At 42.7% G+C, this 142461-nt stretch overlaps 7 protein-coding genes and 2 long non-coding RNA genes across 23 annotated transcripts in view; 3 read left to right on the top strand and 6 right to left on the bottom strand.

Moving 5' to 3' along the window:
* The window catches only part of gfi1ab (growth factor independent 1A transcription repressor b), a 3585-nt gene extending 1284 nt beyond the window's left edge, over positions 1-2301 (top strand). For both annotated transcript variants that reach the window (XM_058072470.1, XM_058072469.1), the window contains exons 3-6: positions 1-94; positions 195-332; positions 1524-1689; positions 1808-2301. The exon at positions 1-94 is cut by the window's left edge. In XM_058072470.1, the coding sequence (XP_057928453.1) occupies positions 1-94; positions 195-332; positions 1524-1689; positions 1808-1986 (577 nt within the window). In that variant the 3' untranslated portion in view covers positions 1987-2301. The remainder of the gene's footprint in view (positions 95-194; positions 333-1523; positions 1690-1807) is intronic.
* A 1374-nt stretch (positions 2302-3675) lies between these two features.
* LOC131129200 (protein SPO16 homolog) lies at positions 3676-22793 on the bottom strand. 2 transcript variants are annotated; one of them, XR_009129789.1, is made up of 7 exons: positions 22467-22793; positions 21668-21761; positions 21428-21599; positions 21235-21313; positions 6497-6576; positions 6268-6360; positions 3676-3814 (listed from the first exon to the last, which is right to left on the bottom strand). XR_009129789.1 is itself a non-coding variant. In XM_058072471.1 (6 exons), exons 2-6 carry the CDS (start codon positions 22524-22526, stop codon positions 20978-20980), a joined length of 513 nt encoding a protein of 170 aa, XP_057928454.1. In that variant the 5' UTR covers positions 22527-22552; positions 22653-22791; the 3' UTR covers positions 20858-20977. The 2 variants fall into 2 exon arrangements, 1 of the variants encoding a protein (XP_057928454.1); XM_058072471.1 differs by lacking the exons at positions 3676-3814; positions 6268-6360; positions 6497-6576 and adding an exon at positions 20858-21085 and having other exon boundaries at positions 22467-22552; positions 22653-22791.
* LOC131129198 (glomulin-like) lies at positions 15248-21202 on the top strand. Of its 2 annotated transcripts, none has more exons than XM_058072467.1 (18): positions 15248-15477; positions 15595-15720; positions 15992-16102; positions 16175-16283; positions 16363-16594; positions 16790-16880; positions 16951-17117; positions 17227-17280; positions 17349-17379; positions 17465-17554; positions 17779-17820; positions 17933-18006; positions 18465-18549; positions 19519-19628; positions 19792-19855; positions 19944-20079; positions 20609-20697; positions 20775-21202. In XM_058072467.1, the coding sequence occupies exons 1-18, from the start codon at positions 15436-15438 to the stop codon at positions 20880-20882; spliced, it is 1761 nt and encodes a 586-aa protein (XP_057928450.1). In that variant the 5' UTR covers positions 15248-15435; the 3' UTR covers positions 20883-21202. The 2 variants fall into 2 exon arrangements, with proteins under 2 accessions (XP_057928450.1, XP_057928451.1); XM_058072468.1 differs by having other exon boundaries at positions 15407-15477; positions 15578-15720.
* LOC131129201 (uncharacterized) lies at positions 22375-25711 on the top strand. The gene is made up of 2 exons (XR_009129790.1): positions 22375-22541; positions 23156-25711. It is a non-coding gene; the product is annotated as an uncharacterized LOC131129201 (long non-coding RNA).
* btbd8 (BTB domain containing 8) lies at positions 22917-33273 on the bottom strand. Of its 2 annotated transcripts, XM_058072457.1 has the most exons (6): positions 32952-33273; positions 30327-30811; positions 28628-28703; positions 27819-27931; positions 25987-27732; positions 22917-23665 (listed from the first exon to the last, which is right to left on the bottom strand). In XM_058072457.1, exons 2-6 carry the CDS (start codon positions 30727-30729, stop codon positions 23169-23171), a joined length of 2835 nt encoding a protein of 944 aa, XP_057928440.1. In that variant the 5' UTR covers positions 30730-30811; positions 32952-33273; the 3' UTR covers positions 22917-23168. The 2 variants fall into 2 exon arrangements, with proteins under 2 accessions (XP_057928440.1, XP_057928441.1); XM_058072458.1 differs by lacking the exon at positions 32952-33273 and having other exon boundaries at positions 30327-32941.
* Positions 33274-37197: 3924 nt separating this feature from the next.
* On the bottom strand, positions 37198-49232 carry ephx4 (epoxide hydrolase 4). Its single transcript, XM_058073217.1, has 7 exons — positions 48914-49232; positions 46024-46109; positions 42738-42895; positions 42174-42302; positions 41118-41221; positions 40255-40403; positions 37198-37962 (listed from the first exon to the last, which is right to left on the bottom strand). Exons 1-7 carry the CDS (start codon positions 49154-49156, stop codon positions 37722-37724), a joined length of 1110 nt encoding a protein of 369 aa, XP_057929200.1. The 5' UTR covers positions 49157-49232; the 3' UTR covers positions 37198-37721.
* Positions 49233-50427: 1195 nt separating this feature from the next.
* brdt (bromodomain, testis-specific) lies at positions 50428-61062 on the bottom strand. Of its 9 annotated transcripts, none has more exons than XM_058073905.1 (20): positions 60644-60802; positions 59480-59610; positions 57792-58045; positions 57589-57726; positions 57377-57503; positions 56751-56872; positions 55065-55406; positions 54873-55001; positions 54416-54703; positions 53625-53800; positions 53264-53535; positions 53061-53174; positions 52795-52908; positions 52606-52658; positions 52370-52532; positions 52164-52234; positions 51837-52022; positions 51429-51619; positions 51075-51288; positions 50428-50999 (listed from the first exon to the last, which is right to left on the bottom strand). In XM_058073905.1, exons 3-20 carry the CDS (start codon positions 57981-57983, stop codon positions 50934-50936), a joined length of 2958 nt encoding a protein of 985 aa, XP_057929888.1. In that variant the 5' UTR covers positions 57984-58045; positions 59480-59610; positions 60644-60802; the 3' UTR covers positions 50428-50933. The 9 variants fall into 9 exon arrangements, with proteins under 9 accessions (XP_057929888.1, XP_057929887.1, XP_057929886.1 ...); XM_058073900.1 differs by lacking the exon at positions 60644-60802 and adding an exon at positions 60929-61062 and having other exon boundaries at positions 50432-50999; positions 56751-56875; XM_058073899.1 differs by having other exon boundaries at positions 50432-50999; positions 56751-56875.
* Positions 61063-67969: 6907 nt separating this feature from the next.
* On the bottom strand, positions 67970-73267 carry LOC131129752 (uncharacterized). 2 transcript variants are annotated; one of them, XR_009129884.1, is made up of 6 exons: positions 72742-73267; positions 72542-72641; positions 70351-70435; positions 69998-70103; positions 68997-69068; positions 67970-68481 (listed from the first exon to the last, which is right to left on the bottom strand). It is a non-coding gene; the product is annotated as an uncharacterized LOC131129752 (long non-coding RNA). The 2 variants fall into 2 exon arrangements; XR_009129883.1 differs by lacking the exon at positions 67970-68481 and having other exon boundaries at positions 68716-69068.
* Positions 73268-73645: 378 nt separating this feature from the next.
* On the bottom strand, positions 73646-132551 carry tgfbr3 (transforming growth factor, beta receptor III). Of its 2 annotated transcripts, none has more exons than XM_058073508.1 (17): positions 132338-132551; positions 127845-128011; positions 113326-113516; positions 100667-100804; positions 93054-93237; positions 92424-92586; positions 92034-92181; positions 89962-90151; positions 89611-89897; positions 88495-88650; positions 87121-87264; positions 86766-86945; positions 85293-85565; positions 84569-84695; positions 80610-80660; positions 80192-80299; positions 73646-75339 (listed from the first exon to the last, which is right to left on the bottom strand). In XM_058073508.1, exons 2-17 carry the CDS (start codon positions 127906-127908, stop codon positions 75218-75220), a joined length of 2526 nt encoding a protein of 841 aa, XP_057929491.1. In that variant the 5' UTR covers positions 127909-128011; positions 132338-132551; the 3' UTR covers positions 73646-75217. The 2 variants fall into 2 exon arrangements, with proteins under 2 accessions (XP_057929491.1, XP_057929492.1); XM_058073509.1 differs by having other exon boundaries at positions 89611-89861.
* Positions 132552-142461: the final 9910 nt, after the last annotated feature.

The following is a 142461-nucleotide window of genomic DNA, read 5'->3' as shown; positions in this document are numbered from 1 at the left end:
GGCCCACGACATCCACGAATCCCGGCCCCCGCCGGACGTGCTGTGCACCAGTCTGATGTTGAATGGTGCCTACAAGTGCGTCAAGTGTAGCAAGGTGCGGATGCAGACGGACACGTCACACAGCTGGATGATGATAATGATGATGATGATGATGATAATGATGTGATGACGTGTTTATGCTGCTCGTCCACCAGGTGTTTTCCACGCCACACGGCCTGGAGGTCCACGTGCGCAGGTCTCACAGCGGCACCAGACCGTTTGCTTGTCACATCTGCAACAAAACATTCGGACATGCGGTCAGTCTGGAGCAACACAAGGCCGTGCACTCTCAGGTGAGTCCACTTGTGACGTCAATTGGGATGCTTATAAAAAAAACATGGTCGGCATAGCACAAATTGCAATTCATACAAAAAAAGTTAATGGTGTTGCCCAGTAATATACTTTATTAATTAGTGCAGGTATTTTTAACTTTCAGTTATGGACTGAATGAGATCACAGGTGTCAAACTCAAGGCCCGGGGGCCACAAATGGGCCACATCAATTTAAAATCAATTTATGCAGCCTGCTGAAGCCTGGGAATAATGTGTGTCAATAATGCACAGTAAAGTAAAAAATATAATCAAATGTACGGGCAATTGTCTATTAATATCACAAGGTTATATTCATATTTATATTGAGGGCAGCCATAACTGCAATGTGGCCCTCAATGAAAACGTGATTCCCCCCCCTTAGATGATAGTTCTGCTGATGTCTTATAGGCCAAACATACTGTACCTTTTGGAACTCAGGCCCAAAAGTGCATCCATATTTTAACATCTCTGGAATATTTCTCTGTAAGAAAAATAAAACAAAACAAATGATGTCAATGTCAAAGCATGCCAATTGCATCAAATAGACATTAAACACTGAATAATAAAACCTATTCATTTAAAACTTTAGTACTCTATATACTTCTTATTTTATCTCATAAAATACTATTTAAAAAAACTTGGTCAAATTATTATTTTGAAAATGCAATTAAAATTTGTTTTTATAGCTAAAGTAGTCATCATGATATGCATTTATCATTACATCACATGCGTACTAAAATGCATGCAATAATCACCATTTCTTATATAAAAATCCATATAATCATAATCATCACATCTGTATATAATGAATGCATCTAATGATAATGATCATTATCGCATATAAATAAAATGCATATAGCTTTATATGCACGGGGCTATATACAGTATAAAATGATAATCATTTAGGTATGCTAAAGTGCATGTATTTATAATCATTATTATATGCATATATCGATATACTAATAATCTCATGCATGCCAAAATGCATATCGTGATAATCATACATTGATAATCATGATCTGCATGCAGGCCTATATAAAATGAACATGCTTTTCAAATAATATTCCTATATATAATGCATATAAAAATAATTATTATTATGATTTTAGGTATGCTAAAATGAAAATGTTAATGGGCGCCGTCCACTTACTGCATTCGTCTCGCCTTGTGCAGGAGAGAAGTTTCGACTGCAAAATTTGCGGCAAAAGTTTCAAGAGGTCGTCCACGCTGTCCACGCACCTCCTCATCCACTCGGACACGCGGCCCTACCCGTGTCAGTACTGCGGCAAGAGGTTCCACCAGAAGTCCGACATGAAGAAGCACACCTTCATCCACACGGGTAAGTTGTCTGAGGAGCGTGGGTGGGGTGAGGAGGCCAATAGGTTAGTGGTGGTGGGATGAGGGATTGGACATTCATTTTTTTGGGGGTGGTGGTGGTGGTGGTGGTGTGTTTGCAGGTGAGAAGCCACACAAGTGTCAGGTGTGTGGCAAAGCCTTCAGCCAAAGCTCCAACCTGATCACCCATAGCCGCAAGCACACCGGCTACAAGCCGTTTGGATGCGAGCTGTGCGGAAAAGGTTTCCAGAGGAAAGTGGACCTGCGGAGACACAAAGACACGCAACATGGACTCAAATAGCTTCACCGGAAGCGACGCATAATGTACAGTATATCATCGATTGTGTAAAAAAAAAACGTAATTTATTTTTTATGAACGAAATATTGTTATGCGCAGCGTTAAACACTACAATGTTGGATTTAACCGTTCGGAGAGATGGACATATTAGTTATGCTGGCAAAACAACACGAGACATTTAATGATGAGCACTGAAAAACTTCATTTCTTCTCACCACTCATGAAGCTTTTGGCTGTTGACAAAACGAAGTCATGACGTCACACGGTGGAGGTGTGCTTGTTTTTTTTCCTGCTTTGACGGCTGCATTAAAACTATACATGTGATATTAAACGTGCCTCTGTTTATTTGGGGAAAAAATATTTAGTATCAAGCAGAATTGAGGTCATTATTGTGTGCCACTGGAGGTGGGGGGCAAGTGTGGTCACCACATCTTTGAAGTACACATGCAGGTTTTGGAGTGCAGTAATATACAAATAAAGGGCTGAATGATTTTCTTAGTCAATTACTTAATACATCTGACTAAGTAAATTTTAAAAATCCCATTCGAGAGGCTAAAATTAGATGATTTTTACATTTTTAAAACAAAACGATTTACTTTTTCAAAATAGTTGCTAATTAATTGGATCATCGATTAATCGTGGATTTATTGATTAATTGTTACAGCTCTCAAGGGAAAGAAATTGTTCAAAGCATAATTTTTTAGTGCAAAATGCATGGAATTGAACGTGCACAGTCTTCCTTTAGAGGTAGCAGCTGTACCATTACACTACCAGCGATTGACAGGGGAAGTCTGTTACATATGTCCTTCATTATGTTATGAGGTGAGGCTTTGAGGATTTGCCAAATGCCCCCGCCCCCCCAAGGATTGGGGGTCCTATGCATGGGGCATGATCTCCGCGTGTGTGTAAGGCAAATGTGTACACACAATTATGACAAATACATGAAACAGAGCTGGTGCAAAAAATAAGCACAAATAGATAAAAAAACAGGCTGACAACTACCCCCAAAATAAGATTTTTAAAAATGTATTTTGACTTTTTTTTGGCAAAATGTACCACAGCGCCAGATTGAGGACAAAGAAAGTTGTGTTGTTGCTGTGATTGTGTCCCTGCTGCCTGCTGTTTGTTTTGCCAACCTGAGTCATGTGTTTGCACCTTAAACACCAAGCAGATTTCTTCTTTTGTGTGTTTGCTTTGGTTTTTAACTTTCCCTGCCAAGCAAGGATTGCACCCTCATGGCGGCTGGGAAGGTGATGAAGTGTCTGCAACACACACACACACAAGACACACACGATAAGGTAATGTTAGTGTTTGCACTACTTGAGTTGAAATATAAAAATATGAGTTTTTTTTCCACGCCACTAATCCACCATGATTGAAATCAGTGACTCACAAAGATTTTCTTTCTGCTTGGCTCACTTCTCCAACATGGAGAAGGCCTGCAGAGCCTTTGAATATTTCAAAGGCTCGGAAGAACAAGTAGAGGAAGCAGGCGAGATATAAAACATCAGCTCTTGCTGTTTGAATATAATTTTACAATCGGCACAATGAAGTTAAAAATGATGATGAAATGGTGGACTCCATACGTGACTATAATTAATGTATTAGTAATATTATTTCTACGAGACGCATGCAGGTTTCAGACTCCCCAGAGATCGGGTCAATCTCAGAGAGGCTTCATGACCAACAAACCTCCATTAAACGTGACCACATTCCCGCGCCGCCTCGGGCCACGTTCCAGTGTGCATCCATGGAAGAAGTCCACAATCAATCACGCCTGGATCTGGCCCACATCTCTGCCTCATCGTTGGACCTGCACACATGAACCGGTCTTGACAGACATCAGCCGGAATGAAGCCCAATTAGGAAAAAAGCTCACCTCTTGTGGTTTTTGCTGCTTTATTATTCATCTTGAATTAAGAATGAATTATAAAAGAGGCTTTCTACAGGCACTTTGAGGGTTACTGCACATTGGAAATATAGGATTTAAACCCTAGATTGAAACAAAGGGAGCTATTGATGCAAGCACACAGAAAGATACAAGTATACACACCTGTATGGAAAAATATGAAGACATATGGAAACAATTATTTGTTTATGAAGCCACAATTGTGACTGATGGAAATTGACACTAACAAATTAGAAAATAAATGTAAAATCTCTACCAAAAGGTGACCACAGTACAGGGGACACCTTCCCTATATAGCCTGCGAGCGCTAGCCTAACGACCAAGCTAAAGGCTACACATTGATTCTGATCTGTTCATGAGTCCACTTACATCAGGGGTGGGCAAACTTTTTGACTTGCGTGCCGCATTGATGTAACAAAATTGACAGGGGGGGGGGGGGGGCAGACTATATATTTTACACATTAAATATATTTTACACATTTCACAAAATAATTCCACCTGGAATTATTGGATCTGTAAAATTGTCATGCAACCTGCTATATGAGCTTGTGTCCCTTTTTTCAGGGGCACTTTGTAAACAGCAGACCACATCAAATAACCAAATTGATAAAAAAAACTACCTAAACCATCAAAAGGTCGGCTCAAGCCATGATGCCAGGTTGTATGTTTCAATGAAACACTTTGGAAAGAACGGGTGGACCATATTTAAACACTTGGCGGGCCGGATGTGGCCCCCGGACCGTAGTTTGCCCACCCCTGACTTACATGATGATTCATTAGTGCATTAGTACATGCACATTTTATACTTTAAATGGGTTTAATAAGTGTGTGGGGCATATATATTTGTCGTGAGTGAACAATACCAGTCAAAGAAGTCAGGGTTCTAGAGCAGGAAGTAATGTAATAAATCAAAACAGTACAAATTATTTACAAATTATTGTAAATGTTGAAATTGGAGTAAAATGTCAACCAAAATAACAGACAGATTCTTACCTGAATCCTTGCTAATACCACAAGCCTGGCATTCAGATTGTTTGTTTGGGATATTGGATTGGCTTTAGCTTGTTTTACAAAATGTACAAAAAATGTCAAAATGGCCCCCATGGCCTTTCATTTTTCATGTGTGGCCCTCACTGGAAAAAGTTCGAGACATTCCCTTGTATAGACAGTAACATTCACATCTAAGCCTTGTGAAATTGGTAATATATCGCTTAAACCAGGGGTCCCAAACACGCGGCCCGCGGGACACTAGTTTGAGGCCCCCGCCTTGATATGAAAGTTTAATGTTAGTGCGGCCCGCGCAAGTTTGATATGGATGCTGTATGGTATCATGTACCCAGAAAAAATTATTATGTTTGATTAATGTTCATGTTAAAGGTTAAATAACTGTTAATAGTTATCCTCCCTATCCGTGTGGAAGTGGTAAGTTTTTGGCTATTTAAGTTTAAAGGAAATAACTTGAAGGCTACCGTTTAGGTCGCTAGCTCTCTAGTTTGCGAGTTAGCATGTGTCTCAAGACCCTGCAGTTGCGCAATATGTTGTAAATAAAAAGAGTATAAATGTGACCATAGTCGTGTTTTGTCATGTCTACAGGGCTCTAATAATGCTTTGTTAATTATAATCTGAAAAAATAATGTCTACCCACCAACTATATGTGGTTTAAGTTTTTATTATTTGCCGTTTTATCATTATTATTACATTTATTTATTTATTACTGATTGATTGATTTTCTTTATTCTTGATTTGTTTATTTATTTTTCATCTTATTTCATGTAGAAAAATAAAAAGTAAGATATTTGAGAACAGTGGAATGTTTTATCAGAGCTTTTCTTGTCGAGCAAAGCAAAGCAAAGTTTATTCATTTTTCTGTTTTTAATAAATGCGTTTTTTTTCTTTTTTTTTTTGGAAAACCTGATGCGGCCCAGTCTCACCCAGACCCTAGCTCCAGTGGCCCCCAAGTAAATTGAGTTTGAGACCCCTGGCTTAAACAATGAATGACAAATATCGCCGCACTTCGGACACCTCTGGTCAAAACATGTTTTTTTAAGAGAACAGCACATGTAAAGATTATCATCATCATGATCAGTTCCCACAAAGAGTGCATGTGATGATTCCCCTGAGGGTGCACATCAGAGGTGCACGTTGTGTGTGTGTTGTCATAATATTTGCTCTTTTCTCTGCTTTGTTGGCGCCGAACACGCCGGTTAAACAAGTTTGGGCATCAAACCTGTGAACTGGAGGCACTGATTAACTGATGGTGGACACCAGTCTCTGCACACTAGGTTCCGCAAAGTTTGGGAGAAAGTGTACAATCCGGCCGCCCCTCCCTGCGAGGACGGAGGCCTTGCCTGTGTTGTGTCTTATTCATTATTCACCTGATGTGACAAAAACACTGCAAAGCAGCTGCACGGCTGTCAGCGTGCAACAAGGCACGGCCACAAATTATTCATGATGCCGGGAAGAAAAGGCTGCAGAATGAGAGGAAAATAATAACACGCAGCTTGAACACGTGCACACTTTTCACCATTTAACACTTTTAGTCACTGTCATAAAAGTGTAAGCCAATGAATAGCCATGAAATAAAATGAAATAAAAACTACTCACCCTCCGATGGTGTGTTTAAAGAAGAGGAGAGCGGGACTTCCTATGGAAGACTTTCTTCATTGCCACCTCATTATGTACACCTACATGAAGATAATAACCTTAACACCTTGAACACCTGTACTGTACTGCAACCTTGCTGATTTGTGGCTGAAAAAAGTCCAAAATAATAGGCTGTTTTTTTTCCCTCAGACACTCTTATAATAATAATAATAAATAGTAATAATTTATAAATACATGATAAAACAGGCAAAATGTGTAACATACAGATACAAGCCCATGCAAAACATTTACATGTTTTTCCCACTTTGGCATTGGCACCTTGAACACACCATACTTGTGGCAAAGTATGTATGCTCAGTATGAGGCAGGATAGTTGTAAAAGCACAATCATACATTCGTATCTCCAAAAAGCTTCCTTGGAAATGATGTAGGGACGATAATGATAAAATGACATCAAACGATACCCTGACGTCTGTGTGTGTGTGTGTGTGTGTGTGTAAAGAGGAGTCGGGGTGGTAGGTGTTGTTTTCAGTACTTAGACCTGCTTATAATGGCATGTCCCAAGGTGCTTGTGTGTGAGTGAGCGTAAATCCCCCCCAAACACAGTGGCATTAAAATATAGTGGGGGCCAAAAATGAGAGACAACATTTCTCTGTGGCCATCTTGAAAGCTTTCCATTAGTCGGGTCTTTGGCCCTGAACAGCGTGAGTCGAAGAGGGAGGGTGTGTGTGTGTGTGTGTGTGTTTAGCCGCTTCATTTAGCATCACATATCAGCAGATGAATGCATGTGAGCTGCCAACCACCAGCTTGTCTGCTTCCTGCTTTTGATGTTCTTCAACAAGACCCGACTCACCGTGTCGGCCTGCTCTTTCCCGGCCACTGAGTCCAGAGGCGTGTTTGATAAGACAGGCAGCGGATGCTCTATAGGTGACATTAAAAGGATGCGCACTGAAGGTTAAAAGGCTCCATGATGAAGGCTTCTTGTCTTTGGGGTGAATAAAATACAAGTGACAAGTGAGGGGGCTTTACGGCCTTTTAGTGAGTGTCTGATCGTGTTCTTGTCTTTGCTGGAACCTTCTTTTTTAGACATCAGCCCTATTTTGCCACACAAGAACCTTAGTTGCGGTAAGAAAAAACGATGTGTGTCGAAAATGTTTGCCAAGTGGAACAGAAGCTGTGTTGCTCCAGTCAGTACCAGAAAAGATTTGTTTCCAAGAAAGAATGAATGGAAGTTAATGAATTTTGACTAATTTAAAGAAAGAAAGACCATTAGTTTTGAAAAATGGTGATATGGTTACATAGAGCAGTGATTTTCAACCACTGTGCCGCGGCACACTAGTGTACCTTGAGAAACCGTCAGGTGTGCGGTGAGGAATTATCCAATATCACTTTTTATAATTAACATTTATTAATCATCGTTTGCAAATATTATGTCAATAGCCATTATGTCAATAGTATACATGGACCCAAATATTCCAATTGCATTTGGTTTATTTGCTCCAACAGAAAGAATTGAACAGGGATGGAATATTCCTTTAACCAATCCGATTGAGGTATCTTGTGCCTGCTCAAACGGAAAGATGTCAGGGTGCGTTCTTTTTCGTGGCGTTTTTCTTCTTCTGTTGTTTATTGGCGGTTGGCAAGCAGCTTTCGTATGCATTACCGCCATCTGTGAAACATAATCTAAACCCTTCTATACTTTATTCACAAGTGCAGTTTTATTAAAAAAAGAAAATATATATCTATATAAAACATGTCCTGAGTATAAAATATTAGCAAGATTGACTTTGATCTTTTCCTGTTTTCCTGTTAAATTTATCCCAAGTGCGTTCTTTCAGCGCATGCTCAGATATGACGTAACACGCAGATCCAGACGTTCTTCAGTTTTAAAAATGGAGGCCAGCAATCGGCACTGGACTAAGCAAAGTTTGTTTTTGATTCAAACTACATTTCAAGACTGGACAGATGAAAAACTGGCAATATGATAACTGATTGGGCTACCGAACAAACAAAGACAGATTAGCTTTGAGAAAAAAGCTGACAGGTACGGATTCATGTTCATTCTATTCAATCATTCAGTACTTAGTACTTAAGTATTATTTTCAAAGGCCCGAGACTCATTTTTGTGTTTTCATGCCCTACCAGACAGATTCTTAGTATAACAGGTTAAAGCGTGCACATTAGCATGCACCTATGCTTAAATAAGTAAACATACATATGTAAATGAAGCAGCACCATGTGTTAAAACACAAGCAGGGGAGTGGGGCTCTTCCAGCATACATCATCTATGTGAGCGAGCACAATGTTATAGTGTGATCCGATTGCGCCCATGAATCACCCTAAAATATTCATGCCATCAGTCATGAACGAGCCGAACGCGCACGCCCGCAACCAAATAGCAAAGAGGGCCGCCAGGCGAGGAGGATCTATAAGAGCAGCCCACAGCCGCAGGAAGCAGTACAAAATGACAAAGATTTATCCTCAGCTGTGATGAAATATTGATGCCGAGGCATTCAAGTAAAGTTACTTTTTGTGTTCTGATTTAATGAATGATTTGAGCGGTGGCGGCGCTGCGAGGCACTGATGTCGGGTGTGCTGAAGCCTGCACTAATGCCCATTCAGGGGTCTGTGTGGTCATGTGTCACACTGCAGCAGGATCAAACCAAAGTGATGCTCTAGTGAAAGATCAGGGCATAAAGACAAGGAGGGGAAGTACTTCCACGGGACCCGAAAGGTCCACCCCGGGTAAGACACGGGAAGAGGCACATCATATTCAAATGTTTATGAATTCCACACATCAGGGGAGTTATCCGTGGAACCATCCTGGTAACAAATTCTTTGTCTGTTTTCCATCAAATGCCCGCTCGTTGCATGTCGCTCCATTAGAGATGCAGCATTCGTGGGATTGAATAAAATGACAAAGCCACGTTGAAAGAAATGGATCCCAGAAGTGCAGCGGCTCTTCCATTGTCCCTCTGGCATCCTCTGAAACATTGATGAGCTCAACCTGAATCTGATCCGACTCTGCTCACTCTGAAAAGGTTTCATAATCATGACACGAAGGGATTGGAAAAAGACAGAAGACTATCATTGCTAGTAAATGGTTCAGTCGGGAGATCCTTAGAGTTCTGTCTTTGGGCCAAACAAGTGGATATGGATGGTTATCATTGAGTCTTATTGCTTTGAATGGGAGGACCTCGTTCAAGTATCTGTAATCTTCTACCCCTCGCCGACGCTGCTGTTTCTTGGTTAATATATTGGGGGGAGAAATGACAAAACAACAAAACAAAACACACAGTCAGAATTAGTTGTTTCAGTTTACATGTCAAAAAAGTCCTTTTGATATCACTCTTTCAGAGCTGCAACAACTAATCAAGGAATCAATGGCTAATTGATTATGCAATTAATCAATCACTATTTTGATATTTGCTTAGTTGTTTTTTTAATTCAAAAATGTAAATATCCTCTAAATTCAGCCTTTATTTGTGAATGTTTTTTAATTTCCTTATTCATCAATGAATTTATGAATTATATTTGTGTTTTAAGAAAAACAAGATATTCACACACATTTGGAAAACAGGGATCGACATTCTGATATGTCGTGAAGAAATCCACTAAATGTTTGTTTGGTTCGTCTAAGTCCAAACAATTACTCAATCAGCACAACGAGAATCAGATTAATCAACTAAGAAAATAATCAGTCGCAGCCCTACATTCACTACTACAGTGAAATTCTATATACTGTACCATGTAAGCATTTATGTCAACATGTTGTATTGTTAAAGTCGTCATTATTGCTAAGCAGTATCAAACCTGAGCAGGACAACACAACTACAGTGGATACACGCGATTTGCAGGGATTACCAACCGGGACCACCCGCAAATAGGAAATAAACAGACGGCCATAAAATTGACTATACTTCTGACCCTATAATAAAGCCTGAATTATGATGTCTTGAGGCGCTGCCGTACGCATATGCACAAATTGAGGACTGCATGTCTCGGGCGAAAGTACAGGTGCGAGAAAATGACGGGGCATTGGTGTAAACGGGTTCCATTGTGTATGTGACTTAGTTTCTCCATTGCATGTCAACAAATGCAGTAATGTCTTAAAATAAGTGACCAAAGTTAAGGAAAGCTTCCAAATAAAGTCAAAGGGTCCCGTGCGGATGACCTGAAAGGAAGGTGTGAGAGGAAGGGAGTGTCAGGAGACATCTCCGGCAGGTGAAATAGGAACGGTCGCACTCGAGTGAACACTTAAATGGATTAAAGCAGTTTGGAGAAAAAAAAAAGGGACTAAAAGCTTCCATCACTTGCAACAAGACATCGGTACCCCAAACACGGTGTGTCAGCATCTTTAAACACCGTAGAGGAGGCCGGATGACAGAATCGTTTTGACAGCCAGTTCACATGTAACATCTTCGATTCATTCACCTCGGGGAGTTGCCGGGCAGTTTTAGCCCGGCACAGGCGGCAAAGCAAGCCCCGGCAGAACGTGCACGCAGCCACTTATTGATCATCAGGAGGTGCTGTCAGGGATCCAGCGTCCGTCTGTGTGTATTGATCCGCAACAACTTGACACTGGGAATTGTCATCGAAATGCCGATTTACAAAAGCATGAGCAGTGGCGGGATGTGCAAGGAGGTCCTTACACTCCCCCCCCCCAGCGCCCCCTTCACGCACACACACCTACCCTGGTGGCGCTCGATACCAGACAGATGCTGTCGCTGTTTCACCCTGGGAGCTTTCACTTCACAGCACACGGCTACATAAAGCGAAATTATGGGATGTTGAGAGATGTGAAAAAGATTCTCCCAGCAGCCTTTGCCAGCGAACAAACACAGCCAGCGCAGAGCAGCCGCGCCCCCCGCTCCCGTTCTCCATGCAATTGTTTGCTACAGAGGCAAAGCTTTTACAAAAAGGGGGCAAAGGTCAAGAATATCCCTGGTGAGACGACCAACTCCATTAGCTCTCAGGGCCACTGGGGGGGGGTCTCTACTCCTCCCTGCCACAAAGATATTCCAGAGACGAGGAGGCGCTAAAGACTGATGTCAAATCATCTCGGTTACACTCGGCTGGCCATCTTCTTGCACCTCTGTCACACATTGTGACAACAAACAAACACAGTAGAGGCAACTTCACCACAAAGCCCAATGAAAGGCAGAAAAGGACAATTATTAACTAACTAACGGCTGTAATGTATTGTGATTAAATGATACTGTAGTATACACTTCGCCTGCACCAAGGGTTCTCATTAGAATTGTCCAAGGGACAGAATTTGTATTGGTAGATGCCAAAAAATAAATAAATAATTTTGGATTCCTGTTGAAGTTAAAAGTAAACATTGTACATTTCTTTGTTTAAAACAATAGTGCCCTATTTCTTTAAATATGAGCCGACTGTTGCTTCATTACAACACGTATTAACCATTGTAGCACCAAGTACTGCATGAACCAACACTCCTCTAGTTCCATTGAATTGTTTACATTATTTGGTTGATGTTTGGCAGGTCAAAAGAAAAGCTATTGAGGTCCAATGGCCTACTCATACGAGTTGTACAAATTAACAATGAGATTCCAGTAACCAGCTCAAATTAAGGCAAAAATGGTGGCGTATGTTCTGCGCCCACAGAATCCCTGTGGACATGGTGGACAGATGACCCGATATGCACTCCCTGATTGACAAATTACAGCCATGCAACAAGAAAAACTTCCATAGATGTACAAAAAACACGTGTTGTTGCGGAAGCATCAATCACGTAAGGAAATCAGAGTATAAAAATATCTTCAAATCAAACTCAGTGGAAAGCAGCAGTGTAGCTAAAGTGGCCCCCCAGGAGAGACTCAAAATGGTGTTTTTTTTTTTTTTTTTTTAACTTGTCAAGTGCAGGCGGGCTGCTGGTGGTCTGCAGAGGCCTGCGAGGGAAGTGGACTGGATAAACAGTTCACTTAGAGACTGGTGCTCTCTAAAGGGTCATCGAAGCAAAGCAATGCAAAGCAAGAAAATTGAAGACGCTTTCTTCCACTCTCGTAGGATATATCCTAGGATTCTGCATTGTTTAACTGTAACAAACCAAACACAATGATTTAAAATGTGCTCCCACGCAATGCCACGTATCAACCTTTACGGAGACCTCCCAATTAAAAATAAATGGACATGTGATATCAGTGACCTGAGACAGGGCTATGTTGGCCGAGCGCTGCCCACATGCTGGGAGTGTGCATGGGCTGCCGACCTGAACAACGGATCATGGAAAAAATACTAAGGCCAACAAGGTTACACAGTGACCATACTCAATAAAGTCTTTAATTTATGTTAATTTTTTCCACAAGGGCAGGTAAAAACAGAAACGTACAAAAACTGAAGCAATTTTTCCCCTCAGAAATAAAGAAAATCCAATTAATCAATTCCTGTCAACTAAAAAAAGTAACAAAAAATAAATTTTATAGAGAATTATAATTTTACATGCAGAAAACAATGGAAAATTATTATAAATGAGAATGAAAGTGATAAATGAACAATTAACATTACTTCCACATTTAACATTTTTGATTTTTTTCGCCAGATATTTGTTGGTGAAGACGATGATGAGTGGACAGGGAGGAAGGGGAGGGGAGAAGTGGGGATCCACACCAAGAAGTTCTCTACATGTCCAATTGTTACTGATCACTACTTTGTTAAACACCTTAACCCCGTTTGCAACAGTAGCTTCCTTGAGTTATTTTTCTTTGCCAGGAAGGAACTTACTGATGCGGACTTCCCCTGCATCCTGGCAAGATCGGTCATGCGGCAGCCATCCTCATTCTTTCTAATGAGTTCTTTCTTGAATTCAATAGTGTTTCTCATCATCTTTAGCAAATTGCTAGCACTCACAACTTTCTTTTGGGGGTTATTCAGCAGCCGCACCCAATAAAGAAAAAAAAATGCACGGACAGTGTGATACGAACAGGCTGCGTTGTTTGGACACTCGATTCAGTGCTAGCAGTACAGGGCAAACAGACTAGTTTATTATGCGCAATATTGTACTATAATCGAGAACATTTTGTTGTAAAAGTTTTAATCGAAAACCAGATCATACCAAAACTACCAAAACCAGTCAACATCCAAGGTTTGGCTTGTAATTGGCTTTTGGAGAAGGGATTTACTGGTGATTAATTAGGTTAAACTAAGTGCATTTCATATTGCATCAAGGACACACAGCGCCCCCCTCAGTTTGGAGGTGGTCTCTGCTCTCACTGAAAACAAGACAAATAGGAAGAGCTGTTTGTCTTCAGTATATGAGTTTGTTCTTCTTTAATCATTTGAAATCTAAAAAGTTGCCTGCTAATAAATGCTCGTTTGTAGCATTTTGCTTATAAAATGATGTATATGGCCATAAATAAAAACTAATTCAACTAATTGTGGGTGTGCTTGATTTCTATACCCTGACAGCAATGTCAAAACAACTCGTCAGCTCCTAATTAAGAATGGCAAGCTGCACTTTTATTTGCTTTGTGGCTTTTGTGGGACTCTTTCATCACACGGATGTACAACCTGAGCAGCAGATGCTTCCAAATCCCATTGTTCAAACACGCATCCCTCCCCTTTCATGGAAAATCAAGACTGGAGCTTCTGCTTTGGCCAAGCAGGAAGTCTGTGATTGTCCTTCTATTGTTGCACACACACACACACACACACACACACACACACACACACACAAACACTGGCACACGCTCTATGGAAGGGATGATCTGAGTCTTAGAGGGTCCGGTGCTCACACTAAGTGCAAAATGCTGATATGAGCAATCATGGAAAGTCATATTTAATCCACATGAGTCTGTACAACAGCTTGTTCATTCCATGAGGCTGACAATAAATTAATCTGAAATAACAGGATGGAATTGACCTGCAGTAATGCTTCTGTGGTGGACCATAAGGGCTGGACATTAGCCAGACATTTTGGACAACTTTGCAGGAACACAAAGGGAAAGTCCTGTGTCCATAAAAGCATACTTGAAGGAGGAGTTTGTTGTGGAAGAACTAGAACAGGTCCAACAGTGACAGTTTGGACAGACACACTACGTAGTCTTATAGAAAGTCTTTCACAAAGAGTGGAAGCTGTTGTAGCTTCATAGGTACAACTCCAAATTTCAATAGAATACAACAAACATTTTCAAGAAAGCTTTTCCCCAGTTTTCATACACTCTCGGTTATCAAACAATATTATGAGAAACAAACTCGTCCTTCTGGATCATTCAGCAGAATTAAGCTCTTAAACAAAGCACCATACACACTGCTGACTCACAATGTGTATTTTTGATTGAGTGCAGCCCTAAATAACCTTAATAAACACTATTGAGCTCGAAAGCTATAATTATTCTCAACAAAATCTATTTTTGTTTATATTTGTGTGTGCCTGGAAGAGATTCATTAGATTTACATTATCCCCTACTACTAATTTGGTTTTCATAGGTTTCAGTTTTCACTGATAGTTTGGAACATATTACTAACAGAACCTGATGAACTACTGTAGTTTTGCCCATTGTATCGGGCAACTGTTCTCCAAAAGCCCGAGTTGTCCCCTAAAGTGCATGCATGGGGTGACATACTTTGAATTCAAAAATCCTCAAGTGCATATTTTCTGTAAAATGAGAACCGCTCCACATTGCACTATTTGTGTCACTGGGTTGAGTGGTTTCTTGGATCCTTCCAGACTCTTCCAACATGTTCTGTGAGCAAACAAGTAATCCTCTTACATGTCAAGCACAAAGAGAGATAAGAGGTTTATGTCAGGTCTCCTCTCAGACTGAATCGCAGTGTCAAGAGAGCCGCACCTTGCTCCCTACGCTGGTTCTGACACTTCCACCACACCAACTGCTGCTTTTCCAGCATCTGTTTGGGGCACCACAAATTAAAGCAAACCGCTAATCGGATTGGCTGAGTGGACGGAGGTGACACAGATGATGAATGAGGATCTGGTGAATGACCTCATCCAGCGATGGGTAAGTCCACAATGCTGTTAAAAACATATTGCCTGTTCGGTTCAGTAAAATTGTATGCAATAAATGGCTAAAACGTGGTAGGATGCAGCTGAGCTAACAGCCATGTGCTCATACTAGAGAATTACTCCAGAGGATGATCTGAAACCAGAGGACTACCAGCAGTTCAAGGATTTGGGATGTGCCTGTCTCACTCAGGGAGGCATTCAAGACTTTCTGACATTCCTTCAAGATGAGAAAAACCAGGTAGACAGTAACAAATCTCAACCATCCTCCAGATGAAAATCACAACTTCTTCGGGATCAAAAATATAAATTCATACCAACGTCCACATGAAAATGCACATGCAGGTGGTGCTATGACCCCAAACTGCGATGTCATTTTGGCCTGCTGAGTCATTTCTGGAAAAGACAATAAGAACAATGGCAGATTGAGGAAAAGGGGAACAATACTTGTGCACTGAATCCAATTTAATCTAAACTTTCTATCACGAGTCTGTGTTTTCATTTATATTTAGAGTATGGTGAAGTCCATGGGCTGTCTTCTCTTGAGCCCTCTCATGAAGGAAGCACTGAAAAAGGACAAGAGTCCTGACCACCTCAGTGTATCCATCACACATGTAACCACGGTCAGTGCAAACATCAGCGTGACAAGACGCAGAAGGATCCTTGTTTGTGTTCACGAGACTTCTGTTGTGTAGACCTGCAGGCCCCATGAAGTCCTGCAGAACTTGCTGGCAGTCATCAAAGATACTGATGCAGATGCCATTTCAGAGACACTGGTGGCAACTGTCCCCTATCTTCAGACAGGTATTTGTGATGCTGAGTAAAGCAAAGTATTTGGCTCCCCCTGCTGTGCAACAGCGTAAAGTCCATGGTGATCCAACAGGGTTACTCAGGCTGGAGGCAGGTCGAGCATCCTCTTTAGGCTTGATTCTGTCCGTTCTGCACAAGCAGCTGTCTCGGCTGCCGGTGCCATACACTGCGCAGCAGGAGGCAGATGATGAGTTTGGCGTGTGCCGCTGTTGCGCCGCCTTGACGTCATTCACTAAACCGTTCCTGCAGGAGGTGAGGAGCAATGATGGAAATCACCAAGAGATGAAGCTGGAGCTGCTCAACTTGTAAGTTTCTCGAAAACCAGCCTGGTGAATAACTGACATTTCAACTTTGGCATACTTTCCTAGAGACATTAAGGTAGTAATAATTGTAGCTGCAGCACAATGAAAGCCTTAAGGTTTTTTCCAGTTCTAGTTCAGGCCAAAGAGTTTTTTGCACATTAAGGTACGCAAGATGATGTGTTAATCTCTTCCACACAGCTGCATGAGAAGCCTCAGAGAACCTTTGCTTGAAGCAGAACTGACTCCACAGAGAAACTCCCCCTTGTGGCTCTTTGCATCACACATCATGGTGAGTGACTTCTTCCTCCAAAGACAACACATAAAAAAAATAAGTGCTTTCCCGCCATGTCACCCCGCAGGTCACTTTAGTTACAATCCATCAGTCCATCACAGAGCTCCTCTTCTTCAGCACAGTGAAACAAAACATCAAGATGGACAAAAATCAGTTAGCAGAGTCAAAAGGCTGTCTGGCGTATCTCCTGTTTGTCAGGCTCCTGGCTATAGAATGCATCCCGACAGTGCTCAGGTAAACGCTCCAATCCAAACATTCCAACAATGTAGGAGATCCCTATAAAGCTATGATGAAAAAGATGTATATGTATTTTGGTGAAATTTATCTTTCCTGTTGTTCTCAGCCCAGAATTTATTCTTCAGTGCAATGTGGAATACATCCATCAACTCCTCAGCAGGTATACTTATCGCCTCCAAATAGGAAGAACACGATTTTTAATTTGAAATCTGATTGTTTTATTGGCAGTAAAAAGGAGTCCCATTTGCTCAAAGGAATGGTAAGAACGTGCGGACTGAACACTGAATACAGTTTAAGGAAAGAAAATGTCCAGATTGGAAGTATGTAACAGTTGTATCGACTAGGCACTGTTTGAAAGAAGCTTGGAGAGAGTGCAAGACAACAGCCTGTCAGGGAGTCTGCTGGAAGTGAAGAGCTTCCACGACGTGAAGCAGGTGGGGCACACTTTCAACTCAGCAAAAGAAAGGAATTGCCCATCTGCTCACCTTATTCTTCTCTTTGCACTGAAGGCTAATCCTACTTTTGGAAAAGACACGAAAAAAACTTTAAAAAAAAAAAATCAAACATGCTGCTCCAGGAGCATTTGCTTTTAGAGATTTAGAGATTCCGCAGTTGAAGTAATATGTGGCATTTGAAGTACAACTATAACATTTTCCAGAGCCTGCTGCAAGTTCTGACTGACTGTCCCATGCAACATCTGGTGAGCATCTTAGTCTGGCACAATGAGCCATTGGCCTGCAATCCTGTCTTTCTAAGAGTAAAAATAATTAATAGGACAAACTGTGTTTGTGCACATGCTGCTCCTTCTTCAGAGAGAAAGTGGCCTGAAGGTTTTACAACTTCTCATCAACAAACTCGAAATTGAAGCAAAGTACAAGTTGTTCAGGTAAGACAAAGGGCATTTAACACAGCTGTCACTCAGCTGCGCTTACAAGTTAACCTGTAATTGTACAGCTGTTACTCTACTGCATTTACATACATGAAAACAGCAACAGATCTCGAGTTTCACTGACTTACGGGTACTCGACGACGACTCTGGTTTCACTGAGTCACGGGTACTCGACAAAAACTCTAGTTTCACAGACTCATGGTTACTTCATGAAAACTCAAGTTTCACTGACTCACTTGTACTCAAAAAGCCTGGAGTTTCACTGACTCATGGGTCCTTCATGAAGACTTAAGTTTCACTGACTCACAAGCCTCAACAGCTCCTCTGGTGATCTAACTGTGTGCTCTCAGACAGTTGCTTCACCGGTTTGGGAAGTTATTGCACTTGTGCGAGTTCCTGTGCATGCACTTTATCACAAGTGACTCATAAGTCTCCCATCAATATTGTAATTACAGATGTCTGTTAAAGACCAGCAATCATCCAGGAGTGGAAGGTTACATTGTGAAGAACATTCGAAATCAAGTAGAATCCTCCCTGAAGGTGAGACAAACGATGCACTAACTAACCTGGAGGAGTGTGTGTTTGCACCTCAACTGCTAATACTTTGGTTCATGTATCAAACTGCATCAGAATGTGTAATCATATAAAATATAACATATTATTAAACTAGATGATTGCAATATCAGGAGACATCCCGTGTGAATGCCTGAGCTTGTTGGGGGGAGGGGGGGGGGTGATGTTGGAATGTTTGGAGTCTGTTGAGAAATGTGGAAGTAGTTGCTGAATGCTTTTGATCAAAATAGATAGATTAAAGGCATTAAGGAACTAGTGGAATTGCAGTAATGGATAATAGTACAAATGTCCTGAATTATAGAATGAGTTGATGGTGGAATGAGGTGACGCAATTGAGAAATGTTGAAGTAGCAGCATTCTTTAAAAAGTAATAAGAGAGAATTAGTTTTCTGGAAAAGTGGGTATTTTGGTAAAAATGTGGATTTTTTTAAATGTGAAAAACAGTTTGCCTTAATGTCTGGATTGTGCTGAATCATTTGATGTTGGAATTGTTAGAATCAGTTGAAAACCTTATAGTAAGAGTAAGAGTAATTAGTATTAAGGAAAAGTGGGAATGTCAGGAAAAGTATAAATTTTTGGAATGTTGAAAAGTATCGGTTTAAAAGCCCATATAAGTGGAGTGGTTTCATATGGGAATGGTTGGAATCGGTTGAGACATGTGCTAATGGTGGAAGTTGGAGAAAGGGCCCATTCATTTTCAATGGGAAAAATGCAGTGTAATTTTTGAGGTTTTGGAAAAACTAGGAATGAAAAATATATATAAATGAAATGGTCACACACTATTCCCGAACAAGATGAACGATTTGATGCTTGAAAGGTATAAATCAGTTGAAAATTGAATGAGGAATAAGAGGCTTTGAACACGTTCACACAATTAATACCTCTCTGACACCGTCAATCCAAATTGATTATTATGATGCTATTATTATGCTCTAGCCGGGCAACTCCACAGTATGGTTCCTGGGGGTGGAGCTTCTCTCACTGTTGGGGCTGGTGTTGAATTTACCCCAGGGTGCACAAACTGATCTGCTTCACAACATGGACAAGTAAGTATGTGTGCAGCATTACAATAAAACTACACAGTGACATAGTGTGTCTAATATGTGTCTATAATACATGTATGCAATATGCTAGCTTTCTAATAGTCTCACTTCACTGTATAAACATGAAATCAGCCATTAAAGCAGAACTTTGGCTCTGTCTGTCCAGGATAATGGAGAGTCTGAACCTCCTGCGCTACCTTCTTATCAGAGACAAACCACTGAGCAGCAATGTAGGTTAAATGGATAACGCCTTCCTCGCACATCAGGTGATAATGCAGCAGGTAATAATGATGTCCTCCTCTTCCTCCCTATCCGCAGGCAGACGTGTGGGAACAACTCAGCAGGATGAGAGAAGAGTACACAAAAATGCTACGCGTGTGTATCAGTATGTCAAGAGCTTATTATATGGCAGAGCTGAAGGCGCTGAGAGATGATCATAAGCAAAAAGTGAGAGGTAAGCAAGGAATGTTAGCTCCATTGTTGAGCCAATACAGAAGTTTAGTTCATCAGTGCAATGAATGAGTGCAATGAATTAGAGTATTTGTGTCACTTAAAGCGTAGCTTGTCATATACGTATGTCTGGAGCAATATAAAGTCTGCACATTCACAGAAATAATACAAAATTAAAAGCACCATAAAACATCTGTAATGGCAAAGTCCATCCATACATTTTCTATGCCGCTTATTCTCACTGGAGTTGTGGTGTAATGGGACAGTTCAGCAAATGAAAAATATTTTTCATCAATTTGCAGCATTTCTCTCATGCAGTTGTTTTTTGGAGTTTGTGTTTACTTGGTATTTGCATGGTTTTTCATTTGCATTTGTTTTAGTTATTGAATCCTTCATGTGAATGAAGGAATTTTAATTTGCAGCACTTCCCTTTTGCATTTGTGTGTTTGGGATCATTTATTGTATTTGGAGCTTTTGGATGCTGTTGAGCATTGTTGCTACCGTCATTTCTGCTTGTCATTGCTGCCCTCTAGAGGCCAGAGCGTCGACTGGCAAATCCCTTCAAAGCATGACAATAAAAAGTGAGAATTTATCGAAGATGACCCCAGAAGTGAAGCACCAGGTACCCCATTATGAGTCAGTATATCACATTATTGGGCCTTTGTCCTATTTATCTGACCTTTTTTTCCTGTACCTCAGGTGCTACAGAGTGCTCTAGTGACCTTCGACCTGATGGAGAGCCTCATTGTGCGCATTGAGGAGATAACGGAGGAAACATCCCAACAAGCTAAACATTTATTTGTGTGACTAAGTAAACAATTAACTCCACAAGTGTAAATGTTTGTGTCAAAAAAAAAACCAACCCCAAACACAGCAACAAGTTCAAGACTCAACACAAGACCTTACATGAGGTTTCTTAGCATCTCCCACACAGAACTTCTTTCAAGGATGTGAGCCCTAGCCAGAGCCATACGGTCCCGTATACGGTCGACATGAGGCTTGCTTGTGGCCTATGGATTAAGGTGCATTGGCTCACTTAAAAATACTAAATTAACAATAAAAAGTATGCAAGTTAAATACAAGTATGATGGACATTTTCTGTACTTTTTCGTCAAATAGTGCATACTATCCTGTCTTTACCGGGTGCCATTCGACTTACCTTTGCTATGGTCAACATTCCTTTGAGAATCTCTGTGTTGTTTCGCACTGGCAAGATCCTGAGGGTGCTGCCAAAGAATCTGAAAAAAGACACACACAAAAAACAAAGATTGGAAGTAAAAACAAATAAACAACACACTTCATAATCATATGCATGTAATTATTATCTGATAACAACCTTATAATTTAATTACCTATGCTGAATGAGAGACAGTGTTTCCACTTCTTTTGTGCCATTGAAAGGAGCATACAGCAGCACAAAGCAATTCCGATGGACCTCCGAGAACTTTTTTATCTGTTCAATAAGTCCAGACTCTTCCAAGTTTGGGGGCAAATCCTGAGGCTCCACCAGCATGAATGCAACACCTACACAACCAATAATATGTACCCCATTAGCTCTAACTTAAATGAAAACAAGAAAAAAGCTAATTTACCAGCCAGAGGAAAAATGAAGGATCCACGCTCCACGCCGTAAGACAGTCGGATTCTGTGTTGTTGAGCCGTTAGCATCCTGACTGTTTCATGACTCTGAGGTAAAAAAGACACAAATTAATCATCATCATTCAATGCATAGCCGTATCATAACCACCCATCCACTTTCTATGTCACGGGTATGCTGGAACCTATTCCAACTGTCTTTGGGGGAGAGGCGGGGTACGGAGTCGACAATTAACCTAACATGCATGTTTTTGGAATGTGGGAGGAAGCTGTGTGGCCTTCTCGCAAACCACTCACCCACCGTGCGGTCCATATCATAACTATACTGCAAACTGTCAGTAGCTTCTCTGAGATTGTTGTAGTGAATGTGCAATTGCCACGGATATGGACGTGTATAGGAGACAGCAGTGAGTGAAATCCATGAACGCCATTCATCTTATTTGGGTCGAACAATTTTTTGAAACGTTTTTTTTTTCATTCTTACAAATTTTATTAACATTAAAATCAAAACACTATTTGTAACATCTGCCAATCGGCGGTGTACTTACACATTGTGGTTGTTTACAGCTGAAGAGGGCCAGCACGTTAATAAACGAAAGTGGGTAAATTAGCCAACTTTATTTAAGTCAATTTAGCCTTCCAACGTTAAGGTTTATTGATGAATTTGTGACATTTGTTACATCGAGATTCTATTTTGGCGGGCTAGCGAGCTTGCATGACGTCGGGCTAGCATGGCGGCCTTTCTGACGTAATACACTCGTCAAACAATGTCGGGTGTCCAAAATTAGACTGTACCTGCAGTGACGTGCTGATGATGATGGTTGTTGTCCACCGAGGTTCTTCGGCTGTCGCCATCAACAGAGAAGAATTGTAAGGGTATTCTATAACAGGAAAATTCGGTTCAAAACGGCACAAAAATGTCTTGTGTGAGTTGCTAGTTAGCTCGCTAGCTAAAGACACTCATTCGACTCGGTTACATACTTGGGGAGGTAAAATGTTAATAGAACGTGTCACGTCATTTGTACTTGACTGCACTTTTCCTTTCATTATGCTTATCCATGGAACTTTGCTTCTGTCTGTTCGTCTAACGTTTCGACCGGTCCCCGACACGTTTAATTTGTAGCATAACCGGAAGACATAACAGCTTCCGGTTTATCAGCTACTGTTTGTTTTAACTCAAATAAACAAGCAACGTCAACTCTTGCTTATACACAAATGTTTATTTTTACATGACACAAAAGGCAAGGCTGTATCCAATAATTGGTTTTCTTATAGGTATATCAGTCAAACTGACATAAGTGTTTTCCCTACTTTTTAAAAACTTTTGAAACAACATGAGTCACCCATTAAGAAAAAAAAGGTCTGCATGCATAATAGCCCCATTGAGTGTAACAGACAAAACATAGCATCTTGTATTAATGAGAATAAATGATATTGTATGCTCAGAATGAATGGCTAAACATGATGTCGTATTTGTGCGACAGGCCCTGCTTGCAGTCAGTGGTGGGTTTCCAGTTCCACAATGGTCCACTCCCCCTGTGGTGAAGCTGCATCTTCTGGGGAGAAGCTAGTCACCGTGATGCTGGTGGACGAGTCCTCCAGGGGTGAGATAAGCTCTGCCCAGCGTTTGAACGTCTCCCTCTCTGGGGACAGGAAGGCTTGCGTGTCAAGACAGTCCCGCGACAAGGACAGCGTCTGCTTGATGAGGTACTGGGCAAGGTTCAGCTCTTCGGGCACCGGATTTATGACACCCAGATTGGACTCATGTTCCGAGAGGAGTTGCCTGAGCAGGCTCCAGTCCTGCTCGGCAAACCCGATGCTTTTGTACTCATCATCCACTCTCAGCTCTCCTTCCTCTGCCCGATGTCTCCTGTCTTTGTCCATGCAGTGCGCAAACGTTTCTCCCGCATCCGTCTCGTAAATGGGGGAGAGGGCTTTGGATGGCGTCCGCTCATGATTGCCGCTTAGATCCAATCTGTCACAAGCAATGTCGCCTAAAAACAATTGACAATACTGCAAAATGACAAAAGTGTATCACAAGCTCACAAGTCTTTTTTGTTTTTAACATTTCAGAGATAAACCACTGCCGGCGACAACAACACAGAATACTGTAGCCTGAGTGCAGCTTTAATACACTTCCCACAGTGAAACAGACTAGGAAGCAGTGACTTTAATGGCTGCATTTACAGTGAAGTAGAGTAGAGAGGAACACACTTCTGAATGCATCTAAAAAAAAAAAAGCCATGCATTGCACGCACCAGTCTATGTGCAATTTCTTTTGAGAAGACCTAATAAACAGCAGAAAATGTAAGCTCTCATAGATATTCTTAGTTTTTTCGTCTTCAAAATGCAAACTATGTTGTAGTTCAGCAGGTTTTCTCTCTTTTGACAGTGGAAAAAAAGCGACACATGAGAGCTTCTCTAGATAGGCATAAGGTACAATACAGAGACTACGCAATGTCGCTCCAGCATAAGCAAATAGACAACAGACCATTGTTTTTTATCTCTTAAGCATCAGGACACAAGTCTACCAGGCACAACAGAAGATCATGACAAACACAAAAAAAATGGATGTCGGGGAACATGCATGTGTGCAGTGCAAAATAATAAAAACTCACTCTAGGTGTCGTCACAGTCAAAATAAAGAGCAACCAGGAGATGCAAAGCAAAAGGTTTCCCAGCCCACTCTTTAAAAAAAAAAAAAAAAAGAAACAAGCAGTGCAAATTGACTCCAATTACTTTTTTATGTCATCTTGTTCTGCTACAGAATATAAAATAAATCAGATTGTATGAAAAATATACTGTAAACATTTTTAATCGTTATCACATATAGCATTTCAGCAACGTTTTTGTACAGTTAAAGTTAACTAGAGCGGAACACCAATATTAGGAAGTAATGACATTAAAATATAGATTTTTAGCACAATCATCTTTGGTTACCAGTGGCTGTCAATCATCTGCCAGTGTTTGGCAGACTGTTTACGTGCAAGCTGGGTCAGAGGCTGTAATAACCAAAACAAACATTTAAGCCAGGGGTGTCCAAACGTTTTCCAGCGAGGCCTACATACTAAGAAATTTAAAGATTCGGTGTACCATTTTGGTACATTTTGTACATTAAAGGAGCCCTGCTCATCTCAGGCACTTTTAAAATTGTGTTGGATAGAGTACTCCAGAAAATAAGCTGTGCACAGGATAAATCTGCATTCTTCTCCTCTGACACGTTCTGATAACACAACCTGCTTCCTGACCATGCCTACTCTGTTACCATAGGTAGGTGTCCGTTTCACAGTACTATGGTGCATTAAAGGGCTCCTGAACAAAGTGCAAAATCTGAATGCTTGTTGAAATACATTATCGGTAAAGCATAAAGACATAAACATAACTGTGCTACATGTATGCTGCGCATTTTACATGTATTATCAAGTATGTAGAAATTATTACAGACTTTTGGTGAATGACAAAAAATACTGCTATATTCTGAGAAAAAAAAAATTAAAACTTCTAGGGATGTGAGGCTGAATTGCGAATGTGCTGGGATCCACTTTACACAATTATAAAAAGTTGAAAGTGGAGGATAGGCCCCCTTTTTAAAGTTGATAAACCAATCCATTACAACTGAATACATGCTAGCCTATCTGAGCAAAACATCCACATCTTAGATTTATATTATCCGACAAAGCCCATTATTGTGCTTTCTAGTAACGTACAGTATATAATTAATACTGAATAATTTTTTTATGATTTGCCAACAGCCAAAAAAAAAACAAGGTGCAGGCTGAAAAAGGACACCCCTGGATTAATCCTTGGAAGAGGTTTTCTTCTGTGCTTTTGTAAACAATGCAGTCAGAGCACCTTGTGCTGAAAAAAAACTTGCATCATAACTTCAAAGTGACTACAGTGTGTTTATATTAAAATGCTATATGTGGCAACCTCAGTCGGGAGAGGTCCAATCCCTCGCTGCTCAAAAAGTGAGTGAAATAAATCATAAAAATAAGAAAGTTCTTATGTGCGTAGAAGTGCGTTTTGGGGCAACTAACACAAACATTTTTTATGACAGTGTGTAATTTCTGGGAAAGGATATTGATGTTGCAAATTCAAATTGTCAATGTGTTGAGATGAGAGCACAAGTTTAGCCATGAAGATATGATTGAGTTAATTTGAATTTGAACCTGAATGTTTAGCTGGTAATATCCTTTTTCTACAGAAGGGATGGCAGGTAGGTAAGGTCTAGGAGTCAGCGTAACAGAGGAATGGCTCTTGCGGGCAAAGAGAATGGATTTTGGGGTCAAGGAAGAGTCCATAGATCATACGTTACCTGCTGGAGATTGTGCAGCATGAACAGGAGAGTCCCCTGTAATTTGTGGCTCATTTAAGTCCAGATGTAAATCGGCCTTCTTGGTTTCTGCTTGATTTTTCCGTAGTGTTCCGTTGGTGTACTGTTGAGTGTGCCGCAGGTCAAGGTGACACGGACGCTCCTGGGGCGGGGGGTCTCTGATGTCAGTGCTCAGCAGAGGCGGGCTGGTCCTTTCTGCGTCCGCTTGGGTTTCGTTACTCTCTTCTTGCACACGCTCTTGAACCTCCGTCAGGAATACCAAGGACCTTTCTTGATGTTCCTCACTTTGTTCTGTATGCTTGGTACCTGAATGTTCACATTGATTTGGCGAGTGGGAGGGAGCACAGTGTGACTGAGGAGTAATGGAATCGGACTCAAAAACATCACATGGGGTGGCCGCATCGTCAGGGTCTTGCGGGGTCTGGGCGCAGCCTTCCTCTGAGCCCAACTCCTCGCATTCGTCCACAGAGAGCAAAATGGATCGACGGAAGTTGGATGTAGACTGAAAATCTGGTTGCTCGTTCTCCTGGTCTAGAGTGTCATCATCAAACGCCAGGTTGACGATACCCTGGAACGGTGGCGAGGGTTCAGTTGGGCCCTGACTTGGGATCACTTCAACTTCAGACCTTTCCTCCTCAGTTTCTTCTTCATCATCGTCCTCATCTTCAGAGGCTTGGTGCTCAGGAACGCTGTTTGTAGTTACAGTGGCCCCTGAATGCTCTTCCCTTGGCAACCATGAATGAGGACGGCGCCTTGTTCCCTCTTCCTCACTTGTAGTCTCAGCCTCCCGGCCACGTAACCTCACTTCAACTCTCAGTCCCGCTCCACCTTCGTATATCTTCAACTCCTCAGGGGTGCTGGTGTCGCTGCTGCTGCGCCCCAAGAAGTCATGGCAGCGCATGGTGCCACACTTGGATACGCCTCGGTCATTGGAGCAGTCATCGTCTTGCGAGCCTCCAGCGTCGTAGTCCTCAGAGCGGGGCTTGATGTCGTCTGAGGAAGTGGAGTGTGTGCTACCAGTCTCAGACGCGGGGCTGACCTGATGGTGCATGCTGGTCCAGGAGTCCTCCAAAGGAGTGCTAGTGCTTCCCATACTGCAAGGGGTGTCTACGGGGCTACATGGAGACCTTAACCTTGTGTTACTTTCAGACTTTTTAATAGCACTCACAGATCTGACTTCTTGTGGTGAAATGCTAAGTTCTTCTGCCCCGTGTGGGGTGGTAGTCTGCATTTCATTTTTGTGGACACTTTGAATAGATGTTGAGTCCAGATGGAGGCTTAGTGAATCTTGGTGTTGGTCTTGGCTTGGTGGTTGTGCTTCCGGCTCCTCAGAGCTTGCTAGCCCCTTACTATCATTATTCTCTTCAACATTTTTATGTGGCGCAGATTCAGTTTTACAGACCAAATTTGTATCATTCTCAGTCTCTTTTGCCTCTATAGCAGTTCTCAGAATTGCTCCACATTTTGATGAGGCATTTTCAGTGTTGATCGTCGTCTCAGTCCGATTTTTCAGCTTTGGTCCTGACTTAGTAGCAGTTGTCAGTTGCTTCGAAGGAGTTGGAGAGACTTTACTAGGTTTAGAACTGGATTTAGCAGAGGCTCGACTGAGAACCCTCTTGGCAGTTTCACCCTGTGGCTTGTTTGGTGTGGAGGATTTCAACCCTTCCTTGCTGTCTAATTCTTTCTTGGACAAAGTAAGCTTTTTCCCCGCAGGTCCATGCTTGGCATCTAAACAACAGAAAGAAGAAAAGCCAACCGGACTCTTATACTTAAGTACATGATAGAGACAAACATTTGGAGAAGTGCACTCTCACCATTGTTGGCTGGGACTCCTTTGCCTTTGTTTTCTGCTCTTAATGCTGCTCCAGCACCCTCTGCTGACTTCACGTTGACGCTTTCTTTCACCCTGGTCTTGTTGGCAGGACTACTGAATGGACAAAATCACAACAACTAGATTGTTTTCCCACAGTCATTGTACCAATTTATCATTTTTGCAAACATCATAACAGACTGGCCGCACGGTAACCGAGTGGTTAGCATGTTGGCCGCACAGTCAGGAGATCGGGAAGACTTGGTTTTGAATGTCTGCTTGGCATCTCTGTGTGGAGTTTGCATGTTGTCCCTGTGCGTGCATGTGTGGGTTTTCTCCGGGTACTCCGGTTTCCTCCCAAATTGTCTATGTAGGTATGAATGTGAGTGTGCCCTGTGATTGGCTGGCGACCAGTCCAGGGTGTACCCCACCTCTCGCCCAAGACAGCTGGGTTAGGCTCCAGCATACCCCCACTGGAGGATAAGCGGCATAGAAAGCGGATGGATGGATCATAACAGACTTAGGAGAGATCAAGGGAGAGGCAATTGGGATTACTAATAAGCACCAGCAGGGGGCAGCACAGCTTTTCTAATGGCGTTCCCAAGGACACAAGTGGCAGGCATGTGTAGGGTTCCACTTGATTCTTGGATACTTTTCATGTAAATTTGTGATGGAAGAAAAACAAGAAGGAATCTGATGCTCAGAGTTAAGCATCTTCACATTATAATAAACCAACAACAACCACATTTTCCCATATGTACTTAGGAGCAATTAGCAGATGAGTGACGTGTAGAGTGGAATGGAAAAACTCACCTGGTGGTCTTTGTTGAATCTGACTTTGTCAGTGTGGGTTTGTTCACCAGCTTTGCCTGCTGTTTGGGCTTTGCTCCTAAAACACAGCCATAAACCACATGAGCAAACGTTGGCGATAAAAGCTTACAATCAGTTCAGTCTGCATCAAACTGTAAACTGTCCAAAGTAAATTTTTCTTTGGCTTTTTTGTTTGGCAACACTTGTTTGACAAGACTGTTAAAATGTGTCTTACAAAAAAAAACCCACCCACGTACACTGGTAACATGTAATAGCAGTATCTTGCCGTATTTTGATTATTTAAAACACTAAATGTGCTTCAGCATACCTTAAGTGACTTAAGTGACACATGTCACAGAAACGGGTTCGTCCGCATGACTTTGCCGTACAGCATCCCTTTGTGTAAAGTGCATTGGATAGCTGAAGGATGCACAGTGACACCATCTGCACCAAGATTATGTTGTAGGTCTTTGGAGCTGGTCTGTGGGTTGAGTTTTGAGTTCGAACCATCCTTAGCCTCTGCTTATGAGATTTTATCTTGGCCTGTCACTCCGGGCCTTAACAGTCCTGTGACAGGACTGTGCCTGTGGTCTTCCATTTCCTCACTATGTTCCTCAGAGTGGAACCTGACAGCTTTTTGTATCCTTCCCTTAGACCATGATGTTGAACAATCTTTGCTTCCAGGTCATTTGACAGTTGTTTTGAGGCTACCATGTTACTAATCTTCAGAGAAAAGTCAACTTGCATTTGGCCATCTCATGATTGGCTTTACTTCTTTTTGCAGGTCAAGGGTCAATAAGCCTACCAAACAAATGTGTTAAAGGTATTCAAATCAACAAACCAACAACAAGGGTGCCGAAATGTATGCACCTGCCTACTTTTGTTATAATAATTATTGAACACATTATGTAAATCCAATAAACTTCATCTCCCTTCTCATACATCAGTGTGTGTCTGCTGTATGATATATTTAACTGAAATTGCTGATCCCAACAACCAGTCATTTATAAAAATGAAAATCTTTCGTTAAAAATCATTATCAGGGGTGCCCAAACTTTTAATACGATGCAATGTTGTTGGACAGACTGTGGATTATTTTGTACAGGGCTTCATAGTAGGTGTATCCCAGTGACAGCATTGTAAGCTAGCTCAAATTAACTTGTGTCCTCATGTTATAATGCACAGAAAAAGGAAAGAAATATATATTTCTGTTTCACATAAGGATTGTGAATCATGGGCAAAATTCCCCCCAAAAGTGCAGTTTGACCCTGAAGAGATTATGTGTCAGATAATTATGGAATTATGTTATGGTAAATATTGATTTGACAAACAAATCACTGCAAAGGAATTGTGTTCAACCTTAGAGGTTCCGCTCTTGTGTTTTTCAAGTGTTTGTGTACACAAAGGATTGAACAACGGTATCAGTAATGACACAGGGATTAAGCGGTCATTCTAAAACCACCAAAGCTACAAAAGCTCCAAGTGCTCAGTCAAGCAGCAGCTGTGCAGGGCTTAGACGCCGACAATCCAGCAGCTGTTGGCACGCTGATAGCAACCTGTGTGCTTTATCGCTGCTGGACTACTCGCTGTAGTGACGGTATCGTCATCACAGTCATCAGTCCGCTCCTGCTTGTTTTCTGTTGCTTGCCATTAGTCTGACTTTGCAACGATTCAATCAAAATGGCGAAGGACAAAGGAGTACCTGGGAGAGAGTGGGTGCCGTTTCGAGGGCTACTGGTGCCGTTTTCTGGCGAGGCGCCACCTGATGTGGAAGAAGCGGCATGGTGCGTTGTGCTGTCGGCTTTCGCAGTCACGCTCCTCTGCGTCCTCACTGCAGTGCAGCTCGGGGGAGAAGTTTTAGGTCTCGTGCCCAGCTTCTTTTCCGTCTCCTTCACCGCACGGGAGCGAGCAGAAACGTGGGTGCTGGCGACCTCCCGCTTGGCTCCTGACGCCGCTCCAGTGCCATTCAAAACTGGCGCCCCGGCCGGTGGTATCTTTGGCTTTGCTGCCGCTGCACTCCGCTCTCCTGGCTTTTTTTCTGTCTTTGCCTTGGACGTTTGTCCGTCTCCTGACTTATTAGTAGTCCCCAGACCATCTGACTTCATGGCTGATGCAGTGCAGGGAGAGGAGGAATCAGTGTACTTGGACACCCTTGGACTCAGCAGCCGAAGGGCATTTTATTGCCCTCTGTTGCTCAGGAGACAAGAACACAGGAAGGTCATACGAAACAGAACTCATTGGAGGATCAAACATTTATTCTACAAAACATCTTGCAGTAGTTAAAGAGACGAACCCTTGGTTTAGTTTCATGGGTATTAGAATCTAATGAATCGACCTGTAAGTGATTAGGATTATAAAGATGAGCATTAAGAGGCCTGACCTTTGCTAAACCCAGAACGAGCTCGGCTGCTCCCAATCCCGCCGAGTCCGCCTCATCTACGAGGATCTTAGCAACACATCTGTTTAAAGAGGCTCGACTGCTCATTTCAGGCTGAACCTCTATTTGTGTCACATGGCGTCTGATGGCAAGCCCACTGTAATGACTGGCTGAGATTACACACGCTTACAACAAGCTGCATCAGCTGCTATGCCTTGCTTCTTGTCAAATGTCAAGGGATCGTCGTGCCAACGCTGAAACATGGCCACCATTGCAACAGCTTTGCTCAAGTGATTCAAATTCATGCAATCCATTTGTGACAGGTACGCTAGTTAGCTAACGCCACACTAATAGTCATAAAAAAAGACAATTGAAGACAATAATGCTTCAAGTTTGTACTTGTTACTCACTCAAGTCAAACCTAAGCCAAAAAAAACCCATGACTGATGACCACAGTCAACACAGAATAGTACCTGATGGGTAAAATTGTGATGAATGAAACACGAGTAAAACAGAATTTACTCGTAAGAAATCTCAATACAATAGGAGCAATACAATTAATAAACTATGACTGTACATATATACAGTAGAACCTGCTTAAGTCGGTTTCCCTGATGTCAACTCCCGGTCCACCATGTTCTTAACATTACTCAAAAGTGCCAGCTTAAGTCGACATTCACATATATGGTTGATTGCTTTGGTTGACATACAAGACAAGAGCAAAGAGCCAAAGAGGCCATTTCGATGAAAAATGGGTCAGTTCAGTCAATATGTGTTGTAATATTTTTTAATGTCGTTAATATCGCAAAGACGTGTGAACAACAGCAACATAGCAACTCCTGTCTAGTGACACAGTGACTTCCTGTTAAGTGCAAAGTATTACCCTAGACTCAAGGGCCTAGATTCTACCACAGCAACTAACAAAATGCACCCATTCATTAGATTTTTTTAGATTGTTAGCCATCAGAAGAAAGAGTTCATTCATTCATTCATTCATTCATTTTCTGCCGCTTTTTCCTCACGAGGGTCGCGGGGGTGCTGGAGCCTATCCCAGCTGTCTTTGGGCGAGAGGCGGGGTACACCTTGGACTGGTCGCCAGCCAATCACAGGGCACATATAGACAAACAACCATTCACACTCACATTCATACCTATGGACAATTGTATGTGTATAAAAACTGATCATGGCTGTATAAATTAGGCAGCAGATTTGGTTGTATTCAGCCGCATGGTGGACGAGTGGTTACGTTGACCACAGTATAGCATCCTAAAGTATAGCATCCTGGCTCACAAAAGCAGACTTTTGGAAGAAATGACCATTCTCGGCTTTCAGACAATAAAAGGAAACGGCAACAATTACAGGTGAGCTAGTGCCAACAAGCTTCCGGTCAGGCGGTATTAAAAGCATCTGAAGGCAGAATCACTTAGACGGCCTACCTTAGCAATTAAGTACATACATTTTCTTTTATGGTCATAGCAACACACACACACACTACTAAGTGCATTTTGTTAGTGTTTTGTTGTCAAGGCTGAGCACATCCATTGTGCACTGAGCACAGAAAACAGACCTTCACTCAATCAATTTTTTGTTTCATGAACAAAGCAGCTATTTTAAAAAGAGCACAAGTAGGATCGAGACAGTTCAGTGTGCTCGTTGTGTTTGCATGTCAGATTACAGTCTGATTACAGTCTGCACACGCCGATACATCCATGATGAATTATTCATGCAGCACATTGCTGGCTCACCGCAGCAATTGTATTCATGGATGAGTGGAATCATGTGCACCATTTCAGCCCAGCATTCCCACCCATCAGGAACAAGAGGATCACATTTAGCCCCAGAAATCATACAAGCACGAGGCACAGGCCTAACAATGAGAGAACGGGAGGGCTGGTCTAACAGATGTGCAGCAAGCAAGCGGACAGTGGAACATCGACAGAGAATGCTCACCTGCTCGAATCCTCTCCTCGGTTGTACTCTACAGGATCGTGCATCCCCATGTGTGATGGCAGCAGCGGCAGAAGCAGATCGGGTTCGGGAAGGTCCAAAAGGAACCGTGCATAGCTCCTTCTGGTGATTGGACCGCGTGGCAAGGGACAAGAATGGAAAAATGGTGCTGTGCAGCGCCAGCGAATCAGCAGCTGCCTGATGGACCTTTCATCCCCATGGCAACACACACACCCCGCCTCCCTTCATCCGTCTCTCCTTCCCTCCTCAGTCTGTGGCGCAGAAATGCAGACTGGAAATCACTGGAGATCTTGTGTGTGATGTGGCGGGAGGAGCTAGTGTGTATCGGCTGCATCAGATTAGCAGAGGATGCCGTCAGCTTAATCCATATGGGCACACTGCCGTGTTTGCTTGACGGGAGGGGGGCTACTTTCCACTGCAGGTCACCTCCAAAGATTAGCGTCTATTACCTCTACCAAGGAGGTCATATTTTCATCCGTGTGTGTTTGTTTGTGTGCAACTTCCTTTTGGTGAGAGTCCATACACTGACGAAAACACAAATGAGCCAACTTGATGTTTTGGCTGACTGTGTCCACATCCACCACACTGCCCATGTGCGGACACGTTACGTCCTCTTCCTAAATGAGCTGCTCTGTAATAAGTGACAATTGAATCAAGGCCATCTCTGATTAGATCATGTTCATGTTTCCTTCCTGTGGAGACACAAGGGATAATCAATCAGATGATATTTAGTCGACGCAGGCGGGAGGAAAGCCTTGTTGTCCCCTCCCAGAAATTAGAGCAGCTAAGGTACCGTTAGGTACAATTAAAACACGTTAAAAACAATTTCAGAGTTTTCTTGAAACTATCCCAAATCACATAAGTTCGTACATCAATAGCTATTGGATTGTACTGCCCCAAAATCGCTCGTATCAGCTATTTTTGTTGTCATTATATTTGTCCAAACAAGTGTGCCTTTTAGTTGTACCTGGCAGGTAATCTAATATTTTTTTTACAGTGGTGCCTCTGGTTTTGTTATTTTGTTTCAAAAGGTTGGATGAAAACCAAAATGTATGATGTCCAGTAAGTCCATTCCAGACACCGAAAAATATTAACATATACATATTATATTTTTACATGCAGAAAACAATGCAAATTAATTCTAAACAACTGAATTTTTAGACAACTGAAATAGACAAATTAATATTTAACGCTTTTACATTTATTGAAGGGCGGCACGGCGGTCTGGTGGTTAGTGCGCAGACCTCACAGCTAGGAGACCAGGGTTCGGTCCCCGCCCTCGGCCATCTCTGTGTGGAGTTTGCATGTTCTCCCCGTGCATGCGTGGGTTTTCTCCGGGTACTCCGGTTTCCTCCCACATTCCAAAAACATGCTAGGTTAATTGGCGACTCCAAATTGTGGTATGAATGTGAGTGTGAATGGTTGTTTGTCTATATGTGCCCTGTGATTGGCTGGCGACCAGTCCAGGGTGTACCCCGCCTCTCGCCCGAAGACAGCTGGGATAGGCTCCAGCACCCCCCGCGACCCTCGTGAGGAAAAAGCGGTAGAAAATGAATGAATGAACATTTATTGAAGACTCTTCTTATTTACTCGAGTCAAACGTAAGCAAAAAAACATGACTTTGCAACATCATCTTTGTACTTTTTGTCTTTATCAAACATCTGACATTTCCCATGGCCGATTATTTAGCATTCCGATGCGCTGTGAGTCACTGATACTGTGGAATGATTCAGTACAGAGAACACAAACTAGTTTGTTACGCGCGGGCTAGTTTACAAAAAGTGGGAACATTTATAAAACTTGGATATTTGAAAACAAAGGTGCAACTCCACTGAATGAAGGAGCAAGTGGGAATTCTGGGAACAAAGTCCACAAAACTTCCTGTGTGTAAACTCATTGAGTGGCCCTCAGGCAGCAGTACAATATACGTACGATGGCGCACTGTGTCGGCCCACGTTACCCTCGCATCAACAATACTGAGGACAATGCCACGTCTCCATGCCCCGAGGGGGACACATGGACTCTTTTGGACGATGGCTGATGCCCGGCCCAGTAGGTGGTAGCTTAGCAGGAGGCAAACACTGAGTTAGACTACGGTCCATGAGCACTAGTGTTCTTACCCATCTTAACTGTTCCTGCACTTCCTGGTTCAAATATAGCATGCAGAGTTGTCCTGCAAAACATTCATTCATTCATTTTCTACCGCTTATCCTCACGAGGGTCGCAGGGGGTGCTGGAGCCTATCCCAGCGGGGTACACCCTGGACTGGTCGCCAGCCAATCATATAGACAAACAACCATTCACACTCACATTCATACCTATGGACAATTTGGAGTCGCCAATTAACCTAGCATGTTTATGGAATGTGGGAGGACACACACACACACACACCCACGACATTATATAGACCTGGAAGTACACCCATGACATGAGACGGATTCTACAGTGCTCTTGTGTCTGAGGATCTCATTGAATCCAGCACGTGCCGCTAGCTTGACAGTAGTCATGAACCATGCTAAATCATGAACGCTATATACACACGTTTGTCTGCACATTTTGGACGTGCCCTGCTGACACAAACACTAATGAGATGGCTCTAGATATGATTAGCTCCTAAGTGGATCACGCCTGAGATTACAGCATGGCCACAAAGCAGGACGGGAAGGTCGTTCGACCTCAAATGACCTCCATCCTGAGAGCTGATGGTGCCAAAGAAAGACAGACTGGTAGTACTTTACATCAAAGTCGTCCCTCGCCTCATTTCTGTTGCTCCCTCACTTTATCGCTTTGAAAATTAGTTTATGAATCATTGCAGTTTTGTGTTTGACTATGGCCTGTCATTCGTCTAGAAATTGATGGGATGCAATGATGAGCCATTACCTTACATTACATTACCTTAACTTGCACTGCATGAAGTCAGCCATGGATGCAGAGTCCGACATGACAGTGCAAAAAACTTCTCCTCCCATTCCATGTGGAAGTGGTACGTTTTTGGCTTCTTGTCCTTCTTCCCTTCTCTCCATCTTTTCTTAAGTTTAGAATAAATAAATTGAAGGCTAATTTGTTAGCTAATTCGGCTGTCTTTTGTGCCTCTGCAGAGATCCCATAGCCCAGGTGTCACGCCCTGTGTGGGTTCCTGTGTGACAGTTTGTCTATGTTCCCTGTCTGGGCTTTGGTTTCCCTTTGGAACACTCTTGTTTTGTATTGGACTTCCTGTTTTGCCTCCTCTGCCTTCGTTGCCATAGCTACCCACACCTGTCCCTAATTTGTCCCCTCTATTTAGCTCAGGTGTGTGCTTCTCCCTTTGTTGGATCGTTAGCGTTTGTCAGTCAATCCCTGAGTTGCTTTGTTCTTCTGTTGCTGTTATTGCACGGAATAAATATTATTTACCTGCACTTGGTCCTGCTCTCTGCATCCTGGGGTCGAACCTTAAAGCAATGAAGCCGAATCGTGACACCAGGCATAAGAATTGCGCTGCGTGGTGTAAACAAAGCTTCTGCCTGGTGCTTGCCAGTTTTAATAGTTACTCGTATTTTTCCAGTTTTTGGGGGGAAAAATCCACTTGGATATTCAGGGAGCAGAATATCTTCATCCTGTAGCTGGTAAAAACAGGCCTTCAAAATAAAAGTACACCATAAAAAGGAATTGAAATTCTCGCGGGAAGACTCGTGCTGACTGTCAAGGATGTGATTGGCCGGCTTGTAGTCCTTCATTTCCTGTGTATAATATTTTATTTCCAGCCCGCCTTTGCCTTGCCCTGAGATTTTGGATCAATATTTGCAATAAAAGTAACTGTTGAACACATTGATTAGTTGTAGCTCCCATAACACTCTCCATCGCTCCTTAATTGCCATTGTTTGCTCACGATGAAAGGAGGGAATTGAACCACTCCAGAAAACAGCGGCCTGAGCGTTTCAGAAGAGATTTGTGGCCTGTGACCTGTTCATTATCGGCCTGTGTTTTATAACACTGATAAAACAGCAAAAAGGGGAAAATAGAGCATAAAATGCTGATACAAGTAATTAATAACACAAACCGTGTGCTTTAAATATATGTAAATAGATTTTGTAGTCTTTTTATAAATAAAAACTTATATAAAACTAGCAAACTTGAAGCATAATCCAGGCTTTTGGAATGCCCTGATGATTCTACAATCTCCTTATATGGGCATGTTTGACTTAAGTAGAAGTCTGTCCATTTAGAACCATCAATTTCCATCTCTTATGTTTGTTTTATTTCCGTTGTTTTGCCGATAAAGACAAATAAGTGCATGTATGAAGTTCTGTTTTTAAAAGTTGCACTTTTAAACAGGGCGACAGCAAGTGTGTTTATTTATAAAAGCAAATAGTGGCTCAGTCAACTTCCAAGTGTGCAGTGAGGAGAGTAGGAAGTGATACAAAAGAGGACAGTGATCATCACATGGAAAATCAACTTTCTCTACATTTGGAGCAAAGAAAATGTACAACAACACCTGGTTTGAGGGACCTTGTGGGACTCTGGAGCGAGCGACGCCTCCTCCTGCCTACAGGAAGTGAGAAGTGACACAGCACCACACAGAAACGAGTCACAAGTGTGATGCTGAAAGTGCAAAAATCAAAACAGTCAAAATGAACGTCTTCATCGCGTGTCCTGCTCAGCTGGGGCCCCCTGGCTTGAAGTGTGCTTTAATCCCGCCGACTGATTGCATCATCACTCTGTTGCTAGGCAACGCAGCCATCTTGCAGAGAGAGAGTGGGAGGGAGTTTGGGTGTGTTAGTTCCTGTGACCTTTGCGCCCCTCGCCCTCCTTGAGGAAGGTCCACATGAGCGTGTTGACGATTTCGGGCTGGTCCTGCTGCAGCCAGTGACTCGCCCCTGAAATGACGTTGAGGCGGAAGTGGTTCCTGATGTACAAGCGACACGCCTCGGCCATTTCCTGATCCAGAAAGGCGTCCCGCTCGCCCCACAGCAGCAGCACCGGAGACCTGACGTGTTGCTGCCGGAGCGGGAGGGAGCTGGGGGAGGAACGTCAAACACAAGATTACATTTTACACACAGAGAAGTCAATGAGTTATGGACATGTGTCGTAGATGCAAGTGTGTCCCCTAGTGGCTGTGGGCAGTGACTTGGTGACACACAAGTGTAGGTGAGTTCTATGATCTTCGGGTGATCATGTTTTGTCATCTTTTGGAAAAAACGAGTATTCATTCATTCATTCATTCATTTTCTACCGCTTTTCCTCACAAGGGTCGCGGGGGTGCTGGAGCCTATCCCAGCTGTCTTCGGGCGAGAGGCGGGGTACACCCTGGACTGGTCGCCAGCCAATCACAGGGCACATATAGACAAACAACCATTCACACTCACATTCATACCTATGGACAATTTGGAGTCACCAATTAACCTAGCATGTTTTTGGAATGTGGGAGGAAACCGGAGTACCCGGAGAAAACCCACGCATGCACGGGGAGAACATGCAAACTCCACACAGAGATGGCAGAGGGTGGAACTGAACCCTGGTCTCCTAGCTGTGAGGTCTGCGCGCTAACCACTCGACCACCGTGCCGCCAAAACGAGTATTCATTTTTTAAAATCATATATTATACATGTCAGATATATACTATATTAAATAAATATTCTATTAATGTTAATTCCAAATTTTTTATACACACACACACATACATATATTGGCTGTACATATATATTGTGATGTTCTTGTTTCCATACAATGTCCTTCACATGTTCTTCAAGGTAATAAAGGGTGGTAGATGTTACTTAATAAAACAGATGGACGTACATAGCTGCTAGCATGTATACAGTAAATAGAGCAGAGGTCTGATTGGACTCTGGTTGGCAGCAGATGGCGTGCTAAGTCATGTGTGAGGACTTCAGATTGAAACATGCTCTTAATGACATTTTGTTTAGGATTCTAGGACAGGGGAGTCCAAAGTGGCCCAAGGCTGCTATAAAATATTAGACCACCCTTGTTTCTTCAGTTTATTGATCAGTTTTAATGACTGGTACAACTAATATATGTTGATGATAACTACAATAGCTCAAAAGAGTTTAATTTCATTGAAACACTGATATCTACGTAGCGACGTCCATGGTTTTCTTGGTAATAACCAAAATCACTTATGTTCTTACATCCATAGCATTGTACTGACTGAGAAAATTTCACTTGCATGAGCTGTTCTTGTTTTCATCATTATATCAGTCCAAACAAAGGTACCTTTAATTGTGCCAGGCATTAAAATGCACAAAAAACTGAAGAAACAAGGGTAGTCTTATCATTTTTTCCCGTGACCTATAACGCTTTTCACACTTTTCTAACCTATAAATGTAGTTAGAATGTTGTATTCTTGTGTTAAACGATGCCAAAGCTTCATATAATAAGGTTTGCACATTTGGAAGTGAGCCCTGAGAGAAGTTTGAGATGGCTCTGAACGTTGGGTTTCAGAGTTTTTTTCAAACACAGGCTCCCTGTGACGTCATAGTGAGCCAGGTTTCTTTATATGGGCTGGCCCAGGTACAAGCTGTACAAGCTGAGTGGAAAATCACAGCCGAATGGGCGTGCCCGGAGGCGGGCTATGGGTGGAATAAACAAAAATACAGCTGGAATAGGTGCAGATTCTGGAAGATCTATATATAATACAAAGGCTGGAAATTGCCCATAATAGGTAACCTTTTTTAAAAATGGGGCAAAAAGGCAGGAACTGTTTACACTAATAACACGGAGCTTTGTCTTTAACATTTACTCTCTCTCTAATATATATATACTATATATTTGTGTATATACGTATACAGTAAAACTCTCTTTTTGCCTTTTTACAAGATAAAACAAATATAGATAAAGAGTATATGAAAATATCAAAGTGGCTTCACACATCCTTTGTTTTTTCCAATATGTGTCCCGTGGTGGAAAAGCTTTCCTCCTAAGATGCTGTCTCAGGTACAACAAGGAGTTATAAGAAATGAAACTGACAACCAAGGACTCCAAAAGGATGTTTGAGACTTTAAATGGGTATTTCATTCTAAATATATTTTCATTTACTGAGTCCTTGCTTGCTTTTTTTTTGGCACCGGCTCTTTGTATCCCCCTCATGCATGCACAGGCAGTATGTCCTGTGTGTTGTCATGGCAACACATCAGGAGGAGGAGCTGTGACATGGTTTTCAAGGTGACAAGTGGAAACAATAGAGCATGTCCAAGTATGCAGCGCTAATACACAACATGCTATGCAAGTGGAGAGATACCGTATACGTAAGCAGACTACAAATCAACAACAGCAATAAATACATAAGAAATACCTGAAAACATTTCTGTAGTAGTTGAGTGCTGCGGTTAAAGCGCCAGGCTGCGAGAGAGCATACAGGTACGCTTCCAGCTCCTCCGCCGTCAGCCATCTTCCTTTCCGGGCCATTCCGGTGCTCCGGCTGGTGAAGAGAGCCTTCAGTGCCTGCGGGGGGGGGGGGGGGAGGGAAAGTGTTGAGTCAGCGCCACCGTCGCCGCCATGCGAGTCACCGAGAAGGGAAGCGGACTTGGCGGGAAACTGGCTTGTGATGCCCTCAATGGCCACTCTGGCACTGTGACTTCCTGCGGAGTTCACGACGACACGCATGCTGCTGCAACGCCATATGGACGTCTTATGTAATCATACTTTTCATTAGTCTGCTCTACTGGAAAACATTTAACAATGACAAAAGTATTGGGACACCAACTGGAAGTTTTCAGGAAGCTCGCTGGAAACGGAAAAAGGACTTTGCCCAAAGTGTTCCCACTATGCTGCAAGCACACAAGATGAGATGGAGAACGAGGATTCAAGGAATCAAACCCAGCCTCTCACTCATTGGAAGCTGCGTCCCAATACTTTTGTCCATAAATGCTAAGCTTAGCTAAAAATATAAAATCACAGTTGTATGTTTGGACAAGAACACACTTGATCTCCATCCCATAATGAAACTCAAACTATTTCAGGAGGAGAATTTTCCACTGCATTATGCACCCCCCCACCCCCCCTACACACACACACACATCTATTTTTAGCCTCCACTCTGATGGGTGCTTAAAATAGACTGCAACGCAGAAAAACACACACACACACACACACACACATATATATGTGTCTATGCAGGATTGACCCTGAGCATCAAGGTCAGGGAGGAGGGGGCACCTTGAAGTCGTTGATGGATAGCATAAGCTCAGGGAGGCGAGGCAGTTGGAAGAAGAAGAAGTGGCTGCACTTGAGCATCTGGCTGGGATGACGCACGGCGTAATCTGGACAAGAAGAAGGAGGGAACGAATATGAAAAGTAGAAGAAGTAGAAGAACAACAACAAGACGAAAGGAGGGAAGAAAAATGGCAGGAAAAAGAAGGAGAAAGAAGATAGAGGAAAGGAAAAGGCGGGAGGAGGAAAGAGGGAGAAGAATGAAGGACAAGGATGAAGAACAGGGAGAAAGAAGGACAAAGAAGAAGGGGAAGATGAAAGAAGTACACAAATAGGAAGAGAGCAGGAGAAAAGAGTAAGAAAGAAAGAAAGAAAGAAAGAAAGAAAGAAAGAAGGAAAGAAGGAAAGAAGGAAAGAAGGAAAGAAGGAAAGAAGGAAAGAAGGAAAGAAGGAAAGAAGGAAGGAAGGAAGGAAGGAAGGAAGGAAGGAAGGAAGGAAGGAAGGAAGGAAGGAAGGAAGGAAGGAAGGAAGGAAGGAAGTATGATAGAAGAAGGAATGAAGGAGCAAAAACAATGAGGAAGACAAAAAAGGAATGCACAAGAACGAATGAGGAGGGAGGAAAAGAAGGAGAAAGAATGAGGAGCAAAGAACAAAGGAAAAAGGAGGAAGAAGAAGAAGAAAGGAGGAAGAGTACAATTATGAAGTATGATAGAAGAAGAAGACAAGAAGAAGAACAAGCACAAAGGAGGAGAAAGAAGAAAAAGAAGAAGAGTATGCGTTAAGATTGCAATCAAAGGCCACGTCACATTGCAGGGTTATGCAGTGATGGTGATGGGGGGGTTGTGTGTGTGTGGGGGGGTTGTGTGTGTGTGGGGGGGGTGGGGGGGGGTTGTTTGCAGTCCAAGCATCTGCTGCATCCTCCTGTAATTAGCCTTCATCATCTTCCACAAGAAGAGTCAGCAGACGGATGCCACCAACATCCCTCATTCATCCTAATGAACCATCACCATTAGAACATTGGGCCTCATGGCCAAAGTGCAGCCTCCTTAAAGAGACACTCACCTGCGTGCACGGACGGGTGAGGACAGTTTAAGACGATGAGCTTTGTCACCATCTCGGGATAGTTGATTGCAAACAACCAGGCGACAGTCCCACCCCAGTCGTGACCCACGAGGAAGCACCGGTTGTAGCCTGGAAGACAGGCAACAAGGATGATGGACGGGGGGAAGGATTTGGATGAAGGAATGAAAGGAAAGGAATGAGGAAAAGGCAGAAAGGAAGGGAAGGTGAAATTGATTGTGTCTTTATTGACACATACGTTCAACATCAGGATGTTTGGGGTGAAAGTATTCATAATATTCATAATATTACAATGATAATAATAACAGGAGAAAACAAGACAGTGGCATGAACATGATTATATCTTACAAAAAGGGGTAGGCATTTATAAGCTTTTTTGAGTTTTTTGAGTTTTGAGTTCGGTCACTTTTCAGTGCTTACTGATGCATCAAGGCCAAATAAAAAAATGAAAAAAAAAAAAAAGTCAAATCGTTGCCATGGCTACCGCCTCCTGAAAGCATTTATGTCATTATCAGTCATGGTGGCTCACAACAGTCGTGTTCTTACCGAGGTGCTCCACAATGTCCTTGATGTCGGTGACCAGGTGATCCGGACGGTAACTCTCCACGCCCGACGGCAGGTCCGATTCACCGTAGCCTCGCATGTCGATGGCCACCACGCGGAACTCGCTTTTGAACTCCCGCAGCTGGTAACGCCATGAGAACCTGCATCAGAAATGATATCTTTATGGGACTACGACGACATTTTGTCGCAACAACCAATGACCACCGAAGCAGCGTGCATCAAGGCTACAGAACCTGAAGCTCAAGGCTTAAAGTCTTCACATTTAAATCTAAAAACGTAACAAACATGTGATTCTATCGATAAATATGGTAATCACATGAGGGCAACCACAAGTTATTGACATGCTAACTTCACCAGCCTGGGAACCTCACTCCATTTATTTTATACCACTTTGTCTTTTAATGGGTGGTTCTACATGGCTGCAAAATTGGAAACTATGCAAACTTGAGCTCATTGATACAAAGACGAGAATGATGGACAACATTCTTAATGATCATTAATGGTCATTACTTCCTTTCACCCCACAGGAATTTTCTTCTGCTTTATGACTTTGGCTCTTGGGTGTTGACACACACACACACACACACAAGCACACACACAGGCTGAGTGGTGCAGTTTGGAAATCTGTCACCAAGAGCTGAGTCATTGGTATTTTTCACAGCCTTCCCACAAGGCAAAAACAGCAGATGATCAGAAGTGGGCATTTCCTATCATGCAAAACAACGAGCACTCACTACCGAGTCGCCTCAGGTAGTTTGGTTCACTTCTGCTGCAAATCAACAACAGTTGTCATGTAAAGTAACACCTTTTGGGGTAGGGTACCGAAAGGAGTGGGGCTAGACCAGGGGTGCTCATTAAGTCGATCGCGATCTACCGGTCGATCGCGGAGGTGGTACTGGTCGATCGCTGGTCGATCGCGGCGTGACATTAAAAAAATATCATCCCAGCATCAATGCCGTCACTTGATTGACATACAGGGCAGCCATTCAGATGACAACTGAATGTTGCCCTTCGGGCGACCAATCAAATCAAACAACGTCTCTAAGTGCAGCAGAACTTACGATGTCAGCCTATCATCCATCCCCGTTACTTGATTGACATACAGGACAACCAGTCAGATGACAACTGAATTTTGACCTTTAGGTCACCGCTCATGCGTAAACAACGATGCAAAGTGCTAAGCTAGTCGGCGAATTGCGAGATTTTAAGCCCTCGCTAAAGTTTATGGTCACTAAAATGAGTGAAGGAGCTGGACCAAGTAAAAAGGCAAAAACTGGACCAAGTAAAAAGGCAAAAAACATATCACTTCCATACGGATATGGAATATTATACGGATATTATGATACGGATATTATCCATGACTGATAAACATTTGGAAGTGTGCTTGAGGCTGGCTATCAGCAGCTACTGTCCGGACTATGCATCCCTGGCTGGTTCAATTCAGTGCAAGTCATCAAAGTAAACTCAGATAATTACAAAAAATGTTAATAGTTAATTATGTGTGTTTTGCAATATTGGCTCATTTGGTTATGTAAGGTACATCAACATACATTGTACGTACAAATAATCCTCAATACATTTGAAAATAAATAGATGTTTTGCATTTTTGTAGTGGGTAGATCATTTTGACTCGGTCATTTTAAAAGTAGCTCGCATGCTGAAAAAGTGTGAGCACCCCTGGGCTAGACAGTGCAGCGTGTTGATTGGTGGACACACTAGGTCACAAGCGGTGTCAAATGAAATAGATTGGAACCGTGGTTCGTGTCTGGATCTTCCAGAAGCTGCACCTATTCTAGCTGTATTTCCTTGGATTTCCAATTTATTTCACCCATTCCGCTGTGATTGGTGACAGTGTTCCCAAGGACTTCCGGACGACTGCCGAACCCCACTTTCTAATTTTGTCAGTATTGGAGTTGATAATAAATAAATGGACGCTTTGGAGAGCTACTTGAAAACTGGTAGTTTTTTGTGGGATTTTGCGATTCGAGCTTGTGCTCACTATTGGCACACTGTCATGTCACAAAGAGGCACTGTTAGAAACAAATAGGTCAGAAAAGTGGAAAAGCATAGAAGGTGCCCTTTAAAAGTTCATTTATCCCTTTCATTCATCATTTAAATTTGTCATTTTTAACATTTTTGAGAGTCAACTGCTGATGACATCATAGACGGGCTACGTAGCTAACTTCCGGTTCCAATCGCCGTTTTGTATGCTGGGGTTGCACTGTCCGCTTTCATCAGTATACTACTAGGAATTCAGTACGCAGTTTCGTACAGTAGTTGGGGTCGAGACCCAAAACTGGATGCAGAACCAGAACCATTCATTCAAAAATAATATACAGTTAGAAACCCCCCAGTTTTTGAATGTTTAATGTGAGCGTCGATGTTTCCCTGTGTTTGACGGTCTTTCTACGCAAATTTTGCCTTCTCCCAGATAGACTACTATACTATACTATACTTCACCTCATATTTGCTCCCAAATGCTGATACTATATGGGAATGCAACAAGGTAAGATCTGATGACCTTATGGAGTGTTACTGTGTATATTTGTGGTACACAACCTCTCTAAAAAAAAAACCAAGTCCAGGCTCCTACTGGTGGATGGCGGCTCTGTATTCATTTTTGCTTTTAATTGAATGTTTCCCACATAGTAATTAAGAGAAACTAGATGGTTATAATGTACAATGTATACTGTTTCACTGATGCTGCAAACTCTGAATCGACATGTAAAAAAAAAACCCACTCGTTAGTTGGGACGCTTGTATACCAGGGTACTACCATGATGATAACTTTTGCCTTGTTGGAAGAGTCATCTTTTATTTGATCTCCCAATTTCCTGGCTAATCTTGAACTCTTCTCTCCCACCTTCCTCTTGCAGTAATGACAACGGGATCAGATCTCACTGTTGAATTCTCAGACGAGGTTTAAAGTTCCTGGCTTTTAAGACAATGAGCTCCATCTCACTTGACTTGTCCACTTCTGTCACATACAAAGACCCAAATCGCCATGGCTGGCTGGGCTCTGGTTCTGTGTGTATGGCGAGGAGACATGAACACAACTTGACAACCTCTTTGACCCCGATCCATGAGGGTTTTTATAATCATATCAAGGGCGGGGAGAGAATGATTTCGACTTTCTCGCCCTCAGGGAGTTCCGGCTCTCTTAGTTTCACAAACCAATAACCAGGCCAGCTGCAGACTTACGTCTGATACGTCAATAATCTTCTGGACTAGGATGTAATAAAATAATGTGGGTAATTTCTTTACCTACCAGAACTCAGGGAAGCCGTGCAGGAAGAGCATGAGAGGCTTCCCCCTCTCGCCCCCCGCCACGTAGTGAAACCTGAGGCCAGACTCCTGTTGGAAGACAAGACGCACACATTACGGTCGGAACGGCACAAATAGATTTGGCGCTATCTGTTCGCACTCACACATAAACATATAGTTAGGGACCGTCTGTAAATGTAGCATGTCCTTCCAACTCTGTACATAACACAAGTGGACTACCGGAGAAAAAGAAGATGTAGCGGGAGGGATCATTCCACACACATTACTGTCCGAACGGCACAAATAGACTTGCCGCTATCTGTTCGCACTCACACATAAACATATACTTAGGGACCGTCTGTAAATGTAGCATGTCCTTCCAACTCTGTACATAACACAAGTGGACTACCGGAGAAAAAGAAGATGTAGCGGGAGGGATCATTCCACACACATTACGGTCCGAACGGCACAAATAGATTTGGCGCTATCTGTTAGCACTCACACATAAACATATAGCAAGGGACCGTCTGTAAATATAGCATGTCCTTCCAACTCTGTACATAACACAAGTGGACTACCGGAGAAAAAGAAGATGTAGCGGGAGGGATCATTCCACACACATTACGGTCCGAACGGCACAAATAGACTTGGCGCTATCTGTTCGCACTCACACATAAACATATAGTTAGGGACCGTCTGTAAATGTAGCATGTCCTTCCAACTCTGTACATAACACAAGTGGACTACTGGAGAAAAAGAAGATGTAGCGGGAGGGATCATTCCACACACATTACGGTCCGAACGGCACAAATAGACTTGCCGCTATCTGTTCGCACTCACACATAAACATATACTTAGGGACCGTCTGTAAATGTAGCATGTCCTTCCAACTCTGTACATAACACAAGTGGACTACCGGAGAAAAAGAAGATGTAGCGGGAGGGATCATTCCACACACATTACGGTCCGAACGGCACAAATAGATTTGGCGCTATCTGTTAGCACTCACACATAAACATATAGCAAGGGACCGTCTGTAAATATAGCATGTCCTTCCAACTCTGTACATAACACAAGTGGACTACCGGAGAAAAAGAAGATGTAGCGGGAGGGATCATTCCACACACATTACGGTCCGAACGGCACAAATAGACTTGGCGCTATCTGTTCGCACTCACACATAAACATATAGTTAGGGACCGTCTGTAAATGTAGCATGTCCTTCCAACTCTGTACATAACACAAGTGGACTACTGGAGAAAAAGAAGATGTAGCGGGAGGGATCATTCCACACACATTACGGTCCGAACGGCACAAATAGATTTGGCGCTATCTGTTCGCACTCACACATAAACATATAGTTAGGGACCGTCTGTAAATATAGCATGTCCTTCCAACTCTGTACATAACACAAGTGGACTACCGGAGAAAAAGAAGATGTAGCGGGAGGGATCATTCCACACACATTACGGTCGGAACGGCACAAATAGATTTGGCGCTATCTGTTCGCACTCACACATAAACATATAGTAAGGGACCGTCTGTAAATGTAGCATGTCCTTCCAACTCTGTACATAACACAAGTGGACTACTGGAGAAAAAGAAGATGTAGTGGGAGGGATCATTCCACACACATTACGGTCCGAACGGCACAAATAGATTTGGCGCTATCTGTTCGCACTCACACATAAACATATAGCAAGGGACCGTCTGTAAATATAGCATGTCCTTCCAACTCTGTACATAACACAAGTGGACTACCGGAGAAAAAGAAGATGTAGCGGGAGGGATCATTCCACACACATTACGGTCCGAACGGCACAAATAGACTTGGCGCTATCTGTTCGCACTCACACATAAACATATAGTTAGGGACCGTCTGTAAATGTAGCATGTCCTTCCAACTCTGTACATAACACAAGTGGACTACCGGAGAAAAAGAAGATGTAGCGGGAGGGATCATTCCACACACATTACGGTCCGAACGGCACAAATAGACTTGGCGCTATCTGTTCGCACTCACACATAAACATATAGTAAGGGACCGTCTGTAAATGTAGCATGTCCTTCCAACTCTGTACATAACACAAGTGGACTACTGGAGAAAAAGAAGATGTAGCGGGAGGGATCAGTTTTGCTAACTTGCCATTTTTTTTTAGCAAGTATTCAGACCCCTCAACAAATAGAGCAACTTTTTCTGGTCTTACTGGACACTTTTGGAGAGCAGGTATAAAAGCTAAAAATAGCCACTCACACCAAGAAGCAAGAGAACAAAACGTGTTTGTATTTCTAAGCATATTTGTTTTGCTTTTTTATGTTTTCATGATCACTTTTTGTCCATAAAAACGACTTAACTGTACACATGCAGCACGGCAAAGATCGATGCCCTCAGGAACTAAGTACACAAGTACACAGTGTGGATAGTATACTTATTTAAGTGCTTATTTACGTATGGGAGTGTACGAACTGAAACACAGCCTGGGTGATCATGAGTGTTGTTGCAGGAGAGTCAAAATATTAGGAACAGGTCTCAGCAAGCAAGCCCAACAACAAACACATTTGAAGACCTCCAAAGTGAGCACCAGTCTCGTGAGCTTGTGTACCTAAAGAAGTGTCCATAATCAATACACGCACGCGCCAATGACAGCGGACTATACCGTGACAACTTATGTTTAAAGCGTTCGGTCACGTGACAGTCGCACACTTGGAACAAACACGTTGTGCTGCTGCGTGAGGCGCGTGCACGGCGGCGCCAAATCAAACCAAAACAAACGCGCATCGGGCTCGCGCGCGATCACGACCGACGCCAGCAGCAAAAGAGGTGCATCCACGCACGAGCACGCACGCGTGACAGGTTGTTCCGCAGACACCCCGCCCTCGTGCACGCGCCTCACCTTGATGCGCACATAGCAGTGCGTGCCCAAGGACGTGTCGTGCAGACACGCCGGCGGAGTTTCGCGCAGCGTCCACTGGAAGGTGGCCGTCGGCCGCAAGATGGCGCTCCAGCAAAGTTTCAGTAGCGCCACGGCGGTGCAAAGCGCACAATAGGCGCAGACCAGCGACCAGTAAGCACAAAGTCGGACGTGCAGGGCGAGTCTGACGAGGAGCAGCAGCAAGTTGTGCAGCAGCCTCGCCATCTTCAACACCGACGCCGTCTGAAAGGAAGGAAGGCGGGGAGGAAAGGAGGGAGGATCCCTGAGATGCTCAATGGGACGGAGGAGAGGGACGCGCGTGCATGCTCACGCGCAAAAAAAGCAAAGGGAGGAGGGGGAGTATTGTTTGTGGTGCGCGCACACACACACACACACACACACACACACACACACACACACACACACACACACACACACAGGGTAATACGCTAACACATGCATTAGACACCTGTACTGCTGGCCGGTACCTCTGCTAGCGCATACGTGAGCTATTAGCTCATATTTTGCAGCCAGAATAAAACACGTTCAAATTGACAAATTAAAAAAAAAACTTGATTGCAGTGGCAATCCAAATTTGTAATGGAAAACCTGCCATTACAACAAAACAAACCAAGAATGTTGCCACAAGCGCCCTCCTGTGGTTAAAGTGTGTGCTGCATGGAAAAATAAGCTTTACACTAAGGTGGAACACGATCCAGGTTTGGACTACAACCCCCCCCATATTCGATTCTAGGGCAAACTATGGCATACATAAAACAGAAATTAAACTATTCACCCTTTGATGCATGAGAAGGTGTTTAAGGAAGTGGAGAGGGAGGCTCGCTGGCGACCAGTTAAAAATGTTAACTGTCATTCATTCATTTTCTACCGCTTTTCCTCACAAGGGTTGCGGGGGTGCTGGAGCCTATCCCAGCTGTCTTCGGGCGAGAGGCGGGGTACACCCTGGACTGGTCGCCAGCCAATCACAGGGCACATATAGACAAACAACCATTCACACTCACATTCATACCTATGGACAATTTGGAGTCACCAATTAACCTAGCATGTTTTTGGAATGTGGGAGGAAACCGGAGTACCCGGAGAAAACCCACACATGCACGAGGAGAACATGCAAACTCCACACAGAGATGGCCGAGGGTGGAATCGAACCCTGGTCTCCTAGCTGTGAAGTCTGCGCGCTAACCACTCGACCGCCGTGCCGCCCTCTTAACTGTCAAACAAGCATAAAAAAAAATTAATTGCTTTTTGAGTGAAACAAAACTTTCATACTCACCCGTACAAGGAATCTTTATTTTAACGTCTACTGACCAGAACACAGACATGTGGACTACATTTTAACATCAACAGGTCAAGTTCCTGTTCTATGGTTATCATCACTTTCTCCCCTCTACAAATTGCAATGGCATTCGTAGCTTTTTTTCTTTATAAATGAGACAACTTGCTTGCTTTCAATTGATGGATTGTGAGGAAATTCAGCCTAAAAGCCCATGCAAAGGCAATGATTGCTTTGTGAAAATATCTTTTATTTTCAGTAAAAAAAACAAACAAGCCAAAGAAAAACTCTTGTTTTGAACATATCCAAAGTGGAACATACTGAAGTAAAGTGCGGAGATTGTAGAAGAGAACACAGTGGCTAAGAAAGGATCTTTGGAAAATAGTGATCATTTTCTTCGTAAACAAAATGACAAATACGTGCACGTTTTTTTTTGTATTTTTTTTTTTAACACAAACATGGCGACAAAACGCCATAAGACAACTAAATTCCAGCTGGCTTCCAGCAGTGGGACAGCTCGTCTGAGCACTTCCTGAGACGTGAAATACAGTTTCAGGCCATTCTCAAAAGTGTAGCAGTGCAGACATTCATCGGGTAATGTAAGTGCTCAAGACGTTCGACATGGCTCCATATTCCCAGAGACGGATTAGTATCCTTCCAGGCACGTTCAAGGCACATTTTTCAAGTTAGTCAGTGTTTTCTGTCCTTTTAGTCAAGGTTCAGCTCAAAGGTGGTCATGATGTCCTGCTGCATGGTCATGTCTATGCATGACAGCTACAAAAAAAAGAAAGAAATAAAGAAAAAACAAACATCGCTTGGGGACAGAGAAATATGACAAAAGACACTCACAGTCTCCCGTCTGCGACGCTCCTGCTCCTTCTTTCGGGCCAGCTCCCGCTCTCGGCACACAGGGACCTGTGCTGTCCCAAGCCGAGTTTCCACGGGAGATGTCGGCTGCTCGCCGTGTGTGGGCGTGTGTGGCGCTGTCTCGGTGAAGACTGTCTCTGGAAAGGTAACGTCTTCTTTGCACAATGGAAGACTTTTATCTGTTTGGCCTAAAAAGCTGAAAGGGGAAATGAAGATGAATACATGACAACAAACCACAGGCACAAAAAAAAAATGGTGAAATGAATACGTATCAAAAGTGAGTACTATTAACGTAGTAAAGTCTGACTTTGTTGTGCATCAACTTGCTAATATTACCTCTGTTCAGGAGGCTCGGTCTCGTTCTCCTTCAGCTGTTTCTTCTTCAGCACCTTCTCGCGCTCTTCCTTCTCCATGGCGGCCTTTCGGAAGTGCTCGAAGCTCTCCTTGGATGACTTGATGGCTGTTGGGGGGCCAGCGGCCTGCCTCACCAGTCGAGCCCATGAGTCAGCGTTTTTCAGAACAATGTCCTTAAAAAATGTATTAAAAAAACACACACAATGAGACATCGCGGTGATAGCCAATAGTGCTGTGCCCCCCTCCCCTCAAAAAGCAGAAGACAATGATTCTTATATTTCTTTTTTACCCGAACCAGAGAATCCCAACCTCAATAGTAAGCATGAAAAATGTAAAAATCTGCTGCCACAATAGCTAATCAAGCAATAATATAATACTAGAGAAACTGACCTTTTTCTGCCCCTTTTCCGGTAGAGACAGTACATCAGCCACTCCAATGTCGGGGCCATTTTCCGTGCTTTGTTTTGTGTTGGAAAGCAATTGTGTCATCATGTCAGCGTCCTCTGCTGACTTACTGGACGCTGTCTCGTATTTGGCTTGCTGTGGACTGTCCTTCAGAGGGGACAGCATGGAGATCTGAAACAAACAAGGTAACATCATTAGCACACATGAGAAAGGTGTTGCATGTGGATGTGGCGGTCTGAGACGTTCAGACCACTGGTTAATATTCATTTATGTTTTCGATTTGATAAGACTGAGCATGTTTGAGGGCATCACCTCAAATCTGGAAGCAGTCCAGTCCAGCAGTGAGTCAGGTGACGTCATTGGGGACAAAAGTGTGGCGAGGTCTGTTGACAGGTGACACCATGATTATTCTGGCTGATGGCACTTTCTCTGAGGTAACTACCATTTTTGTTCACCATCATTGCTTTACTGCTAATAAGTCTAAAACAAAAATAATGGATGAGAACAGGATTAGTTACCTGGAGGCGGCAGTGTCATCCCGCCGGTACGCCACGGCTCGCCTTGAGACCGCGCGGCCTGGCGTCCGGTCTGCGTTAGCGAGACAGCTGGAGCGGGATGACAAGGGCTGACACCGGAGGAGGGGAAACAGCGCCCCCCCTGGGTCTGCTTGCCACTGGCAGCCTGCAGCGTGACAAGCAGCTCGTTGGCATCCTCGCTAAGGGTCAACGGGTCAACATCCACAGGAGACGTTTACCTTTTTATTTGGCTTTTGACACCACCCTTTGGCGCTCTTCTTCATTTTGGGCACTGCAAGATAGTTGTTTGTGTCACTGGGTCAGAAAAAAGTCACTGTATGTTATGACAACAAACCAGAGGTTAAAATGCAAATAAAGTTAAAAAAAACGTTGTCATGTTGAAGCTGCAGAGGAGTAGAGAAGCTCACCAGGAGAACGGCCGCTGTCAGAAGAGGATGAGCTGCTGCTGCTGCAAGAAGTTGATGACGAGCTGCTGCTGCTGCTCAGCTGAGACGGACAGCTGAAGTCAGGTGACAGTTTGGCTGGAGAAGACGCCAACAATTCAGGTTGAGTGGTTTGACTGGCACCTTCATTTTGGACCATTTTCTAATGTCCTTAATCACTGCCCCCGCCCATATTACGACAGGAATATGGTTCATGCATGAAAAGAGTGTGTCACATCTTTTTCTCTCACCTGCTGCTTTTTTTTTCTTCACCGCCGGCTGTTGCTTTGCGAGCGTCTCGCATCTCCCAGCGTCCTTCTCCTTCCCACAATGCATCACTACCATGTGTTTCTCTTGCTTTTTCCCTACAGAGCACAGACATCCAGAGGATTCCCTTTCATTCCCCACAAGGTGTTGATCGTTGCCTGGGGGGGCGGGTGGGCGCGGGACTTACTGCTCTCTGTCTTGTCGCACTTCCTTCGGCAGGCGGTTGCAAACCTCTGCAGGTCCCTGTGTGCCGCTGGCTTGAGCTTCTCAACATCGATTTCAAACTCCTTGGAGGCGGCATCAGCCAAAGCGGCCTGACCAGCTTTGATGACGCTCACCAGCTTGCCCAGTTTGTCCGCAGGTAGAGCGTCCTTCTTGGGATGCTTCTTCCCCTGGGGCGTCGAAGGCACTGTCTCAGCTCTGCACTCCATGGCTACTTTGGGAATACTGTTGCCATGACTACACACATACACACACACACAAAGAACAAGCATCAGCACCAAAATTTCTACTTGTAAGATGAGCTTAAAGGGTTCAACCGTTCTCACCAAGAAGAGCTTTTGCCGTGTTTCTCGCCAATGTTTTTATATTTCAAGGATTTGTCTTTGAGTGCAGTGATGTGCTTTTCTTTGGATCTCTTTTCCTTTCTCAACTTGTCTTTCTTCTTGGGTTTCATCAGAGGATCCTGCGTGAGTCTCCTCAGCTGGTCACTGACTGCTTTCAACTAGAACACACAAGTTAATGAGAAATGCAAGGTGGTGGACAACCACAATGTATGCCACCTGACATAGAAGCATACTTTTTCCCCACACGGGTGGTTCTTCAGTTCCAAATGAGTTTCATTCATATGACGCATTATATGTCAAATTTTACTTTGAGAACGAAATCCATACCAAAAGTCACAGAACAAATGTCGGATATGAAATAGTCCTTCCTGTGTGTGTGTCAGTGCAGGGCGAGGAGGATGGCTGCATGCAGTGAGTACAGTTCTGATATTTTGATGTGGTTTAGCGTTTTTGCAGTACATTGTCGATCCACCACCTGTTTGTCTTTCTTACAAGGTCTGGGTGGAAGTTAGAATACCATCTTTATGCTTAATGATGGTCATAAAGTCACAGCACTGATATTAGTGCAGCCAATATTGAGCAGGCAGTGTATTCTGCCACTGCCGCACGCTGTAACAGGGTCTTGAGGGAGTCTTGTTTATTATACTATATATAAAATACTGCTCTAAACAAACAAAATGTATGTTGTACACACATAAAATAGAATATAATCCAAAGGCATCTTTTAGGTCGCTACAAAACACAAATGTGCCTGACATCTACCTGACACCAACCTGCTCTTCCAGGTTGGCAAGCTGTGTGGCGACCCCCTCTGATGAACTTTCCTCGTCTGAGGAACTTTCACTCTTGGAAGAACTCCCCGCGGTGGACAGACTTCCCACTCGGTCGCCTTTGGACACCACCTGCCGGAGTGGCTCCTGTGGAAGCTTTGCGTAGCGAGCCTCAAAAACCTCCTGGTCAAATGTTGACACGTTTAAAAAAAAAGAAAAATAAAATAAAAAAAGAATGATGCTCTTCTTGTTCTTCAACAGGATTAGAAAAAGGGGCACTGAGAGAGACAGCTGGATGTAAGGAAACAAAAATGTGATGGATACTACACGCTGACAGGAAATGTCACCTGATGTGATGACATTTGTCTCTCAACATGTTATACTCCTATTAATATATTTACATTAAGTATGCCAATGGAAATACAACCTGTTTGGCAAGTAAGCCAATCCAAAAGTCTACCTGAAGTTTTCGGGCCATGTAGACGACCTCATGGGCAGGAGGATTGTACTTGTAGCAGTTGGAGAACATTAGCCTTACGTCGGCGGCAAACTCCTTGGCAGTCAAGTACTCTCGCTGGTCCATTTTTTTCTGTTGAATCAATATGGTTTGGTCAGCAGGACATTGGTGTTGATATTGAGCAGACATCTTTACCTTGACGGTGCTCAGGTCCATGGGCTGCTTGATGATGTCATGGTAGTCGTGCAGGGCCAGAGCCACGGCATCCACAGGGGTATAGAATGGCCACGCGTAGGCGTAGTGTCTCTTGGACAGCATCTCCTTCAAGACGGCGTCGCAGTGCCGCAGCTGCTCAGACAGTTTGGCCTTCTTGTCCTCGAAGGCGGGAAGGTCTTTCTTTGGCACTTTGATGGGCCTCCCGCTGCCACGCCTCGCCAACAGTGTACAGGACGGTGGCAGGTCGTTAACAGCGGACGGCAAGCTGCTCATCACTGCTGCAGGGGTGGGGTCCAGTTTTCTCTTAATACCCTTTTTTATCTGAAAAAACATCAAATGCCTCCATCAGTAAGATGAGTCATCTCTGGGCAAGGCTACACAAGTAAATAGAGTTTGAAACTTCTAAATGTGTCATTATTAGAGCCTTTTAAACATGAAACCACTAAACTGTAGTAAATATATGAGAAAAGATATGTTGTAGACTCCAATTTTAGCATTGGGAGAGTTCCTTTCTTTCTGTTCTTTACATTACTTCCCACGGTGTGTGTGTATATTATATAACGTATTAATGGTGGCAACTAATTCACTTCATTAATTTTCGTTAAATTTTGGGGGTCTGATTAACACATGCGCTTTATATCAAGCATGCCTCAGGTCAGATGTCACAGTTGAGCAAATAGCATGAGGCACAGTGATTCAGGATTCACATGTTTCTCCTAGACAACGTATGGTGCGTGTAGCAACGTTGGTCAAAACACCGTTATGGTGGTGGGTGTAAAAAAAAACAAACAAACAAACATGACTGTAGGGACAGTCATGGCAGAATGCACAGCACTTCTAATAGTGTAGGCAGCTCAAAATTCAGCTGTAAATGATGATGATGGCTGCGTTAGCGTGAGAGGGAAAAGAAGACTGTGGATCAGACATTTCGATGAGATCTGACCATTTCTGATCTTGGTGACATCATCATATGCACATTAGATGAGTGAATTTACACTCATCACAAACTTTGGGTCATACTGATGATTTCTTCTCCTTTGCACTATGCCTTTATCCCACATTGCTCATAACAACGCGCTTTAAAGCTATTAAAAAGACTAATGTTAGACAAATAGACTTGTGGTGTATTTTAGCTTTACCTATTCAGTTCATTTAGAGCGCTTAATGCATACACACAGTATATATCATCATTTATCTTTCTATTAATTAAATACAGTAACAATTGGCAGACAGTTACAAATGGTGATTAGTCATGATTAATTAGTTTAAAAATCTGATAAAAAATACAATCATTTGACAGATCTAATTACACACACACACTTACATATTATACATGTATATATTTTGACTAATAACAGGTCTTAGTCAACCATAAAACAATCGCTATGTTTACATGCAGTCAATATTGGGGTTGAGGTATATATTCCGGCTTCTGAAACATTCAGAGTAACCATTTACAGTACATGCGTGACGTGACAAAAAATAAAAAATAAACAAACAAACAAAAAAACACACAGACTGCATGTAAACGTACTCAGTGGTTATTTATTAATATATTGTGAGAGATGGTGATAGAGTGAAGCCGTGAAATACGAAGAGCAAAGTGGCAAGGGTCAACTGTATGGACTTGTATCAGTACATTTTATTGTATCATTCACTACTTACCGTTTCATCCATTTGAGTGGAGATTTGGATGGGTGACACAGGGTGATGCGCATCAGACGGGATGACTGTCACGGTCTGCTGAAGGATGACCTCTGACACCAGGGGTCTTGCCTTGAACGCACCTACTGGACAGGAAGCAGAAAGAATAAAAGCACTGTCTATGCAAGTGCAGTGCTTCCCACATTGCTGTGTTTACTGTATATCCATTTGGTGCTGCCTATTATGATAGGTACCTTCATGTTTAAGCAGAGACTCGAATGTTGAAACCTTTATTTTGAAAGCATGACTTCTGCACGTGTGCCCAAATGCTTACTTTCTATCATGTCACTGAAAATGACTGGTCAGTCAGTCATTGCCCATGTGAGCATTCTACTGCTTTAGAGATATCTGAAGCACAGTTGGATTTAAGCCCTGTTGGGAAACACTCAACTGCATCACATTTAGCTGCTGCAACACTGAATTAAGTTGACAAACTGCAAGTTTTGTCATGTTCACCCACACTGCATACAATGGACCCTTAAAACTGTGTATTTTCTTTCAATGATGTTGGGTGAAGGTTGCAGCATTTTAGTTGCAAAAACAACAAAAAAAAACCAAACATAACATTTTAATTTAGAGTAATTTACCAGTATTGGTCTTCTTCCCTTTTGCTGGTTCCGTTGCAACTTCACATTCGTCTTTAGGCATTTTGGAAACTTCGAACAGAAAAAGCTTCTCCAGTGTCTGGGCCATGAAAACGATGTCGTCTCCAGGCTGAGGAGATGAGGTGTGCACCTCATTAGGAAACTAAACAGCAGGCGTATCGTCCTAATTTGTGCAGCATGTAGACAGGTCTTACCTTGTTGTACACATAGCAGTTAGTGAACATGGTGTTAAAGTCTTGTATGCACTCCAGTGCTTTCCAGTAATATTTGTTCTGGAGTCGCATCTTAATGGTGCCCATATCCATCGGCTTTTGAATGATTGTGTAATAATCCTAGAAAAGAAGCAAAAAGCGTGAGAACAAAAGTCCTATAGGGTGGGTGGATTAGGACTACTTACGGGCAGCCTCAGCGTGACGGCGTCAACGGGCTGGCGAAACGGCCATGAGAACTGATGCTTCCACAGAACTTTGAGCAGCACCTTCTCCAAGTACTGCAGCTGGTTGGTGACACGTCCTGGCCTCCTCGGGTTCACCACCTCCGGTGGAGGCGGGTTTTGGCTCACCGTGGGACAGACCTCCATGCCTGACATGACGCCACTCAAACACCATTGAAAGGGGACACTGGTCTCTCGCTAAACCATCACATGCCGACCTGAAGAGGAAATCAACAGAGTGTGAGGACACACTAAAGCTGGTACAATTAGGATTCTATTTGCAAACGACGTTTGCTTCTTATGACTTTTATATGCGTAAGTAGGCCTGGGTGATACTGTATACCAATATTATTAAAATATCAACATTTTTAAGCACAAAATCAACTCCATATTTTAGTAGTTATTGTTTTTTCTGTGCCGTATCGACCCCTTAAGCAAGTGTTCAGCTATGGATGTTCATCTTGTTACGTTTGTAGCTTGCCTCTTGCTTGTTGTGGGAGACCCACTCCATACATCTTAATTTGAGGTTATTTGGTGTTATTTAAGTAATTTACAAAGAAATTTGTGACTTGTTTCTACTGTTGGCCTTTTTAAAATGGTACACTAGTTTGCAAAAAAAATAAAATAAAATAAATGTTTTGAATTGTCTCGAATAATCTACGAAAAAATCCATATTACTTTTTATTTTATCATCATAGATCGTCTGCTTCTTGTGTCAGTGAATATAATTACAGTTATGCAAAGATCCTTACATTTATTCATGCAATACATCAGTACTTGAGAAACGGATGTAGCTTCGCTAACTTTTCATTGCTACAAAATCCTCAGCAATATCTGTGTCTGGGGTTTAAGAACACACAGTTGAAGATGCAATCTTATTAGATTTATTAATGCAAGCCATTTTTATAACCCGTATTTTATTACCACTACTACACAGGACATGTGCCGCTTTTATTTTGGAAAAACAGAAATGTGAGGTGTGTTGAAAATATGTTTTGATTGTTGCTAAGTGAGCTAGCTAACAGAGTGCCTCGTCCCCATTTCACACACAGCTTGCGTGAAGTCAGCGGGTTATATTATCAACTCCTACTGCCCGAGTGGCACACAAAGCCACATTAGCATGCACCGCTAAACTAAGCTAACCAAGCTCTCTCACGCTTGGTGATAAGTAGGCCTGTCACAATACATTTTACTGGACAAAAATTGTCCAACAAATCATTGTCGATAAACATTTTTTGAGACCTTTTTTCCATTAAATATATGCCATAGTAATGCAAGTACATCGTACAAAAGGAAATAAACTTTAATTCCATTGTATTTACCAATGTAGGTGGAATGTCAAAACCTTTTAAATAAAATAAATATAATAAATTAAACAAAAAAAGGAAAAACCCCAATGAAAATAAAATGAAGTCTCTTCTAGCAAAAATTCCACTCAACAAAGGCTCTGCTGCACCTCCAGCTGTAGCGGTATCAGTTTGTCGGTGTTCATGCGCTCACCCTGTTCATTCTGTTGAAATACACCAATTCCACACTGGGGTTGTGGCATTTGTCTTAGAAACTACCGCTGTTGTGCTGTCATGAATATTCAAGTTATCTCACAACGCTAACTTGTGCTCATGCTAATCTGGTGGACTTCTTTATCAACTCACCAGCAGCCTCGCATCCACCTGCTGGGACAAAGAGGACGAATGGATGAGAGGAGGGTTTACTCTCTTCGTTCATTCCAATAGGGAACCAACACGGCCAAAAAGATGCAGAGTGAACCCTCGTGTCATCCAGCCTGTGTTGTACACAGAAAAAAGAATGAGGAAAACAAACAAGCAAAATTATCGACTTTGTTTTTATTTATTGTTCGATTAATCGATTTGATTATCCTGACAGGCCTAGTGACAAGTAAGAGTTTTAATGTTTTTTCACCAACTTAGCCAACGTTTCTGGTCACCGCCTCAACATGTTTGGATTAGGCGGGGGGGTGGTTAGTGTTTGTGAGGCCATGCCACACAAAATGCAGTTCCGCATATAACAGGAGATTCCGTTAACACAGTAATCATAGGGCCCTACGACCACGCCGAAGATCTGGTTCATTTGTCACTGCAGAAACAAAATTTAAAAAATTAAAAACAGCAAAAATTGTAAAAAGTCACACATAGGTTGGTGACCACTGTTCTAGAATGTCTGAACAACGTTTTATAAAGCGTAATGAAAAGTCACTTATCCATTATATAGTACTCTGTGTCATATTAACAAAGAAAAGGCCACTTCATGATTCAAATGCATTGCCATGAACTCAACTGCATGGCCATGATTCATGCCGACACGTGAAGCCAAAGCTCCGCCTACCGAAGCTAATTCTGCCGATTAGCTAGCATCGACTATTACCACGTCAAACCAAATTTAGCCTTACTTCCACATTTTTTTTTTTTACAAATACGCTCGTAGAGCACATTGCCCAGTAGTTGCACTTAACGTTCACTTCAAATCCGCGCTAGTGACGTTATGTCAGTTGCAAATTTACAACGGTTAGCGTTGCTAATCATACTATACTTTCATCGGCGAGACGGCAAACGTTATACGCACATACCGACATTACAATAAAGATCAGCGCCGTTTAGGGTATATTATCACATACATAACATTATCATATACTATATTTTTTTCTTAACATAAAGTGACAGCAACTGCTGTATGCTGGTGACCACTCACCTCAGTTTACCCTAGCTAACGACAAACTAACGTTTGCAACTGCTGGGTTTAACGTAAGCTTTCTGCTATGGGCTGAGAATGCTCAACAAAGATTATCATGCTACTATTACCTTACACGGCACAGACTCCTGCAACCATCCCCTCAGCGGCTGATGTGCTAACAGAAACCTTGCCAGATTTATACACCCGGGCTGCAGGCTCTACGACTGATTGGTCAGATTTTGTCAATGAGTTCAAACTTCTTCTTCTACAGGTCAGCTCTTTAAACCCAATTGGTCAATTTCACGCGCCACTTTTTAAATGGGCCGTTGGCTACGCGTGTGTGTTGTTGTTCAAAACCAAAAGAATACGCTAGAACATGTATAGCCAAAGTGAAAGCCAAAACAAACCATCACCTGACGTCCAAGAGAGGTAGTCACAGTCCGCAAGCAAATGAGGTGGGAATGCAGCAGAGGTTGACCAGCTCCAGTGCACTGACTGAGTGAAGACTGGTCGCTGTAGCACGTCAACAACGCCAGACAGGGCGGAGCTAATGCCTTCACGTTCAGCTGCCCAATGGGAAAACCCGATACTCGTGCTTTTCTCACACAGTAGAATGTGGGTTGCGTCAATACGTAGGGCTAGGATATGATAATTCAGAACTTTCGCTACATGCAGAAAGGGCCACAGTAAATATGTTTTCTCATTTGATACCCAATAACACCCGTACAGCAAGTATTAAGTGTTTAGAGTAGAATGATATAATGAAATTACCACGGGCCATGAACTACACACAACATGTCAACAAAACAATGGACAATTAATCGTGCCTTTTGTGAGGATAGGCTCTTCATCGTAGCGTACACAACAACCGCAACAACACTTCAATTGAACTTCCTGAGGAGTAAAATGAATGTAAAAAGCAAGTGCAACTTCTGTAAACAATTCCCCAAATGTCCCCTGAACCCCACAATTTCGGACCTCAACAAAGATGTCTTCCACACCTGACGTCACAAAACATGGCTGCCCTATGTATTAACAATAGGCAGAACTGGTACTCAAGTACAAATTTTATACAATTATATGAGTCGAAATCATTCATACTCACTGGCAATGTCCATCGTGTGGCTGTCGCGTTTGTATGAATTTGACACTTTATCATCTAAATGACATGGCCAAAACATACAATGCAGCTTAATTAATCACTCTGAGCAGAATTTTTATTGATTGCAAACAATTACTTTCAACTATTGTTATTGGTCAATACTGCGTTAAGTTGTCTCGCTCCGACAAACACATTTAGTTACGTGTTTCCTCTTTATGACGTGACATTCACTCGTCCTCTTTAAATATTTGGGGCCAGCAAATGAAATCTCTTTAGAGTCTTGAACGTTTTTTCCAGAGTGCCAAAGACCTGTAGAAAACACATATCACCTAGCAATTGATCCGCATCAAAGTGAACTGTCACTTTTCATATACATTCTCGTTTTATCCACGAGATGGCGCCATTGAAGTTCCTTTGCATTAAGGCACGTTCAATCCACTTTTGACTATAATTATTGGCAACAAATACTGCGAAGAGTGAACACCACTAGAATCTAACACAGATGTTTCTAGTACAAACATTTACGTACATGTAGAAATGTACAAAAACGACAGTAATACCTATGTAGTACTTTTATATATAGGTAGTACTAATTCTAGCAATCACAAATGTCTCCAAATGAATTCTCACAGACTATAATGGGAGGTATAATACCACATGTATGTATTTAGTAGTCCTAAAAAAGTGGTGACCAAATATATTTTGTGATATGTAGATAGCATCATTGGCAATACTTGACTGAGGTCACCAATCATAATAAATACAGTTAGATGAATTACACGTGTGCAGTGGGAGCTACCAAATGACACGTATTAGTTGAGAGAGCAGCACTGCTATGAGAAGCAGCAGCAGGAAAACTGAAGGAGGAAGAGGAATGGGTGGTGATTCAGATTGTCAGATGGCGTTAATTAGACTTGAATGTGGCCATGTTGAGAACGTGTTGGCTCCACAAAGACAGGAAGTCAATTCAGTAAAAGTCAACCTGAGTGATGGGTATCAAGAGGAAAGCATTGCCTAAGAATTTGTGAGTAAATACTGGAGGGCCTCCTGTACTAAATATAAAGCTCCTAATCAGTGAGATAACCAACCAGAGGTCCCAATACTTCATCAGATCTTTGATTTACTTTTACTTTTGCAGAGCATTAGAGGTTTCTCGAAGACTTCAGCAAGGTTTTTGTAAACAGGCTGGATTTCTTTGACAGGACCTTGTTTGCTGAGGAGGAGCTTTAAAAACCGTCTAAGGTATTTCGCCGGCATGTGCTTCGGTTTTTAAATGCACAGAGTAGGAAGTCCACGTCTCAGCTGCGTCTCCGTTTTGATTTAGGAACAGGAAAGGCCTACAGGAGCATTTGACAACAATGAAAGTCATCTCATCTTTCCTGCCACCGAGACGTTGTCTGGGTCTGTTTAGAAGTCACAGTAAGGCTCTCTTTCTTCCGTAAGAACGATGTAAAAAAATAATCTGCTCCAGAATCAAATTGTGGCCACCATAAAAGGCTTGTTTGGGGTACAGGCAATTTAAGTCATGTACTACAAGTGTAAAAAGAAGTGAAGCAGAGTTAGTGTTGGTCCATGTGGATACGCTAAGAAGTTATATATATTTCAAGAAAAAAAATGCATCCATTATCTTCTTTTAAAAGTCAATTTTTAGTATGAACTTTGATTGAAATGAGTAAGGCTTTGCTCCTTTTCCCCATTTTGCTTTTGAACATTTTTTAATTACAACTTTGTGTTTACTTTCTGATGAGTTTTAAAAAAATAATGTATTTTTTAATATTCAATATGACATCTTGCCTCATAAAACTGCCACTTTTTCTTGTGAGAATCTGACTTTTTTCTCTTCATATTTTGAAGACTTTCTTGTAATTTTTTTTAAAATTTATATTTTATATACTATAACAACAACATTTTTCAAAAATTGCAACTTTTTTTGTTGTTTTGTTCATTTCTCGACTTAAAAATTGTATTTGTATTTCGTCTTTATGCTACTAAAGTTTCATGTTATTCTCATAATGCCATTTTGTAAAATTACTGTTTTTTTCTCTTTTTGCTGTTGTTTTTTTTAACATTCTTGTTGAATTTGAATGAATATTTTTAGGATGTGCTGGGGTTCAATAAAAGGACAGCAACATGCACAGCATGCTTCAGTGTGGCCAGGCAACTCTTCTTCCCTTTCGAGCTGTCTCAAAAAAAGCAGGCAAACGCCACTGCCCCCTATAGCCCAACTCCTGCATCACAGGTCAGAACCACATACTGTGTGGTACTCCTGTTGTTGCGTGAACATTTAAAAAATGCACAAATAGAGGAAAATGATCTATAAACCTTAGTTTACAACAACTTATGCCAACGTAGCGTAAAAGCCCCTGCTGGTGACATGTTACAGAAAGCCAAAGAAAAAGCAAATAGTTTTTAACCTTGTGATGCTTGCGAAGTGTTTTTGTTCATTTTCTGAGAAATGTTGCTAATTTTCTAAAGTGTAAGACATTAGTAGCATTCGTCTCTAGAGGAGCCGCTGTGCATCGGTGATTTCAAAATAAAAGCCCATGTGATAATATCCCTCTCCATGAACTCTCCATGGCATCAGCACAGATGAATACTTTTTGAGGAAATGATGCCTGTCTCAATCGCACTCACTTCCTCTTTATTCTATCACCCGATGCCGATCGCGTGCTCTTATAAGCCTTATTTGTGACAGAGCCGAGTTGGTATTGACAGGCGGCACCATCCGCTGGATGGAATGCAAACTCAAAGACTTGCGTCACACTAATGAAACGTGAAGCATGCTTCGTCTTTCACGCGGCGTTACGCTTTCATCTCAGCATCCCGACACGGTGTAAATAAACAGAGCAGCACTTTAAGTCAGACATGCATATGGATGAGATGGAAAAGAATTTGATCCCTTTGAGCGCTTCCTTGTCAGCCCTCAAAAAGCACAGCATCAATTTGGTGTTTGTGTGTGTTCTTCCACAACAAAAGTTTCCTTCCCTCTTGTCTCAGGTGTCGTCTCATTAGTGCCAAATCCCTGCCGTGACATTTACCTTGTTCCTTTCAGCGGGAATCTGAGATTTCACGGGGAGGTATCACTCTGAGCGCAGTTTAGTGCCTGTGATTGGGGTTGTCAGGTGTTGGAATGAAAGCACTCGTCTTCTGACAGCCGCCGCCGACAATTTCACATTAGAAAGCTGAAATGTACATATGGAAATGACCAGAGGCGAGCGACTTACGATGGCGTGTTTTGTGATTTACCATCCTGTCTCATTTGATCTCAAAGCTGATGTTTTTTTGTTTGTCCTGTTCAACTAAAATCATAAAACAAGCAAATGATGCCTTGAACTTCAAATGATCTACGCAGCATGAAAAGTGGAGTACTTTTTCTTTATTGTCAAATGATAGACTTAAAAAAACATCACCTTTTGGCACCTTGCTGTCTGGATTCGAACCACAGTACAGTATGACTGGACCTAAAGGTTGGGGTCACACCCTGCAATCACTTGATGGGTGGCTTCCCCCCCCCCCAAAAAAAAACGATATTGTCCAACTCTAACATGTAATGTCCCTCTGATGTACTTGTTCCTGATCCTATCCATCCTGGTCACTCCCAATGTGAACCTCAGCATCCTCATCTGTGTTACCCAGACTCACCCAGACTCGAGCTCCAGTGGCCCCCAAGTAAATTGAGTTTGAGACCCCTGTTTTAACATATCTACATATGATGGTTTACAAAATATCCACGTGGCCTGTTTTCACTATGTGGCCCGGCTGTGTTAGTCTCCATAAGTATTCACTAAAACCAGAAAAAGTCACCGGATTTGCCGCCAGTAGTTGCTGTGGCAACAAAATTCCTCCTGCTACATTTGTCTTGTTCGCTGGCAGAGAAGGTGCATAGAAGATGTGTTAAGCAGATTCACGATGCCATCTACTGTACAGAGCACATAAAGTGTTTTATTTGTGGCGGCTGTATGTGAAACACTCAATCAGATGGTCTGTCGCCGCATGCTGCTTAAAGAACGTCTTTCTTGGAAGACTTTACTCGAGAAGACGTGACAGATGATGTCATTGCATGCATTGAACCGCCTTTAACGCTCATTCAAATGCCATCCTCATTGGCTCAGAGATGACATTTCCTATTGTAAAAACACAGACGTGTGGCAGTCTAATTGTAACTTGCGGCTAATTAAAGTGATCTTAAAATCTTTTAAAGCGTCTGCTGCATTTTTAATCACAAAGGCGCCTGAATCGTGACACTTTGGCTCATTTTTAAGTCGCAGTCGGTTTAAAAAGGCTTGTTGTATCATTTAAGGATTGTTCTTCATTACCAGTCAGCTAATTGTAGCCTCTCAGCCTGACTGCATGAAATATGAGCTTTTCTTACTTTGTGTGTGTGTGTGTGTGTGTGTGTGTGTGTGTGTGTGTGTGTGTGTGTCCGTGTCCCTCTGCTGCCAAGAAGCACAAAGTGCTGACTCGGAGCTCCTGATAGTTGCACGTGGGCACGCGTTTCAAGACAAAAAGTGACGTTAGCCAGCTGCTCCTGTGTATACATTCGCCTCGCTGCTGTCTTCCTAAATTCACTCGCACCTCAAACCCGAAGAGCCAACAAGACTGGCCAAGCTGCACATTATAATGCACTTTATGGCCACAACATCAGGTACTCACAAAATCCTATCCAAAACCTTTGAAAGGATGTTCAATTCATTCATCATGTTTTTGTTGGACTAATGTGATTGGTAAGTCAAACAAACACACCGAGTCAGACTTGTGATCGAACGTCAGACGTTCATGTTGAAGCACTTTTTGGAGCAGCGTAAGGCTTGCGGTCACGAACCCCAAAAACCACAAACCTCAGAGGAAGGCTTTTTTTCTTAATTGACACCCACAGGCCACTTTATTAGGTACATCTGTACCATATCATGCAACAGCTCCGAAGCTGTCACACACACACAAGAAGTAATATTAGGGAGTGCGTCTGGCTTCCCAGCAGGCCTTGCTAAAGTTACATATTTATTAACCCGTTACCTGCCATTTTTGTGTACTCACTATGTCTGTAGTTTGTGTATTCTGTCTAGTGAAGTGGCCTTATCTCTCGTGGGACTCAGATTGCCATAATATACAGTATATACAGTAATCCCTTGTTTATTGTGATTAATTGGCTCTTTTGTCATTTTCTATCGCTTATCCTCACAAGGGTCGCGAGACGTGCTGGAGCCTATCCCAGCTTTCTTCGGGCGAGAGGCGGGGTACACCCTTGACTGACGGACAGCCAATCACAGGGCACATATAGACAAAAAAACATTCACACTCACATTCATACCTATGGATGTACCTCGCCAGTGATATAATATTTTGTGGTATGGGCTGAAGTGGTTCCTATTCAAGTGGCCTGTTTGCACACAGAACGTTCCAAACTATCAATAGCATATTTCACTTTAGGAGACCTTTCCAGTGGGGGTACGGTTTGCCTTGTTTTAGACATTAAGATATGGAAAAATATATATCATAAGTATGAGGAATAACAGGATGGGCTGCGCTTTGCTGCAGGCCCATAATTAAACAGCCAACCAGGCCTCACTAACAATAGACATTGACGCTGATTTTTCTGCACAATGCCAAGTGGATGCATCTTGCTGTGTATTTTGTGTAACCAATGCCAAATGAGAGTACATTTCCTAAACATATACAGGTGTCCTAAAAAAAACATGATCTTTGTAAAGATCATGTTCATCATTATATTATTTAATTTCATTAGAGTGTACCTAATAAGGGCGGCACGGTGGTCTAGGGGTTAGCGCACAGACCTCACAGCTAGGAGACCAGGGTTCAATTCCACCCTCGGGCATCTCTGTGTGGAGTTTGCATGTTCTCCCCGTGCATGCGTGGGTTTTCTCCGGGTACTCCGGTTTCCTCCCACATTCCAAAAACATGCTAGGTTAATTGGCCACTCCAAATTGTCCATAGGTATGAATGTGAGTGTGAATGGTTGTTTGTCTATATGTGCCCTGTGATTGGCTGGCGACCAGTCCAGGGTGTACCCCGCCTTACGCCCGAAGACAGCTGGGATAGGCTCCAGCACCCCCTCGCGACCCTCGTGAGGAAAAGCGGTAGAAAATGAATGAATGTACCTAATAAAGTGTACATCTACAGTCAAGTCAGGACTGCAATTATTTTAATAGCTGTTACTTTAAGGAAATATTATCCGGCATAATGCTAATTATGAGCTGAGTACAAAAACATGTAAATAAAGCCGACATAATGGCCGATTGTTCTGCGGTAATCTTTTCCATTTAGGCTCAGGCCATCTGGTAATTTTCCTTCAACTCTCTGCGTTTCAAAACACGGCCAGCCAGCGTCACGGGAGCCGGGCCAAGACTTCATTAGGATTTGTTTTTCCATGCACAGCGAGGCCGCCTGGCCAGGCCGCCTCTCCGCTTCCAATCTGTGCGGCAACCAAACCAAATACGCAAGCTCCAAGTACCCCCGCTCCTAAACGCATCCAGATGTCTGCCCTCCACTCTTAATCACTGCAAACACGCACCGCGTCCTCCATCGCACGGCCGCCCGCCCCAGCTGATCGGGCAAGGCTGTCATCCACAAAACAGATGTGAGCAGAGCGAAGATTTACTGCCTGAGGCCACAGTGAAAGGTGAGCCCAGCAGACCAAAATACATATGCTCAGCTACGCTATATGGACACAAGTATTGGGACGCTGCTGGTTGTCCTTACTGCAGTCCTTAGTTGTCCCCAAGACTTTTACTATACTTCTGATTTTATGGACACACTTGAGGGAATACCCCTTCCTGTTCCCAGGGCTCCATAAAGGCACGCTTGGAGGACTTGCTGTGGACGAAACACCAAATGGACACAATTGTCCTAAAAAAAGAGGACATAATTGGATAGCACTTCCCTATCAAAGTGTATATTTGTTACAAAAACAACAGTTAGATGACTTCATACGTACAAATGACATCATCACCGACTGGCCTGCCATGCAAATGACTCCATTTTTACTCTCTTTGCCACAGAGATAGCATTAACAAAGTTGTTCATACTTATAAAACATGGTTAGAATGACTACTATATACTACATTTGCAGTCGGTTTGTTTTTTTTACTGTCCTGTAGCACTTTATAGAAATTAAATTAATAATGTTAAGAACATTTTGCTTTTATGGTGGCCATGTTTGACGCTGGTAGATTATTTCTACTTGCATTGTTTCCTAAAAGAGAGGTTGTTTTTAAATGAGAATGAAAGAATAAATGAGAAAGACTGAGATGTTATCGAAATGAAGAAAGCAAAGACTCTGCTTTGCTCGTTATTCCACATTCGGAACCGGAATGAACCCAAAAATGAGCCTGATGAGCTCAAACTTAATTGGTCCCGCTTACTTCCTGTCGTCAGGGTGGGCCAAGGACACGAGGACGAGGTCGGAATGGTTTTTCCACACGCTGGTCACGTGCCTGGAACGGAGAAATATCAGAGTGAAAATGAAAGACAAGGTGTCCCACTCCTCACCACAGCGACCGCGATCCACTTTTGCTCCCGTCTTTGGATGTCCATAACAGACGTTCGCCGGGCCCCGCCTCCTCCCCTCAAACACCTTTCCAGGCCCGCCATTTGTGTTTTTCTCTGCCGTTTGGAGCCATAAGAGGACGATAAAGTCCTTCAGTGTGATAGCGGGACATAAACATTCGCCAGTGAGGTCAGCCATGCTGGCTTCGAGGCTTCTAATAAAATGACTGCAGTGATGTAAACATCCACTACGCACACACACACACACACACACACACAGTCCCTATATGGAGGAAATCCACCACCTCTCTTTTTTGGAAGTGTCAACAGTGTTCAGTTTTCACATTTTTGTGCAAGTTTCTGTCCTCAACATGTGGAACACTTGGACACACAAAAAAAGTGTAAAAACAAATGTTTGTGTCATGGTTTGTGTTGCGGTAAAACACAATGCAATGGCATGATGGCAGGTTGGATCAATAAAGTCTTTCATTGACAAAATATAAGTGGCACAACACCCAAAATGACAAAGCAAACATAAAACTCAACATGCAAGGTGGAAACGGGAACGTGCAAGAAACTGAGAATTATAGCAGGAAGCAGGAAACCAGCGAACAGAGAATGCAAGGAATTACAACTCAAAGACAGGTGTGTTCCCCAGCTCCCTCTAACCAGAGTAAAGGTAATGCATTCACTGGAAACAGGAAACAGACATAACAAAATAAAAGCACCTATGAGGAAATAATGGCCAAAACATATTTTAAATATATATTTTTACATTATATGTACATTTTAAAGATTATTCATATAAAAAAATAGAGTAGTATTGTTAGTATTAATATATTTGTGGTATTAGTCAACTTTTTATTATGATACTTACACATTTTTGCCGCAAATAGCCTCCGGGGCCGCACACTGGACACCCCTGACTGACCAGTGAGGCCATTGTAGCCAATCATTGTCGTCAAGCATGAAGAAAGTTATTTCTGGAAAAAACAACAATAGATAATGGAGGAAACTGGACTGAAAGTTGATGAAAAACAATTTCAAAAAATGTTAACAACGAGTGTGTGGAATTGTGAGAATAGATTTATAATTCTACTATTACACATCTAAATGATGAATGTCAAAAATCTATATATAGATAGTATTTTTTTTTGCCTTTTTGAAAGACTGAGCAAAAAAGATTTTGTGAAGGTTGACATCAGCTAATGAAGAAAAAGTCACACTAACAAGGGGGCGTCTAACGAGGCGGCCAATAGGATGCAGGATGCAGAGCAGAGCTGTGTGACCTTGCAGGTTGCAGCAGCGACAGTTTCTGGAGAAAAGACAGAAGACAGACAGTGTTTGGGTCCATTTTGTTTGGCTCTGTTCGCTAATGTGCTATCCAGCTGCTGTGACACCCCCCCCCCTCCCCCCTTCATATGGAGGCCTCGTAGAAATGACTCACTGCTTGCCTCTTAAATAACCTCCACACCTCTTTTATTACCAAACAGTCTTACTAGTACTACTACTCAGATGTTTATGTTTGTAGTTTTTTCAAACTCTTTTTTTGCTTGGTATGCCAACAGCATACGCTAAGTACAAATCCAGAATGGCTTGATGCAGCACTTCACGTCAACACCGTCAAAGGAGCGCATGAATGCTGTAGTTCATTATTGAATTTCATCCTCAAAAACTGGATAATACATCTTATTAATACAAACAATGTTAAGTAAACTGTGCCGTCTTTCCCCATAGCTCATCATGGAAACGATCTGTTACAGGGTCAAGCTGTGGCCATCATAAGTTCTATTTTAGAGGTCATTCCATTGAATTGTTGCTATTTGTGACCCCCAGGAAAAAGACTTACAAAAAAAATACAAATATAGAAAATTACATTACATTACATTTTCACAACAGAAAAAAATAACATTTCATAAAATATACTTTTACGATGAAATATAATAATTTTAAATCCTTGAGAAATGTTAAACGTATATATATATATATATATATATATATATATATATATATATATATATATATATATATATATATATATATATATATATATATATATATATATATATATATATATACATACACATACACACACACACATATATATATATATATTTCCGACACGACAAGTTTATTTATTAAAATTCATATTTTAGCATTTATTCCAGCAGGCTACGGAAAAGGCCAAAAGTAAGTTCACTTATTCACAGTCCTATTATTTGTTTATTTTTTAAATACAGTGGTGCCTTGGTTAGTGTCATTAATCCGTTCCAGAAGGTCAGACTCAAACCAAAATGGACTCTATCCAAAACAAATATTCCCATAAAAAATACTATAAATCCAATTAAATCCATACACCCAAAATGTTTACTCCAAAAATTATGCAACATCATCTTTATCTAGTTTTGCATGGGCGGGTGGGGGTGGGGTGTGGGGGGGATTACGCTAGGAGGTCAATCCCTTTCTTTTGACAGTAAATTTGCTCATCGGGCATTGCAACATGCATCGTTTCGAAAAACAGTGCTACAAACATGACATAAGAAATGGAGACATGAACATTTAACATGACTCTTGCCTGGTTTTATAAAAAATGAGAGGGAGGGGAGGAGATGCTCATGTTGCACAAAAAAAAACACTGTGTATGCCTGTTCTTCTTTTCAATTTTCAAACCTCCGCTTGCTTTCAATTCATTAACACTCTCGCATCCAGCAGCCTCATGCTAACAACAGGTTACAGTATCTCTGACTAGCTCCTGCGAGCCGTTGATCCACTACAGCCACCGTTTCTGAACACCTTCCATGGTTTGTGGTCTCTGTTTTGTTAACACTGTGACTCCTTTTGCAACACTAGCTCACTTGATTACATTGTTATTCTTCAGGATGGTACTTATTGTTGATGAGGGCTTCCGGTACATCCTGCCGAGAGCGGGAATGTGGATGCCATCCTCAAAGTTATTCTTCTCGAGTGGTATTGACTCTCTTTGGAATGTTGCTGTCACTCGTAACCTCCTTTGGACTCATAGCGGCTTAGTTTATGGCAGTCACTAAGGAAATGTTCAAACAGTAGTCGTCAATGCGAGGCACCATTGTTTTGGACACTGCTTTGCATTAAATGTGCTGTATGTGCCTTACGGGCTTCCCTAGCTAAGTATCGTGAGATTTTATCCTGAGGCATCATGATCAGAGATGGCTGCGTAAATAAACCAAACACAGATATAATAGTTTCTAACATATGCCAATTTGCAGCGGGCAAACGCAAGCAAAGGCAAAACTGGAGCAAAAACTTTGGATATAAATCCGAAAAACATGCTAACTGGCGCAGACGTTAACTGAGGTACAATTTGTTGCTGAATCACTGCAATGTGTTTTGTGTCAACATCCTATTAGCATAAGCTGCTTTGCAGTCAATATTGCAGACTCACCTTTTACTTGGCCTGAGTATCTTCACATGGGTTGACTAAACCCGGCGGTCTTAACACAGCTTTCCTGTGTCACAGTAAGTTCCAATTTCCTGTTCTATGGCTATCATCACACAAAAAGACACAAAGTGTTTGGACTTTCATAGGATGAATGGAAATGACAACATACGATCCTCAGTGTGGTGAAAGTCAGCAAGACTCACAGCATGGGGCGCCCAGGCGGGAGTAGGATGGGGTTCTTACGGAGGTCAGCTGGATGTAGGCTGTCCCAAATGTGTGCTTTACCTTTTATCAGCCAGCCCACCGCGTCCTCAATCACAGAAAAGACATGAAGAAGGCTTGGAAGGAGGCGCCCCCGCCCCTTCCTCCTTCTTTAAAGACCTTCCAGCTCCACATGGTCTGCATTGTATGATGAGCTCACCACAGAGGAGAGGTCCAAAGCTACCACGTCATTATTACTTTGTTCCAAACGCACACTGGAGGTCTCCATAGAGGAGGCCCCCCTCAACACACCACAAGCATGCACACAAATTAAAAGGCATGAGGGGCCCCCAGCTGAGTGTACATAACACTCATTTGCTGTTGAAAGAGGAGAAAAAAAAAGATGGTGCTCAGCCAAAAGGTGAGCACCAGCGGAAGGGGGGTGGTTACCGGGTGTGTAATTACATACAACACTTAAAATATCAGATTAACGTTGGTTAAAAAGGAGTGAGATGTAGGCTAACACAACATGCTAACACTGTGCTAGCTTACTTGGACATTATGAAGCACTGTGAAAGTAGTAGTGGACCAAACCATTTCATGTAGCTATGGGGGGTAGTCAGTCAATCTGGAAGCTTACTTTTGGTCAATGTGGGTATTTAACTGTTACTAGCAAATGTAAGAGTTTGTTTTAATAATTTTCCAACTATTAAAAAAAAAAATCACAACACAAACTAAATTATTTTACCTCTTGAACTGAATTTTAAATATGAACGGCCACTCAATGCCCCGCCTCCTTTTCTCCTGATTGGCCACCCCTGTCAAGCTTCCTGGGGGCGGGGCATTAGCGCTTTTTACACACTGCTATAGCAAAAATATGACTTACAGATTTAACACTTTGTCCATGTTTATTTAGCAACATTTTTTTTACATGAAAATATATAAAAAGCAAAAGAGTCACTAAACATGTTTTACACAAATGTCATTTACATCCGTAAATTTTTCCTGCTTACATGACATGAATCAGCAAACCCAGAAAAAGAAATCATTTCACAGTAATTCTCTCTGTAAATATATTCCAAAATATAATTTTATACACAAATATATATATACATATATATAGATTTAAAAGTACTTATACTCTTTTCCCTCTGTATAAAGTTTTATACATGTTTACATTTGTAAAGAAACACACAGGTGGAAGGTACTGGCGCAAACGCTCGTCAAATTCGCAAGGTGGCAACGAGTCCAGCAAAACCAAACTAATCACTTCCGTGACAATGTTCATATTTATACTAAAATTTTACTGGAAGAATTAAGTCAGCTAATCAATTAATTCCTCGTTAATTAAAGTGGGAAATAATCGGATGTAATTGGTGATGCAAGCAGTATTTTTAGGCTAAGCTTCAGTTTGAGCTAGCGGAGGCAAAAGTGGACTCGAATTGTCGCATCACTGAATTTTACGTACACTTTCTGAAATGCAAGTGACATTTTTCTGCTTACAAGGACGGCGTTCCATACTGCTGCGCTGACAAGAGGAAGTGAAATGCTATGTTGCTAACACCGTGAGCGTCACATTCAACTTTTTACTATATTTACAATATTTACACAAATACATACGATACAAAACGACAATTGCAACGTTTTGGCCTCATTTTCTGTCTTTCCTGGAACGAGATGAGAGGGTCGGTACCACTCTTTTAATGTTTGCGTTGGTACAGTTAGCCTAGCTTTGCATAAGAGCATGTTATTATATTCAATATAATAAGTTTCCAATGTTATGTCCAATGTTATGTGTGTATTTCTCCAGTGGGTTTGCTGCTAATCCAGAGTGGTATCAACCTTTTGGTCTCATTTTGGAAACAATTATTAAAAACAAACCAACAACCTCAAATAGCGTAGCTAGCTTAACTTAGCTTAGCTAGCTATGACTACTTGTATATAAAAAGGCACTGTTTACAAAAGAAATAAAAAAGAAGAAAATAAAAAAGAAGAAATAAGCATAGAAAAATGTAAAAAAATCAGTATGTCTTCACATTTGTCTTTCACATTGTTTGGCATCTTCTTAACTTCTGAATACATTCAAGAAAGATAGCTTTCTTTACATACCACTTTAGACCACTCACAATGTAATAGTGGTTCTGATGTTCTTTCCCGGTCCAGCTTTGCCGCACTTTGGGGTTGTCCAGTCGCGATCACGACATTGGGTTTTCCTGCTCTGCTAAAAAAAACGAAGCGGATTTTTAAGCTGAGACGACATGATACTCTTTAGGGACAAACGTATTGGAAATAAAATGTGGTGGTGACATCATCTAAACTCTTCCAATCAGGCTGTTTCAGGCTGAACCAAATTCATAAAATGTCTCCAATGAGGAGGCCAAAAGACGGGTGTCCAACCATTGTGGACTCTCATGAGGACTTTCCACCCAAACATAGTCTTTGATTGGAGGACATTGTGGACCCACGTAGCTGTGCATGCTACGCGTTATTGCTGCTGGAGCAGGGTGTGCTTTGCGTGCTGCCGATGCTGTGGCCGGCACTGCTGTTCTCCGAGGCCGGCTGACACTTCTGGATCTGCTGCGCGCTGCCCGCCGTCCCGCCTAGAACAACACAAGCAAAGGTCGGTGTGGATAAGTGCATGAATCTCTTAGCGTGGACCATCCTTCACAGGCTTCCAACGTGTAGGAGGTGAAATATGATGACTTCATCTGGACTCTAACGTCCTAACAGTTTTGCCTTTGACCCTCCTCATCAAGCATCGTGATTTACTGCCACTTTTAAAAATGTCACCTTGATAAAAACTCAAAGTAAAACATCTGGAATCAATGACGCTGGACCTAAAGGCCATAGCATGACATGATATCTCCAGCCCTTTGTAGCCTTTGATAGGGCAAGGAGATATATTTTGGTTGACACACTCAGAGAGGTTTTCAGGTAGCCATAAAGTTATTGTTGTGTACTTGCACACTGACAAGAATAAGCTCTTAGGTTGTACAATTCAGCTAAAATATTTGCAAAAAGTTTCCATGCTGGGAAGGCCATGTGCACTTTTCCCACAGGTTAACCAACATGGCTTCCATCAGGTCGGAGACTAAGATGCCCATGATGTAGAACACAAAGGAGGAAGGCTACCTTTGTCTCTACAGCGGTCCGGCTTCTGAACTTGGACCCCTCCCTATCCAGATTTCGCACAACCTCCCTTTAGCTTGTTATACTGTTTAAAAATTATTTAATTACTATTTATTCTCTTAGGTATGTGTGTGTTCAGTAGTGTCTGCTCTTTTAATTGTCCTTGTCTGCTTTTTACATTTTTATTCCATATGCTACTCTCTGTGTCCTTTAAATTGCCCCTCGGGGATAAATAGTGTATAATAATAATGTATAATGTATAGTGTATAATAATAATAATATGTATAATAATAATAGAGTGTTTTTTAACTTTGAACTTGAACTTTGTGGGTTATACTGTAGGTCTGAGTGGTGGCGGGGTGCAGGATCCAATCCTTGACCCCAAACCAATCACAACAGAGTAGTTGTGGTTGGGAACAGGCGAGATAATAATGCAGATTTTGGAGGAGAATAATGCAGATTTTCTGCAAAGAAACTGTTACAATACTATTATATACTACTACAGTAATCCCTTGTTTATCGGTACCAGACCTGACTATGATAAGTGAATTTCCACCAAGCAGGATTCCTAATTTAGAAGTGTAATATTTTCATACATAAAGCATAAAAAAACTTTGTGAGGTCTTCTAAATATGTTTTTTTTTTTTTTAACATTTTTAGAGTCCCCTAGACATGAAATAACACCCCATAGTCACATTTACACTTCTATTGCCCAACATAGTAGACATAATAAGCCAAAATAAGACATTTAGGATGTATTTATGACTTGCACTTGTGAGTTGTGTTTTAACTCGGCATGTGTTACGGCCTGCGTCTGTTGTGAGAAAATTCAAACCTGCAATAAAAATCTGTCATTCCATCATCAAGCCTGATGCTTGTGTGTCTCACCGAACATTACAGTACATTTATTAAATCATATTCATTCATTCATTTTCTACCGCTTTTCCTCACGAGGGTCGTGGGGGTGCTGGAGCCTATCCCAGCTGTCTTCGGGCGAGAGGCGGGGTACACCCTGGACTGGTCGCCAGCCAAACACAGGGCACATATAGACAAACAACCATTCACACTCACATTCACACCTATGGACAATTTGGAGTCGCCAATTAACCTAGCATGTTTTTGGAATGTGGGAGGAAACCGGAGTACCCACAGAGTAAACTGTAAACTCCACACAGAGATGGCCGAGGGTGGAATTGAACCCTGGTCTCCTAGCTGTGAGGTCTGCGCACTAACCACTCGACCGCCGTGCAGCCTATTAAATCATTTATTCATTCATTCATTCATTTTCTACCGCTTTTCCTCACGAGGGTCGCGGGGGGTGCTGGAGCCTATCCCAACTGTCTTCGGGCATAAGGCGGGGTACACCCTAGACTGGTCGCCAGCCAATCACAGGGCACATACAGACAAACAACCATTCACACTCACATTCATACCTATGGACAATTTGGAGTCGCCAATTAACCTAGCATGTTTTTGGAATGTGGGAGGAAACCGGAGTACCCGGAGAAAACCCACGCATGCACGGGGAGAACATGCAAACTCCACACAGAGATGGCCGAGGGTGGAATTGAACCCTGGTCTCCTAGCTGTGAGGTCTGCGCGCTAACCACTCGACCGCCGTGCAGCCTATTAAATCATATATTTTTTTTTAAATACAGTGATAGTGAGGATACGAATGTGGAAGCAGGAAGTGGCCGGAGACTACTGTATAATGTACAGAGAGCCCCTGAAATGAGCAGGGTAGAGCCCTTTCAACAGGCTGATCAGTTGGTGCAGGTGTTCTTCATTTGTCTGAGCAAACCAACTAACGTCAGCTCATCAGTGGAGTCAGACAAACGTGTCCTCTTGTGGCTGTCAAACGTAAACGTGTCGGTGAAATCAGCTCGTGTGTTTAGACTGCATGCCAGACAAAGTGTAAAAGCTTAGGCTATCTTCGGTTTCTTTGCACGCTCGCTTATGTGACCGTAGCGGCGGTGGGAGGACTCTTGGCGGACGCGTGATGATGGACGAGGAGCGGCGACTTAACGAGCAAAGTGTCAAATAGTCGTCTGATTGAAGACTCGCCTTCGTCTCCCAGCATGCCTTTTATGGACTCCAGCTGTGGCGGAGGAAAATAAGAGGTGTTTGTCTCGGGAGGGGAGCATCGTCCTCGGACCCCTGAAGAGGGAGGGGGGGAAAGGGTGGGGGCTATTTGGGGGGGAGGGGCTCGCTCTTTTGTTTTCATGGTTGAACACTCAAAAATACGCTGATATTTTTAGAGGCTGTGATCACTTGGGGTTAAGATTGCCTTGTAAGGACCAGATGGACAAACTCATGACAGCCTGAATTCTTCTTCTTCTTCTTGTTCTTCTTCTTCCACCTGCTCTTTGTCCACGTCCACCATTGCTCCTCACTGATTGAGTGAGCACATTAAACTTCCATCAAGGAATTTAGCTTTTCCATGATCGTTCATGTAACAAACCGAGATGAATCCCATTGGGCATTCCCTAATCCTTTCCAAGGCCGCGTAAAAGTTGCATAACTAAAGAATGAACTGACAAAACAGAACACACAGGGACATATCAAGGACTGTCACACAACATTTGGACACCATTCAAATTAGTTCTGTTGCTCACAACATGTGACAAATTTACAAGAAGCTGTTCTTGTCATAAGACCGGGGTATCAGTGCTCGGTACTGACATACACCGAAATGACAAGTAGATATTAGTGCTACATTAATAGATACTACTGTAAGCTTGAACCCTGCGACTTATACAGCGGTGCGGCTAATCTATGGCTAAATTCTCATCTCATAACAGCTCCTTTATTTCAGAACTACTACGAATTGTTTAAATACTGCGCCGCTCGCCAGTTTGCGAGGAAATGGTAGCTCCGCCTGTGGCAGGGGCCAATCATGAGCGATCAGTGCACTCACAGCAAGTTTGTCAAGACATTGGAAATCACAGGAGGTCGGTATATATAACAATATAACAAAACAGTCTAACTCACGGTGTCGTCTTACTGAGAACACTAAATTCATCACACAGCAACTTAACACCCCAAAAGTATACCTCAAAATATACAAATATGTACCAATACAAGTTCACGGTGATAAAAACCCAACATTTTAAGGTTTTCCCATAAAGCATTCATTGGGGCACTGCAATGATGTCATCCTCTGCCTGGAGAACAGATACAGCACTGCAGCACAATCCACCTATGTTGCATCTACAGTATGTTCCTGGGTTGCTATGGGCAGATGTTAAAATAGCTGCTGTTTTAATTCATTTTGAACTCATATTGGCAATTTTCTAGGTATATTTTGAGTTTTAAGTTGAGGTTTTCTTTATCAAGTTTATTGAGCAATTTGACACACAACATTTTTTTTACATCAAATAATTAATGAATTTATTAAATACATGTTTAATAACATTAGATTGGTGCATAATTGTGCAATTATGCACAACAAAGCATGACTGGATCTTAGTCTTTCCTGTTATTTGGGCAAATCTTGCTTGTAAAGACACTCGAATGATCGGGATTTGTTGCAACAGATTTTAAATTGTTAAAATAAATAAATATAATAAATATATAAAATTGGGCGGCACGGCGGTCTGGTGGTTAGTGCGCAGACCTCACAGCTAGGAGACCAGGGTTCGGTCCCCGCCCTCGGCCATCTCTGTGTGGAGTTTGCATGTTCTCCCCGTGCATGCGTGGGTTTTCTCCGGGTACTCCGGTTTCCTCCCACATTCCAAAAACATGCTAGGTTAATTGGCCACAGGTATGAATGCGAGTGTGAATGGTTGTTTGTCTATATGTGCCCTGTGATTGGCTGGCGACCAGTCCAGGGTGTACCCCGCCTCTCGCCCGAAGACAGCTGGGATAGGCTCCAGCACCCCCCGCGACCCTCGTGAGGAAAAAGCGGTAGAAAATGAATGAATGAATGAATATATAAAATTATAATATAATAAATATAATATATGTAATAAAGCTGTAAAGGTTTTAATAAGAGAAGGTGTTGCCTACGTGTCCTCAGTAAAGGCTTTGACTATAGGAGATCTCCTTTTAAAGGTGAACTCTCACTTCCTGTCAGCGGTCAGGCAAGGTCAAGTGACTTTTCAAGCGCCCTCGGAATCCGCCAAGGGGAATTTCCATATTGGCTGAGCTGCATTGAAAGGCAGGAAAGACAAGCGCTCTCTCTGCCGACCAACAGGAAGTATTTACACCCCATGTTATTGTGCGTTGGCCCCTCTCTGCAGCAGCAGGATGTTTGGACCTCTCGGCAGCGCCCGCGACATTCCTCCCTCAATCTTATCTTTGTGCTGAAGGTGAAGATCCTACCTGTGTGAGAGTAGATGAACCACAGCGCTCCGGTCAATAGCGCTCCGATCACGAAAGCGGCGAAGGCAATGACCACCACGGTCGGCGTGTCCAGCACGTGCACCGTGTCTGCAAAAAAAAAGGCACTTCTCAACATTTATAGAACAGTAAACACTGGTAGAGTACAAGGAGTAATAGTTTCTAGTGCACCTGTGAGTGTTAATACTAATAGGCATAGGCATTACGCTTTGGGACAAAATAGACAGATTTATTGCTTCCTATGGAAGTGTTTTTTTTTCGGTACAATTTAGATAAATAACAAAATCTGAGGTTCCACTGTGCAGTAGATCCCTGTTATCTGCAGGGGTTATACTCAGAGTGGTAAATGGACGCACCCATCTATTGATGCCTTAAAATCATGTGGTGTAGGAAAACCTACTTTTAAGTGTTGGATCATCCGGGCTCTGAGGGTCCAGATATGGTGGCAAATCTGCGAAAAAAAAAAAAAAAAACACAACATGAGGACAGTGTTGGGTGTGCGAACAAGCTAACATGCATTGTGCTGATAAGGTTCTTCGCTCTGGAATGTGACCTGACCGAGAAGGAGGGGGACAATTTCGAGGGTCTAGAGGGAATAGCCTGTGCCAATCCGAGGCAACTCATGATGACGCCAAATGACATACAAAGACAGCGTTTGTGCGTGGACAAGGCCGTCTGGCACGAGTCCAAAGCCTGGCTGCGGCACAATTGCGTCTATTCTTAGACTTTGTGTTTCATCGTGAAAGATTGATGACAGTAGGACGCCCTCAGTGACTGATCAACTGTCCACAACTCCTGCGGCATCTGTACCATGTAACCCAGGAATGTCAGACTTTTTCATGACTTGACAAAATGATGCTTGTAACTTTGTGGCAAAAACATACATTTGTCCAACATGTCTGACTGATTCATTCAGTGATTACAGGTTGAGTCCCTTTACTGGCATTTCTAGCAGGCTTACATTGAGTGCAGTATTTAGACAAGGGGTGTGAAAAGTGTGGCCGATTTTTGGCCCAAAGCGTGTTTTGTATTGGTCCCAGGTATATTCTAAACCAGGGGTGCTCACACTTTTTCAGCATGCGAGCTACTTTTAAAATGACCAAGTCAAAATGATCTACCCACTACAAAAATGCAAAACATCTATTTATTTTCAAATGTATTGAGGATTATTTGTACGTACAATGTATGTTGATGTACCTTACATAACCAAATGAGCCAATATTGCAAAACACACATAATTAACTATTAACATTTTTTGTAATTACCTGAGTTTACTTTGATGACTTGCACTGAATTGAACCAGCCAGGGATGCATAGTCCGGACAGTAGCTGCTGATAGCCAGCCTCAAGCACACTTCCAAATGTTTATCAGTCATGGATAGTATCCGTATCATAATATCCGTATAATATTCCATATCCGTATGGAAGTGATATGTTTTTTGCCTTTTTACTTGGTCCAGTTTTTGCCTTTTTACTTGGTCCAGCTCCTTCACTCATTTTAGTGACCATAAACTTTAGCGAGGGCTTTAAAATCTCGCAATTCGCCGACTAGCTTAGCACTTTGCATCGTTGTTTACGCATGAGCGGTGACCTAAAGGTCAAAATTCAGTTGTCATCGGATTGGTTGTCCTGTATGTCAATCAAGTAACGGGGATGGATGATAGGCTGACATCGTAAGTTCTGCTGCACTTAGAGACGTTGTTTGATTTGATTGGTGGCCCGAAGGGCAACATTCAGTTGTCATCTGAATGGCTGCCCTGTATGTCAATCAAGTGACGGCATTGATGCTGGGATGATATTTTTTTAATGTCACGCCGCGATCGACCAGCGATCGACCAGTACCACCTCCGCGATCGACCGGTAGCTCGCGATCGACTTAATGAGCACCCCTGTTTTAAACACAAAATGAACCTTGCATGGTGCCAGGTTATAAGGGCAAGGCAGGGGAGGAGTGCTTAGTTTAAAAGTTTAAAAGTACATTGTGTACGGGCAACGCACTCCTCCAGTTGTGGTTCTCTGAACCTCCGTGGATGCACGGTGGCATTGCATATCAGACGTTAATACGCCTTGCCCAGCCATGGCTGTACACTCCGGTTGTCCCAATCATCAACAAGGCCCGGAACCCCACCTGACACTCTTCACACCCCACCTCTGCCTCATCCTGCCACTTTGACACTTTCACTATATGCGTTACATTAAGGCCCAGTTTGGACTTTTAGGAAAAACAATCAGACTGCACTTCCGGAATAACAAACAAAAAACACACTGTGTACATATATTTATACTGTTATTCTGTATATTTTGTATTTTTCATTCTTTTTTAATAGATGTGTCTGCACCTACTATACCAAAACAAATTCCTAGTATGTGTTTGATCATACCTGGCAACAAACCCTTTTCTGATTCTGATTCTGATAGCGGTACGTACCGTAACAAGCCAGTACGGCCATCCTGTGGCCCACACAGGTACGTACCCAGCAAGTGAAACATATGACAGCCTTACATTAAGTGCATTACCACACTACGCTACGTCCTATGCATGCTGGCTACGGCCAGCAAAGTTCCCCAAAATTGTGGAGCCTGTGTGTGTGGTAACGTGTACGCCAGGATTCAACTCCATCTTAACATTATTAGAGCCCTCTAGATATCAAATACCCCTATAGTAATGTTTCTGTTCCTACTCCTAGAGTACCTTGTTGTTTTTTTTTAGTTCTGCTTTCTGGATGAATGTAACGTAATGTATTTTAGTTCATTTACCCATTTGGATGCTTGAAAATGCTTCATTTACACACATAAAATTAGCATAAATATGCATTTTCTTTCTGATAACTTATTTATTAATGACTATATTTTAGAAAAACTGTCATAGAGTGAAGCCACAAAATATGAAAGGCAATCTGGTGTTGACATTCTTAAATACTTTGAGCTTCATTAACATTTAGGATGAACGAGAGCTCAATAACGGTATTCATCATACACCGTGTCAACATCCTCAATGGAAATCAAATTTGAGGTTGTTGTGTTTTTCCCACATAAAAGTAAACATTTGGACTTGTTTTGTTTGCAGTCCAAACAGATGCCTTCTTGTGTTGCTGAAACGCTAAGATGAACTTTTTCTAAGCATGTTTACGGCACACTGCTGTTGACTCAATGAGCTCCGTGGAAAATAAACCCACGGCGTTGGCACACGGCATCCTGTTCCCAGCTCACTCAGCACGGTCACGGGCGTCCCGTGTCTTGATTCTGTGTTCGCCGCCACCTCGTCCAACGTCAACACTGGCACGCCACTACGGGACATGCGAGGGGAAGGAGTGTTGCTTTAAGATGTCGTAAAAATGTCGGTTCACACTGTTCCTTCAGGATTACCATCACGCTACCATGCTGAAATAGCAGAGCCTTCACGACAAGTTTTATTTTCAACAACTTTTTATGAGAGTTACGAACAGAATTCCAACTTTCACACAGGCACAGGAACCCTATTGATTTAGAAAGGATGACTATAACTGCCATTGATCACTCACCACAAACCTAATAAATAGTCAACAAGATGGTGTAGTCGTGCCTACGCAGAAGTACAATGCAGATTAAGACAGACGTTGTGCTCTTTAGGACTCCACTCCAATGTCCTACCAACCTTTTCAAATGAGAAACTGAGAAGAAAAGTTGTGAGTCCGTAACATGGATACACGCTGGCCGCATGTCTTTCGTTGACGTCTCTCTGGCCTCAGAGGAGAGGGAGGTGGTGAAGGGTGGCGATAGATGCTAATGACATCATCATGTCTCTTCGTCAGCTCACCCGATAGAGGCGATGGACGAATAAGTGGCTAAATAAGGGATGATCTTAAAGGACTACCACACACACACACACACACACACACACCCACTAGTGGGAAGGCGTGTGGCGGGGTACGTTGAAGCTTCTAAGTGAAAACAACTGGAGCTTAGTGAGTGTATGACTCCTCTTTTCCAGCTCATCCAGAGCCAGGCCAAAGCATCAAAAATGGGCCACTTTCCCGCAGCTAGCCACATGCTACCACACACTTGTGTACAGATGGTTGGTGTAAACAGATAGATGATGGCTTAACGTCAAGCAGATGTCGGGAGGTGATGTTTGGCATTTTGTGGTTTGGTCATGTCCGGAACGACTTCACGCCTTAATGCACTCTTCTTATCACACCGCACACACACACACACACACACACACACACCTGATTGAAAAGAGAGTCCTACTATTTTGCATATGATGTCAATGCAAGGCTATGTCATACCTGGCTGCTCTGAGAAGCTCAACAAAAGGTCTCTCTCTTTCCAGGCTAATGTTCTCCTCACATTCCAGTACAGTCCACAGTGAACCCTTACCTGTCATGCCGGGATGAGCGGATCCATCCAGCACCATCAGAGCTTTGCTGGAGGTCTTGGCGTTCATCATCATGGTGAGGATGTCATCCAGGTTCACAGAGTCGCACTGTTGCCTCGGCCGTAAGCACTGTGTGTGGTTAAAAAAATGCTGTCACTCCATATTGCCATGAATGGATTGGTTCATTATCAAGATGATGTTGGTGCAGGTATGAGTGCATGTGCAAATCCTTTTGAAATTTGAAAATCAAATTTATTTTAATATATTTTTTCCATTTATGACATTTTTTCATATATATACTTTTTTATACATATATACATTTGTACAGTATTCATGAATACTAAAGAAAATGAGCTCTAGTTTCATGCGTGCAGTGGATGAATACATAGGTGGATGAATAGGTCAATATCACGGTTCTTTTCCCTTCATTATGTCTCCCAAGCTTGAGGCACACTTTTCTGCGTCTCAAAGAAAAATAAGGCGAAAAGTGAAGTGGAAACTAGGCATGGTAAAATGTTCTGAAAGTGGAGAAATGTCAACCAACACTGGACGCATGCCCGGACTATCATTAAGGATAATGATAGGGGTTCTTGAACATGTAAAAGGATCCGCTCCTATGAAATGGACAGTGATAACTAAGCAGTTGGACTTCCGTTTCGCCATAAACCTGTCTCACCCTACTTTGCAACGCCTCTTACTGTGTGCAAGACAAACAAGAGTGTGTACCGGTGCAAGGCCGAGGGTGCCGGGAGACGTTCTAGCGCACGGGGACATCTTGCAGTGCAGGAACAGAAGCGACATGTTGAAGTCCGAGTTGAAGGTGAAGCTGAAGGTCTTTTTGTCTGCCGGGTCACGAGGAGAGAAGCGTACCGAGTCGTCCGTGGGGCAAAGGGTTTCGATAAGAGTGTAGCTTGACTCCACGCTGGGGCTGCCGTTGGGCGAGACGAAGCAGGAAAGGATGGTGAAGCCCATGTCCATGTCTGATGAGGATGAGGTCACCTGATGGACGAGAGAGGTTATGTTTCATATTTAATTACTTGTTTATTTTGCCTGCTGACATATTTTGATACATCATACATTTGTTACACATCTTGTTTATTAATTTGTGTGCTGCTGCGGCTAGCAAAGGATTGTAATCTCACAGAGCGATCCTGTAAGTCAAGCTGTTTGCTCGCCATCTAAAAAAACAAAGAGCTGCTTTTTATCCGAGTCCACCTTGCTGCCTCGGGTCATCTCTCAGCATGCCGCAACTTCTTAAGGGGAAGCTAACGGCAAACACAGATAGCTCTTTGTTAGTCCGCTCCACCAGTGCCGCATCTCCTGCTGATAGCGCCATAAATCATCCCTTCAAAGGCCTCGTAGAGCACGTCCACACTGCCTCCTTGACCTCTGCCACGGCCGCTGCAGAGCAAATATTTGGCGGGATGCGAGTAGGAGCGACAGGAAAGGGGTGAGCTTTTTAAGACCTCAAGTTGACCTTGGGGCTGACCCCCTAAGACAGAGGTAGGGAACCTATGGCTCGGGAGCCAGGTAGGGCTCTTTTGATGACTGTATCTGGCTCTCAAGCAAATGTATGTTTGCTAACATTTTAAAGTAAACATCACATAAATCACTGTTAAAAATATTAAAAATCAACAACTTTCTTATGCATTTTAATCCGTCCATCTATTTTCTACTGCAATACGGCCAACCATATCTATCTTTCCTGATGATATTTTCCAGGTCAAACACCAAAACTCGATTACCTCGAGTACCTCGGTCATTAAGATGTAAATGTAAACTTTCCTCCTTTAGTCAAATAGCTAAAGCTGCAGAACCAAGCCTTCTGGCAAAGATGGCCAAAAGAATGAAATATACTGAGTACGGTGCAAAACCATGCAGCAGCAGAAGTTGCATTAATGGCAGCAAGTATTTGATTTATTATTAGACACTGCGCTGCTCACAAAAGTGTGCTGGCCACACCCCCATGGCGTGAAGTAGTGTGCCTGGTCTACATAATTAGAGCCCATTATATCTAAAACTGTTGGTCTTACATAAATATGCACACATTTTATTGCATTCAATGTTTAAAAAAATGTATATGGCTCTCACAGATACACATTTTAAAAATATCTGGCCTTCATGGCTCTCTTAGCCAAAAAGGTTCCCGACCCCTGCCCTAAGAGGTGGCGGAATGGAGGAAGCAGGGACAACACAAACCTCCACAAATACTCGCTGGTTCTGAGAGACGGTGGAGAAGGCCTGGCGGGATGGCTCACTGGAGGGCGGGCCATCGTACAGCTCCATGCTAAACGTCATGTCCACCGGCTGCGTGCTTCCTGGGATATTCTTGGGAAGTGTGTGTTGGGGTTCCCGGGACTGCTGGTAAGTGCAGTTGAACTGGAAGGAGGGGATAGGACAAAGCCGACATGAATATCAAGATAGTTCTGATCCAGCAAGATTCTTTGTTTTTTATGTCTGGACAGAGGACAGAGGGAGGGATAAATAAAAGATGGTCGCCAACTCTAGGAGATAAGACACAAATAGGAAAAAAATTGCCACCGCAATGTCTCACTGTTATGATTGACAGCTGATCTCGGGGTGGCGTCTTTTCCAGATCCACAGCTTCCCTAGGGAACAGGACCTCTCCCGATTCCAGGTCCTCGTATTCACCGGGGCCGCCGCTTCCGTCCTTGGACTCAGCATGACTTATCAAGACCTACCATAGAGGAAAAGACCACAATATATTTGTTTATCACGCTTAATTGGTTCCAGACCTGCCTGTCATAAGTCAATTCATGCAATGATGGATTCCTCAGAGCATGGAAAACCTTCCAATTACCGTTTTTAACATTCTTATAGGCCTGCAGACATAAAATAACATCCATATTGTCACCGACACTCTCATATTGCCCAATAAAATAGACACAAGAGAAAAAAAACATTTAAGACATGAATAAGACTTGTGTTCGTGTGTTCCGGTGACGTAAACAGGAAGTGACGTTGGGGATTCAGAGTTGACTTTTAGCCTGGTGTGTGTTACGGCTGTAGCAGAAGCCTGTGTTAGGGATTATTCTGCCTGGTGTGAGATCATTCAAGCCTGCAATAAAAGCCTGTTGTTGTAAAACTCTGGTGCTTGTGTCTTACAGCATTTTCATTTTCTGACATATGTATACGAATATACGAATATATAACATAATCGAGGGAAGTTGCAAAATGTATTTGAAGCGTAAACGTGTTATTTACAGGTTTTAATGACCTGAGATATAGATAAAAACAAGAAATACTTGCAAAAGAAACACTTAAGCCACATAAAAAAGAAAATATACATAAAAAAGCGACAATGTAGGCCTAACTAACAGCAACGGGTTCAACTCTGGCACTGATAAATAAAATCATGGATCTTGGTCTAAAATGTGCAAACATTCAGTGGGAGAAGACATACTACTTAAAAAAACAAAACAAAACAAAACTCAGATTTAATGAGGCGACACTCCTCTGAGACATGAAACGTTCTTTTCTTGTGTCCTCCGTGTCGCTGACCTAGCACTAAATAAAAAAAAAAAAGAGACACAAAAACAACAGAGCCAACATGTCCTCCTCCACTCAATCCGTCTCTTTTTGACCACAGGTCAGAGGTTATCCCCGCCAAACAAAAGCGAACCTTGGACACGAGCCCGGCTTTTCCGAAATGCAGGGGAGGATTCATGGCTGCTTGCTGGAGCAAACATCCTGAATGCATTCCACAATAACAGATGATAACGGGGGTCGCAAGCCACTCAGGAGTTCACGCCGCAAAGAAGAAACTTGTGAGAAATGACTGAGCTACTATCTTATACGAATGTTAGCTTCTATCTTACTGGAACTACAAGCGCTCATGTTGCACATGTAAACTAACTTTGTGTGTTGCCAATCTTTTGGCAGCATAAACAGAAGTATGTGGACTCACAGTGTTGATGTAGAGGTCGCTGGTGCTTCCCTGCAGGGGGTAAATGGTGGTCTGGCAGCCAGTCAGAGGAGTCTCCAGTGTGTAGTGGGTGGCGTTGACCTCTGCTTTGCATTCGGGGTCTTGAAGCGTGAGGTTGACGTGCGCAAACCCATTGGCCTGCAAAGACACCATTGTAAATAAAGTGGCTTCTTTATTGAACATTAATTGTCCAATGTTGTATAGCAGGGGTGCTCATTAAGTCGATCGCGAGCTACCGGTCGATCGCGGAGGTGGTACTGGTCGATCGCTGGTCGATCGCGGCGTGACATTAAAAAAATATCATCCCAGCATCAATGCCGTCACTTGATTGATATACAGGGCAGCCATTCAGATGACAACTGAATGTTGCCCTTCGGGCGACCAATCAAATCAAACAACGTCTCTAAGTGCAGCAGAACTTACCAAGTCAGCCTATCATCCATCCCCGTTACTTGATTGACATACAGGACAACCAATCATATGACAACTGAATTTTGACCTTTAGGTCACCGCTCATGCGCAAACAACGATGCAAAGTGCTAAGCTAGTCGGCGAATTGCGAGATTTTAAGCCCTCGCTAAAGTTTATGGTCACTAAAATGAGTGAAGGAGCTGGACCAAGTAAAAAGGCAAAAACTGGACCAAGTAAAAAGGCAAAAAACATATCACTTCCTTACGGATATGGAATATTATACGGATATTATGATACGGATATTATCCATGACTGATAAACATTTGGTGTGCTTGAGGCTGGCTATCAGCAGCTACTGTCCGGACTATGCATCCCTGGCTGGTTCAATTCAGTGCAAGTCATCAAAGTAAACTCAGGTAATTACAAAAAATGTTAATAGTTAATTATGTGTGTTTTGCAATATTGGCTCATTTGGTTATGTAAGGTACATCAACATACATTGTACGTACAAATAATCCTCAATACATTTGAAAATAAATAGATGTTTTGCATTTTTGTAGTGGGTAGATCATTTTGACTCGGTCATTTTAAAAGTAGCTCGCATGCTGAAAAAGTGTGAGCACCCCTGTTGTATAGAGTATATAACATACATTACAATATATTACAATATACATGCACTCCACACACCTGCAGGCTGTCTTTGCTGATGCTGACCACCATCTTGGTGTCTTCACAATGCACGGCTAGGCCCACGCTGACTACAGCCCGATGCTCCTCAGGCTCCGCCTTCTCCCAGGGGAGGTCGTCTAGGAGGGAGGGCAGTAGGTGTGGCAGGCCCTCGGACACGGAAGGAGGAAAAGGGAAGGGCAGGCCAGAGTGCCGCAAAGCCCCTCCCCGTCCTCCCGTTGCGGGACCGGAGTCGCGCAGGATGGCGAACTCTGGAGGCAACATGGTGTCCGGGTGATGATCCACATCTGGAAACCATACGTGGTATCAAACTATCACGGTACGAAACAACACTGAAGGATGTTTCCCTACCTTGTTCTTTCAGCCACACGTCAAAGAGATTGGCCACAGGTGTGCTGGTGTACGTCGTCACTGGGCCGTAGTTGTGCTGCTCCGCCCACTGGATCAGCGCTTGGGGCCCGGATGGCATGCGCTGCTTTGGGGATTTGGACACCTGCATCAGTCTCTCTGTACCAGAACTGACACTCACACTATCGGACGCCTGTAAACAGAAATCATGAAGTCCATAAAGTCGCCATATCAAGGGAACTCTTCAGATGTGAGGCAAGAAGCCCCTAGTGGAATGACATCAAATACACCCACTGGATGATAAGTAAGTGCTATGTCACTGTCCAATTTAGCACTACAGATAGGTATAGGAAAATAATGTACAATTAATGTAGTAGTCTGTTCCAGGGTCAAACTGCGGCCTTTACTAAGCATTATGTTTACAAGTTATATTTTAATATTATTAATTTGTTGGCCTCACAATCAGGGGCTTGGGAAGACCTGGGTTAGAATCTCCACTTGGGCATCGCTGTGGAGTTTGCATGTTCTCCACGTACGTTTTCTCCGGGTACTCCGGTTTCCTCCCACATTCCAAAAACATGCTAGGTTAATAGGTGACTCCAAATTGTCCATAGGTATGAATGTGAGTGTGAATGGTTGTTTGTCTATATGTGCCCTGTGATTGGCTGGCCACCAGTCCAGGGTGTACTCCGCCTCACGCCTGAGGTCAGCTGGGATAGGCTCCAGCAGATGGCAACCGGCGTAGAATCACACAAAAAGAAAGTAAGACTACTCATACTTTGAATTAGACACTTGACTTTAAGGCATATTTTTTGTGCTAAATGGTAAAATCGGCATCATCAACATTTTTTATTTTGTTAACTATTTTTAGTTTCGGAAAACAAGATTTTCACAAAATGATACAAAAACATAAAATGGTGAAGTGCAGTCAAAATGACTTTTTAAGAGTATATTAAAAAGTATAGGAATACATGATTGTATGATAAAGAGCTGTAGGATGAGCTCAGTCCACCAGGTTCAAGTGTAGTCATGCGTTTTGCCGGGGGTGAGTCATGTTAGTGACTGTGAGGTCACCAACAAGTCTCGACTCGACCAATCCTTACAAACCCGGTTTGCTCTTGACAAATCTGTCAGTTGATAGCGCCATTGTGTATGTGAAATAGACTAAAACATTGCCTGTACACTTAACAAAGCTTTCATGACAACCATAGAACAGGTTACATACAGTATTTCCATTATTTCTGATGTGAAAACCAACAGTTTGGACCTCAAACAAAAACAGATTGCCACTTTCTGTCGGTTGAACGTGTCCACATACAGCAGTTGTTGTCAGACCACTCGTGGATGGTGAAAATAACACAAAATAACACAAATAATTGAGACACTTTTTGCTATGCATTTGCTCAACATTTACACTCACACAACACAAACCCAACAGGTCGTTGTCAAAACAAACGCCCACCTTATATGGTGGAACCAAAAATAACACATGTGGAACACACAATGTAATTGCACTTCCCCAACAGAAGGTTACCCAGCATGCCTTGCGGGTCATCCATCCATCCATCCATTTTCTATACCGCTCATCCTCACGAGGGTCGCAGGCATGCTTGAGCCTTTCCCAGCTGTCTTCAGGCGAGAGGCGGGGTACACCCTGGACTGGTCGCCAGCCAATCACAGGGCACATATAGACAAACAACCATTCACACTCACATTCATACCTATGGACAAGCATGCATGTTTTTGGAATGTGGGAGGAAACCAGAGTACCTGGAGAAAAACCCACGCACGCACGGGGAGAACATGCAAACTCCACACAGAGATGCCCGATTGGGGAATCGAACCCGGGGCGGGTCATACATTAGTCTAAAATAGTACTGTTTTGCATGTATTGATATTTTGATACTTTTGATATTGTGTATTCTACATGCCTTAAATTGTGTTTGTACTGTTATGAAGAGATTGTATTGGGATGGATTTTTTTGTGTGGAATAACGCTGTGATCAAAAATCTGAATCATGAATGCTGAATCTACACGGGATTCCAGTGAGAGTGGGTGGGCGTCGGGTTCTTACCACAACGCTGAGCTTGCCCACCACATTGTGAGACTTGATGACCCAGTTGACCGACTTGGTGCATTTGAGCAGCAATACAACATCACGGTGGAGAGGCGCGTCATCCTCCAGGGGCCTCAGCTCCACGATGACATCCACCTGGAAAGCACTGTGGAACCAGAAGAGGGCGGGGGGTTCTATCAGGCAATGTGTGTCTGCTGAACCAATTAAAAGCCTGATGCAATCCCATAAAAGGTTGATTTATTCACAACTACAAAGAAATAATGTCTCCATTGAAGGGACGGGGACATTATTGGTGAAGATGTGAGGAACAAGAATTTCTGATAAGGTCCTGGTCCAAAACAAGCATTCTGACCTTATCGTAAACCCTTATTTGCTTTGGCTGCTCACCTGCTGGAGTTAGGGGCTTGGAGCTCGATTATGTGGACCTCCTGGTCCTTGTCGGGTCCAGACAGGACACAACCTTTGGAGGACTGCGGCTCCATGTACCCCCCCAGGTAGTTGAGAGACAAGAACTTGTTATCAATCTTGCAGGTGTCCGGGAGGACGCGATCTGCAAGGGGAGAAGATGTTTTTGTTAGCGGTGAGGGGTTTTGGGGGGGTTATTTGGATCCCCTCAAGGCTTTTTCAGGTCAAAAGAGCGATGTCAGCAGCAGAACAGAACCTCCCGTTACCCTGGTTTGCATCTGGTACAAATTGATTCCTGCTCCATGTTTGCTTTGACGCACAACTTTCTCACTTGACTTCTTTCAAGTTCCAAGCTGGACTGGAGCAACAAATAAAACCAACGCATTCAATCAAGCCTCTTCACGGCACCGCTTCAAAGAGCGAGGAGAGCGTGAAGAGGCTCGCTCCTCCTCAATGCGAGGAGACTAGCGTTCCCTTATTTGGCAAAGTCAACCCCCGTTCAAACCACAACTCAATTGCACGCTGGCATCTTATGATCCAAAATCCACCAGATGAAGGTCGCCATAAAACACTGCTGAAGATGGAACTATAGTTTACAGATGCAACACACACCTTCTCCAACTTTGATGTAAATGTCCTGTGTCATCCTGAGCTCGGAGAAGGAGGTGACCGCCTGGTAAGTCTTCAGGGCCCAGTTGAGGAGGTGCTCGTTGCCATGGGGGAGATGCTCCTTGTGGACCTGGCAGGACAGGGAGAAGTTGCCCGGTGGGAAGCGCACCTCTGAGCCCTCGTTTACCTATAGGTAGAGGAGTGCGAGGAGGACAGTAAAGCACGGCGAGTTCATTCATTCAGTACGATATGGTTTTGAACAGCAGGAATCACTAAAAAAAGTTCTTCAATAAAATGCGAACTATCTTTAAAAGATCTTTAAGGAGCTACACCACACAATGTGTACAAAAATAACACATTTATGTGACCATTTAAGGCACATATTAATTTATACAGAAATATTTGCTTGATCGTCAGCGCATTTGATTGATTTGATTTAATTGGGGGCGGCACGGTGGTCTAGGGGTTAGCGCGCAGACCTCACAGCTAGGAGACCAGGGTTCAATCCCACCCTCGGGCATCTCTGTGTGGAGTTTGCATGCGTGGGTTTTCTCCGGGTACTCCGGTTTCCTCCCACATTCCAAAAACATGCTAGGTTAATTGGCGACTCCAAATTGTCCATAGGTATGAATGTGAGTGTGAATGGTTGTTTGTCTATATGTGCCCTGTGATTGGCTGGAGACCAGTCCAGGGTGTACCCCGCCTTACGCCCGAAAACAGCTGGGATAGGCTCCAGCACCCCCCGCGACCCTCGTGAGGAAAAGCGGTAGAAAATGAATGAATGAATGATTTAATTGGGGCTGCATGGCAAAAGAGTGGTTTGCTTGCTGGCCACAGGAGACCCAGGTTCAATTCCCCACTCGGGCATCTCTGTGTGGAGTTTGCATGTTCTCCCCCATGTTCTTCCCCGTGAATGTGAAATGTTTTTTCGATACAAGTTTTTGCTTTGAACTTCTTTTACTGGCAGGCATAGCCAAAGACAGCTATTTGGAGCCGAAGACAGCTTGTATCACCTTAATATGTGCCAACAAAGGTGGAAGGGAGTGAACACAAGCACAGTGTGAGATGGCAGTAAAAGCATGGGAATTTATTATTGTTATTATTTTTACCTATTATGGCTTTATTAGCATTTGTGCTAATAAACTGCTCTGTTTGTCCAAGAGGACAGAATAAAACTTACATGTTGCAAGACCCGTGGTGTGACACTTCCACACTGCTGAAATTGTCAGACCAAGACAAGTGTGATAAAGTGTGCGTAAAAGAGTGCCTGTGTGTGTGTATGTCTCTGTAAAAGAGTGTTTGGATGTGAAGTATGAGCGACAGCCCGACTGAACTACAGTATATGGGCGCGGATCTACTTCTGTAAACTACTGACTGTTTTGGAGCACTTTAGTTTTTCTAAGTTATCGATAGCTGTTGGATGTTTGTGCAAACCTTTATTTGTAATGTTAGTCACAATTGTAGTTTGTGAGATTATTTACTTTTTTGAGTGATGGACAGTTTACCTTACCAATGTCTACTTGCTGTACATTGTTTGTTATACATTGAGGTCCATTTTGTGTTGAGCTGCTTATTAAAACAGAATGTTTATTAGTCTGTGAGGCATATTGAAGAGACAGGAGAGGGTTCTGGAGTTGTATGTAATCAGTAATTACAACCTAACCACCCTCGACTATCAGCATCTTGGCTATGTCTTGACTACCTCCAGTGGTTTTAAAGTATGCAGCCTACATAGTACATATATTGAAGTGTACAGATACAGTATTCCGTCTGAGACACAACGTAGTTTTCTAGTGTTTCCAGGTATTTTTCCAAGAAGGACTGTAGAGGAAGGGCCATAAACAAGACACAATATGAAGGCATCCTAAAAATGAAGAGAAGCCATGGTATCTTCAGAGGGAACATTGACTTTGTTACTAATTGGCACTGAACTCACATGCTTCATTCCAAAGAGATAAACACTCATGTGGCTGCAAAACAGCAAATGAACAAGCAGACGAGCGCGGGCGTCTAGACGGCCTGCTACATCATTTTCATCCCATCATTGTTGGTCTACGTGCCAACATCGCATTCCGAGACACAAAGTGCATGAAGTATTTGTGATGTTTTTCAGGATCGTATTTACTCGGCATGAGGACTTTCAGACACGACTCTTCTGAGTTACCATGCACGACCTCTGGACGCTCCTGAGCTTGTTTCCTGGCGCTGTCTCAGCGGCCGTAAATACGAGGAGGAGACACGCTCTGTCCCCCTCGTCAAGCTTGTGTTATTCTCAGCCTGTTTACTACGACGGGAACAAACGGGAAGCGGAAAAAGTGACTGGGAGGCTGGAGGTGGTGCGCCAAGAAGCCGGAGAAGTTTGGCTGTTGTGAGCGCAAGCAGATGGGGGTGTGGGGGGTGGGGTGGGGGGGGGGGGGGGGGGAAGAGGTCCCAGGGTGTCTGTGCTTAACCCCACCCGGCACGAAAGAGTTTATCAGCTTAATTGCGGGAACGAGGCTGTAATTAGGCGCGTTGGAATTAGAGGGGAAAGCCTGAAAGTTAAATTAGCTGCAGGCTTTCCATGCTGCTGGAAACCTCAGGAATTTCACAAAGGGAAGCGAAGGAACCACTCCAGGCTTCAACACTCCACCCCTCCCCTCCCCTCCCCTCCCGCCTACTGCACGCCCAGCTGATGGACCAATGGGACCTGGAAGGCTGGGAAGCAGTGGAGTATTTCCCGTTATGGACTCACATAGGATTCATAAATGGACAACACAGCGTTATACTTACAAAGCTGACTAAGTGTTATAGCTGACCCAAGTCATACTGTTAAATATGGCAACACAGTGAACCGGGGGTTCACACTTGTTGCCTCATGTCAAAAAGGCTGTGAGTTCAAGGCCCGATCTGTGTTGTCTTAATTTCCTCCCTGTGCTGGAGTGGGCTCTCTCCAGGTGTATGTAACACAGCCCAAAAATTAGGGTACTTAATGGTATTTATTTGTCTTCAATGTTGGATTAGTCTTTGATTAATTTTTTTATTAAAATGCACATAATTACATAGGTTTTCATAGATGTTCTTACCCCTGTAGATTCAGTCTAATAGAAGGCCTTCTTGACACACTCACATAGCACAATCAGAGTTGCCTACTCTCTCACAGAAACTAAACCTCTTCGGGCCATAAAAAGCCACCCGGCCACTGTACAAATTTCAATTTGTTCAATTTGTTAGGAATTAAGTTCACTGACAACTATAAATTGTGTATGCAATCCATTGAAGCTGGGCTAGTATCACTGAATGATATGTATACTGTTGTTTGTCTTTATGATAAAATTGTGGCAAAAAGTTTTTTCTCTGGGTCTAAATCATGCACTAGAAGGTCTCTGTGAGGTCCCTGTTATGATTTATGTATGTTCCGCTTAACTGTGAGAGGCGAATGGAGCATAACTCCCAGTAGCTTAGGTCATGGAACGCTAAGTACATCCATCCATCCATCCATCCATTTTCTATGGCGCTTATCCTCATTTGGGTCGCGGGGAGTATGCTACAGTCTATGACTACAGGTGAGAGGCGGGGTACACCCTGGACTGGTTGCCAGCCAATCATAGAGCGTACGCTAAGTTAATGGCTGTAAATGTTGTCAGAAATCAGACAAGATAGCATTATTTCACTTCAATCTACACAGGAAGTCCACTTGAGTGCAAGAAAAGAATACAAAGAAGGGTCTGGCTTAGCAAATCCTAGATGGTAACCGTCTAAAAAAAAAAAAAAAAAAAAAAAAAAAAGATCTTGAAGCCTAGTCTTTTTTAGACTGGAATAACCATCCAAGAGACTAAAATCTTGAATTGATAGTTTTTAGTTTTTGTAGTTGTATGACATCCCCACTAACAGCTGTATCAACAGTGACTTACCATCCACTTTGTTCCGTCAGTGGAGTTTGGGTCGAATTTGGTGAGGAAGAACGTACGTGTAGCTCCAGTTAGTTGCTAGGGTCACGTAAGTAAAAAGTATGGTTTCTCAAAACACATATGTGTTCTAAAGAGTAATGCATTTGACATCACATAATCTTTGTTAACCAGAAAGACAGACCTTCCACTCAGTTATTTCCTCTCTGGTTGTATCACTATGCAATCTCGCTCATCCATTGTTGTGTTATGTTCCACAGTGTTTACATGTGCATCCTGCAGTTGATACACTACAATGCTGATCGGGATGTTGTACAATTTCATGTCAAAAATCTGAAGTATCCCTTTAAACCTGGATTATGCTCCTGGGTCAAGGCATCTAGGTACACTATGCCGGCTTGCTACTCCCACTCTAAATCCTTCGTAGCAATTCGTAGCATGACGTGCACACCCTAAAAAAGGCTGTGCTTTGTCGGCTTATACTACATTATTTTCTGTGTGGGTGCGATTTTGGATCAGCAATTGCAATAAAAGTGACTGTTGTAGCACATCAATTAGTTCAAGCGCCAATAACACTCCAGTTGTCTCTCTTTGTTCGCTTGCAACGAAAGATGCTACCAAGCTAATAAATAGTCAGAGTACGAAAAACACTTTCCCTTTGTGTTTTAGCGGACCATTGCATGTCATGCAATGTAGATGAAGCGCTATGAAAGGATCAAGATGTCATTGAAGGGGACTACGCTGGCATAATGTGTGCCCTCTGCGTCTTTCCAACTAGATGACGCATAAACATGTATGGATGTAAACTATACGTTGAAAATGAACACACCAATCGCTGGTAAATGCTGACTGAACCTTGGCTGATTGAACCCAACAGCTTTCCGTGTAAGCTTTCCTATAAAGTGGACCAGAAAACAATCCCATATGTTTCTCCATCATTGTGGAGCATTAAGTATTCCTGTCTCCACATAAAAACCAACAGTGTCTGCCCATTGTTTCCATCAGAGTCAACGAGTCAACACGCACATCTTGGCCAACAAACAATGGGCAACACCAGCCAACAGTGAAGTTTACAGAGTTTATTCCATCACCAGTCATTAAACATTCCCGCCACATCACCATCAAACCCAAAAAGAATTGGCTGCAAAGTCAACAAAGCTCAAGGAGTGCGTGTGTCCCTGGGTAAAACAATCATTGGCCTCCTGTCAATGTTCATTTTGTTCATACAGAGCCCTACTCCCTCCTTGATTGACATCCAACGCCAGGGAGGACACGTTTTACAACAAAAGCCCCAATTTTGCTGTTTTTTTAGGAACTAAAAAAAACACACAGGGTCCGCTCGCCAACAGCAACACGGTTGTCAACGTGTGTGAAGCGTCTCCAAGGCAGTTAAAGAGCATCCACGCAGCTCCAGCGCAGAGGCTGAGGGACAACACAACGGCTCATAGGACAGACTCATGCAGGACGTCCAGGAACACTACTAGTGTGAGGGGGGTCTTGTCCTCTGCTCAGCTCCTTTGGACTGCGTTGCTCCATGCTCTCAGCATCAGAACTCCACGACTCCCCCCAGGGGGCTCTCAAGGCAGACAGTGTGGGAATTGCCAACATTTTCAGAATGCCAAAGTGGTTTGGAGGCTACAATCTTGTCTCAATGTTCAAGTTAGATTGTGGTAAGGCAACAATACAAACGGTGCAACATGCGGTGGTGCCAGTCAGGGTGAATTACACCACAAAAAGGCGCATCTATTTGCTGTGTGGTGTTTAATAATTCAATCAGAAAAGTGATTATTGTAATTGTGTTATGGTGTTGATTAGAACAGAGGTGAGGCGAGCGCAAACTGCAAAGACGAAATAGAAACAAGATAGAAATGCGAATGCTACATTTAGCAGCTTGGGTAATTGGGTGATTCTGTTTGTCCAACCTTGGACAAGTGCCCATCATTAAGGCGGATTCTCTTGTAAAAGGAGGAAAAAAACAGCCAAACACTGACGTAATCCAGTGAAATAACGCTCTGATCTCATTGTGTCAGCACGCCTCAAGAACATTAGCTTCTCATTATGAGAGTTAAAAAAAAAATAATAATAAATCACTACTTTTAATGGAAAACACCAATTACACTTTGTGGGCAATGTAAAAATTTGCCTTACTTAGTTTCCTGCACATTTTGATGAGCTTGTGGATGCGATGGCTGATGTTCTAGGTATCATTAAAGAGTTAAATAGCGCTGGGTGGTATTTTAAGAAGGTGTCACTGTGACGAGATGCCAAGAAGAGGAAGAACATCAGCATCTGGGATCAGTTTTTACTGGCAGAACGCTACGAGCTTTGAGCACACTCTGACTCACACTGCCGTCAGAGACATGGTCCTTGCCTTTATCGTATCATTGTACATTAGCATACTTTACAACGACAAATAAATGCAAGGCTCCAAGGCTTAGAGCTAGTGAAGCAGCTGCTAAATCGTCCACAGCATGCACATACATGGATATGACATGCAACGTGGGTAATTCACATGTTTGTGTTGTATATACAGATACTGATAGGTGTGGAATGTCCTTCTTCAGCAAAAGAAGCGACTGAGACAGTCATTAAACTCCCAAAGATGACTGTCGGCTGCTTTCTGTCTGTCGGCGGCTTCAACTGCGATGATAGCCGGCTGCACTTACAAAAACATATACACTGAGAATCATCTGTGCAGCAGACAATTGAAGCACTGCATCTGCTTCCAACGGACGTGAGAACTTTTCCACTTTGAAAGTTAACTCAGCTGGAAACACCAGTGGCATGAAATATTAGCCTTTCAGTCCGATACAGTTCTCTCATGTTAAAAAAGTCCTGCACAAATGCATGGTCATAGACAACTGCAAAACTGCAAGTAAATCAGTTCCAGACGGTCCTGGTGATGATATATTAATATTATTAGAGTCCTTTAGACATGAAATAACACCCCTATAGTAACCCATATACTCCTATTGCCCAATATAATAGACATTCATTCATTTTCTACCGCTTATCTTCATGAGGGTGGCGGGGGTGCTGGAGCCTATCCCAGATGTCTTCGGGCCAGAGGCGGGGTACACCCTGGACTGGTGGCCAGCCAATCACAGGGCACATATAAACAAACAACCATTCACACTCATATTCATACCTATGGACAATTTGGAGTTGCCAATTAACCTAGCATGTTTTTGGAATGTGGGAGGAAACCGGAGTTATAATAGACATAATAAGGTTAAGTAAGGTATTTAAGACATAAATAGGACAGTGTGTTGCTGTAAATTTATTCCCTAGGAGAGCTAAGAGGGAGGCGAGCAGGAAGTGATGTTGGGGTTTCAGAATAGAGTTTTTGCTTAATGTGGGTTCCGGCCACAACAGTAGCTCGTGGTAGGGATTATTGTGCCTGTTGTGAGATCACTCAACCTGTGTGTTTCACCGAACATTACAATGACATTACTGACACCTAGTGACCAATGTAGAAGACTACATATCATCACAATGTCTTTGAATGAGTCTTCTGAATGCCTTATAATTGTCGTTTACTTCAAAACAGCATGATTTATTAATGAACACATTTTTGAGAAACTACAATAGAGTGAAACTCCACAACTCCACACCGTTGCCCCCAGTGGAGGATTACTGTATGATGGGAAACATCTCTCAGAGCAGTGTAAAGGCTTCAGATGGGACTCCTAGCCAGAGGAAATGAGCAAGGTGGACTTTAGCTGGACTCACATAAAAGGTGCGTTTGATGCCCAGGGGCAGGCTCTCTGTCTTGATCTTCCAGATGATCGGCTGCGGGGCGTTGAGCACAAAGACCAGCGGCTTCTGGTGGCGCAGCAGTGACTGGATGGGCTTCAGGTGCAGCTCCACCTAGTGGATGGGGGGAGAAGAGCAGCAGGCTGGTGAGCAACAGCAACAAGACCTCCCTGAGAATGTTGTGGTCTCCTGAGGCCTGATTAGTCTCAAGCTACACACGTACAGTACTTTACTGCTGTGATTGCATTTTAATTCTTCTTTATCAGACGTTGATAAGCTTTGTTTCCCCTACAAGGCGCAGCCTCGCTGGCATTTGGACCGCAGTACAGAGGAGTCTTTGTTTGCGAGCGTGAGCGTCTTCACTCAACTGTGCCTTTGGTCTTTTCACAAAAATACGTTTTCACAGGCTGCTAGTGAGGCAGGACAAACAAAGTCCTCAAGTTCTTTCCTTCACTTCTGCTCATTTTGCAGCAGGTCTTGCACCCGCAATCATGTCAGGCAAGCATTAGCACGAAAATAGCTCGGCTCTACATGCATCATCCTCAAAACCTTCTAATCCCACCAAATTGAGCATCATTTCTCCTCGCTCCTCTGTGTGTTCCCACACTAATCAAATGAGCCCAATATGAGTCAACAGCCAAAGTCTATAAATCGCTAACTGGAGCCACAAGGATGCGTGTTATTTAATAGTTTAACAAACTTCATCGGCGGCAGGCCTCCAAGATATAAAGGCCTTTGTTTAGCCCGTTAATGCGGCCACTGTGCCGCCACATAAGTGAATGATGGAGCAAACAATCTGTAACCGCAATGAGCAGACTGCGGACATATTTCAAGGAGCTTGAAAAGACGAAAATGTGACGAAGCATACATGCAAGCACATTGTATGTTGCCAGCCATTTCTACACTAAAAAAAAACATGCTTTGAATGCTCATTTGCCCCTACCTGTTATCTTTTTTGAGGTAACTCATTTACATATATGCTACCCTTTCCAGCATATATCCTAGTCTGTATATGGTGTTTTATTGACATGCTAAGCACCATACTCAGGCTTTGGTGTATGAAACATTACATACTAAAGATCTACCTACCTTCCAAGCCATGTGGCCAGAAAGAGTAACTGCAGTGGGAATGAAGGGAGGGAACTCAAACTTGAGTTGCCAAGCAACAGCCTCAAAACCATCAAGATTTGGAGAGCCACTATCAAATAAGAGTGGAGAAAATTCCCTTCTGGGATGTCTGCAACCATGGTGACCAACTACAACTACTACTACAGCTGTGCTTGCTTCCATCAAGTACTTATTTCCCCCTATTCAAATACAAAATAATGTATAACCTTGATTTAATTTTCATTTATTTCTCTCTCTCTCTCTGTCTCTCTCTCTGTTACAAGAAACCTACCATAAATAATTCACTTTCCGCAAGCATCAATACTTATTTTCCCCGCTGTAATGTAGTATTTATATTGTGTTTTATTGACCATTCAAATCTACGCACTTATCAAGCCATTCATCTTTGGAGGGAGCTAAAATTTTGAGTTTAACGCTTGTAAAGACGAGTGGTAGAAAATCCCTCCTGAAGAATGTTTTAACATTTATTTCATTCTAAGTCTCTCGCTGTTAAAATAAACCTACCATAACATTTCTGGACTGTTTGTATCTTTGCGAAACTTACAATATCAGATCAAACACTTACTGTATTTCCTCCCTTGTAACTCCAAAATCATTATTATTATTATTTTCAGTGAACAAACGAATCACAAATGAGAATGTTAAAAGATAGGTGCTGCAAGAGTCAGCAAAAAGTTTCACTGAGCAGGGAAAAATGGAAGAAATAAGTAAACATATAGTATCTTTAAAGCAAACTAGGCTGGCTCCAAGCAAACAGATAAGAAACTTAATGCTGCAGCATGTTTTTTTCTTTTGTGTGTGTGTGGAAAAACTGTGGAAAAACCCTCCTCATTGGTCCTCGGAGAGCAACAACAACAAGCAGATACCATCATGGCTGCCTTTGAGGGACAAGAAGAGAGCAGATGAAGAGTTTGGAAGGCCAGACAGAAACATTTGCAGGAGATGTGAATCACCAAAATGACAACAAAGTGCTGAGAGGCGCCTATCTGCTTGAAGTGGAGCCCTAAATGACTCCTGAGTGCTTATGAGGGCAAACAAGATGGATGTTACCTGCAGATCTTTACCTACTTGCTTTTTTTTTTTAAACATAGACCTTCAATCATTATCACCTTTATAATCACCTGCTACAACAGCCACTTTTACTGCAAATGTTGACACCAAATCTGAGGAGAAGGCGATTGTGAAGGTGAGCTGTAAATCCTCTGATCGAGTTGCACACACAGAAGACATTATTTTTTTGTTTTGAGGTGCACATCAAGCTACAAAGCAGGGGGAGAAGAGTGAGCCAGTGTAGTGTACGTTGGACACATGACCATAATCAAGGCTTCAGGAGACTAAACTTCAGACTGAAACTTGAAAAAGCGTACACGTGGATGTGAGATGTGTGCTGTATTTAACGGACTCTGCCTCCTGTCTATAAGTAATCTGCAATTATGATATGATACCTGTGTGGATTAAGGAATATGGTATTTTAGACCACAACGTTGTTTACCTAGGACACTAATCATGACAACTAACTACACAAATATGATTTTCAGCTTATTTTAATTCATTTGTCACTACATAAATGAAGTTGTGGTGTTAAAATACGACCGTTTTATACATTCCTACCAGCCAGGAAGCATTCAGGCATCATGTCATATATTCTACAACAGGGGTGCTCACACTTTTTCAGCATGCGAGCTACTTTTAAAATGACCGAGTCAAAATGATCTACCCACTACAAAAATGCAAAACATCTATTTATTGTCAAATGTATTGAGGATTATTTGTACGTACAATGTATGTTGATGTACCTTACATAACCAAATGAGCCAATATTGCAAAACACACATAATTAACTATTAACATTTTTTGTAATTACCTCCACATTACTCCACATTTCCCTTCTTTGGTACTGCGATGGTAGAATGGCATATGAGGCAAACGCACTTCGAAAAAGACATTGTGAAAAAAAAGTCCACCTCCCATTCCGTATGGAAGTGATATGTTTTTGCCTTTTTACTTGGTCCAGCTCCTTCACTCATTTTAGTGACCATAAACTTTAGCGAGGGCTTAAAATCTAACGCAATTCGCCGACTAGCTTAGCACTTTGCATCGCTGTTTACGCATGAGCGGTGACCTAAAGGTCAAAATTCAGTTGTCATCTGACTGGTTGTCCTGTATGTCAATCAAGTAACGGGGGTGGATGATAGGCTGACATCGTAACTTCTGCTGCACTTAGAGACGTTGTTTGATTTGATTGGTCGCCCGAAGGGCAACATTCAGTTGTCATCTGAATGGCTGCCCTGTATATCAATCAAGTGACGGCATTGATGCGAGGATGATATTTTTTTAATGTCACGCCGCGATCGACTAGTACCACCTCCGCGATGGACCGGTAGATCGCGATCGACTTAATGAGCACCCCTGTTCTACAAGAAAATTCTGGCATTTATTAAACCGGTATGGTTTTGTTGTATTCATATAGTTTAAAAAATGTGACTTCTGCAGCTTCAACTTGTCTCCTTTGATCCCTCCACCCCTGGCTGCATTTTCATCTCTTGTGAATTTACTGTTGATAGGAGCAGCGCCATGACACTCGCTCTGATGATAACTCAATCATAAATACCGCGCAGTGTGACTTATACATGTTTTTATCCTCTTCGTGACACATTTTTTAACTCATGCAACCAATAGTCTGGAAAATACAGTACATATTGACAGGGCCGTAAGAACAGCTGTCAATATGGTAAAGTGCAAGCACAATAATAAAGTAAACTAAAATAAATTGTTACATGAACACTTCTCTGACAGGGTCAATGAGAAGTCAAGGCAGGGAGAGCATCGAACATGGTCATAGCAGCTGGCGAGCATCTCCACTCACCGCTATCATTACACTGACGGCAAAGAGAATAGGAGCAGCCGCCATAAAGTGCCTGTGATGATGCTCACATGGATCAGATGGTGCTATCCAGATGCTCCTGCCTCCAGAGTGCTGATGTGTGGATTTGTGTGGCCGGGCTCCATTTCTCCACAATTTGCCAGCAGTCGTGGACGGAGGAGGGCCCCGTCTAGACTTATCATGTTACTGAAATTAAATTCCTCCCAGGGGACAACAGCTGTAGGCGGGATAAGCAGGGCTGCTCACCCTACATACCATCAGTGGTACTGGCATGTGTAAACACATGTAACAAATAACACCACTCATTTATATTCGGGTTCTACTAGGATACTCGAACCGTGTGGATCAGTCCTGTTCTTTACACTTTAAACCTAAGAGGTTCACTTTTATTAAACCAAGGACCCCAAACAATACATTAAGAGTTATCGCATCATAAAGTCAGTGATGTCTCTTCAACATGACCAACGGAAGCTCATTAACAGGTTGCTAAATACCAATTAGAAACGGTGTCGCTCAGTTTGTTTCAAATCTGTCTATAACGTGTGGTTTGTGTTCATGTCATACAAGAAGTCTCTAAATTTAGAAATGCACGGCGGACAAGTGGTTACCACGCAGGCCACACAGCTAGGAGACCCGAGTTCGATTCCATACTCTGTCATCTCTGTGTGGAGTTTGCACGTGGATGCATGGGTTTTCTCCGTGGACTCCGGCTTCCTCCCACATTCCAAAAACATGCTAGGTTAATTGGCGACTCCAAATTGTCCATAGGTATGAATGTGAGTGTGAATGGTTGTTTGTCTATATGTGCCCTGTGATTGGCTGGCCACCAGTCCAGGGTGTACCCCGCCTCTCGCCGGAAGACAGCTGGCATAGGCTCCAGCACCCCCGCAACCCCTGTGAGGATAAGCGGTAGAAAATTAATGAATGTACTTCACTCGTTGCTGTGGTAGAATTCAAGTTAATAATAATTAATGCCTTTTATTTTGAAGTTTATTTCGCACTGAATGGGAAGTCACTGTGTTCATGTTTTGATGCCATACTGTAGTTACGTTGATGTTGCCATGATGATGAATACCCCAACAAGAAGTGGCGCTATAACCTCAAACTATGAGGACCAATCAGAAGCAGGAAGAAAGTCAATACCAGAAAAGGCACAATGACAATGATGAATAATACCTGAACATGAAGTTAAGTCAACTGGAAAATCACAGTAAACTTACAGGTGAGGAGGCTTGTTTATGTCAACACCCCCTGGGCTGGCTGATTCACATCAACACAAGAGGTTGTCAACATAACCAACATCAAAACTAGCCATTGCTGTGTTGTTGTTGGCACTTCAAGATACTTAGTGATAATGATGGAGTTAACAATACCACAGCACGTCGACATAAACAGACCCAATTTTCATAGAAATGCATGTAATGTCAGCTTAAAAACGTGACTTGTTTGTTGACATCTTCTTGTAATTTCATGACTGGTGACCTTGTCATGGTGGCATAGTTTGCAAGAGAGTGTAAACGCCCGGCAGGAAAAGGGAGTTCCCTTTATTGACAGAGCTAATTGAGTGCCTGATGACCCTTACTGATTGAGGAAAAAAGGCCCCAACATCCTTTAATTAGGCACAAAGAGCCTAATGAAGAAAGGCTCTCTCCGTGGCAGGAAATAATAGCCGACATGAGAAACGATGCCTGAATAACAACAAGTAGCTTTGACCAATTCTGTTCCCGATCAGAGCGGCAACTGGATCTATTTCGTCTGGGAAAGTGCGTCACAATATGCCATGCATGGGTCTTGTCTTGTCTGGATCTTGGTTCTTTCTGGATCAGCGGGGGGGTGTACGCAAGGAAGGCGCTAAGAGAGGCACAACAAAACCTGTCTGAATCTCTTATCACAGCCCCGCCCACATATTTCATGTTCCTCATGGGGATGCTACCTGGTGCCTGATGCTAATCAGTCTGCACGCTCTGCTCAGATGCTAACACAAATAAACGGCTGGTGGCAGGACATGCTGAAAGGTCCGTGTTGCATCTACTACAAAGACCCTCAGATGGGTTTAACACGTAAACTTGACAGAAGGCCCATCTGCAAACAGCCCATAGATGCCTGGATTTAGCATTTTAACTGAAGTGAAAACAAGATTCCTGAAAAAAAACAAAAAACCTTTCTCTCCACTACTGAGATATTATTTTATTCTTTGGATTTCTTCATGACACTTACTCAGAGAGGAGAAGAATATAGACAGGGAGCTCGGTGAAGTAAGAGGGCTGGCATTTAAAGCAGTGTTTCCCATACAGTCATTTATGTGTGTAGCTCGAACATATTTTCACTGAAGACGTGGCAGCACAGTGCAAACACAAAGTCATCAAACTGAACGTCAGTCACTGACGGGACGAACCAAAAAATACATGTAACAACAGTTACAAGAATGACATACCATTCCATGCGGGTAACAACGACAAAGTGCAAACAACAAACATTTACTGTTATTTACAGAGTGCCCACAAGGTATGCTGGGTAATCCAGCACCACACAAACCAAAAACCTGCACTATACCATCCACACACAAACACTGGGTTTTGTTTCATGGTGAGTTATGTCAATTAGATGCTGACATTATCTTGCCCTCTCCTGCAACCCACCAGTCCTGTGAGAAACCCAACATACTTTCACTTGTTTTACACTTTCAAACAATGAATGTGAGATCTTCTGCTCTGACCTTTATGTGGTTATTTTGCAGGATTTCTGTGACAAACAGGCGACGGACTGAGTTGTTGGCATGAGAAGATGGAAGATGTAGTACAGGAGCAATTTCAAGTCAGCGCTTCTGTTGGATGAAATCTTGTTCATTTATTGGTTTGACATTCACATCGGGGGAACATTTACAACATGAGAGAAAAACATGGCAGACAAAATCCAGGTTGACACCAAATAAAAACTTGGTTTGGACATCTTTGTCTGTCTATCTATCTGGACAGATGGTTGTGGCTGTGGAGCTCCAGCAGGCGCTCCATCATGCTGTCAAACATCACCTGATAAAACCATCATCTGCCGACCAGGGCCAGCGTCCCCCTTTGATGATCAGAAATGTATGATTTGTGGAAGTGCTGTCCACTTTTGACTACTTCCAAGGCCTGCGGACCAGTCAGTGGACTTCCATGCTTCTTTTGCCATGTTGGTTTGGAGCATATGGGGAAAGATTCAGATGAGAGACTATGGATGGTCCGATGTCCTTAAAAACAGATGATCGCTGCCTTTCAAAGCCGATCACAAAAAAAACGATCGGGCGGAAAATCCTCGTGTGCTGTGGCACGTAGTGTTGTCAACAAAATTGTCACAGGCTATAACTCCCTTACCAGACCTATTGCCAATTGACTATTCTTACATCTTGGTTTACATGTTGTGCGCAGTTGTCACTGGTCGTACTTTTTGGCGGCAACTACAATAGCTCGGTAGCTTGTTATCTGCCTAGCGTCTGGTCTTTGGACACCAAATGTGACTTTTTATCACTGTGACATTTGGTTTTTAAAACAAATAAACAATGCGGTATAGTGTCACTGAACAATTTTGTGCTCTTGTTGTCAATATACAAATTGTGTCTTTTGTGTCATCATACTGTCAAAAAACATTTGCTTGAACCGTTAATCACATTTTAATAGCATAAAAACCATGGTCACACTGTTTGAGTGGCTATCTACTTGATGAATCAAGTAGTGTACAATTGCAATCTGCACACTGGATTTATTCTGCCAGGGGCCCTTTGAATTTTCTCAAGGCGCCCATAGCCAATACACACATCACAAATAAATTGAAAAATGTACGGTTAACCACTGCGATCGATATCGGTATCATCCAATCTCACTCATGGATGATCGATATCAGAATTGGCAACATATTTGGATTCAATGTGAAATCATTCAATGGTCATTGGAAGGGATGGCTGATGGTCGCCCCACCAGCGACCCGACAGTCACTTTAACAGCCATTCCCACCCTGGCCCGCCTCTCCTTGGAAGCGGCTCCCATGAGCTTCTGTTACTTTGATGGGGACTAGCGAACCAGAACCAGACAAATGTGAAAAACACTCAGGGGGCAAAAAAAAAGACTTTCTTCTGTCCAGCCAGAAGTCTATAAAAACCTCAAAAATAGTCAAGCAAAACGTTTGAAAATAGCAAAGGCCTCCTTTCTGGTTGTCCACCAGACGACGAGAAACCAAGTGGTAAACCAGTGACCCCCGCACGAGAACAAGAATAACAGAAAGGAATGTTTGAGCATCTGTTCCCCAAGTTTCATAGTCATCCACAAACACTTTTAGACAAAAACGTGGCCCATGAGTCTTTCATACCCATTTTTTTACATCTATTTTCAGGCAGGCCCAAGCAGCAAGTGGCACTACAACCCCAAACAGAACTCCAAATAAAGGCAATAGCAGGCTCAAGGCACAACAACAATGATCAATAATATGCCATGATGGGCGAAGAGACCCGACTAGAGTGGAACACTTTTATGATGAAGGCACTCAGCCTGGCTGACTCATGTTCCCATAATTGGTTGTCAATATAACTTAATTTAAACTAGAAATTGCCCATTAGTTATGGTGCTGTTATGATTTCATGCTGCTTAGCTATAATGATGACGTTAACGATACTAGCACACAAAGTGACCCTTTCGGCTTTCATATTTTATGCCGACAAAAGCATTTCACTAGTGATGGTGAGATGAAGCCCCATGAGGCTTTGAACCATTTCAGTCAACTGGTTCAAGAATGGATTCATTTCTGAATCCATTTCATAACCAAATGATTAGTCTACAAAGGGTAAGATAAAATATACAGTATATATAAAATACTGAATGTTGTCTTGTCCACAAATGCCATGCATCATGTGCTATGGCTAGCTTCATCATGGTTTTATGGTCAATCTCGTGACCTGAGCTTTTTCTTTGTTGCCGTGGAAATGAAAAGACAGACATGTTTCATGCTAAACATCTGCTTCAATCTCCAGAGTTTTGGAAACACTGTTGCATTTGGAGCGTGCCTTTATTATGAAGGAAGGGGTGTGTGTGTGAGCATGTTGGAGCACAGTAAGGACATCACTCCACATGGCACTTCTTGAATGACAGCTCAGCATATTTCCACCATCAGGTGTGTTGTTCTTGGGCAAGTCTCGGAGCACTAAATCCACCAGTGAGCGCACTGCAGCGTCACCGCTGGGGTGTTGTGTTGCACCTAACGAGTATGGAGGATGGCCGGCTGCCAAAAACGTGCATTAGGAGTCAGGTCCAGCTGTGTGGAGAACAGTTCACGGCCGTCAGTTATTAGCTGCAGCAAATGGCTTCACTGGGGCTGGCAGGAAACAATTCATTGCCCTCACGTCTTCAGTGAAAATATGGCCGAGTTGCACGCAGCACTTTGTGAAAGTGACGTGGAAAGAGGCCGCACACGTCGCAGCTGCAGGATGTGTTTGTGTGCTGCGGCGTGTGTTTGCATATTCCCATCTGCATTCGCTCGCGTGCACAAAGCACCGTGGCGGTTTTCATTCCGGAGCCTGGCTGAGGCTTTCAGAGTCATTTTGTGGCTCATTGCAGCATCCCCTCCACTGCCGCCAAGCCCAGCCGCAAGCACCTCCAGGACATCCCCATGTCGTCTCCAGACACCACTTCCTCCTCCTTGCGAGGAGAACAAATGGACGCAATCATGCGGAGAGATGCTGACTGAGAAAACAAGCTGAGGATACATGTGCCAAGAGAACCCCGGAGAAAAGACCAATTACCTCTCTTGATTTGACCAAACACCTTTCAGGGACGGAGAATTATGGAGGACGCCCGTCAAAATCTGAGACGTTCCTGTTTGAGTCATTACAGTTTTAATATTTACATGCCCGAAAAAAGGAGGGAAATGGGAGCCAACCTCCATCAAGTTGTCAAACATCAGCTCATGTGTGGCATGGTCCAGACTATGGGTGGGCTATCGGTGTGATATTGGCCAAAATTACTGGATCAGATATCCATCCATCAATCTTCTTCGACTTATCCGAGGATGATCAGGAACAGACACATGACCCGGCTGGGGCTTGAGTGGACACACAATGACTTCCACCAAAGCTGACATGAAGATGTCTGAGGTTCTTCATCAAACTTCCACATTTATATATAAGGCTAATATACTGTACCATTAAACGTATTATTTATTGACCAACTGCTTATTGTAGAAATACAAATAAACATGGAAGACATGGGCCAACCAGTCCAGGCAGTACCTGGCCTGACGCCTGAAGACAATTACAGGGCTCGACAATAACGATGTACCGATGGCCCGGGGCAAGTTAAAACAAAATTCGGGCAAGTAAATCCAATCATTAATATTCCCGTCGGGCAAGTACACTTTAGCATGCCATACTGAGTTTTTTTTAAAGCGGTTCTTGTTGGGTGTTGGTAAAACACGGACTGCGTAATACCGATGGTAATTTGCAAACCAATCCTTGCAAATCTTGAAATGGACCAATCAGAATCGTTTATTTAGACCGCGGTCCGTAATCCACAATCCGCGTTTTACCCACACCCGTTCTTGTTCGCGATCAACCAATCAGCGATCGTTTTACTAGGAAGACATCTATCATGGCGTCCCTGCCAACATCGTCTAATTCTTCAACAACTTGTGAAGGAAAACACCAAAAAGTGATGAAACAGTGCCTCCTAAACAAGTATTTTATTCGCGGCAGAAAATCTAATGATGGCAAAGGTGAGTGAATCACATTGCTGTGACAATTTGAAGTGGTCACAATGAAACACCACCCATTAGATCCAATACCAAGTGCTGATTTTGCACAAGCTACAAAATCTAGCGGTTTCATTTCTCTGTGTATTTTTCTCACCTTTGCTTCACAAATTATTGTTTGACCATTGAGCATTTTTTTCTGGATTAAAAACACTTTACTAGTACACAAATGTGTCTATTCAATAATGTTTCATTGTGGTGCACAACTTATAAATATCACTGCTTACTACGACTACCATGTGTAAGGTAGCATGTCTGAAAATTTGTGGAGATGTATGTTAAATACATCTCCACAAATTTTCAGACATTCCTCCAAATACAATGCATCAGTACTATTATCTGATGAATTATCAGCATATATTGATATATGATATCATTATGGCACTTTTCATTTTACATGGGGCAAGTTCGGGCAAGTAGTTCTCACCTTAAGGATTCCCCATGGGCAAGTCATTTTTGTTTTTAACGTAGAGCCCTGAATTAGGATAGGCGCCAGCAACTCTAGTGAAGACAAGCGGTACAGCAAATGGATGGATGGATGGATGGATTTGGGCCAGACGGAATACAAAGAAATCTCAAACGGAATCCTTCTGTCAGTACACTTCAATATGTATGCTCCGTAAACTGACTGTCGCAATATTCATTACGCTAATTGAGACACTACAGTGCACTAAATATCACTAAATAATTAGTGATTGACCGGGCAAGTCCCAAAGACTAGGACTGATCAATCGCGATTAACCAGTTGGCGACCCATGCCTGGATTTGGTGTCAAATGGACATGGTGTTGTGTGAGGTAGTAATATTGCCACTCTCCAGGCAGTCGTGTCCAGTACTCCTCAAACACATACAATCTGACAACCTTCACTTGTTCTGTATGCGGCCCTCGTTATAAAAAGTTTGGACTCCTCTAAAAGTCTACAATGTCCCTAATGGCGGCACGGTGGTCTAGGGGTTAGCGCGCAGACCTCACAGCTAGGAGACCAGGGTTCAATCCCACCCTCTGGCATCTCTGTGTGGAGTTTGCATGTTCTCCCCGTGCATGCGTGGGTTTTCTCCGGGTACTCCGGTTTCCTCCCACATTCCAAAAACATGGTAGGTTAATTGACGACTCCAAATTGTCCATAGGTATGAATGTATGAGTGTGAATGGTTGTTTGTCTATATGTGCCCTGTGATTGGCTGGCGACCAGTCCAGGGTGTACCCCGCCTTACGCCCGAAGACAGCTGGGATAGGCTCCAGCTCCAGCACCCCCCGCGACCCTCGTGAGGAAAAAGCGGTAGAAAATGAATGAATGAATGAATGTCCCTAATGACGCAGCAATCATGTTTCAGTGCATTCTAATGGTAAATGACACCTGGGAGGACAAGCGTGAACAGGCAACTTTACCCAACGGGAGGGTTGGGATGCTTCTAAAGACAGTCATTTTCAACGCCGGAGGCACACGAGCCATCTCAGCATTGAGAGGCGCAGCAAAGCAACAAAAGACAGAGGGCGTTCTCACAAGTGCATAAATTGATGTTAAGTTAGATAATTCCATACATTTATTTAAGAGAAAGCCATCAGCAAACTTGGAACCATGGAAGAAGTCATGATTCCTAAACTTGCCGTCTCACAGAGTAATGCAATCGAATTAAGACACCCCATTGACCACATAGGGGTATTGCATAACCACTAAGCTCAATTAAGTTTGGTCATCTGCTCCCTATCGCCCCTAGTGGGACCTGTGGTATTACATGTTGATGATCATCTGTCAGTGGAATACTTTAAATCAAGCCTGGACAAAGCTAAGCACGACAACCAAAACACGCTGCAGGGGTTAAATTAGCTGGTTTAAGATGGGATGACTCACCTCCACAGGATCGTCGTCAGATGTGCGTGAGGGTGCGGCGCCTCGTAGATTGATGATGTGGACCTCCTGGGGGAGACCGCTGGTTCCCTGGCTGGCGCAGCCTGACAGAGCTGTGAAGCTCTTCAGTGCGGCCTGCACAGGGTGGCCCACACCCACCGGCAGCAACTCGCACGGGCTAGGAAATAATGACCCTGCAAGCAAAGAAGAAAGATGTGAAATATTCATTCATTTTCTCACCGCTAGTTCTCACGAGGGTCGCAGGGGGTGCTGGAGCCTATCCCAGCTGTCTACGGGCGAGAGGCGGGGTACACCCTGGACTGGTGGCCAGCCAATCACAGGGCACATATAGACAAACAACCATTCACACTCACATTCATACCTATGGACAATTTGAAGTCGCCAATTAACCCAGCATGTTTTTGGAATGTGGGAGGAAACTGAAGTCCCAGGGGAAAACCCACGCATGCACGGGTAGAACATGCAAACTTCACATAGGGATGGCCGAGGGTGGGATTGAACTCCGGTCTCCTAGCTGTGAGGTCTGCGTGCTAACCACTCGTCCGCCGTGCAGCCCGATGTGAAATATATGCATTTATATTTACCGGGACAAACAAACACCAGTGTTTACCAAACAACCACACATACATTGCAGTCCTGTGGGAAACAGAATAAAAAAAAGTAAAATAAATGAGGCACATTTTCTCCACCAGACAATAGCGTCACCCAGCTGGACTATTTAAGGGGTGTTTAAAGTGCAGGACGCGTAATAAACACATTTTATAGCATTACAGTCTCAAGGAAACGCCATGCGCTTTATTTCTCCTCATATTTTCCCCTGAGGCGAGCCAGGCTTCACACTCTCCCTGCACCAAGTACCTGAGCTGTGGACCCCACCTGTTACCTTGGAGACCTAACAAGCACGTGGACCACTGGAGGACTAATGATTCTGTTGACCTGGTCCAAATAAGTCCAATGCAAGGACCGGGTCTGACAAGGTCACACGTTAGGTGTGGTTCTCCTCGCTACTTTTGTTTGTTTCATATTCCGTGAGGCATTACGTTTGAGTCTTGGCTGACGGTTTTTGTTGCAGGAAAAAAAAGGACTAAAACTCTTTTGCTGGTTCGAGACTAAAGACCTACACAGGCACACGTAGTTCAGTAAAATCTTCCAAATGAAATTACGGCTGCATGAACAGAAAGGAACTACCGTACTGCTGCCTCAAAACTATTATACTTTTTTTTAATATCACAATGATGAAAACAACATTTAGAAACTGTCAAAGCAACAGGTGGCGCTGTAACCCTTAAGTGGAATTGCTCTTGCAGTTTTTAGCTACTTACAAAGCAGATTTTACATTCCGTGCATCATTCTCAAATGATAAAAACACTGCTGCCACCTGTTGATGTGGAGGGTAACTGCACTTTGTCCTAAACTGCACTCTCCCAATGCAAAAGTGTGTCTTATTAATTTTTTTTTCTCTTAGTCTGTCTAGTATATTGGTGAATAAGAGTGTAAGGGTGACTATAGGGCTCTAATCATGCCCAAAAACACAGGTTTTATATGCTTTAACTACAGAAAATACACAACTACAAAATAATGGTCCAAAAAGTATGTTTTACTTGAAAAAAAAGCCCTATATATTAAAATGTAAGCCCCTAGGAAAATGTAGCATTTAAGATGTCCTGGCCCTCTCCCCATATATCATATATTAAAATGTACATTGTCTGCATTTGTGCAGGTCCAACAAGTCAGTTTTCCAGGAACTAAGGGTGTGTTAACACTTGTCATCTTTGCTTCAGTTAAAAAGATTTCTGGGTTTCTGCACTTCTACCTGTGCAGGTTCAGAAGATGAAATAGAATAAAAAGAATAAAACTGATATTTACTTCCAAGTCTTTGTGTATGCATGCTGCAGTTAACTTATGTTGACTATTGCATGACACTATGCTTCCTTTGCATCCTCTCTGCTTGCTAACAAGCGGCACCGTGATCTGAGATTTGTACGTGTACGTGACCCACTTAGACACATGTGGGCTGCACACAGACAAAGTCAGGGAGGGTGGGAGTGGCAGAAAGTGGGAAGGCACAGAAAAGCGGCGCTGAGGTTTGAGGGAGGTAACAAACAACTGTTTCCCGTTGTGAAGGTCTGTGGTCGGGCGTGAAGGGGGCCAAGGGGTTTGGGGGTCAGATTTTGTGTTTGAGCCAGCAGCATCGCGCCCACAGAGGTCCTCTCATGTTACCAAAACATACCAGGGTTGCAATTTTGCAACATTTGGAATTCATTTTAGTGAAAGATAGATTTCAATGTCAAAGAAGAAAGCGGGGTGGGGGGCGAGGGGTTTCTTTTCCCTCCTCCCTTTTGCTTTGCACATAGCTATTGTTTGCTCTTTCCGCGCTGTCCGCTGTTATTCTTACATGATCACGTCGTCGGATGTTCGGCCAGCATGAAGCCATGCATAGCTCCTTTCCTCCTGAGAAAACACGGGATGCTTTATTCTTACCATATTTGACAACAAGCCCATGAAGACGTCTCAGCCTAGATTTGTTTTTAATCCACACAGCTCACACAGATGTTTGTGTGAAAGCCTGCAGATGCAAGCTAATTCAGCATCCAGTTTGTGTCATTGTTAGTATGACTTTACTCTTTAGACAATTCACCTCAAAATGAAAATAACTTTAAAAAGGAGAACTGTACTTTTGGGGGAATTTTGCCCATCACTTACATCATCATCTTTATGTGAAACATGAACACATATTTCTTTCACTTTTCTATGTATTACAACGCCAGAAAATGAGTTAATATGAGCTAGCTAACAATGCAGGTCACTGGGACACACCTATTTCGACTACAAAACCCTCAAACAACATTTTATATACATGCTGTGATCATGCAAAAAGCACATTGATGACAACATGTTATTCTGACTTATTTTGATGATTGAAGTTGAGAGTTGGTATCCTTCAGTATGTCCTGTTGTTTTGTTGCTAGCTTGTGGAATCTCAAAGTTGACCACCCTAGTGTTAACTTTTCAGAACTAACAACTCAGTACCAGTAGTGTTACTAGGGAGTAGCTTGAGGGATTGTGAACGATGCTGAGACGTCACCCACAATGCCTATTGCGAAATAGTACTCCGCGATAGCTGCTACAATAACAATATCGTTGTAGCTCGGCTAATATACCGGTCAGTTATGGAAATGGAACACGTTAAGCGTCTAACTAGCTGTGTCCCAATGAAGTGCATTTTAGCTAGCTCGTATTAATTCGTTTTCACTATAATGCACAGAATAGGGACAGATATGTGTTCATGCGTCACATAAGGATTGTGATGGATGGGAAACATTCCAAAAAAAGTGCAGTTCCTTTTTAAATAACATACAATATAATTGGAACAAGTTGTTGACAGGAAATGTCATACAAACAAAGCAAACCACAACAATGAAAATAATCTGTGTGGGAGAGATAACTAAAGGTCGAGGTAACTGTGTCTACTGAGCTCAGCCTTCAGGCTCATTTGAGTCAGGCGGCATCAAAACGAGGCAGTGGCAAGCGGATGACATCTTCGACCAAATGTCACAAACGCAACCTGATGCTGCAAACCATGTGGGTGTTTTTGGCTAAAAGTGAAAAGCTGACATGTGTCACGATGAACACTTTCCATCTTTCTCACTGTGGGGGCGTCTGCAGGCAAAGATGAGAGTTCACGTGTATATTTGAATACAGCAAGAAAGAAAACACAATTTTTGGTGATTCATATGCACGAGATGCCCTTTTGGTTGATTAATTGCTAATTAATTAATCACAATTAATCAACATTTGCAAGTATGTGTGAAAGTGAAATATGCCCAAGTGCCGGTTTGCCGTTTGTTTGCTTATTTGTGCTCAAAATAACTTGAAATGCTCAGAATGATTTGGATGAAATTTTCAGGAATTGTTGGAAATGGGATTTGGAAGAACTGATTTAATTTTGGCCGTGATCCGGACTATCCGGATTTTGACAGCCCTAATATATGTATAAAAAATATATATATAATACAATTTTATAAAATTATTAAAAATCATGACATCAAAATGCCACTAAGCAATGTTTTATTTTTTTTAAATAATATATTTTTGACAAAATAATTGACAAAATATTTGCAAAATAGTTTTTCAGTGGATGCTCTACAAACATGGAATGCTTTTTTTGCTTAAACAAATTACTTAAATGTGAAATATTCCATTTAACTGTCAAGTAATTAAATCATTTGATAGAGATAATTGATAGAATTTATTTCTTAAATAAAATAATAACAATACAAAATGAATAAATGAACCCTTAATAGGCCGTGTATGTTAATATGTTACCGTGCCTTATGAATGCTCATACATGCTAATGCTTCAGCCTCATGAAGTTTGCAGTACTGTATAACGCAGATCTGTTTTAGGAATGTGTGTGTACTTCAATAATTCTGTAACTGAGCACAGATGACTAAGAGTTAGCGTGGGTGAGCAACTCCACTTTTTTTTCCCCCCCTTCTCTAACCCCTCCTTACGTCCAGTCGACTGCTAATTTCTCTGGTTCTGCCTACTTGGAGGGACTTGCACGCACAACCTAGCTCTAATGGCATAAGGATTATGATGGTGGCATAAATCTGTGAATTATATCCTTTTTTAGTTGCAAATGGAGGTAAATGGATTTGCACGGTGATACTCACAGGAAGTGGCAGCTGTAAAACCTAATTAGGGAGGACAAAGTGCAAACAGCGAGCCACTCGGACAAGCATGGCAGGGTGTTTTTCTATAATTCGTACTTGATGACACACATGACTCAGTGATTCGAAGACAGCCTCGAAAAAACACTTCTTGAGTCCAAAGAATGCATACTTTGCCGCTTCCCACAGGGTGGCGCTGAGCCAAGATCAGGGGAACAGGAAGTGATGTCAGCCGGTGTGCCAGTTAGGGACGAGTCAGATATTCCCACAAAGCCATTTCCCAAGATAAACAAACACACACACACCACGCCCCCCCCCCCCACTATACATGCATACACTTGTCTTCAGTGTCCTGATTGTCTTACTTCAATACAAAAAACAAACACACAGTAACACAATACTTGTGTGTTTTTTTTTTCTTTTGTAGTTATAATTGTTTATACCGCTGCTTCATTTCTTTTAATACTTGTATGACCATTACAAAATGTTGAAAATGTGACTTAAATCATTGCCTGTACACGTAATGGGGTCCAACCCTGTTCATTCTTGGATCGCAGTGTGGCACTATAGTAAGATTATTTTAATAATATCCTCAGACAGCGGTGTCCATGGTTATGGCCTGGGGGCCATTTGCTATACCGCGGCACGTTGTAAAAATATAATTGAATAAGTAAAAAATAAAATAAAATGTGAAAAGCTGTAATTAAAGAGTAAAATAAAGTCCACACATGAAGACAAAAAAGTTGTAATCCAACGCAAAAAGTCATTGCATTTTAAAATAATATTTTTTTTAATTTTATGGAGGAAAAATAAAATGTCATTAGTATTAATTTGAAATGTTAAAGACAAATATTTTTAATGCCCTTGGTCCTAAAATTATGAGAAAAAAAAGTTTAGATTGGGAAAAAAATACACTATTATGGGGGGAAATATTACACGGAACTACAACAAAACAAAAACAGCAGAAATAGAAAAAAAAAACAACAAAGTAAAAATATTACAAAAAAAAGTTATAATTTGACAAACAAACTGGGGATATGATAATAATAATTTTAGTAGCACAAATATTAACGTTGCAGCCTTTCATTTTTCACTACTGTGGCACTCCCTGGAAAAGGTTTGGACACCCCCGTCCCATATAAATCTCAAGGTTGTGTTCAGGGTAAATCTACATTCTTCTCCTGTTGGCCGACATGCTCCAATTCCTCAGCCTGATCTATATGTGATCTGTAGTTGTTACTCATGTGTACCGAAGTTCTGGCTTATATGTGTAGCCAATATATAAATGCACTTAGTTTACAATAAATGTAAAAAAAAATCAATAATTTGGACCCAATAACTTGGCCTTGGCTCCATCTTAATGCACAAAGTCGAGTTTCTTTAATAAAACAGCTCGAAGTAGAACTTGTACATTGTAGTGCATGTTAAAACCTCAAACCATATGTGCAATAATGCAGCAAAGCTGTAATAAGGCCAGTTTAATTGCAGTGAACATGACTTATTGCTTTACTTCAATACACCCCCCCCCCTGCTTCCCATTGGACTGGACCCAGTGGATTAAACGAATCCTCTGGCCTCCTTTTTAGTTCTCCTGTGGGACATGATTCCCATGGATCACCAAGTCAAGAGAACACAATAACTTCTGCCCACTTTCCTGCTGGGGGCTTTTTGGCCTAAAGAAGCATCAGTGTGGACGCTAACCCCGCCCACTCACCCCTGAACCCTGATCCGCTACTACAGGAAGTCAGTAAAGCCCTTCGCGAGGGTAAGTAGGTTCATGTCACCCGGATGCCTGTGGAGCTGATTTATCTGCTGGCCATAAAAACCGTAACCGTAAGACACAGAGAGCTGGAACGGGATGAAGGCAGGCGGGCGGGCCTCCCACTCCATTAGAGAACTCAAAGTCCTCCTTCAACGTGTGAATTCTTTTGACAGATTCAACGGACGTAATCTTGTCAGATGTTGGACGTACAATTGGATTAAGCAGGTAAACCCTTTGAAAGAGGTGCAGAATGCAGCAAGGAAGGGTTCTTACAGAGACCACAGTCCACCAGGCGTCTCCGGGAAAAGTGAGACCGAGACGGGCAACAACGCAATCATCAATAAATAACAAATAAATTACATGGCTTCTTCTTCCACCCATATTTGTGAAAAGACAAGGAGACTCCATGATGTAACAAACTTCTACAGTAAACACCACCAGGGTTAAATTCCATGGTGGAAAAATTGCCCTAAAACTACCCTCTAAAGCAGGGGTGCTCATTAAGTCGATCGCGATCGACCGTGGTACTGGTCGATCGCTGGTCGATCGCGGCGTGACATTAAAAAAATATCATCCCAGCATCAATGCCGTCACTTGATTGATATACAGGGCAGCCATTCAGATGACAACTGAATGTTGCCCTTCGGGCGACCAATCAAATCAAACAACGTCTCTAAGTGCAGCAGAACTTACGATGTCAGCCTATCATCCATCCCCGTTACTTGATTGACATACAGGACAACCAGTCAGATGACAACTGAACCAGCCAATCACAGGGCACATATAGACAAACAACCATTCACACTCACAATCAGACCTATGGACAATTTGGAGTCGCCACCGGAGTACCCGGAGAAAACCCATGTATGCACGGGGAGAACATGCAAACTCCACACAGAGATGGTCGAGGGTGGAAGAGTTGGGTATAATCATCAAAATGATTCAGAATTACATTATTCGCATATTTAACTGCATGTCATAGAACAGTTTGGGTTGCTGCTTGTCATGATGGGGTGATGGTGTGTCCGTACCCAAACCAGCTGAAGACCACTGAATTACACCATGATGACAATTGCCCCACCAACAACCCAACAACACCACAGATACGTAATCGTCCTGTGAGAAACATATTAACCCCTTCAGTCGGATTGACTTGGAATTTCTCACACACCTAAATATGCTGTACACTACAACATTAGCATGCTTAGCCAAATCACCATGAAATTTGGTATACACCTTCAGGGAGGTGACTGTAAAATTTGAGATTTGTTGAAAAACATGGGAGGCGGCACGGCGGTCTGGTGGTTAGTGCGCAGACCTCACAGCTAGGAGACAAGGGTTCGGTCCCCGCCCTCGGCCATCTCTGTGTGGAGTTTGCATGTTCTCCCCGTGCATGCGTGGGTTTTCTCCGGGTACTCCGGTTTCCTCCCACATTCCAAAAACATGCTAGGTTAATTGGCCACTCCAAATTGTCCATAGGTATGAATGTGAGTGTGAATGGTTGTTTGTCTATATGTGCCCTGTGATTGGCTGGCGACCAGTCCAGGGTGTACCCCGCCTCTCGCCCGAAGACAGCTGGGATAGGCTCCAGCACCCCCCGCGACCCTCGTGAGGAAAAAGCGGTAGAAAATGAATGAATGAATGAAAAACATGGCCGCCATGAAGCAGAGACACAGGTAGGACTTAAAAATGAATTGTCCATAAGTTAGTGAACATTTATCTAGTAATGGTACAACTTTGAGGATATCTGTATTACTGTACATATATGCTAGCATGTCTTCCAAACCATTTTGACCAAAGCCTATAGGGGGCATCACAAAGTTCACAAATAACAAGCCTGGTAGTTTGTGTGTAAACCAGCTTAACACAAAAAGGCCAAAGCAATAACATCCATGTCGGAGGTAATGAAATTGTCGGTGCAACACTTCTACTTGCCCCAGTCACATTATAAAAGTTCTTCAAGTGTGAAGGGTTGTCAGTGCGTGTCCATCAAACCAACGCCACCCCCTCCCAACTAGTAAAATGGTGTGTGGCATGTTTAGCTTGGCTCTTTTCCAAGGCACCAGGAGAGGAGGAGGGGCTGGGGTGTTAGGAAAAAAAAAAAGATGAAGTAGTTAAACTATATGCACACAAGTATTGGTACCCGGGAAAATATGTTTTAAGTGAGTTGGTTCCTTGCGGTTTTAGATCGAAGATGGCGGTCCACTGTGTTTTGGTGCCAGTTGCTAGGCATCAGGCAGGTATTGACAGTGTGGTTTTTATGAGAGCTTTTCTTCCACGTTGGGGCCAAAAACAACAGGAGGGAGGTGAGAGGAGAGGATCTGAGGTAACTGAAGTTGCCGGGCAGACAAACAATGACGTGAAGCTGCATGCAGCATCTGCTGATGATTCTCTGCTGGTCCTTGGAGATGTTCACCTCCTCTGAGCGTAAACACACATGCTTTGGGAAGGTTTTTTTTTTAAGGATTTTTAAGCAAATTTCCATGACTGTGACAATAATGACTTTTCACTTATCATTTGAGTCAAGTGTGAATCATCCAGTCGACCCAATGACACCATCCGGTGCGGTTCTGATCACAGCAGATTCAGCCACTTAAAATTGTGCAACCACAAAGTCAGAGCTCATACACTCCTATTCAATCTCCGTATGGTCAAAATGTGTGGATTTCCGCAACATAAACAACTTTTTTTTGGCAGATTCTTCCTCTTAGCAGTTGAGCGTCGCTGCCAAAACCAGAACTAGTTGTCGTGTTCCCCCCTCACCGTCGAGGCTCATCTTTACATCCTAGCAGTGCTGAGGTCACGCCAAGAGGCATTGAGCAAGCGCTGTAACCTGATAGGCGGAGAGTGGGCGGGAGGCGGGCGCTGGCCGTGGTGTCTGAATGGACACGCTCCGCTCGGCGGGCCAAACCGACACAGCGACTTCCAACAGTTGAAAGCAGATGTTGCTCCGTGATTCATGCGAGGCGTTGCTAGGCAGAGTGCTGTGCTTGTTTACATAGCGACGGGAGTCCTTGGTTATATCTCATTACACTCACAAGGTGATGCCTTTATCTTAACTGCTCTGTTAGGGAGGCCCCTTTGTTATTCCTGTTCCTAAGAGCAGAACATTCATATCTTTTAACCATGCTGGAGAAAATGCATTTAAACACAATGGAACAGACAACCACCGTGTTCTTCTAATTACTAAAAAATCCCTGCCATTAATAATTCTTTTCTTAGTCTGATCTGAAGCTGGCGGCACGGCGGTCGAGTGGTTAGCGCGCAGACCTCACAGCTAGGAGACCAGGGTTCAATTCCCACCCTCGGCCATCTGTGTGGAGTTTGCATGTTCTCCCCGTGCATGCGTGGGTTTTCTCCAGGTACTCCGGTTTCCTCCCACATTCCAAAAACATGCTAGGTTAATTAGCCACTCCAAATTGTCCATAGGTATGAATGTGAGTGTGAATGGTTGTTTGTCTATAGTATGTGCCCTGTGATTGGCTGGCGACCAGTCCAGGGTGTACCCCGCCTCTCGCCCGAAGACAGCTGGGATAGGCTCCAGCACCCCCCGCGACCCTTGTGAGGAAAAAGCGGTAGAAAATGAATGAATGAATAATCTGAAGCTTGATATTCTTATCACTCACCTCATAACTTTTAATTCGGATGTACAATTTGCTACATTTAAATATGCTGTAAATTACGGGATGTCTTCGAATGCAACTCCTCCTTGCTCATAATAACAAGGCTTAAAGTGTGATTCAAATGTTCTGCTACTATTAAAGAGACCAGTGGAAATAGATTTTTTTTTAGACTTGTGTGGTATCTTTTAGCTTGAATGACATAGTCACTTCATTTGGAACAGTCAATACATACAAATACACCGTACAGGCCAAAAGTTTGGACACCTTCTCATTCTCAGACTTTATTTTCATGACTATTTACAATGTAGAAAAAAAATTACAATTAAATATAGTAAAGTGGGCATATTTCAGAAATAGTTGCTCATGGTTGAGTAATTAATTTAAAAACTGTAATTAATCTGACTAAAATTTGTAATCATTTTACAGCCCTTACTATAACATAATATATAACGAGACATCATTTAATATATGTATAATGACATAATATATTGACATAATGACATATAGGGGAGTTTTTTGTCAAGAAAATATGAAGTTTTGATATTACTAACATTACTAATAATACTTGATATTATTAATGAGAGAAATCATCAGTATGATATAAAGGTTTGTGATTGGAGTAAATTTACTCATTTAATTTTCATATTATGACATCACCAGGCTCCGAAATGGTCAGATCCCCCGCAAGCACAATTTATATGCAATTAGAAGTGTATTTCCTTCAGCTCATTCTCCCGCGACTGTGGCTATTTCCACGTTTTGTGTGTGTGTTTTTTTTTTCCATTCCAGGTAACCCCCCCGGCCCTATAGCGGTGCTTTGACCACCCGTGCTACACGCAACGAACATCGTGAATCCTCTGGGATGTCCCTTCCTGCGACCCAGAACATGGTTAAGATCCAAAAATGTGCTGCTTTGTGGACTGTCCTAGTATGGGGGGGCTTAAAATAATCCCATCTCCAAAAGGGAAGCACTGCAAAAAACGTTTGGTAAACACTGCCTTAGGTTGTCATTTTTTTGTCATAAGCAGACAGTGACTTGATGAGTTGGCCAACATAAACGGTTGTGGACATAAGCGGGTCCCGCTGTATTAGAATGGCCACCACATCTGTTTGTTGTTTAGTGTGTGGCTCTCGGTGGAAAAAGTGGAACTGTACCGTAGCGTCGCTTGTATAAACAGCAACCTCACTTGGACACATTTGTTTTGGTTTTGGGGTCTTTTACTCTTCCTCCCCACAAACTGGAACGCTGATGCTCGCACTGAGCCGATATGGTCTTCCTGGTTGTCATCATATCAGGCCAGCCTTCCGTTAGGAGGTTGCTTACGCAGCGCTGCAGCCCTAAACTGGATCCCACCCTCTTTCCCCTCTCTGTGGTTCCTGTAAGCAGGCGCGTAAATAACTGAAGCCAGAGTCGGTAATGGGAGACAGCTGTGGTGATTGTGAGCTTTCCATTGTGTTTCTTAACATTGTGGGCCTCGGCAACTGGGAGGGAGCATGACCTCACTGGGGGAGACGGCGTGATCGTAAGAAGACAAGAAGATGACTCACAACCACAAGCACTTTTCTTCTAAACGTCACTGTCAAAAGGTGACAAGTGTTTCCCTCTGCGTAAACTCGCATCTTAAGACGTCCAGGTTGTTTTCATCGGGGCAGCCCCTTTTGAGGCCTCACCTCTTCACCCCTCCACCACACCGCCTACTTTCCACCAGGACCGTGTCCCAAATTTGGACTGTGGAAAATGTTCATCTATGAATGGCTGCATATCTAATCTCTAAACAGAAGATAGTCGCTAAAAAAAATGTCAACACTTTGTTTAAATTGTCTTCTTAATCAAGGCTGGGTTGGACTAAAAAGTCCATTGTGTGGAAGTAATTAAAGTAAAATGGAGTAAAAAGCACTGCTTGGCCACTATCAGCAGAGGTGCTGTTGATTCTTTTCTTTTTACTTGTTCTCTTTCTGCTGTTTGCGTTCCCTATCGTGGATTAAGACTTGATAGTTCAGTGTCCAGACACAAAGCTGTCTTATCATTGTCCTGGAGGCACGAGGAACATTCTTACAGCAGATGGACGTCCTGGTACAGGTCCTAGTGTTCACACGGTACAAAGCTGTTTTTGTCATCAGAACACTTGGAAGACTAAATCTGTTTGATTGTTTTGTGGATGTATGTTTTTTTTTTTTTTTACTAATAAAAGGAGTTGCTGGAGCAAGTGTGAAGTTTCTCTTACTCATGAGTTGTTATTTTTCACAGTTTGATGACATCATTAAGTCAACTACTCTACACTCGCGTCACAAAAATGCTCACATCTCTTTTTTTGTCAGAATTGTTTTGTAATGGGTTGTATTTGCACATAAAATTCAAAATAAAAAAAACATATCAATAATTAAGATGTTGTCAACCTTAAAACCTTCAGAAGGTCCGATCATGATTGAAACATGTCATTTTTAATGGCCATAAAAAAGGAAGAAACCCTCACTTAAAGACATTATAGCCCACGTGGTCTGCCAAAAGACGTAAAGCAGAAGGGATCAGTATTGCCGTAAAAGTAGCCTTAAATTTATTCCTTTTATTCAAAATTCATATGTATTCATAAGCACTTCTAATTGTTTCTGCATGTAAAACTATTATTGTAAAATTAAAAAAAAATGTGCTATGTGTGAACATTTTTGGCTTTCTGGAATGGATGACCTGGATTTACATTATGTCTTATAGAAAAATTGATTTAGTTAGCATCCGTTTTGGTTAAAGTCAGACCTTCTGGAACAAATAAATGATGCTAACCAAGGTTCAAGAGTGCTGTTGAAGTGCTCCGCCTTCCTTGTTTTGCTTTTCATGTTTTTACTTATTTTTACAAAAACGTCATACCCAATTATGCTAATTCAACAATGACATCATTCCCACATCCCACCACAAATAGATGGCAGTCCTGTGGGAAACAATGATGCATGCAAATGACAGCTGATAGAGTTCCAGGACCACACCACGCGTCCTGACTGAGGCACAATGGAGAGGTTCCAAGTAAACACATTTGTCCTTCGTCAAGTGAAAGCAGGTCAAGCTGCAAAGTGATTTTTTTTGCCATTACGAGCATCACTCTGCCAAGCGGCGATGCTGGCAAATGGCTCCCGCTCATATCTGGCAGGGCTCCTGCAAGACTTCATTTCCCCGCAAAGCCTAAAGTCTGGCCAAAAGTGCACACTATATCCTTCATAAAAACAGCAGCGCAGTGGCGGTGAAGTGCTCTCTGCCCCGTCTGGCTCGGTAGAGTTATAGGAGGGACAGACCCTGGATTGCGTTACTTTGAGAGAAGTCTCAACGTTACATAAGACAAGTCCAGAGGGGAGATGGGAATGTTTGCACAGATGCGACACTCTGGCACGCGGAGGCCGAACTGCCGCATTAAAAGGAGATGAAAAGACATCGATAAGAAGTGAGGAAAAATAAAATCCTGTTTTAATTAATTTACCTGTAAATATGCTTCTAAATATGCACATGTTTGCTTGCTGCCAGCGCACCCTGCAGGAAAAGGGCATGTGTGTCCCCGGTGACAACATGCAACAATGCACAAATGCAGAAAAATTAAGAGGGAAACTTCATACGTGACTTCATTGTGTTGGAGATCCTGGCTTTGTGGGAGAGACCACGTTTGCCACATAACATACTTATTGTCAGAGAACAGGATTCAAACCTCCAGAGAACACTTTGGAACAAGAACAACCTTAATGTGAAGCTACTCCATCAGTGTTTCCCATACATTCATTCATTTGTGATAAACATTTCCCAGTCTTTCATAATAAAAGCCCTAGAAAGACTTCAAATGAGTTCACAAAGTCAGAATTAAGACAATTGCTTCTCCTCCTTCTAGTGGACAAGGATTTATAGAGTCCAACGTCCAGAGCCTTCTTCTTGTCCTGAGGCACGAGGAACATTCTTAAAAAGGTCGAGGTGATAGCAGCAGATGGACATCCTGGTACAATTCCTTGTAGTCACGCAGCAGGGCAGTAAAAAGCGTCTCTTTGTACAGTAAAGGTCACAACACGAGCATTCCTCCAAGAGCAAGAACCCGCAGTGATTTGCCTCAGTTTGCGGTTTGGGTAGCGGCTGTGTGTGACATCATCCCAAGCCTTGTATTAATTGGACGGACACACTGAGAGCGTACTGTGCATGGCAAGCATTCATCTTTGTCCACAACTTGACCGTCTTTTCTGAGACGGTTCATAGGCCGTAAATCTCAGAATGGCATCTTCTGACAGCTCACAGGCTTTCTGACTGATTGTGTTTTGTGTCAGCACTTTGGTACGTGTAAATCCCCTTTTACTCATCACCCTCGCAAGCGCTAGCGAGAAAGGCATGTTGGGAGAAAGTGTGGAAAATCCCACAAAGCGGGCACGCCACGGGCTTGCTTGTGTTTGCATACGTTCTTGACGTGTAGGTGAGCAACTTACCTGCAGATGCCAGGCAGCAGCACGCTGCAAGAAGCAACAAGGCGAGGGCGCATCTTCTGGCCATTGTTCCAAGCAGGCAGCAGGCTTCGATAGGAGTACAATATTTGGAAGTGGACGGAAGGCCTCTTTTCCTTCTCTTACTCAGCTACAGGAAGTCAGGGCTCTCCCTGCAAAGTGAACAAAAGAGGAGAAAGTCAAGCAGTTGTACTCCAGAAGGAAGGCGGGGGGGGGGGGGGGGGGGGGGGGTTAACGCACCCTCCTGCAGGAATTGAGGGAAGCGCTAGATTGGCGAGCAGGGGATTAATCCTGCAGGGTTAATTGGGAGTCATGCACACTTCAAACGCTGGTTCAGATGGAGAGAGGCTGTGCTTTGGAACATGCCAGGAGGTATTAACACATTCTGACTGAGGGCAGCTTCACCTCCATGACAACTTTAACACCCGAACTCACTTTACCATTTTGAGCGACTTTACTATGAAACACGCTTTTAACCAAAATGTCTGTATTAATACCTTCCTACATGGCATCAATATGTACATTTAAAGACATAAATTACAATAGTTCTGCTTATTGTCGACATAGTACATAAGCACTGAGGGGGGTCATTTCTATGAAAAATGGGTTTGTTTATGTTGACATGTGTTCTATCACTATTGTTAAGCAGCGTGAAACCACATCAACAACATAATTACTACACAGCATTAAAACAGTGCACAAACCAGGAAGCCTCAAAAGGAAAGCATGGCAGTATTAACCTGAATTCTGCAACAGTAATTAACAAAATGCACATTTTTTTTTCCTATATTGCCATGGCAAGAAAGATTTGTGCAAATATCATGTGAAAACAGAAGAATCTGAATCATCTTCATCATCCGCACCAATTATGACGACGATTTGACCTTTGTGAGCTCAGTTATTAGCGTTGATATTTTTTTGGCTAATTGTCAGGCTGACCATCAAAATTTGGTGCCATGCCGCGTCCACCTCATATAGCTAAACTGATTCACGATATGTCATCGTCTACGAGTTTGAGTTTGGTCCCACTGATAAACAGGTTCCACTGTAGTGGTATATAAATATAATGCTTTACATAAGACAACAATGTTCTCATTGGGAGTGACCAGGATGGATAGGATCAGGAAGGAGTACATTAGAGGGACAATACATGTTAGAGGCCTTAGATATAAAGTCAGACTGAGATGGTTGGGACATGTCAAGAGGAGAGATAGTGAATATATTGGTAGAAGGATGCTGCCAGGTAGGAGGCGTAGAGGAAGAACAAAGAGGAGGTTTATGGATGTAGTGGAGGAGGACATGAATGTAGTTGAGAGACAGGGTTGGATGGAGGTGATTGATTTGCTGTGGCGAAAAGAAGGGAAAAGAGACAGAAGAAGAAGAAGAAGGTTTATGTAAGACAATGGTATTTTGATTCCAGGATGGTGAAAAGCGGTAAAGAAAAATCCTGGCTGCACACGTTCATCCCAAAGGAGAAGCCCCACCACATTTAATGGCTTCTTCCTCCGCCCGTTTCCCACCCCTGCACAAACTTTCTATACATAAGCTCTTGCCTGGTGCTTGGCAGAGGTAATAAAGAAAGGATTCCAAGGTGAATCAGTGCATGAAACAAATACATCCTTAGAACAAACAGAAAGGTCTGAGAAGGTCCGAGGTGTACATTTTGGCGCCATGAAGAGCGTGGTGGGATAACAGACGCGGAGCCACGGTTCACGGCCGGCGTGGTGAAGCGTCGTCGCACAAAGTGGCGAGAGGAGCATCGCACGGCTGCACAAACAGCTGCGGGACAAAAGAGGCTTTCAGTGCATGCCAGCTGCGGGGTCTGGGAAGTCATTTTGGAGGATCATGACAAATATTACACTTTCAGCCAGCGAGGCCGAACCGGAGCCCCTTAGCGTGATTTATGTTCCTCCTTGACCCTCATGTCCGGCCCAGCAGTCAGATAACATGTGAGAGGTACAGCAAAGGTAAAAGGTAAAGGTACTCTAAGTGACGCATAACATCAGCGGTTCACTGCCTTAAGCTCCCCCCCGAGGAGCACAGGGACCACATCCAGATGTTGTGCTAATGCTTTGCTAGATGCTGAGGGAAGCCATCGTACCTGTCAAAACCCCACACACACTCCTGAGACAATAACCACTCATCCATCACGCCACCAAGCACTGCAGCTTCCTCATTACACCCCTGAGACAGCATCGTATTTTCCCCAACTCTTCCCAGGAGTGAAGCTCAGCCCAGGCCAAAGCTTGTTTTGGGTTGGCCAGAGAGGACGTGAGAGTGCACCGGACTCCCCGCCACGGTACTGCTTTTGTTGGAGCAACACTCAAAGCACCTCATGTGACTCTTCTCCTCCACCCCCTCTCCTTCACTCTGGACAACATAACACTTGATGCTGTGTCTAAGTACACTTCAGGAAGTATACTGTGTACACTGTGTAGTATAAGTCTTGCCGCAAAACCATTACTGTCATTGCAAATGAATCAATATTGCAAAACCATTTTTACAGATTTTGGAAGTCAGAGCACACATAAGGCACACCGGCTTATACGGCGCACCATCGAAAATATACAGTAGTCTCTCCCCTTTTGCTAGTAGCCAAGATGGCAACTATTGAGGGTGCGAGCTTAGGTCACAACCAGTCGTATGGGCTCCTACGGCTTGTCTATGTGCAAAAAAAAAATGCAAGAAACACACGTAGGTCGTGCGTGTTTCCAGTTGCAAGACAAACTTACACACTTCATATGTCTTTGTGCATCGTCCACTTGTGGACTTCTATGTGTGTTGTGCATATGAAATTAGCCGCGGTGTCGCGAGATCTTGTGTGAAACGGAAGAAATTTCTTGAAAAATTCCTTTCGAATGTACCTGTTAGAGCAGAGGTAGGGAACCTATGGCTCGGGAGCCAGGTAGGGCTCTTTTGATGACTGTATCTGCCTCTCAAGCATTTCATACCACAATAAAAATGCATTTTTGCTAACATTTTAAAGTAAACCATGACAGAAATGACTGTTAAAAATAATATTCAAAATCAACAACTTTCTTATGCATTTTAATTCGTCCATCTATATTCTGCTGCAATACGGCCAACCATATCTATCTTTCCTGATGATATTTTCCAGGTCAAACACCAAAACTCGATTATTACTGGGTAATGCGGTAGTCTACCTCGGTCATTGAGATGTCAAAAAAACATGTAAATGTAAACTTTCCTCCTTTAGTCAAATAGTCACCTAGCTAAAGCTGCAGAACCAAGCCTTCTGGTGAAGATGGCCAAAAGAATGAAATACGTGTACTGAATACGGTTCAAAACTATGCAGCAGCAGAAGTTGCATTAATGGCAGCAAGTATTTGATTTATTATTGGACACTGCGCTGCTCACAAAAGTGTGCTGGCCACACCCCATTGGCGTGGGGTAGTGTGCCTGGTCTACGTAATTAGAGCCCATTATATCTAAAACTGTTGGTCTTACATAAAAATGCACACATTTTATTGCATTCAATGTTTAAAAAAATGTATATGGCTCTCACAGATACACATTTTAAAATATCTGGCCTTCATGGCTCTCTTAGCCAAAAAGGTTCACGACCCCTGTGTTAGAGCATGTTGACAGCATGTGTAGAAAACAATAAATTGATGTTGGAGGGCTTCAGAGCCAAATTAATGTGTCAGCTCCCTCATACTGTTTTTTTTTTTTAATCTTTTAGAACACACAGAAAAGGGAAAGACATGTGCTCATGTTTCACATAAGGATTGTGGATGATGGGCAAAATTCCAAAGGCTTGGTCACGCATGCGTGACCAAACGTGCCGACCTTGAGCACGGATCGGAGCACTCACCCTAGCCAGAGTACAATATGATTGACACGGAGGGCGAGGGAGGAAGGGGGGCGCTATATTTCCTCAAGGTTTGCAAGTCTGTTAGTGTCTTTATTCATGCTTGAACAATGCTGATGCCAGCAACTCATACAGTGGTTTGTACAGTGGTGCATGCCAAAAAATGATTGAGAACCACTGACTCCGAAGCAAGTGATCCACCAATGTGTTTGTAACGATATCATGAGGCGGGTGATACTGTATCTGCAGTGTACTGTACAACATTTCCCAGGATATTCCTACAAAAATATGAACTGTTTATTTGCCTGGAAGTGGTAAACTTTCAATATATATATAAATATTGTAAGACACTTCTCAATTAAGTCACATTTGTGTAAGATATCATAGCAGCAATCACGTTTAACAGCTGATTAAATTTAATTGAGCATTAAAATGAATGATGATATCAACCCAAAGGCCATGTTGACAACACTGTCACACTACTTTTGTCACAACACTCACACACAGTAAATAGCACAGTACCCAGTCTTAATGAATATTGAGTCGTAAGTAATAAATATCTCCACTCGTGACACGTCTTTGTGTCAGTGGACAAACACAAAAACCAGCGGCAGGACACGTTTGGACAGAATGTAAACAAACTTACCGCCAACAAAACTCATCCGGCAAAGTGATCTGAAGGCGGCAATCAGAACTGCTCCTCCCCCGGACAGGATGTTCACTCTTCGGAGAGGCTCCAGAAGCTGAACACGGTGTGTCTTCGCTGGGACGGCCGACAGCTACCACAGGAGAAGCAAGCGGTGGACATAAAGAGAAGTCCTCCTTCCTTCTGAAGTTTAGCAGACCTTTTGCTGCCTTCAAACATCCTGGGATTTATTTGACGGGGGCGGGGCTAGGAGGGGGCGGAGGGGCGGAGATTGGAGGGATCAGTTCGATCCAAATGTCGATCACAACGATACCAAAGCCTCCAAACGTTTGTGTCCACCTGATACTTACTTGGACTTTTTTCAAGATACAGTAATTGAATCATTTCGTGATTTTTGCCTTTAATCAGAATTTTTTAAAAAGCCACCAACGGTTCCAGGTCAAACCAAAAAATGTTTGTAAACACACTTATTTGTGAACAATTTAATTATATATATTATATATTAAGTACAACTACATGAGATAATGTAAAAATGTCTTTTTACATTGTTAAATTGTTTACAAATAAGTTTATTAATAAAAATGTAAAAAAAAAATCCCTGTATCCTTCCCAAGTATCGGTATTTGATATACTTGAGATCGAAACTGTACCAGAGTGTACAGAATCGCCCAACCCTAGGAGGAGACCCTTCAAAGGGGTGACGTCACCGTGCAAATCCATTCACTCCTACTATCTATCATCTATAGGCAGCCTTAGTGTAGTAATTGGTGAAATATATATGCATTTTATTGTGTTGCATTGCCATGTATTTATAATTTTTTCAAACATTAGCATTAGCAAGTGTTGCTCCTGCAATGGCCTGTCTTGGAAATGTGTTATGGAAATGAAGTTTGGGAAGAAAAGAAATTGAAATAATCTGGAGAAATGAACTGTAATGATCAAGAATAAATAGACAAAATGAAGGAGACACTATGTAGTTGACTTAGTTGCTCTTATTGATCAGTGTTCATTGATCAGTCTTTCAACAGTGGAAAAGCTATGGTGAAGATTTGCTCATCTATAGCACCCTCCAGTGGCCTTAAATGGTAGCACTACCAGAGAGAAGCCGCAACTAGGTCAAAATTACAAATAATAGAATAGTAAATCTACTCCTAATAATAGTAATTTTACATGCATATGTTAAATAAAAACATCAATAAAATGATATTGATTACATTATTCTTATTTTAAAACTACATAAAGCAGAAAATGGTTACATTTATTAGTATTAATACATTAGATTAGTATTTTACAAGTTTTTTTTTTGGGTAAATTATTGACCATGCTCTCAGTTGAAGCTTTCAAACTTTGGGCTAAGTGGGTATTTTGGACCACATGACCACCAGGGATTTTGTTCTGCCCTCCATCCTAACTTAGCTTTGCCTTGTGTCATTGATCATTTGTCCAATCATCATAAAACAGTGAGGATAATTGCAGGTAGTGCCCCCCTTCCCCCAAATTGTAGAGGTTAAGGACTTGCTATACTTTAAAATGAATAGATATTTAATATTGTGAAATGACTGTCTGCAGAATAAGAAGCTATCTTAGATGTTTATAGATGAAGTCTAGCAGTGTGTTCTTGTTACGACATGAGACGTCTTGCTTTTGGACGTCTGGCAGGGGGCTCATTAAATGCGTCCTGTTGTTGGACAACCTCCCTCCCTGCGGCATTTTGCCGTCCTTCTGTTTCCCAACTCAAGTAAATAAAGTGTGTCAGCGCTTGAAAGCTGAAGGACTGTCAATCAATTAAGTCATTAGTGAGAGCAGCAGAGGACCCTAACAAGACAACCAGGGAAGGGGGCAAGGGGGATGGGGGGGGGGACAAGCTTGTATTGAAGCATGTGGGTCATCCACTATTCTCTTTAGCTGGATGCCGCTCAGACAAACAACAAGAACTTTGAACAGAACAAAGTCATCGGTGAGACTTTTAAGCATTTGCTCAGAGGAGACAACACATAAACACAACCAGCCTCCAGTGTCCCGTCTGGCCTTCTATTACAGCCCCCTTACCCCAGTCAAAGCGGTCTTTGTGATGTACAACAACGGCATGTTTACAGAGAACCTCAATCCTTTCAAAAGACGACAAAGTGCAAACTTTAGAACTGCAAGCTAAGTGGCTACAAACTTTCTCTTTTGCAACGCATTTGGCGATGCATTCAAGTCCATCCGTATGTCTTAGAACTCACAAACAGGGTCTGTGTTACCTCATTTGTTAAAGAGCATATTAATTCATTCATTTTCTACTGCTTATCCTCACAGGGGTTGCGGGGGTGCTGGAGCCTATCCCAGCTGTCTTCGGGCGAGAGGCGGCGTACACCCTGGACTGGTGGCCAGCCAATCACAGGGCACATATGTATAGACAAACAACCATTCACACTCACATTCATACCTATGGACAATTTAACTTAGCATGTTTTTGGAATATGGGAAGAAACCGGAGTACCCGGAGAAAACCCACGCATGCACGGGGAGAACATGCAAACTCTACACAGAGATGGGAGATGGTGGAATCGAACTCGGGTCTCCTAGCTGTGTTGCCTGTGCGCTAACCACTCGGCGCCATGCAGCCAAAATCATTCATTAAATTAAAATTTTACTTTATGACAACAAAATGAAACATTTAAACATATAATTAAGGGTGAAAACAAATCCTAACCTACATGGCCCTGTGTGAAAAAGTAACCCCCCCCCCCATGTTATAACATAACTGTGTCTGTAAAAGATGATTTTAAAAAGTCATTTCTAAAATTTGGGGCTCCAGTGAAACACATTGAACACATCTGCATTTCAGAAAAAAACATCATCATATCAGCAGTAAAATATGGTGGTGGTAGTGTGATGGTCTGGAGCTATTTTGCTGCTTCAGGATTTGCTGTGATAAATAGAACCATGAATTCTGCTGCCTACCAAAATAAATTCTGAAGGAGAATGACTTCAAGTTGAAACAAACAAACCAGCGAGTCCACCTCTGAATGGTTGAAGAAAAAACTAATGAAAACTTTGGGTCTACTCAAAGTCCTGACCTGAATCCTATTGAGATGCTGTGGCATGACCTTATAAAGGTGCTTCATGCTGGAAAAGCCTCCAATGTGGCCGAATGACCACAATTCTGCAAAGATGAGTGGGCCAAAATTCCTCCACAGAAAAAAATCCAAAAAATGTCATTTTTCACGATGTGGCCCTGGGTGGAAAACGTGTGGATACCCCTGCTGTACAAGAATAACCAACAATAAAAAAAAAAAGATTTTGGACAAGCAGAGTTGGGAAAAGTGACCAATGATATGCACCCTCTACCATCCTGCATGGGACACCATATAAAATCATGAGGTTTTTTGCTCCCACAAATAACAATGCGCAGCAAAGGTCTGACAAGGAAAGTCTGGCAGGCCAAAAACCCAAGTATCAGCAAGTAGGAAGCTGTTGTCAAGTATAGCTTGTATCGTTTTTAAATGAGCATGCACAAGGGTGTCCAGAGTGAAATGAGCGTGCACAAGGGCGTCCAGAGTGAGCTCATCAATGAATGATGGCCTGCAGCAGCAGGCAGCTTGCACATGAAAGAGGTGCTGTTAAAAGAGCAACTTTAGCAGAATGAATATTTGATCAGCAATCCTGCGTAAACCCCGCCTGATAATCTCCTAAGAATATTACAAGACTTAATGTGCCATATTTACACACATTAAAGACTTTCTTATGCATCTAAAAGAACGTTTTGCATATCAAAATGTAATTTGTAAGCAGTGACTTCATGGTGCTTAATTGGAACAAAAAACCGCAGTCAGCTCCTTTCCGCCACCTGGTGGTCATCTGGGCTTACTGCGTGGCTTTTTACAGTTGAAACTGCCAGTGGTGAGAGAATGACTTTTAAAATGTCCTTAGTTATCGTTACTAGTAATATTACCCCAAAATTAGTGAAATTGGTAACATACTTATGTCATTTGTTAGCAGGAAAAGTAATTATTGTGTTTTAAATGTGAAAGAATTGGGCTTTTCGCTTTGTCCTCTTGCTTGGAATTCTCTATCAAAACAATAGAGGACAATGTTTCGCTTAGAGTGCGCAACCACAACTCTTGTTGACTATTGTTAGCGATTTAGCCCCCTGTCTAGTCGTGAATTTAGCATCCAAATAGTTGATAGTATATATAGATATCAGTGCATGATATCACACTGCATTTCACTATCGACAACCATAATGGCAGTATAATATTAGAAATCGTATTTAACTACATTGTCATTAATTCATTCATTCATTCATTCATTTTCTACCGCTTATCATCACGAGGGTCGCGGGGTGCTGGAGCCTATCCCAGCTGTCTTTGGGCGAGAGGCGGGGTACACCCTGGACTGGTTATGTCTAGTGTATTATGGAATAGGAGTGGAACTATAGTGACTATAGGGGTGTTATTTTATATCTGCAGGGCTCTAATAGTGTTAAAGAGCATATTCATTCATTCATTTTCTACCGCTTATTCTCACAAGGGTCGATTGGAGCCTATCCCAGCTGTCTTCGGGCAAGAGGCGGGGTACACTCTGGACTGGTCGCCAGCCAATCACAGGGCACATATAGACAAACAACCATTCACACTCACATTCATACCTATGGACAATTTGGAGTCGCCAATTAACCTAGCATGTTTTTGGAATATGGGAATAAACCGGAGTACCCGGAGAAAACCCACACATGCACGGGGAGAACATGCAAACTCCACACAGAGATGGCCGAGGGTGGAATTGAAATCGCATCCCCTAGCTGTGAGGCCTGCACGATAACCACTGGACTTTTTTAAAAAAAAACAAGAAGCAAAAACTACTACTGGCTCTGATTCAATTCTGTTAGCTTTTTGCCCTTAAAGTCCTCTTGGGTCCAAGAACTTATTTTTCCAGTTTGCAAACAAAGTAACTATATGCGTTATACACAATATACGTATATGAACAACATAACAGAAAACACACATATTTATAAAAATAAACATAGACAAGAACTGCAAAAAAATGTTATTGACCTTATTACACTTGCATCAATCCAACAGCAATGCTTCCCTGGCATCCATATTACCAGTACAATACCATAGGTAATTGGTTCCAGACTCCACTGAGATAAATGAGTTTCAACAAAGTAGGATTCCTTATTTATAAATTGAATATTTTTGTAATTAGAGCATTTAGACCTTTTAAATATGCTATTGGTTAGCGCGGAGGCCTCACAGCTAGGAGACCCTCGGCCATCTCTGTGTGGAGTTTGCATGTTCTCCCCGTGCATGCGTGGGTTTTCTCCGGGTACTCCGGTTTCCTCCCCCATTCCAAAAACATGCTAGGTTAATTGGCGACTCCAAATTGTCCATAGGTATGAATGTGAGTGTGAATGGTTGTTTGTTGTGCCCTGTGATTGGCTGGTGACCAGTCCAGAGTGTACCCCGCCTCTCGCCCGAAGACAGCTGGGATAGGCTCCAATCGACCCTTCTGAGAATAAGCGGTAGAAAATGAATGAATGAATATGCTCTTTAACACTATTAGAGCCCTGCAGATATAAAATAACACCCCTATAGTCACTATAGTTCCACCCCTATTCCATAATACACTAGACATAAGAGAATAAGACTTGTGTGTGTTGATATAAAAGTGTTCCAGTGTTGGGGGGGGGGGGGGGGGGGGTGGGGTTGACGTCAAGGGGTTCAGAGTGGAGTTTTATCTTGGCGTGGTTTATAGCTACTTAGGGATTACTGTGCCTTTTGTGAGATAATTCAAACTCGCAATAAGAGCCTGTTATTTTGCTGATCGAGTCTGGTGCTTGTGTGTCTCACCAAACATTACACTAACTTTAGTTACTGTACTGACACTTAGTAAGTGTGGAATATTACTTATCTGTCAGGATGTGGTGAAGCTGTCGAATACTAGACCCACGCTATGCAGACTCTGAGGCGGGTATCAGTCGCATAAAATCTTGATCGGAACATCCGTAAATTTAAAACACGACAAAATATGAATTAAATGAAACCAGTACTTTATACTCATAAAGTTAGTGTAGCACCAACGGTCACACTTCTTCTCTTTCTAGGGCTGCAGGGCAAAGAAAAGGTTCCAATCCTGCCTACCAGACAGCCTTCAGTGTTGCGTTTCCGTGTAGTGTCAGCGCTCATGGTAGCATGGAAAGAGTTAAACGTGTCCAAAGTGCAAAGTGAATATTCAATTGGTTTGAATGAAACTGTTGAAAATGTGCCGCTCTTGTATTTTTAATGTTCTTGTGCTGGTAAAGCAACGAGCTTTGACCCTCATTTAAATTGTAGAACACACAATGCATTATTGATCGCACGCGTATATGACATGCCATCTTTTTTTTTCTGCAGTTGTTTCGTGAAACTTATCAGAAGGAGGAGCTTGTAGCACGTTAGCCTGGATGACATTACGTCCTCCAGTGTCGCCAAAGCTTTTTTCATGAGTCAAAGTGTCACTCAGACACTGGAAAGTACACAATCACAACCAATACTGTACAATAGGTGGGTGAAAAACTTCATTTTCTACTTGTGTGTGTAAATATATTGGATGGCTTGTACCTAATTACCACAGCAACGGTACTGTTCAGCCTATGGAGAAAAACAATATGCGTGTGTGTCACAAAGAGAGCTGTTAATTGGATGCTAATTGGCATATTCCTACACAAATGAAATATTGATGTTGCTAAGCAAAGCGCTAACACGTCTTTGACTGTACACAACTTCAATTATCAGCAGGAACGCTGCAGACGAGTGAATTTCTCCAAAAGTGCTGAATATTCATGGAGTGGGCAAACATGACTTATTTATACACGTTGAATTATTAATCGCTTGGAATGCGGAATATTAATGATTAACACTGATATATTGAGAAACTGTAAGACATAAATATTTGTGCATCAATATTAATGTGTCTGTTATCTCTTTGGTTTGTGTGTTTATTCGGTGCAGGCGTGAGGCTTTCAAAGCAACTTCCTGTATCGAGTACGTTTTAGCGTCACCGTGTGCACCACGAGGATGATCGTTTCTTCTCAAAATGATGCAGTATATTGTTGGTCGCTGATAGTGTAGTGATTCACATGGCTGACATGCAGCCGGCGTTAGTGTAGGTGGGAATGGTTGTGGATCATTTGAGTCCGGTGTAAACAAAACCAGACTAACCCTCAAACTCTTACCCCAAACATGAGTCTAAACTAGTCCTAATCCTAGCCCCCCTCCCAATTTGAAATACTATTAAGGAAGAGTCAACTCAAAACTTAAAACCAGATGAATGCAACAAAATGGAGAGCAGCAAAGCAGTATTCAAGGGTTGAATGCTGAGAACGACAAATTCACACATGATGGCAGGTCTGCACTAATATTGAAAGTCCTCCCTGCCTCTATCGCTCACCTTGACAGTTGACAGCGCTCCCCCAGGGGGACCCGTCCCACTATCTGAGAAGCACTGCCCTGTAGTTCAAGTCCGAACTTTATCCCTAAACCTCCTAACCATCATGCCTGACCAAAGCACTCCAAACCCAGCCCGAGCCCTAACTCCAAACCCTACTCGAACCCCAACCCGCGCCCTAATTTCAAGTCTAACCCCCACCTGAGCCCTAACAATAACTCCAACTCTTACCCCAACTAGAAGTCTAAAATTGTCCGACTATAAACCAACCGTAAATCTAATCTAGACCATCTCCTAACCTACCTCTAAGCCGAACACCAACCCTACCTCTGAGAAAAACGCTGAATTCCAAACCCAGCACTAACCCCCAAACCCAATTCCAATTCCAACCTGAGTCTTCACCTTAAAACTAACTCCAACTCAAACCCACACTATGGCTCAAATCAAACTCTTACCCCAACAATAAGTCTAAACTAGTTTTACACCCTAAACCGACCCTAATCTTCTAGTCAAGCTCAATCTCTTCTAGTCAAAGTCCTAGCCTAACCCAACCACCGCCCGACTACCTCTGACCAAAACATGAACTATAACTCCTATCACAAACCCAATTCTAACCTTAACTCGAACCCCAACCTAATCCTCACAATTCTAGCTAGTTCTGGCTCAAATTGAGTTCTTACCGCAACAATAAATCTAAACTAGTCCTAATACTAAACCAAGTTTAACCTCATTCTAGTCCAAGTCCTGTAAACCTAACCACCAATACCTCCCCAACCCAAAACTGTAACACTAACTCCAAACCCAGCCCTCGCCCTATCTGTAACCACAACCCAGACTCAACTCTAAACTAGTCCTAACCCCAATCCAGGCCTAGTCCTGACCTAACTCTAAACCTAATTCCAACGACCTCCCCAACTCTACCCCTGACCAAAACGCGAACTGTAACACTAACTCCAACTCTAGATTCAACTCTAACCCTAAACTAGTCCTAACACTAACGCCAAACCCAACCCTGATCTAGGCCTAATCCTAACCTAATTCTAACCTCAACCCCAACCCTACACAACACCCATCATGGACAGACAGCATCATCTCAGCAGGTTGTGAGAACAAGTTCACGTTGTCTTCGCGTCCTTGTGTAGTTTTCACGGCATCCGCTGAGACGGAAGGAGTCAAGCGCTCGACTAAGTAAGCGGAGGCTTGGCGTGGTCGGCACATTGATTTTATGTCAGGGACAAGGTCAAACGTATGAAGCCGCCGACGCATAGCAACGAGCGTGTTAGCGCTAAATGAGGACGCCTGGGACTGTTTAAACAGAGAGGACAGGGGGCGTGGTCAACGACTGACCTTTTCTCACAATCAATGCTGAAACATGCAACTTATTTTTATATTTTATTCTCGTAATTGATTTTAAAATACATGTTGCTATGGCAAGGTGGATGAGGTGAATATCAGCAACTGTATCAAGGAGGATGTTCATAAGTCGGGGCAAGAACCCTATTGATTAGATATGTAGCCAGGGTCAAAGGTTACATCACTGTGTGTTTTTGTCAGCCGCTCATTGTCGCTCATCCTCATTGTCATAGCAACCTCTGATATCATCCCAAAGCCGAAGTGGCATCGGTGTTGTCATAACACAAAATCTACGAGAAGGGATGTCATGTGGCGCAGTGGCAGCGCGACCCCAATACGTGTTAGCTTCTCGTTTTTTTTTTTTTTTTTTGTGTCCTCGCACCGGAAACTGTGAAACGGCGCCAAACTGCGGTGGAGTGTGACTGCCAGTCAAATTAAAGCCAAGATGTCAGCACCTCCACTTGGCGTGATGCTGGCTGTTGATTGTTCGCCGTCGCTTGTTATGTTAGCTTTAAGTGCTAACGCTAGGAGGTGCAGGTGAGGGGAAAAGCCTATTGGCTGACAGGGTGGAAGAGGGCGGGATCAAGGTGAAGACGTGTTTGAAAACAAACAACACGGTCACTTAAGGGTTTACATTTTTTAAATTTTATGCAAAATGTGCATTATGTAATTCAATTTAAAATATGTATAGTTACTTTTTCTTCCTGTTGATTAATAAAATTATTAGTAATATGTAGATCTACCATTATTTTGTTACTTTTTCCAGCAAGAGCAACATTCACAAAAATAAAAGGATATGAGGGCTACTTTAATACATTTTGTTCATTAAAAATGCAAAAAACAGTGTAAGCTAGCTAACAAAATATCGTATTAATTAGTGTAATATCTGAAACTATATCTCATTAATGAATTTTTTACTTTTAGAATATGCCGTGGCCTGATTAAAAAATGAGCTACAGGCCAAAACGACCCTCAGGCCGCACTTTGGACCTTTTGGCTAGTTGGTAACATTATTTGGCATTTGTTTCATACATTGTAATTCGTAACATGCATTAAAACCGACACTTTCAATTATAGCTTAATACACTGCATGTAACTCTGTACACTGCTTTATAATGTACATTTATACTATTTTTTTAAACGTTATTTCATGTTTTGTATTATTAGAAATGAGGTCATGCCCCCAGGGATTCCTCATTATTCAAATCAAGGTTAAATACAGTCCAAATCAAGGTTCAATTCCAGTGATTAAGATGTGTTTTCCTGTGCAAACAAACAAGTATCAATAACACTGAGGGCTTTCCTCCACTAAGGGGCACAATGTGACCACTGATGCTCTCAAATATGCTGCAGCAAGC

The sequence above is a fragment of the Doryrhamphus excisus genome, chromosome 5 (genome assembly GCF_030265055.1).
Source record: "Doryrhamphus excisus isolate RoL2022-K1 chromosome 5, RoL_Dexc_1.0, whole genome shotgun sequence".
Taxonomy (NCBI): Eukaryota; Metazoa; Chordata; class Actinopteri; order Syngnathiformes; family Syngnathidae; genus Doryrhamphus; species Doryrhamphus excisus.
Note: the sequence above shows the minus strand (reverse complement) of the source record. Positions and strands in the feature narration are given on the sequence as shown.

What these genes read in the sequence shown, in the direction of transcription:
- LOC131129198 (XM_058072467.1), top strand. Translation starts at nt 15,436, where the DNA reads ATGATGAATGAGGATCTGGTGAATGACCTCATCCAGCGATGG. An exon ending in TTCAAGATGAGAAAAACCAG is followed by an intron (nt 15,721 to 15,991) that starts GTAGACAGTAAC and finishes ATTTATATTTAG; the next exon opens with AGTATGGTGAAGTCCATGGG. An exon ending in TGCATCCCGACAGTGCTCAG is followed by an intron (nt 17,118 to 17,226) that starts GTAAACGCTCCA and finishes TGTTGTTCTCAG; the next exon opens with CCCAGAATTTATTCTTCAGT.
- LOC131129200 (XM_058072471.1), bottom strand. Translation starts at nt 22,526, where the DNA reads ATGGCGACAGCCGAAGAACCTCGGTGGACAACAACCATCATCATCAGC. An exon ending in CTGTCTCTCATTCAGCATAG is followed by an intron (nt 21,314 to 21,427) that starts GTAATTAAATTA and finishes GTCTTTTTTCAG; the next exon opens with ATTCTTTGGCAGCACCCTCA. An exon ending in GAATGTTGACCATAGCAAAG is followed by an intron (nt 21,086 to 21,234) that starts GTAAGTCGAATG and finishes CTTAATCCATAG; the next exon opens with GCCACAAGCAAGCCTCATGT.
- btbd8 (XM_058072457.1), bottom strand. Translation starts at nt 30,729, where the DNA reads ATGAAGTCAGATGGTCTGGGGACTACTAATAAGTCAGGAGACGGACAA. An exon ending in GATTCAACAAAGACCACCAG is followed by an intron (nt 27,932 to 28,627) that starts GTGAGTTTTTCC and finishes TTGTCCATTCAG; the next exon opens with TAGTCCTGCCAACAAGACCA. An exon ending in TGCTGCACAATCTCCAGCAG is followed by an intron (nt 23,666 to 25,986) that starts GTAACGTATGAT and finishes AATTGTTTTTAG; the next exon opens with GCGACATTGCTTGTGACAGA.
- ephx4 (XM_058073217.1), bottom strand. Translation starts at nt 49,156, where the DNA reads ATGGCGAGGCTGCTGCACAACTTGCTGCTGCTCCTCGTCAGACTCGCC. An exon ending in TCACCCGTCCGTGCACGCAG is followed by an intron (nt 41,222 to 42,173) that starts GTGAGTGTCTCT and finishes CTTCTTGTCCAG; the next exon opens with ATTACGCCGTGCGTCATCCC. An exon ending in TACTACAGAAATGTTTTCAG is followed by an intron (nt 37,963 to 40,254) that starts GTATTTCTTATG and finishes TTCCTCCCCCAG; the next exon opens with CTCCCTCCCGCTCCGGCAGC.
- brdt (XM_058073900.1), bottom strand. Translation starts at nt 57,983, where the DNA reads ATGTCAGGCATGGAGGTCTGTCCCACGGTGAGCCAAAACCCGCCTCCA. An exon ending in ACTGCTATGTGTACAACAAG is followed by an intron (nt 57,504 to 57,588) that starts GTAAGACCTGTC and finishes TCATCTCCTCAG; the next exon opens with CCTGGAGACGACATCGTTTT. An exon ending in GGACTGCTTCCAGATTTGAG is followed by an intron (nt 52,023 to 52,163) that starts GTGATGCCCTCA and finishes TGTTTGTTTCAG; the next exon opens with ATCTCCATGCTGTCCCCTCT.
- tgfbr3 (XM_058073508.1), bottom strand. Translation starts at nt 127,908, where the DNA reads ATGGCCAGAAGATGCGCCCTCGCCTTGTTGCTTCTTGCAGCGTGCTGC. An exon ending in CTGCTGCCTGGCATCTGCAG is followed by an intron (nt 113,517 to 127,844) that starts GTAAGTTGCTCA and finishes CTTTGCTTGCAG; the next exon opens with GGTCATTATTTCCTAGCCCG. An exon ending in GCGACCTCTACATCAACACT is followed by an intron (nt 87,265 to 88,494) that starts GTGAGTCCACAT and finishes CCTCTATGGTAG; the next exon opens with GTCTTGATAAGTCATGCTGA.